At 38.3% G+C, this 117353-nt stretch overlaps 1 protein-coding gene and 1 long non-coding RNA gene across 2 annotated transcripts; both read right to left on the bottom strand.

Annotated features, from left to right (window-relative positions):
- Positions 1-5757: 5757 nt before the first annotated feature.
- Positions 5758-98760, bottom strand: KPNA3 (karyopherin subunit alpha 3). The gene is made up of 17 exons (XM_070520628.1): positions 98382-98760; positions 48927-48971; positions 34031-34120; positions 33812-33841; positions 33673-33725; positions 33440-33535; positions 30161-30246; positions 28026-28112; positions 27492-27661; positions 26243-26287; positions 14696-14827; positions 13623-13751; positions 11312-11416; positions 11143-11214; positions 10826-10988; positions 8859-8953; positions 5758-8317 (listed from the first exon to the last, which is right to left on the bottom strand). Exons 1-17 carry the CDS (start codon positions 98448-98450, stop codon positions 8219-8221), a joined length of 1566 nt encoding a protein of 521 aa, XP_070376729.1. The 5' UTR covers positions 98451-98760; the 3' UTR covers positions 5758-8218.
- A 14098-nt stretch (positions 98761-112858) lies between these two features.
- On the bottom strand, positions 112859-114783 carry LOC123288703 (uncharacterized). The gene is made up of 3 exons (XR_006532208.2): positions 113668-114783; positions 113287-113376; positions 112859-112996 (listed from the first exon to the last, which is right to left on the bottom strand). It is a non-coding gene; the product is annotated as an uncharacterized lncRNA (long non-coding RNA).
- Between the last annotated feature and the right edge of the window lie 2570 nt (positions 114784-117353).

Below are 117353 nucleotides of genomic sequence, written 5' to 3'. Positions count from 1 at the left end.
AATTTCACGACAACCCTAGCAGGGCGCTGTGTTTTCCTATTTTACAAATGTGAAAGCGAGCTCAGATAGGTCGAGTAACTCGCCCAAGGACTCTCAGTGATTGGTCTCAGGCCAGAACCCATGACGGGTGTCCTCAAGGCCTTTGCTTTTTGACCCTGCACTCTGACGTCTTAATAGGCAACAATAGCTTTTCTTTAATATAGTGGCACTCTATCCCGACCACGTCAACCTTTTCTCTCTCCTTTTGCTAGAATCTTTTTATTTGCTTTTAACCCCGCCCCTCCTCCCACCCCAGTCTCTGGAGCTTCTTTAAGCCTCTGTTACCTAGAGACTTAGCACTGGAGAAAGGAATCAGTTAAAAAAGATTGTAACCCTTATTGACTAAGCCTGTGTTTTCAATTTTGGTAGCTGGATAAAATGCAAGATGCCCAGATAAATTTGAATTTCAGATAAAAAATGAATTAATTTTTAAATATATACTTATACTAAAGTATCACTAGGGTATTGTTGCTAAAAAATTATTATCTTAAATGTGGTCTATATATACAATGGAATATTATTCAGCCATAGAAAGTAAGGGGATCTTGTCACATGCTACAACATGGATGAACCTTGAGGACATGCATGCCAAATGAAGTAAGCCAGTCACAAAAAGACAAATACTGATTCCACTGATACGAGGTATCTAAAGTAGTCATATTTCTAGAGACAGAAAATAAAATGGTGGTTGCCAGGTGCTGAAGGGGAGGACAGAAAAAGGAGTTTAATGGCTACAGAGTATCAATTTTGCAAGATGAAAAAGTTCTGGAGCGTGGCTACACAACAATGTGAATATACTTAACATGACTAACTATATACTTAAAAATAGTTAAGATGGTAAATTTTATGTGTATTTTATCACAATTAAAAAAATGATTTCTAACACTGAACACAAGTACAAAAACTTTCTTCCATAGTTACTCCCTGTATCGTTTTTTATATATCAGTTAACACCACATGAAACGATCTTATTTATTTACAGTTACTGCCAGCCTCTTGCCACTAGAATCTAAGCTCCACAAGGCTGGGTGTTATGTCTGGCGGGTTTGCTGCTGTGTGCCTGGCAGAGTTTGGCATATACTAGTTGTTTAATTAAACAAGTGCTGACAAAAGGAGTGAGTAGGGCCAATCCTTCCACCCATGCTTTGGATTCTCTCCTGTAACTCAGAAAATTGATGCTCACTCTTCTCTTGTATATTCAATGTCTTTCTCAACTGGATTTCCCCCACCAATTTCCCTGCATAATCCTTTAGTGACTACCCTCCTTCCCCTCTCCCCTTCAGAGCAAAATAAAAACCTAAGAAACTGAAGACAGGTTTACTGTCTTCATATTCTGCCCCTGCTTCTCAGTCCTTCCTATTCTAGTTTCCGCCCTCATTATGGTAGTGATACAGCTGTCACTGAGGTGAAAGCTCCGCATCACTAACCTGAAGGACATTTCCTGTCCTTACCTCACTTGACCTCTCAACACCATCACTGGACACTGAAGTCTCTTTTCCTTTGGTTTTCTGAGAAAACATACAGGGTTTTCTTCCTACCTCCCTAGCCATACCTTCTGCTTCCTTTGCAAGGTCATCCTTCATGATACGCCAATCGAATGTTGGAACTCCACAACACTCAGCCCTAAGCCCTGTCTCACTCCAAATGCTGGACCCAGGCAGTCTCATCCTGCTTTCATAGCCACTAAAATAGGCAAAAGATTTAAATCTCTAGCCTGGCCCTTTTCTCTGAGCTTCAGACCAGTATTTCCAACTGTCCTACTTGACAGCCATCTGCATTTCTCAACTCAACACAGCCCAAACTGAACTCATTACCTTCTACTCCCTACGCCTGAGTCTCTTCTAGCATTCCCTATTACATGTTACTTCCATTCACTAGTTACTACAATCCAGAAACCTAGAATTCATCCTCAATACTTCCCTCTCCCCAAACTCCAGATTCAAGTCATCACTAACTCCCGTCTGTTTTAGCTGCCAAGTATCTTTTGTTTGCATCCATTTCATGGACCAAGCTGTTCACCATCTCTTGCCTCAGTGCTTCACTCTCACTAATGTGACCTCTACACATCGCTAAAGCCAAAGTACATTTCCTGTCCTTCCCTTACCAGCCAGTGATTGTTATTAGACACAAGTCTTCTATCATCACTCTTGTCTGATGACAATGTTTTACCACTGCTTGTAGAATACTAAAATCCTTTACATGACTTACCAGGCTGTGGCATCTGGCCCCTCCTGTCTCTTCAGCTCCTCCTCTGCCCCTAGAAATCCTTCTCCCCATTATCATCTTTGCTTTAGCTATACTTGCTTTCTTTCACTCCCTTGAATGCCCCATGGTGCTTCCTACATGGGCTTTGTACGTAGTTTCCTCTGCCAGAAAGCCTTTCCAGTGAATCTGCCCAGTTAACGCCTGTTTTTTCTTCACCTCCATCAGCTGTGTGATGTTGGGAAACTTAGCCTGATGACGGAACCTTCTTAGAGTTGAGGAGTGAGCTGGTGCTCCTAAAGTGCCCAGACCAGGGGCTGGTTCACTGCCAGCCTGATTACGACCTTCCTAACTAGGCTAATTCCCTCTATAATTATCTCTTTTTTTCTAACATTTGTTGTAACTTTTCTGTTACTTTTATTCCCATATGTAAGTATCCTGCGCCCTAGCACAGTACCTGGCATGGGGTAGGGTGCTCAAGAAACATAACTGAATGTTTCTAGAGCGTTAGTCAAAACTCTTATTTATAAAAGACTGAAGACATGAAAAGAATATATAGATAATAGACTCTTATTATGAGGGAAATTGTGCTTAAATCAATAATATGACATTTATAAAGTCTTCTGTTTAGGTTTGAAAGTGTCAATGCCTAACTACTGGGTCAAAGAGAGCTGATGACAAAGGGAGCTAAGGCTGTTACTTGATCATAAATCTAATTATGATGAAGCTGGTAAAATAGATGAAACAATCTCTTCCACAGTAATAGAAGTGTGTGTCCAGATAATGGCATGTTCCCATTCCACTGTACCCAGAAAGTAGTCACACCACACTCCACATTTGGGGTCCTTGGGATGCATGAAGCTGCCAGGACCCAGGTCCAGGAACGACTTTATAGTCAGGACGGCTGAAATGCGTGGAGTGCTGTTTGAGGAAGGGAGCTGATAAAAATGGATCTGTCTCTTCTGCTCTCCGGGATTAACAGAAAGTCTACTCTGAATCAAGAAGAGTTAACTTATACTGATGGTCATTTAAGAGCAGTGTCTTTTGTTCAACATTAAGAAAAGACTTGGTAACAACTAAAGCTATTCAACAAAGGAGAACAGGCTCAGTTGGAGTGAGGGCCTCATCATTTGCTTCTCAAACTCTTCCGACTCCTACTCCTGCAGGAATGTTTCATAAAGTGGCCTGACTCAAAAACCTGATTTTATCCTTGAAAACTGTCCTTTACTCTCTAACACTTACCCTTGTATTACCGTAAAACTCTTACGTACTCTCAAGTAAAACTGCTGTCCTGTGAAGATGTGTCTTGTTTATCTTGTGGCTTCACACAGTACAAGGCCCCATTTATTTTTGGGTACCACAGCTTGAAAAAAGAGGATTACTCAAAAAAAGGTGGGTCATGATCTGTTAGGGTAGGGAAGAGGGATGTTGGAGAAGAAATTCCCCGCAGGGAACACATCCTTTATAGCACAGCTCAGCCAGAGCTCCCCTGCTTTTAATCATTTTTAATAAATGTGTAAGCTCCCCGATGGGGCAAATCTCTCATAATGCTTCAAAGAAGTTTCTTTCAAACTATGCTGTGATTTTTTGGTCCAACCCTAGCGTTCTCAGAGGACTCACAGATCTTCAACTAAAAATGTTTGCAAAACCCTGCTACAGGGCAGTGTTGAGATTGTGGGACACTAAAACATCTGATTGTTTCACACACTTTCTTTTTTAGCCTCAAAATAAATTTAAGAGGATAACTAGTTACTCCATATTCCCATTTCTATCCTAAGTCTTCTGCAAGAGATGGGGCTCACTACAACCAGGAGCTCACAGGTGGCAGATCTGGGAAATGCCGTTAGGTCTAGCTCTCATTTCTCCCAAAACTGAGAATGAAGAAAAGGCACCTTTTTGTCTCCTCTTTTTATCTTATGAAGCTGAGGAAAGCCCGGGACTATTGATACACAAAAAGGCATGATTTAGGCTCTCTCATTGAGTGTAGTTTTCTACAGGAATTGATTTAGGCTAATGGTTCACACCTAGGGCAATTTTGGCCCCCTGGGGACATGTGGCAATGTCTGGAGACATTTTTGGTTGTCATGACTGGGGAGTGGAGAGGTGCTACCCACATCTAGTGGGCAGAGCCTAAGGATGCTACTAAACATCCTACAATGTGTAGGACAGTCCCCCACAACAAATAACTATCCAGTCTAAAATGTGAATATTGCAGGGTTTGGGAAACCCTAATTTAGGTGAAGTTTTAGTCGAGAAATTTCATGGGCAAAGAGACTAAGGATGTGAACAGGTTGCATTTCACATCTCTTTTCCTATACACTTTCTCTTGCTAGAGTGCTGATCCCTATCTGTAGATATATAGATGTGTAAGATAGAGCTCCGCCTATTTATAGTACTTTTTGAGAATCATTCTACCACTGTTTTTCAGCTATCAAATAAAGTACAACATTTATGTGAAGAGTTCCTTTTAAACTTCAGACAAATGACTGGTGGGTTACACAGAGCAATCCTTAGGTTATGTGCCTTGAGACTTACAGCTTAATGTACAGAAATTATACTCCCCTTCTCCAAATAGATTTAATTAAAATTCCCCAGTTCAACTAGGGTTAAAAAAATCCATAACCACCACTGTAAGAAAACTAACATTCATGAATTTTTTCTTGCAATAATTGATTAATCCCCTGAAAAGAACAAACTTTCTGAAGGAAATTATGGAAAGATTACACAGGAGTACTATCACATTTATTTACTTATACACCAACTTCTTTCAAAAATAATTTGAAGTGGCATTATACAAAAGTGAAAATATTTGTAAACTCAAGAGTTCAGCCTTTCTTTCGTTCTTTTAATTGCTCCAAGATTACATTTAGAGCCACAACTATTATCTAATAGGTTAAAACTTTCAGGTTTACTTCAATTGCTATATTCCATAGTTCTTGTTTTCAAGGGTTAGACAGACCTTAAATAAAGTCTGAATTTTTGTTTCATTGAAGTCCTAATTACAGTATCTTCTCAAATGATCTTTCTCTAAGTTATGCTATTTAAACCTGAGATACGTAGAGAGAACACCGTGTATGATGAAGGCAGAGACTGAAGTGATGCAGCTACAGGCCAGGGACTGCTGGCCACCACCAGAAGCCAGGGAGAGACAAGGAAGGACCCTCCCCTAGAGCCTACAGAGAGAGCCATCACCCTGATCGCGGACTTCCAGCCTCTTGTGCAACAGTAAGTTTATACTGTTTTCAGCCACCTGGTTTGCGGCATTTTGTTATGGCAACATAGGAAATTAACATAGATTTTGGTTCTTCTTACTTGTCACAAAATACTCTTAAATCTTGCATTGTTATTGGTCATCCTGGTTTGTTACAGTGGAATGGATACATTAAAATACAATGAAAGAGTAATTCATGATTCTCTACTGTGACTGATGTTTGAAAAGTAACTCCAAATTTAAATTTAACCATATAGAAGACAAAACTAGAAATTAAGATACTTTTAGAAATAAGCTCTTCAATGTTTTATCATATTTGATAGCAGCTTTTTTTATTGGTTACAAAACCTAAGCCCATATACAAAATTAGGAACACATTTAGATGCCTCTTTTGAAAGAACGTTTTAGTCGTTTTTAACTGAGTTTAAAAAAAATAAAAACAATGCAATTTTTCAACACTGTTTTGAAAACTTAAAAGTGCAGCAATATACTTAGTTTCCTTTATCTATGAAATGGTGCAATTCCAATTCCAAACTGATAAGGTCACAACAAACTGAATCAAGCAAATGCATACATACGTCTGCACTACTTGATGCTAATGTTCACTTATGTTAGTTTGCACTTAAAACACAAGAGGAATTAGGAATCGGCACAGTAGAGGCCCAATTTAATCTCAATGTGTGCAAAATTTAAAAGGTAACTGTCAGTAAGTATGGAGAGTCCAGAAGAAACTAAACTGGAAGGGGTACAATTCACAATATCAAGAAGATTTGGACTTTAAGGGTTTCACCGAAGTTTGTGACCTTCATTAGCTTTGACTTTGTTATTCCTACTTTTAGTGAACACCACACAGTTTCAAAAATTTAGACTAGAATCTGAATAGGATGCAGTTACCATACGAAGCTTTAACTCAAAATTTGGATAAAGAAAAAAAGGCACAATGAACTTCAACTCAATTTTATGTGCACAAGAGTTGAAAAATCTGAGCCACCTTAAAGAGAAGTTGATTCTAAAATTTATAAAACCTATAAATAATCAGAGGCCAAACCACTATATTAAAACAGATTCTCTAGCAAGTAAAAATCTTGCATTTTAAACATACGCTTGTATCCACTTTAGATACAAGACAAAACTCACTCTTTAAAGTGGCTCCACCTTGGCAGATACATATATTTGTAATGAATGCACACCTGCTATGTGTTGTTTATCAGTGAAAACACCCCAGCTGATTCACAAAGCTCTGATGGCATCTGTCTCATCTTCATCACAGTAAATACACCCCCCCCCCCATCGGATAACTAAATTAGTTTAGATTTTCTATCCCTTCACATCAATGCATTGGGAGATTATACCCAGTAAACAATAGCAACAAACCATTTCTGTGACAGCACAAATTATTCAGTTTAAACATTTTCAAATCCATATTCTTTCATTAGTAACTGGGTCAGACAATTTACCAAAAGCAATGACTTTACACAGTAATACCAGATTTTGCAGAATTACTTAAAGATCACTGCAAATCAGGTTTATGTTAAATAACTGCAGATTATTCCTCTGCACAGATCCTTGTCCGAATCTTTTAATATGTGAATATGCTTTTAGAGTAGGATCTGAGTTAACTTTCCCAATACTCAAAAGAATGAAGTTTTATGACACTTCTAAATAGTTGCTGGTTTGTTGCCAACCACATTATCAAAAGCACTGTTACTAAGTAAAAAATATTTTAAGACTAAATTACAGTAAACATGAAAGCTCCACAGTTTAAACCCAATATAAATCAACCATATCCAATTATCAATTTAAAACGAAAAGTATTAACTCCTGAAAGCTGAAAGCAAGAAGTTCTTTTTTTTAACATCACCAATGGGTACTGTAGACCTTTGTTTTCTTGTTTTTTATTTGTTTTGCAGGGACTCTTGCTTTCAACTTAAACAGAAGTTCAAGTCCGTAACAGGTTGCAGCTCAGGTAAAACACCATGCACAGCATTTGATTACTTCAAAACAGCAGGAACACACAGGCTGAAGTGAGTGGTCAAATAGGGCTTGCTGTTCTCAAAAATTAGGTAAAATGGCGAAAGCGTTACCATCCATAGCTAAAGTTCTTCCTCCAACCCTGGCTTCTGAGGCAGATAATAAACACATCAATTACTGGGAGATGAAGTACAGTTTTTTTTTTAAACTTATCTGTTTAATCAATAACCAAGTTTCTTTTTTTAAGTTACTTCTTTTGTGTCAGTTCCACCAATGAAAATCATTTGGCTTGTACTTTAAAATCTATTCTTCCACATAAAGAATATGAAAATATGTTTGTGGAGGACAATGATGGAGGCTCAGATCAGACTGCACCTCTTTAGAGTCGTCCAACGTGTATATGCATCATACCAAAGTGTCTTGATCCACAGCGCACCATTTTCCAAAGGAATATCAAGTGGGCAGCTGACATGCCACCACTATGGAATATTCTAAACTGGAGATTGTAGTTGTCAGCGTGTGGCACCAGGGAACAGGGAAAAATAGGGGAGTTGAGATTGTTAAGGAGAATTCTCAAACAGTTTAGGAAATCATGCATATGCATTTACAGTCCATGTGATAGTGACTTTTGGCAACTGCAAAGTGACTGAGACATGGCTTGCTTTAGAAGCATCAAAACGAAGAGGCATGTGTGTTTGGGAGCCTTTTGTTGTTGCTGTCGTTGTTCTTGTCATTTGGTAGCCATCTGGTGGTGCTTCATATTGGATGTGGGAAAGATGCTGCACTCGACTCAACTTAAAAATTAAATTCTTTTGTTTGAAGGTTGGCTGTTGGGTCAAAATTGTAAGTACCTCCTTGTGTTGCTTCAGGAATGAGGCTAGGATCTTCATCAATCTATAAATAGCAAGAAAAAAATCCTTATTATTTTAAGACACTATACATTATGGTGTAAGCAGAGCCAATTTACTTCTTAGGAGAGAATTTTGTATGAATGCTTTAATCACCTAAAAATATTTAAGTAAATCAATAATAATGTTACTAAGAAACTTAACAATGTAAAATTGAACACACTTTTAAAAACTGCCCTACTCTTAAGTTCCTGTATCTGTAGGTTTATTTTACCTGTCGGAACATACATCATTTCTGTAATTACTATTTCTTCCCATTTAACACATTACAAATACAAAAGGAACTGTTTTTACAATTTTATCTTATAATGAAGTTTCAGACATAGTGTCTAACAAAACTGATTGATGAAAAACCATTAATTTTTTTTAATTTATATTTTTTAAAATATCTGGATAAATGACACCTCAAGAGTATCTGATAGAAATACAGCATAAATTTAAGTCATATGAATGATAAAAGGAAAATTCTTACTAAACTTACATTATGTATAAGGTTCAATGTACATCACCCTTTAATGTGTACTTACATCATCACCAGAGAAATACTGATCTATGATTTCAAATGCTAATTTATATATGTCTTCATTTTCATGTTGCTGTAAAACTTCAATTTTCTCCAAACCTGATAAAAATAATCAAAATAATTAAGCAGATACTAATAAAAACTGTGCTCATTTTAATCAAAAGAACTAGAACACCCTCCCACGGCCCCCTGAAGATGATAGTTTGTCTGGAAAACAGATAAAAACCTGAGCTGCTCTGGTTGGAGGACCAGCATCTCACTAATTTCTTCCTCTTTAGACACCCTTGAAGTACCTGGTCCCTGAGGCAGGTGGTTTAAAAAAGACCTAAACACTCCATGTGGCAGGTGAGGAAGCTATGGCACAGAGACGTAAAGGTATTTACTTCAGGTGACGTGGCAAGTTAGTGACAGAACTAGCACCAAGATCTCCCTAGACTGCTTTAGTATAATCATACTTTCTCATACGGTAATATTTATCTTTCTCTTTGTTTTCCAAATGTCATTACTTTTATATAACTGTAAAAATAAGTTTTCAGAAACTTAATGACTGATATAAATAGAAGATAAAACTGGAATTGGGTGCTTATGTCCCATAGCCACAATGAATTTTGGAAAATAATTTTTCAGAACAGTAACTGTAGAATGCCTTCATTTATATTCCCAATATATTTACTTGATGCATCAGATGTACAAGTCTATAAATTTAAATCCTTTTTAATAAACATTCTTCCTTGAAATGTCTATTTATGTTATTTTGAAATAGTTGCATTTTTTCTTTATATAGTAATATACAAACCAGAAAAATGGGAAGGTAGGTGTCAAACATAATGAATGTAAAGTGCTTTATAAAATTATAAAGTACTAAGCAAATATCTGTCCTAATTATAAGTATTACTCCCATAGACAGAAGCAACTACACTGATAGAAGCTGAACAGTAAAATTCTGTAGCTTAAACTTTCTGGGTTGTTTTAAACCGGACTACAATGCTAATTTCAAATTGTCTTAAAAAGTCAAACATCTTAAAACCAGAATGAGCAGTGAATTAATAATACGAAGATCTGGATTTTAATTTAAGCTTTTATCACTAACTACTTCTATGACCATGGAGAAGCCTCCTTAACATCTCTAGGATAATTTCTTCTTGTTATTAAGAAAATACCATTAGTCTGAATAGTCTATGATGCCATCACATCTGTTTTCTCTTAAAAAAATAAACTGGGTAGTATAATCATACAAATTAGTCAACAAAATGTTTAAAATAAAACACGACATTAGGATAAATTAATTTAAGGTTTGGGCAATTTAGTACATATTGAACAACCACCTTTAAAAATAGAATTTTAAAATATATGCTTCATATATTATTACCAGAGAAAATAATGATATAGTATTTCAAATCACAGTTCTTTTTCATTAAAATTTCAAAGTAACTTTTGTAGTAATAACTTTAGCATGCAGTTCTGGCAATCATAGGAGTGAAACAAAGTATCTAGATGACTCCAAAATCATTAAACTTTCCAACAATATGGAATGGTATTTCACAAAGTAAGGTCCACAGAAACACATGATAATAGGTACAACGTGAAAAAAGTGTTTCTCTGAAAAGGAGTTTGAGAAATGCTGGATTAAACAGAGCTTGTCAGTTTCTCTACTGTAGTGGTTCTCGGAGCTTTTAATTTGCTCTTATGCACTGTGACTTCAAGAGGAATATTTGTGTTTTCTAAAAAGCAATGTGAATCTTAGAAGGTTATGGACTGACCTTCACAAAGCAGTTTTTCCAAAGTATGGACTAATGTTTTCCAGAAAATCTTCTTAGAACGCTAATACAGCGAATAAAGAACAGCAACATTCTTTGATGATGTAACAACAATGTCTCCTAACAGTTTTCCTTCTAATTAGTTGTCTCTAAAGGAACTAATGTATCAGAGTTCCAGTGCTCAACTATTTTTCTTCAATCAACCCACTCTTACCTCCACATTCTTCTATTATTTCAGCTATTGTGCTTGCTTCATCACCAGCCATTATCAGAATGTTTTTCAGACCATCTAGAACCACCTGAACAACTTGAGAGTCTTTTACTGACAGTAAATTACAGAACGGTGGTATTACATTCTGCTGTACAAGGTACTCAACCTAGACAACAAAAGAGAAGAAATACTTTTATTTACATATCATTTACCCAAAAAGAACACAGTATAGGGCTTATAAACAACGTGCAACTCCTCAACATAAGACAGTAGTATACTTTCTAATACTGACAATAGTAAGTTGGTTCTTCCAAACTCACCTGATCTTTCCTGCCGCTTATTGTTAAGTTGCTAATTGCCCAAGCAGCTTCTTTTTGTGTTCCAAAGTCCCCCTGCAGGTTAAAAAAGAATTGATAACATACATTCTTTATTCAAAAAGTCTTGGTTATAATATACTAACAGGCACGATGAGCTCCTAATATAACTGACCTTAGCAAGCTGATGAATAATCATAGGAATTAATCCAGCATCTATGACAGCTTGAACTTGTTGCTGGTTGCCTGCTGTTATGTTGGAAAGGAACCACACTGCTTCCTATAATTGAACAAAATAAAGAGTGCTTTTATTTGAAAAATTCTATCTTTAATGCATTTGTATTTTTATTTTAACGTAGTTTATATATACAATAACAAAATCACCTGAGTTTTATTAAGGGGAATGCATCTAAAAAGTGATTAGTCATACAGAATCTCCCATTTTAAACAAGTTACAAGGAAACTTCTATCCATAATATTTGGGCCCCATTAACCCAGCATTTATCCATTCAATAATATATAAGCCTACTATAAGCCAAGCACTATTTTAGACAATGGTAATATGGCAGTAAACAAAACAGACAAATCTTTACTCATGGAGCTCACATTTTTGGTGCATGAGCTCCCCCTCAAAAACCGAAGATAGAAATAAATAAAAGACTGAATTTCCTAATACTTTGTTAAAACTACTTCTAAGAAAGGGGAATTGCTTTATTGTAAAAATATCTGCGAGATATATTAGAAGTTAAATATCTAATTAATCTAGGATGAGTCTGTAAGACAAATTTTATTGTAACCTTAAAGGATTTATAAGTTACAAAGAAAGAGGTTTATTGTAATTTTAGTGTCAAATGTGTATCTTCTTTCTCCTCCACAGTTAAGAGTTAACTGTAAATTTATTTTGCCATCTAGTTGTGGTAAGATGTTACCAATTGGTCAATTAGTGTTTAGATTATATGGGTGTTCACTATACAATTCTTGCAAATTTCTTGAAGGTTTGAAAATTTTAAAACTAAAATGTTGAGAGGGGAAAAAAACTGAGTTGGTAACCTCTACCTCCAAGGTCTCATGATGGTCCCAAGATGCAAATAACACAAATGCTCAAGGCGAAAACTTCCGAAGCAACGAACTGCCTGCTGAAGCTGGGCAGGTACCTACAGGAACCCTGTTTCTTCCCCCATGATACCTTCACTCAGAGCAATCCCATCACGGGCTGGAACTTCTCTCCACCCACTTCTGTCCGGCTTCCTCACTTCTCAGCTCTGTTTCCAATTATGGAATACATTTAGCTGTAAAAACCACCTATATTATTGAAATTTCTACCGTAAAAATAACTGGCTGAGAGTCTGAAAGACTCTGGCTTCTTTCCCTTCACTGGAACAAATCTATCTATAAAATGTGATTTTTGACAACATACTTTTCTATAAGAATCCAACTGTCAACTTATAGTAAACTATATAAATACAGCTATGACACAGAAGAAATGATCAAGTCTGCTTATTTGGGCGATGGTGGCATTTCAGGCAGATAAAACTGCATTAAACCAAATGCCAATCAAAACCCTGAGATACCACTTCACACCTCCTAGGGTAGCTATAAAAATAATAATAATAAAAAAGGAATTGTAACTCTCATACATTGCTTGTGGGATTGTAAAATGGTGCAGCCGCTATGGAAAATAGTTTGGCAGTTCCTCAAAAAGTTAAACACATAATTACCACACAACCTAGCAACTCTCCTCCTAGATATTTACCTAAAGGAAGTGAAAGCAGGGACTCAAACAGACACTTGTATGCCAATGTTCATAGCAGCATTATTCGCAATAGCCAAAAGGGAGAAACAATCCAAGTGTCCATCAACAGATGAATGCATAAACAAAATGTGGTATATAGTACAATGGAATATTTATTCAGCCATAAAAAGGAATGAAGTTCTGATATATGCTCCAACAGGGATGAACCTTGAAAACATTATGCAATGTGAAATAAGCCAGACACAAGAAGACTTAAGTATATTTTTAACAATTAATAATAAGTTTGTATTTCAAGCTTGAAATCTCAAAAAAAGCAATTTTTATGATCCTTTAATTTAAGCACTGCATCTTTAGGTCCAATCTAATTTCACAGAGATTAAATTATGATCTATTTGTTTATAAAAGATATCAGCCATCCAATGGGAAATTTTGTATGTACTCTCACCTAGTGGTTACTAACTTAATGATTGTTGCTACTGCTCAATCTATTTAAATGAAAACATTGGGTTAGTATAAAAATAATCTTTATTCTGTAATGATCAGGGCAGCAACAATAGCAAGCAATAAAAAATTGAAACAAAATAATTGCAGAGGTGATCTGCAATAATTCTCACCTTAAACTGCAGTGGTTTTGAAGAAAATTGCAATCAAACAATTACCACCAGAAACAAGAGAACAATTAAAAATGAGACAAAGAGAAAGAAATCAACGATGAGGATATTATATGCCTTACCTTATTTATCTTCTCTTTTGGGTGTGCTAAGAGATTTGGGAAGTGTGACAGGACATCACAGTTGAGAACAACCTGGGTCTGCTCATCAGTGCCAGTCACTATGTTGCCAACTGCTCTGAGTGCTGCTGTCTGGGGGGGGATAAAAATGTTGTCTGTAAATTTATTTGTTTATGATGAAACTGATTCTATATTTTTCAAAATCCTAACAGAATGTAAAAATGCAAGAGGTGAATGATTAACACTTACTGCATTTTTACACAAAGCATTACACAAAGTGGATCTGAGAAGCAATTCTGAATTTTAAATAATAGTTTTATGAAAAATGGAACTATATGGAAAACAGAAAAAACATTCAAAAAATGAAAGGAAATTAAAAAATGTAAAGGTCCATTTCTAAGAGCTATTTTTATCTATTATTAAACTGGTACCACAGAAAGATTTTAATAAAGGCCTGGAATGGGCACATATTTCTATCTAGAAAGTCACTTTGGCACAGCTGGGATGAACAGATCTATCAGCCACCTACCCCTAATTAGAGTGAGGAGAAACTAGAGACAGAAGAGGAAATGCAGTTAGGAGGCTGTTGCAATTATCTGGAGGAAAGAAAATGAGTCTTGAACTAAAGCAGTGGCTCTAGATACATAAGAAGACAGATCTGAAAGCTATATAATAAGGATGAACAGGATTTTGTAATAGAGGGGTAGTAAAAGGAGGAATCAAGTTTCTAGCTTGGACTATGCTGTCCACTGAAATGGGATGTAGAAAGAGGAGCAGGTTTGTGGGGAAGACAATACATTTTAATTTTGTCTGGTTGAAATGACAATGGAATGCTTGAAGGAGTTCTTAGAGAATATATCTAAGGGCTCAAGGACAATTGGCTACATGAGCCTGGAACTCAGCAAGGAATCTGAGTGAGATAAAGATTGGGAAATCAACAAATTCAGGTTCAGTACAATAGCAGGAGAAATATGGAAGATATGTACATATAGACGTAACTGAAACCTTGCTGTGCAAGTTAACTGGTTATAGCAAACACAATTTTATATATATAAGATAAATTTTAAAATACTCACTTGAACTTTCACTTCCTGGTGGCTCAGAAGGGGCACAAGAAACGGCACGACCCCTGAATCAATAACCATCTGTATCTGCTCGTTGCCTCCATCTGTCAGGTATGACAGAGCCCAAACAGTATCTACAAGAATCTATAGGAAGTAAAAAAGAATTACCAATTTATGTAGTTGTCTGAATGTTTAAAACGGATAACATACTTCAAGGGTGGTGACAGAAAAAGTAATTAAGTTTTATGTTTTAGCTTGGTGGCAAAAATGTCTGCTTACCTGATAAATCTATTAAGTACTAGGTAACTCTCTATCTATGCCTACCTCAGATCACTCTTCACAAAAATGAGACACAGAAGTCTTGGACAACTTCTACCCCAACTTCTACATTTATATGTCAGATAGATGAATTTAAAAACAGGCAGAAAAGTAATTCTCCCTGGCCCCACAAACTGAGTACCTAATCATCACGGGGGAAGACTTTACACACAGAATGACACCAGTACACCATGCTGCTTCAAGTCTAGAAGAGACCAAGAAGATCCTCTGTCTATGCTAGTGGTTTTCAAACATGTTTAGCAACGTAATTAACTTTTTCAGGCTCTAAAGTAAAGAGATAAAAGAAATGACTTGGCATTTTAACTCTGTTTGGGAAAAAATTAATTATTTGCAAAGTCCTTGAAAAGTGCCCCTAATTGAAGAGCACAGAGTATAAACCATGCTGTATACCCAATATATGGCAAATAACAAAAAATAAAAAGTAGGCTCAGGTTTGTAGACTCATTCCAAGTCAAAGAGCTTGCAAGTCACTTTCCTTGGTGTCTTCACATCACAGAAGAATGTAAGCGCAGGTTTTATCCATGTGAAAACCCAGAGATGTTTCATATTGGAGTATCCAAATTAAAGACATTCTGTTGCTCTAAAATAGCAGCAGCCACCTGAATTAAAATCTCTCCACATATCCTTCAAAAAGTATATGAGTAAGAAGAGCAAATAAAATCATGTATAGCCCATGCCTTCAGCATTACTAGGAGTCAGTGAACACAACAAATTTCAAATTACCTGTAAAAAGAGAAAAAGTTAAATTCTAGCTTTTGTCTGGGCTTCCTGCCCCAAGCCTGTGTGAGACCTCAGAGAAGAGAGGCGAGGGAAGGGCTTTAAGGTACCATATCCGAATAAAACTACTCCACATTACATTAGTGAGACAGAGACCACGTGGCCTGAAAAGCCTACCATGTTCACTATCTGTCCTTTACAGAACAATCTGCTGACACCTTTACTAGAGGATGAGGTTCATTCAACCAAGAGATGACTGAGGAAGTATCTCACTGTAGATCAAAGACTAATACAAACGTGGGGATAAAAGTGGAAGAATAATTTATAAATGTTGTATGTTCTGGAAAAATAGAAATATAGCAACTTCAAAAATGGGAACACAGAAGGTATGCCTCAGCACTGAGCCCATCTACCACCCCACCCCAGCAGTAAGGCCTCCCTGCTGGGGTGTCTGCAGATGCTATTTGTGTGAGCAAAGCCTGTCTACTACGCAGTCTGGCAGTAACAGGTAAGGAGATTTAAACACAAGTCGGAGTCTCATAACATAACACCCAAAATGTGCATGCTACAACTGAAAATAACTCATCATACCAAGAACCAGGACCAACTCAACTCAAAAGGGAAAAGACAGTCCACAGTTGCCAACACGAAGATAACATAGATTTTGGAATTATCTGACAAGGATTTTAAAGTAACTATTATAAAAATACTTCAGTGAGCAATTATGAACACATCTGAAACAAATAAAATATAGGAAGTTTCAGCAAAGAAATAGAAGACATAAAGAAGGAAATTAAGACTGAAAAATTTAGTAACCAAAATTTAAAACTCACTGAAAGGACTCAATAGCAGAATGGAGAGAGGGGGAAAAATCAATGAACTCAGAAATAAATCAATGCAAATCATCCAATCTGAACAACAAGGGGAAAAAAAAAAGACAGCAAAGAAATGAACAGAGCCTCAGTGATGTGGAGGATAACAAAAGATCTAACATTTGTGTCATCAGAGTCCCAGAAAGAGAAATGGAACTGAAAAAATATCTGAAGAAATAATGGCAGAAAATGCCTCAAATTTGGCAAAAGACATAAACCTACAGATTCAAAAATGGGAGGATAAAGTGAGAGAAAATAGAATAAACTCACCAAGTGTACAAGTAAATACAGGAGTCAAAATATACCACTGAAAACTGTCAAACCAGATAGTAAAAAAGAAAAGGGCCTTATAGAAAGTATAAGTATAAATGGAATCTTAGAACAAAAACAAATCTTCCTAAATGCCAAAAGAAATTTTAAGAGAAAAAGCACACTAAGTAGAAAATATAACACACAGAAATTATATCACCAAATAATACGACAGAGTGGAAATCGAACATATCAAACAATGTGAATGGGCCTAATTCACCTATAACAAGAAAAAGATTTTCTTTTCTCTTTTTTTGGTGAGGAAGACTGGCCCTGGGCTAAAATCTGTGCCAATTCTCCTCTATTTTGTATGTGGGATGCTGCCACAGCATGGCTTGATGAGCCATGTAGGTCCACACCCAGGATCTGAACCTGTGAACCCCAGGCTGCCAAAACGGAGTGTGTGAACTTAACCACTCTGCCACTGGGCCAGCCCCAAGAAAACAGGTTTTCAAATTGGCTCCCCAAACAACACCCAACTCTATGCTGTATACAGGAGACACACCTAAACCTAATTCAGAAAGGCTAAAAATAAAGGGATGAGCAAAAGGTACACCAAGTAAATGACAAGAAAACAGAGACTGCAATCCTGTTAGCAGACCAGGAGAATTTAGACTAAAAAACATTACAAAGAACAAACAAGGCCATTTTATAAAGCTAAATCCCACAATTTACAATGAATATAAACAGTTACAAACATCTATTCACCAAATAACCCTGCAAAAACCACTACAAAGCAGAAACTAAAAAGACGCAAGAAAAAATATACTAATAACAGGTTTTCACACTGTCAGTATGAGTGAGGTCAAGTAGACAACAAACGAGGACATAGAGCTTACGAATATATACTGAAATTTATACCTTAATAACAGATAACGTAACTTGCATACGGAGCACAAAAATCACGTTAGGTCCAAAGAAAACAGAAATTATGTAAAGCAGAAATATTACAAAACTACTACAAGGCAATAAAATTAGACAACAAAATAAAAACCAAAAAGGCTTTTCCATATGGAAATTTAAGAGCCTCATGTCAAATAACTCTTGGATCAAAGAGAAAATACAAAAAAAATTATAAAATTTCTACAAAATCATGAGAACTCCACATAACAGAATCTGAGATTCATTTAAAGCAGTAATCAAGGGAAAGTTCACAGCCTTAAAAAATGTATACAATAGAAATAAAAAAATAAAAACAAAAATAAATAAATCCCAAATCAAAAGCTGGAAAAAGAACAGTGCAAATCGAATGAAAGCAAAAACCAAAGAAATGATAAATATAAAAGTACAAAGTAATGAGACAATGAACCGAAATATCACAGATCTAATTAATAAATTGAAATCCTGATTCTCTGAAAAAATTAAAATAGAAAAAGTCCTAGCTAACTTAATTAGAAAAAATGGGGGAGGAGAAGCACAAATATAAAAAATAAGAGATGACGAGGAAAATATCCTTGAAACAGTAAATTAAAACAAAAAAACGATAAAGAGGCTATTTTCCATACTTCGAAGCAAAGGTGAAAACCTAGATGAAATGAATAATTTCTTAGGACAACAGTTTATAAAAAGTGACCTCAGCAGAGAGAGAGAACTTAAATAAGCCAATTTCCATAGCAAAAACAGAGAAAATTATCAAGAAACTATCCTAACGAAGTATCAAGACCTAAAAGATTTCAAGGGGGAAACTACCAAATCTTCAAAAATCAGATAGACCCAATGCTATACAAATTGTTCCAGAGCACAGAAAATAAAGGAAGCATAATGTTAATGAACTTTAAAAAAGCATAAAAACACAATATTAATACCTAATAAAGATAGCATAAAAAAAAAACTGCAGACCAATATCACTTATGTGAATGTGGAGGCAAAACTTCCAAATAAAATATTAGTGAACAGGATCCCATATCACATTAAGAAAATAATACATGATGGTCAAGTGGGATTATTCAAAGAAGGCAAGGATGGTTCAATTTTAATAATATCATTAATATATGTCATATTAATAGATTTAAGGAGAAAAATCATAAGATTATCTCCATAGACACTGAAAAATTCAACACCCATTCTTTTTTTTTTTTTGAGGAAGATTAGCCCTGAGCTAACTCCAAGACTACAGAGAAAGTCACTTGTATGTTGATGCTGGGAAGCAAAATGGCATAGGCCCTAAGGCAAGGAATTTGGTAGTATGTAACAAAGTTACAATGCCTTCACTCTTTGACCTAGCAATCCCACTTCTAGGAATTTACCCTGAAGCCTATCTCCAGTAATATGAAAACACATAAGATTATTCACTGCTATTTTACTTACATTTGCAAAATTCAGGAAATAGCCTAAATGTCTATCCGTAATAATATGTCTGATTAAACCATGTCCACAAATGGGACACTGTGCAGAATGATACTGGTTGCCTTGGTCTGTGATGTTTTATGAGGCTGCTAAATGAAATGTAACTTTGTTTTCATTACATGGCTCCAACTATTAGCAGAAAGTTATTATTTTCCCCTACTAATATGCAGAGGCCTAAAAAAAATGAAATATTTAAAGCTTCTAAGCTAAGATCAGTTACTGGCTTTCAGTGGGATCTCCATGACAATATCTCAAAGGCTGGTGGGGGAAGATAACCTATAGCTAGGTCTTAGGTCCCCTGAAACTGCAAAGACTCTGCTAGGCTCTCTTTAATTTGGTTTTATAATATACTGTGCCTTAATTGAAAATTTCATTTTAAAAAATCTTGAAAAATGTTGCAGTTCACAGAACAAGATAATCAGGCCATTCCAGGTTCTTCTGTTTTCATCAGTTTGCTTTCCTCATCTCCATTATCAGGCTAACAGCTGCTCAATGTCTTTGATGCTTGTAATTTCACCTTTTGCTGCTTTTCCCATCTACGCTGCTTCTGCTATTTTACATTTTCCCCTCTATTCTTTTTTCTTAGTTTTCCCTTTTTCTTGATTTCTATGCTAACTTACCTGGCTTTTACAGCCACTAGGACAAAGAGTATACTCGTCTCCTTCTAGCTAATCATCTGTTTAATCATATGCCAACAAAGTCTTCAGCAATCCCAGGTGACTTTAATTATTTTTCACTATTTGTGTCTGTTTTTCTCTGCTAGGAAGCTTTAAAACTTTGTATACTTCAGCAATATTTCAGATACCTGAAGACTGCTAGAAAGCTGATCTCTAGACACACAATAGGAGACAAAAGCCCATGTGCAAAAGATTGACAACTCTATAGGGTCAATGTTTTGAAGCAACAATCTTCTTGAAAACTGGTATCACATAAACCAAAGGAAAATCTCTAGCAACCTAAAGTCTTCCAACACGAATATGCTCAGCTCAAAAAGCTTCACTGATTCTGTCACCTCCAGTAAATACGCTAACAAATAATAACTTGTTAGGCACCATTACTGAAAATTGCTGTTAACATGTACAGCATTTTCCTAGAAGAGCAGACGCCTGTGGCATGTCTATGGAATGTTAATGTCACACACGCTTCAGAGACAACCAGAGCTGAACCAAGTCACAAGTGTATACTTACCTTTAATCCTCATATGCAGTAAAGCGCAACTCAGGAGGCTTGGGGTGTTCAGATCCTACACATTCCAAAGAAAGGACTGGCCTTTGATCAGCTCCTTCCAGATAACCTCTGAGGCCCTGGATTACCCTGCCTGATAACACTGTATACTCGAGACCTTGGGCCAGACAGATAGCTTATGCTAACAATGTGATTTTATGGTGAACACCTGTTTTTGTTTGCCTGGGGCTTTGGGTCATACTCTATCAGTTTGACCTCTGGGAGACGATGGCCACTGAGTAGCTAAGCTCAGCCACGTGGGCTGTCCATGTCTGTGTGACTGACGCTCAATAAAACCCTGCCAAACTTCAGGAGGTTCTTGGTTGAAAATACTTCATATGTATTGTCACACATGGTTGCTGGCAGAGTAAAGCTCTGTCCTTACAACTCTATGGGGAGAGGACAACTGGGAGCTTGACCTTTAGATTTCTCCTAAACTCTGCCCTATGTGTTTTTTGCCTTTGTTGATTGTAATCTTGTGAAATAGGAAGAAATGTATTTATTGGTCTCTGGCCCTAGTTTCCAGGACAGAGCTCCTACAACCCTTGTAATTGTCCAAGTGATAAGAGCACTGGGAGCGTCTTTTGTTCTTTGAGGTGACTCTGGGTGGGCTCCTGGATGGGGACTGCTCACCAGAAAGACTAAGCCATGATGGGAAGCTTGGAATTTTCAGCCACACTCATCCTCCAGAGAGTGCAGAGGGGCTGTAATGGAGTTAATAACGGATCATGCCCACATGAAGAAGCCTCCGTAAAATCCCAATAGCAGGGGGTCCAGAGAGCTTCCAGGTTGGCGAGCACACCCACACGGGGAGGAGGATGCACCCCAACTCCATAGGAACAGGAGCTCCTGTGCTTGGGACCCTCTCAGACCTCGACTCTTGCCCTATGTATCTCTTCATCTGCATCCTTTATCATACCTTTCAAAAAACTGGTAAACGTAACTGTTTCCCTAAGTTCCGTGAGCCACTCTGGAAAATTAATCGAACCCAAGAAAGGGATTGTTGGAACCTTCAAACTACAGCCGGTTGGTCAGAAGCACAGGTGATAATTCGGGCTTTCGACTGGCATCTGAAGTGTGCCCGGGGGAGGGGGGTGTCTTGTGAGACTGAGCCCTTAACCTGTGGGATCTGTCTCTGGGTGGACAGTGTCAGAATTGAGTTAAATTGTAGGACACCAAGCTGCTGTCACAGAGACTTGCTTGTTGTGGGGGAAAACCCCATACATTTGGTGACCAGAAGCATCACAAGTGAAGTGTTCTGTATGAGTAGTGAAGGAGGTACATAGGAGAGAAACACACAGTCGGGGAGAATTGGGTTTTTCCTTACAGAGGAAGGAAAAAGCCAAGGTTTCCTAAACAAATCTGTATCCTTTTACTGTAGTAAACTATAAGCATGAGTGTAACAGCTTTTCAGTGGTTCCTTCTAGCGAATCACTGAACCTGAGGGTGGTCTTGGGGACCCACAACACACTTATCACCAAGTGTCACTAACAATCAAGTCTCAGCATACAACCAAACTGTTACTGATTAATTTCACTTGTACCAGCAGTAAAACAAGGTAGATTTGTATCAAATGTTAAGTAACACTCAGAATTGTCTAGGCATGTCGAGCCATGGATGAACAACTTCAAAAAGGGCAGGAAAACCAAATGCCACAGAATCCTTGCAATTGTAAATTAACTTTACGAAGCACAATAACTAGAAAGCAAATGAACAGACTGACCAGAATCAGTCCAGATTTCTTCTCTAGTCCTCAGGGTCAATGTTTAGTTTTTCTTCTAATGTCACATTGGCACATTAAAGTTAATGAATCACCTAATTATCTTATCTCCACACCCCAATCCAGCTTTTCCAGCATTCTCACTAGTCATTTTCTCATAAATTAAGTCATTCCTGATGTTTTGTACCTCTCCCTGCTGTTACTCGTGTTTTCTGTAGTGTCCTATTCTAAAACCCAAGTTGGAAAGATGGGTATTATCCCTGACTCCTCTCTTCTCTCACCACCCATATCAAAACCAGCAAATGTATCACCTACGCATTTCTCAAGTTTTCCCTTGTCTTTTTTTGTTGAGGAAGATTAGCCCTGAGCTAACATCCACCATCAATCCTCCTCTTTTTTGCTGAGGAAGACTGTCACTGAGCTAACATCTGTGACAATCTTCCTCTATTTTGTATGTGGCACACTGCCACAGCATGCCCTGATGAGCAGTGTGTAGGTCCTGGCCCAGGATCCAAAACTGGTGAACCCCACACTGCCAAAGCAGAGTGCGTGAACTTAACCACTACACCACTGGAGCTGCCCCTCCCTTGTCTTTTTACTCCTAATGTCTAAGCTCTAGTACTGGTCCAAATTTTCTCTCATCCATACTACAAAATCACCACTGATCTGTCTTCCCATCTCCACTTTCCCCTAAAATCTACACTTCACTTAGTGATATGAACTATCAATCCAAAATACAAATTAGACCATTATTCTTTGGCTCCCTATCAGCTACATAAAAAGGATATATGGCTTGTAAGGTGGTATACAAGATGCTGTGTGATCTAGAACCTGCTAAATCTTTGCCTTATTTTTTCCCCACTCTTTGTTTTGTAATTTATGCTTCCATCTCTCTACTTTTAAGAACTCCTTTGCTGGTTCCTCTTCCCTGGCTGCTACTGCTCAAATTCAGAGAATTCCTTAGAATTAAATTTTTAGCCCTTTTTCTGAATCTTACTCAATGTCCATATTTTGAATTCCTTAAGTAACTGCTATACCTCAAATCTGTATTGCCTTTTCCTTCTTGGAGGAACAACCAGTAAATAAAAATCAATGTGTCTGTCCTACAATAAACTTATCATCTTCCTCTATCAGTCTCATCCTTTTGCTTTATTCCTTCTGATAGTTCATGGCATTATCAGCTATTCAAATGCTGCCAAATTAGAAACCAAAGTAATTTTTACTTCTCCTTCTCTTGATCTTCCTTCTCAAAGCTCTATTCAATTTATCTTTTTTTTTTTTTAAGATTTTATTTTTCCTTTTTCTCCCCAAAGTCCCCCAGTACATAGTTGTGTATTTTTAGTTGCGGGTCCATCTAGTTGTGGCATGTGGGATACCGCCTCAGCATGGCTTGATGAGCGGTGCCATGTCCGCGCCTAGGATTCGAACTGGTGAAACCCTGGGCTGCTGAAGTGGAGCGTGCGAACTTAACCACTCGGCCACGGGGCCGGCCCCTCAATTTATCTCTTAACACTCAAATTTTTCCTCTCCTAACTATGACTGCTTCTAGTTCATACCTTCATCAATTTCCTTAAACCTACTATTGATAGGAAAATAGGCCTATCTACATTCAAACTTTCCCCATTCAAACCCTCCAAACCTCTTCTAAGTTACCTGACTGTTAACAGATGGAAGCACATCACTCCTCTATTTAAAAATCTTTGATGACTCTGCACTGATTACAAGATAAGCCCCAAACTCCTTAATGCAGGATTCAAAACCCTGCAACTTAACTCCCTGGCAAACGTGTTGGGTTATTAACTACCTGTATTCTCCAAACTCTCTACGTATCCTCCTGAGTCCTTAATATCTTCCTCATGTACTTGAAATGATTTTTTCAACTTGACAAAATCCTACTAATTCTAGTTGTATGACTTCAGAAAAATTACACAACTGTCTGCTTGTTTTACCACATTTGTAAGATGGAGACAATGACAGTACCATTCTCATAGGATTTTTGTAATGAATGAATGAGTTAACATATAAAAACTACTTAAAACAGTGCCTGGCACATTTTAAACTCTTAATAAATACCAACTATTAACAATCATCTTTGTCACCTCTGTCACCACTTCTACCACCACCCTTCTCCTTATAATACTTATTTCAAACATTCCTTTCTCAGTGAAGCTTTCTGGTTGCCTGAGACAATACATAACTTCACAGTCTAGCATTTTGGTCACTCTTCTATTTTACTTTTTTGGTTTGTTTTCTCACCATATTGTGTGTTTATGTGACCACGGTATGAAAAGGCATAGGCCCTGGACCTGGCTGCAATTCTCAGCTATGACTCTCATTCACTGTATGATCTTAGTTAGGTTATTTTACTTTAGAGTGTTTCAATCTCCTTATTTGTAAAACAGTAGAATAAAATTTATCTCATAATGGTGCTGGGAAGACAAAAGGAGAGTATAGACATAGATTCAGCATAACAAGTCATCGACACAAGTTCATTCCTTTCACTCTTTTTCCTGCTACTAATGTTGAGGTCTTAGAGGGCAGGGTCTCCACGGTGTCGTCTTCTTTGAGCTTACAATTGATGGCACAATTCTGGCTTCAGTGGAATAATCTGCGAGCGTTTGTTTAACTTGACAACTAACCTACAACCACAGCACTCTGCCATTTTAATATCTTGCCTTTCAAATAAACACGACCAAGGGATGAGAGAAGATTTTATTTGCCTATAATCAATTCCATAATGTCCTGGGGGAAAAGTTTTGATGGAAATAACAGACATTTTGCTTATTTCCCTTTTATTCTTGGCTGTCAGAAAGCTTAGACCTAAATTTAGCATTCAATAGCAAGGAATATACTTTTTTGTATAATTTTACCTCCTCCCTCTGTCTTTTAAGGTATTTATTACTTTATACATCTTTTGCTAAGTCATTTTTATATCCAGTCCAAAAACAGGATAGTATATAACTAAACAGGTTTCACTTAAGTTTTATGACATTTCAGGCTAATATGTCACCAAAAAAAGCTACTTAAATAACCTTTAAAAGATTCCTTCCCAATAGCTTAAAGTCCTAAAATGAACTAGAGAAATGTGGTTTAATATTCATGTATGAATTATACTGCCTCTCAAGAAATGTTAGCAAAGATGTATTTTCTTCATCCTGATGATAAACCACACATAATTCTAGCATACACACACACAGCTACATATTATGTGTATATGTAAATACAGGATTATAAAAACAGACAGAAATCTTAGTTAGAACAACAGAAGCCAGATCAATGCTAGATCAATGCTAGAATCAATTCTAGATTCACTGAAATTTATCCATTGTTTTACTCCACGGAAGAACATTTTTGCCTTGCTACATTTAGGAGAATTTTCAGACTGCCTAATAAAAAAATTTTCCAGAACACAAATAGTAAATGCCTAACTGAACCTCATGTAATGCACGAATCATCTAAAAATGCCTTCGCATTTAAAACTATACTTGATATTCTTCAGTACTGTACATCAAAAAGTTGTAGCCTAGGAGGCAGGGTGGTTTCATGGAAAGTATACAAGATCTGTCATCAGAAGATCTCAGTTTTGAATTCTGACTTTGATCCTTACCAGCTCTGCAACTTTGGATAAGTCATTTAATCTTCCCCTGAGGCTCAGTTTCTTATTCTGTAAAATGGGGACAATAATATCTAGCCTATCTATTATAAGAATGAAATGAGATTAAAAAAAATAAAGGTGATTTATAAAGTTTTGCCACTTTATAATATTAATACTTAAAAACACTACTAATAATGATACAGATAAATAAATTTCATATGTGATAATTTCTCTTAAGTTAGCATTTTTGCTGTTTGGATGATTTAAGATATAAACTTAATTTAACCTTAAGCCTATTTCTGAAAAGTACTTATACATTGTGGGAGCTTGACAAGTTAATAAGATATCCACTGACCTTTACTAAGAGCCTAAAGAATAAATAACCCTCCCAGTGCCATCAAGAGCAAAATCCCAAATCTAAGCTCTGCTTTACTTACGTTTATGTCCGTATGGTATATGAGGACACATAATGCTGGCAAAATCTGAGGAAAGAAGATAAACAATAAGTAACACTAGAGTTGATGAATATATATTTCTAACTGTGATACAAAACGCAGTGAACACTATTTGCAGGGCAAGAATGACATTAAATTTGTTTGAATCTCCATCAAGAAAATAAAAATCTGATAAGTTCAATCTGAAAAACCAAAAACATTTTTCAGATGTCCAATGAAAACATCCAAATAAATCTGGCAGAGATTAACGTGCCTTAAAGAAAAAAACATTTGTTTTTAATAACCTCCTTTATGACATATAATGTCAAGTGCAAAGAATGGAGATGCAAGTATAAAAGTATAGTAATTAAAAAAAGCTATTCTTAAAACTGCCATCATTGTCTTACTTACCTTCTTTAAGTAAAATATGATTTTACTTAATAAGCTACTTGAGTCAAATTAAAGTTTCTGACTTCAGATCTAGTCAATAAAATTATAACCAGCACAAAGAATAAAGTTTGTTGAATTCAGACCTTACAGATATTTTTTTTAATCTGGGAGAAGGGGAGAAGGGGAGGGGAGAATCACACTAAGTACCCTTTCCCTAACAGCAAAAGGTAGCAGAAGCTGATGAAGGATGTCAATTATAAAGATTCATAGTCAACATTTTCTATGCAGTCAAGTGATTAAAAGTTACATAGGATTTTTAAAAACTTAAAATACTCAGATCCATTTACAAATCAGATGTAAACAGAAGTTTTTACTTTAATTTGTAGATTTAACACAAAGTATGTCACACATTTAAGAACACTAATTTTGTCAGAAATCATGGGAAATTTCTATTGGATTTAATGCAAATTCACTCAAGAATATTTGCATATAAGTAGACTAGTTTTATCTGTAGTAATCCCTTATTTTTTAGTGTTAAACCAACAATACAATGCAGTAAATAAAACTCTGAGATTTTATTATTTTCTCTTTTGTATTTTTGTTTGAATCACTTATGTTTTCCTTTTATAAAAATAGTCATTAAAAAATAAGAATTAGGGTAGACTGATACTCTTTCAGGTGCCATAAGGTACTGAACTTGTATTTCACAGGACTCAAAAATTAAATATGACATGTTACTTAAAAAAAAATCTCATACCTGCAATGAAATCAGTATATGCATTATTTCATTCCCTGTGCATGAAAATCTAAAGCATAAACATAGGGAAAATATACCATCTGGCCTTTGTAATTCTTCATTTACCTCCTGAACTGTCTCCATAGGCGGTGGGGGGTCCTTATTCCTGCAGAGATTGACAATGACCCATGTGACGTTCCGAAGGAAGGTGATGGGAATGGAAGGATTGATGAAGGACAGAAGAGGTTTGACAACTCCCAGTGATATGACATAATCTCTACATTGAGGACCATCACCTACAGAAATGAAAATTGTATTTAAAAAAAAATTACATTCAGGATGAGAAAGTCTGAAATGTATGCAATGGCTCATGTTGGGACACTGATGTTCTATGTTTCCTCACCATTAGTCAAGGACATCAAGTATTGCTGTTTCTCCAGATTTTGATTTGGGAAACACAAATTTAACCTACCAATCCTGATAGCAAATTGCATCACTGTTTCAAAGAGATACCATCTTAAGTTAGTATTTATGAGGCAAGAAGATAGTCAACTGATATTAAAATTAGAGGAAACATAGTATGTAATGGCTATGCCAATGCAGGAAAAAAGTTAATTAAGTATCTTAATTGGAGTTTTTTCAAACCTAAATGCAACTTACCTATAATGTTTCCCAAAGCCCATACTGCTTGTTCACAAACATTCTGATGTGGTGAATGGAGAAGTCTCAGAAAAAGAGGTACGGCATCTATAATAAACAAAAATGATTATTTATACTGCCAAGTGTTGAAGAGTTTATAGATTTCAGCCTAAATAAGTTGATAAAATATACAGAGCCTGGCACACTATAGTTGCTGAATCATAGTTCACTGAATATATAAACATGGCAAATATCTTTACCTTAAAAATAATCAATTTTAGTATTTTCTACTAGTAATATCTGAGTAACATGCCTATTGACAGTATCTAAAAGTGACTATTATGTCATAATTAAAAGACAACAGAAGCATGAAATTTTTCCTATAATGTATTAAAAGACAAAGAGTTCCTACTCCAAACACGTAACCTTAGAATTCTATAATACTTTAGTTAACGTGATCCTAATTGGTGATATGAGATTAACTAAAGAACTGATTATTCCCATCTCAGGCCCACCTTATATTTTAAAATAACTTAATATTATAATCCTTACTCTTTACATAACTTACAGCTTGGCCCAAATTCTAAAACACTGGTATCATTCCCATTCCAGGTCAGAAACTGAACATAAGGTAGATCACTTTTTCTTAAATTTCAGTAAACTGTGACCACCTCTAGGATCTTTTGCCGTATCTCTGCACTATTTGTATTATTTACTTAACATTTAAATCAAAATTGACTCACCCTTTTAACTGCTTTACTGAGATATAATTTACATGCAATATAATTTATTGGTTTAAGTGCATAATTCAATGGCTTTTAGTACTTATACAGAGTTGTGCAGTCATCACCACAATCTAATTTTACAAAATTTTCATTACCCCCAAAAGAAATCCCATACCCATAGCAGTCCTACTGTCCACTCCCACAGCCTTAGGCAACCATTTAATCTACTTTCTGTCTCTACAGATTTTCCTATTCTGGACATTTCATATAACTGAAATCATATAATATGTGGGGTTTTTCGTGTTTGGCTTCTTTCACTTAGTATGATTTTTTTGAAGTTCATCCATGTTATAGCATGTATCAGCACTTCATTCTTTTGTATTGCTGAATAGTATCCCACTGTATACCACATTTTGTTTATCTACTCATTAGCTAATGGATATTGGGGTTATTTCAATTTTGGGGCTATTATGAGTAATGCTGCTGCAAACATTTGTGCACAAGTCTTTGTGTGGGCACGTTGTCACATCTCTTGGTTCTACCTAGCAGTGGAACTGCTGGGTCACATGGTAATTCTATGATTAACCTTTTGATAAACTGTTTTCCAAAGAGGCTGCACCATTTTACATTCCCATCAGCAATGTATGAGGATTTCAACTAACTCATATTTATAATTTAATTAATTTTATTTATCACTTCTGTAATTATAAGACGTATCACTTACCACAAATAGAAGATAACAAAACAATTAAAAATGAAAACAAAATATTGTTATTAAATTGTACCTACTAGTCTCTATTGAAGCCCTAGTCTAAAATCTGTTCCTTTTTTGTTACAACTAATGTCTAACTGGAATCTTTCCCCTTGACATTATGAAATATCTGAAAGAAAACTGAGAGAGAACAGGAATCTCACTAGCCGTTTCCATGTGACTTAATGCTGTATCACAATACTACTCAAAATCACCATGAGTAACACCTAAAGTCAATTAAGTGTCCCACACCTTAAGAGTACTTGGTGACATTTAGTTTTTTTCAAAGGACTTTCATCAAATTGGGTCAACACACTAACAACAGTCAGCCCATTCTGAGGTAGGCAAAATTTCAAAAACATATATGTTACAAGCTAAACGACATAAGCTACTCAGAACCGTGGAAGTATTAAAAACAAAAATTGTAAAACCTGTTGTTAGGGGATGATCTCTAGCCAAAAAGGTAAAACTCTATTCACTTTTTAGTAACCACAATTAAAATTACTTAATGATAGATTCATGATAGCTATCAGAAAAATATCAACCATCAAAAGTAAGTTATAAAATTCACCAGTTTAAAAATGCTACAAAATAAAATTTAGTCTTTATAACTAAATGCCACTTCCTTGCCTCTATTTAAAAAAAAAAAGTCCAGCACGTGAGGAAGTTAATTTACTTACTAGACTGCACGACAGCTTGGGTCTGTGCGGAAGTTCCTGATGCTATATTAGTTAACGCCCAAGCAGCTTCAAACTGTAACGAAGGGCTGTAAAAAACAATAAAACACCTTTAAATACATAACTAACACTTACAAATTTATGACCTGCAGATCTATATGGCTATCTTTTACCTTGTCCTGAATTTCACCTCGTTATATCCAACTGCCTATTGGATATCTCAACCTCAATGTCTCAGTGGCTCCCAAAGTCAGTCAATATAAATCTATTTCATGTCCACTGGTAGTGACAACATGTAGCCAGTCATTATTTTCCTTGCCTTCTTCCTTTCCCACAGACGTGTGATCAATAAGTCATGTCAATTTTACCTTCCAAATATTTCTTATGTTTATAGCATCACCCCCAATATCACTGTGCCACTGAGGACCTCAGCATCTCACCTGAATCACTGCACAGGCTCTAGACTGGCCTGAAAGCTGGAACCCCATCTGACTCCAGCACACTATCTGCTTTACATACTGAAGATATTACAAGGCTGCATAATTTTACTGGAAGGGCAAGATCATTATAATTTGGAATAGTGATGGACAATCATCCAAAGAAAGTAAAAACTGAAATAGCTTTTCAAAGATGGATAAAAGATGGAAAGGCACTGAGAGCTGGAAATACAAGAAAGGCACTGAGAGCTGGAAATACAAATAAAAGTATCATGGGTAAAATGATCATGATGTGTAGAGATAACCAGGAAAAGATCAAGAGAGCTGAAGCCAAGAAGGTATGCAAAAACATAATACAGGATGAAATTGGAAGGGTAGATTATCTAAGTGTGTGTGAGTTGTGGGTGGTGTGTGTGTGTTGGGGGTGGGGGAGTAGGGCTCAAATCCCAGGCCTCAGAACTTGGGATTTATTCTACAGACATAACCAAATATAGAGTGCTACTTAAAAGAGGAGTAAAGAAAATAATGTTGGAGTCCATGGTAAGCAGAATGGATAAAAAAAGGAAAGACTGATGTAGGAGAAACCTGTTAAAAGGAAATTACCTACATAAAGGATAGATAGGTGAAAGAATATAAATTCCTTTAAGTAGAATACCAAGGTGGCAGGGAGTGTTAGTGAGCAAAACTAAGGAGAGCCAAAGGTTAGGGACTTCAGTGAAAACTATAAATATCAAAGAAAGAGAGTGAGGTTGTTAGTATCAAAAGGTTAGAGAGATCCAAGAAAGAAAAGGTTTTAAGGAGAATAAACGTCAGAGACAGAGCAAGCAGTGAGCTTAAGAAGAAGGAACAGGGCTGGCCCCATGGTGCAGCAGTTAAGTTTCCACATTATGCTTCCATGGCCCAGGGTTCGCCAGTTTACATCCCGGGTGCAGACCTATGTACCGCTTGTCAAGCCATGCTGTGGCAGCCATCCCACATATAAAGTAGAGGAAGATGGGCACGGATGTTAGCTCAGGGGCAGTCTTCCTCAGCAAAAAGAGAAGGATTGGTGGTGGATGTTAGCTCAGGGCTAATTTTCCTCAAAAAAAAAAAAAAGATGGAACAGATGAGAAAATGGAGTAGCAGACAAGAATTACATGATGAATTTTGGTGAAAGGCAAGGAATAAGAGGGTATGAGAGGCACAGGAGAAGTAAAACGATAATAAGATCAAAGATGATGAGACAGTATATGTTGTCCCAGACCAGAAGTGCAAAGGGTTATAAAGCTAGACTAGGTGGTTTGGCAAAATACTGGAAATGAGGGCCTTAAATGAGAAAACAGAGGAGTGCAAAAATAAAATTACAAAGCCAGAGAAAGTCTTCTAAGATGTCATTTGAAAAATGAGTTAAGAGAGAAGATACAGAAAAAATTAATGAGTGCAGTAAGTAAACAATAAATGAACATTTATTATAAGCTTGATATGGCGTAGTGCTTTGTATGTATTCTTTCCATTCCTTACAACCACTTAAATCTCATAGATGAGGTATATCTGAGGCTCAGAAGACACTTGGGTTTTGGTTAAGAGCAAAACCTCGATTTAAACCAGGGTCTATTTGGCTCCAAAGTCTATGGTCTTTTATAACACAATCTTCCACGACAAATCCTAAAGTCACATCAAAACCAATTTTTTATTTTTGCCTTGAGCGGTGATTACACAGGTCTGTACATATTTTAGCGTACTTTCCTGTATATATGCTATGTTTCACAGACACACCCACACAAATGAGTCGATGCCAAAGACTGGATGCAAAGAAAAAAAAGGAAGAAAGAAAAGTAGATCAAGAACAAAAAGGGGGCCCTGAAAGTAGGAGTACAACAAAATTTTTTTAAACAGCTGAAATAAAACTTATTTTTACTTAAATAAATCTTGTTATGTAAAATACACAGGATAGGATAAAAAAAGTGTTAAGAGATTTTGAGGGCTGGTTATGGCACACAATAGAAGCAGAAGGAAGTATTTTTAAATAATAAAAACCTGTAGTGGCAACATTTATATACCACTATTTTTATCTAGGCAACTGAAAATTCCTTAGACAACACTCAGCAAAATATCCCAAGCTTTAGTCTAAATGTTCTTTAAATGCAAAATTAGCATTTGTTCTAAAATATTTTGGAGTTCAAACTTACATTCTCCCCAGTTAATTCAAACTGATGAGGTTTAACATACAGCACCCTGGGATATCTCTGAACACCAACAGAAATGGGGCCAGCACTTCAAAAGCTACCAAGTGGTCTTTTTCCCTTTCTATTCTGAAAAAGTATAACCTGCCCTCTTATTTTTCATTAGCCACAAATAAAAAGCACAACAGTGGACAACTAATCATGGTTAGAGTTCTGTTGAAGACTTTGCAGAGGATCAGTGGATCAGCTGGAATATTCCCAGGGCAAGAAAGAGCTACTCAGTTCTGGAAACCATTCATGTTAACTCAGTCTTGAGGTTAATCTATATATAGACTCATAAGCAAAGAGTGACTCAAACAGCATTTGGGTTATTTTAAAATATTACTAAAAAACCCCCCAAAAAACCAAAACTAACAAAGACTATAAATATTTGAGATAAGTCAGAATGGGCAATAAACAGCAGCTAAAATTTTCCTAGAAAATATACACACACTTCATAAAATTAAAAAGAGAGGCACTTTAGGTCTGCTGAATAAGATGAGAAAATAAGAAAATTACATACATTTCATGACAAATGAAAAACATAATAAAGACAAAACCAAAATGAACTCATTGGTTAAATAACAATCCTAAATTTTCAGTGAACTGAAATAAAGTAAACAGGGAGTCAAATTTATACTTACTTATCATCTCTTTCTAGACATTTGACTAGAATTGGTAAAATTCCAGATTTTATTAGGTCATCAATTGGTGGGTTTCTGTCACTGGATAATAGCTTTCTAGAAAAAGAAATATAAGAAATAAATTGCTGTAATTTTCAAACTATGATAAGAAATAACAATGCACCACTTCTAGACCATTAGTGAAGACACCCTAGGTATGCCGTAACTCTCTCTCTGGACAAATCAGTCCTTACCTCGCAGCCTGGACAGCACTCAACTGGACCACTGGGTTATCACTTGTGGCATTCTGCAACACGAAATGTAAATTTCAGAAATTAAAAAGAAAATCAATTTCAAATACTTCAAAAGGAGAATATTAAATTAATAACATACCTGCAATATAGCTTCTAGTGTTACATTTTGCTTAAAAAGAAAAAAAGATAGTTCAGCAAAGAATTTATTAGCAAAATTACATTTATTAGTCTATTTACTAAAGCTAAGAGTTAATATACCCTCAGTATCAATGTACAATTGGTCTTAGATTAAAAAGGAAGTTCTCTGGTTATTATAAAAATTATTTTAAAAACATTTTATAAGAACAAGGTAACTTACTGCTTTAAAGTCAGCATCAACATCTGAATCTTCTAAACTTTCTTCTTGGGGAACATTTCTTTTTTTCAGTAAATGTTCATCTCTTTTGTTCTGAAAGGCAACCAATTAATAGGAAGTCATGAAGGCTGCTGTTAAAAAATCTATAAAAATTACTTCAACTTTATCAGGCAACAAACACTGAATCTCTACATAAGGATAATATGAATTAAATGTGCATAACTGCGAACCAATGACAGGTCACATTCTAGATCTAGTAACAAAATTAACTGGTTTATAGTCCAACTTTCACACACACACATACTATTTATTAAGCACCAACTTTTTGACCAATACTGTACCTCCCAACCTTTAGTGAAGATTTAAATTGGGGAATCATTATTATTATAAACGTCCAGCAAACATATTTCAAATAGTAGGCTAGCTTTCATGTACTTATTGCTAAGGTTGCCTGAAGCAATTTATTAAATAGTCCAGCCTAAGGGGAAAGAGTTCAATGCTCAAACGTTAAGTCTGTATCCTTGTTGAGAGTGTGGGGAATGGGAATTCATTAGCATAAGTGTCACCTACTCGCCTTCATCTCAGATTTAAACTCTTGCTATCTGGCTTTTACAAGAATTCTCTACTAGCAAATATAGGTCTACATTTTAGGAGATTTCAACTGTTTGTAATGGCAACCTGTGCCATGTCACATAATATATAACTTTGAGCAAATCACCAATTTTCTCTAAGTTTTTAGTTTGTCTATAGAACTAAGTCAAAATAAATTAAAGACTGACTAAAGGATTTCTAAGATTCTTTTTAACTTAAAACTTCAAAGGGTATACTAACTAGTTTTGAATACAATATTTATAAAAGTGATTATAATAGAAAATTATTAAAGAGGTATTAATATTGATGTTAAAATTCAGATCAAATAGCAAGTTAAAACTAGAAATATATATTTGAAGCTTACTGACTTGTCTGCATGACATCTACTTTTGTGCCATGTATAAGCAAGCAAGTTTAAACAAATTGATATTTATATATATGCTAACCATTAGAATACTTATATCACACAGCATACTTCTTCAGTAACTATTCAAATAATCATCTCTACATTATTTTTTAATTAACACACCTCACAAATACTAAAATCCATGCACTGATATTTTATAGTATCAAGTGGCTCCCCACAAGATATTTATTTACAGCGGGAAAACTCGGCAGAGAGCATCTTGACCAAGCAACAAAGGTTATTATCACGAGTAAAGGACAAATGAACATTGTGTGCCTTCTGGTCTGATGCACCAAGAAAACAATACCACTTCTGTGACATTCCTGACCAAAGTAATAACAACAAACAACAACCTGAGAAAAGTCAGACAAATCCAAACCTGCCATTCTACAAAAACTAGCCTGGTGCCAGCCCTGATGGCGTAGTGGTTAAAGTTGGGAGCTCACTGCTTCAGCAGCCCAGGGTTTGCTTCCTGGTCACTGAACCCCACCACCCCCGTCTGTCAGTTGCCATGCTGTGGTGGCAGCTCACAGAGAAGAGAACTAGAATGACTCACCACTATGATATACGACTACGTACTGGGGCTTTGGGGAGGAGGAAAAAAAAAAAAAAGGAAGATGGCAACAGATGTTAGCTCAGGGTGAACCTTCCTGTGGGGAAGAAAAAAAGTGGAAAATTGAGTCCATCAGGTACCTGCTTTGAAAAAAAAGAAAAAAACCCCACAAAAAACCTAGTCTGTACTCTTCAAAAATGCAGTCATGAAAGATAAAGACTGAGGAACTGTCACACTGAAGGAGACTAAAGACACATGACAAATGGAAGGTCTAATCCTAGAATGGATCTTGGATTTATAAAGCACATTATTGGGAACAACCAGCAAAACATGAGTTGGGCCTATGAATTAGGTAGCAGAAATTTACAGATGTTAATTTGACAAATGCACTGTGGAAAGTGTATGTTTTTATGAAATAAGAACTGATGTATTAGGGTAATGGGGCACCATGCCTGCAACTTAGGCAGGGAAAAAAATGTTAGTTGAAGGAAAAAAAAATATATATATATATGTCAGAGAGAAAGAGCAAGAATAAGGCAAATATGGAAAAATGCTAAGAATCAAGGAAGCTGGGTGCTGAGTGAAGGATGTACAGTGTTTTTCGTACTCTTCTTGCAACTTAATTTCAGACTGCAAGTCTAAAGTTGTTTCAAAATTTTAAAAAAATCTATGCATTGTACATCGTGATTTGTAACACAGTTAACTTAAAAATCATATTATATGGTAATTTTTAAGATCTGTTGGAATTTAATCCATTTTAAAAGTTTATCTATCAATAGATAAAACAAAAACTATTCTAACCCTGATCCCACTCTATTTCCATTCTCTATGTCCTCCACCTTTTCCAGAGACTGAAACAATCAAGCTTCCAAAGGTCTTTTAGGAATCTTACTCCCTCCACTCCTCCTACTCTCCCAGGTATTTCAGGCATAAAAGCAATAGGAAGCATAAATACAACTAAAGCCTCCTATGCACACAGATGCCCAACCTGGGGACGGCCATTTGATCGCTATATGTGATGTTTGCTGTGTTTTTTTGGTTAGGAAGTTTCTTTCTATTCCTAATTTGCTAAGATTTGTTTTCTTTTATCTTTTTAAGCTACAAATAAATGATTAATTTTATTAAATGGTGCTTTTTTTGCATCTATTGAAATGGACATATAATTTTCTTCTTTCATCTGTACATGTGGTAAATTAATTGATTTTCCAATGTTAAACTTAGAATCTTGCAATGTTAAACTTACAACTTTTTAAGTCCTGGGATAAACCTTTCTTGGAATTTTTAAAAAATATATTCATTACTAGATTCAATTTACTAATATTTTATTTAGGACTTTTCTCACCTATGTTCATAAGTAAAACTGGCTTATAAGCATCTTTTCTCACACTGTCTTGGCTTGGTTCTTGGTGTCATGGTTTTGCTAGTCTCATAAAAGGAGTTGGAAAGTGTTCCCTCTTTACCTTCCCTGAAATCATTTACTAAGACTGAAATTATCTGTTCCTTGAATGTTTGCTGGAGTTCCATTTGTAAGGTTACTTTTTCTTTCTTGGGGCGGTGGGACAGGTTAAATTTTTAGCTACTGATATAATTTCTTTACTTATTTTTAGATCTATTCAGGTTTTTCACTTCTTAAGTTAGCTGGATAAATTATTTTTATTTTTTTCCACTGGGAAATTGTTTATTTGACCTAAGGTTTCAAATTTATCAGCATAAAATTGCTCATATTCAAGTTGTGGTAGAGTGTTTGCAAAAATGGCTAGAATTCCCCTTCCCATATCTCTGTCTCTGGATAGTCCAGTCCTGCATTGACTCTAGGTGAGGCTGTGGGTCTTGCTTTGGCAAGGGGAAATTAAGCAAATGGACTTGAAAAGTGCTCACACATCCAAGCATGTCCTCTCTTGCTGCTTTTACAATTCTAAAACCACCATCTGAACAACACTGAGCTGGCCTGCTGGACGATGAGGCTATGTGGAGGACAACCAAGATCTGAGCCAACACCCAGAAACTTGTGTGAGACCATCTTAGATCACCTAGTCACCAACTAACCCATCAGGCGACCAGAGATGAATGAGGGAGCCTAGCAGAGATCAGCTGAACTGGCCCAGACCAGAAGAACCACTCTGCCAACCCACAGAATTGTGAGCTGAATAAAATCGCTATTGTTTTAAGTTACTTAGTTTTGAAGTGGTTTATTATGCAGCAAAAATTAAGTGATATACTAATATTCTAAAACTTATGCTATATTTAAAGTAATATGCTTTTAAATTCTATTATTTGTTCTCTCTACTTGCTATAAATTTCTCTTGTGAAGTACCACTTTAACTGTATTCCACATGGAATATTTTTCCTATTGTTCATTTCTAGGTATTTCTAACTTTCATTAGGATTCCTTTGATGTCCAAGGTATTTAGAAATGCTCAATTTTTTTTCACAATTATCAGGTTTTTGTAAATTTTTCTTTTTTAAATATTTATTTATTTAACTTTTTTTTTTTTTGAGGAAGATTATCCCTGAGCTAACATCTGCCACAAATTCTCCTCTTTTAGCTGAGGAAGATGGGCCCTGAGCTAATGTCCGTGCCCATCTTCCTCTATTTTACGTGGGACGCCTACCACAGCATGGCCTGAAAAGCAGTGTGTAGGTCTGCACTGGGGATCCGAACCGGTGAGAACCCCGGGCTGCCAAATCAGAACGTGTGAACTTAACTACTGTGCCACTGGGCCGGCCCCACATTCTTGTAAATTTCTTCTTCACTGATTTCTAATTTAACTGTACTGCGATCAGAGATCATAGTCTGTGCAACACTCTGAAATTAGCTAACGTTTGCTTTATACAGGTTCCTGAACTTTCGTGGTCCACAGCATAGGACAAAGGAAATACCTAACAGTTTCCTTTATCAAGTAGTTAGGTCCAAACACCTTAATAGTCATTTGGGGCAAAAAACCCCATAAACTAAAGAACAATTATTTCACTCTTACACAAAATATGTGATTAAAGGGAATGCAGTGTGATCTAATGTTTATATTGTGAATTACCCCAAAATCTAATAGTTCTGTGGTATCTGAGAGATGTTACATGTCACTGTGTTTCCCTCAAAAATTTATAACATCTCAAGGTGTTCCTTTGAGTTCATAATGGAGCCCCGTGGTACTTCAGTACATAGTTTGGCAATTACAGCTTTATATTATCACCAAACCAATTTTCAAATATGCACAGGGTTTAATACATGTGTGTTAGATAACACTTGCAAATTAAGTTATTTACCTTTTAGATCTCCTATTAATTGGTGTGTTTATTACTGACAAGAAAATCTCCCACAATGACTATGTCTTTGATAAATTTCTCCCTGTAATTTTGTCAATTTTTGCGTTATTAGGCATACACAAGTTGAGTTCTTAGCTTATTAGAAAATTGTTTCTTTTCTCAAAAAATTAAGTAACGACCCACACATTTGAATTGAAAACATCCTAACATAGGCCAAAATATCCTAGGGTGTGAAAATCACCCTTTACTTTTAACAAAAAATATGTACAAGCTAAGGAAAGATAATCCCTAGGCAGGTTTGTGGTGATTTTATTAATCATTAAATAAGGCTCCATCAAAACCAATAACTTAAACCCCTTTTGCCTGACAACCTAGAGATTTTTATCCTCCTAGAGATTGTACTACAATAAATTCAGCATCTATAAAAGGTATCTCTTTCTTTTGTCAAGTGGGACGGGAGCTCAGAGGATATGGGAACTAGTCTAGTTTCAACATCCCTCTTATCTCCAAACACATAGACAGGTTAGATCCATTTCTTTTCCTTTAAAAAGCCATTATTAATCTATTATCCCATGTATGTATTTAATCCTTTTCAGAGCTTCTGTTTGCTGACTATTTGGTTGAATCACACGGAATTTGTAAGTAAAAAGGTTAATGATGGGCAATTTCTTATGACTCAACCTAATATCTTTTGAGTTAACAAATTCTGTTATTAATCTCTATATAAAAGTTTTTCTTTTTCATTCCCAAATTTCTCTTTCCATCTTGAAAAAGTGACTTGCAATTCTATACCTAAATTTGTGGAAGAAGTCAGCAGTCACTTATACATGTTATGAAAAGGATAGACAATTATCAGCCCCATTTCAAACGTGAAATAAGTAATTAAATGTTTTTATCCAGCAATACCTCATTGTCTTAAACCCTTACCCAGTTTTAGTTGCTATAAAATTTAAATCTTTATTTTACAGATGAGTAAATGGGGACACAGAGAACCCAGCTAAATTAAATTATAAATCTAGGAAATATCAGTTAAGATTGAACCCAGGTTGTGGCTACAGAGACTGTTTCTTAAATACGTTCTACTGCTTGCTTTTCTTTAGAAGTAGCCCAACTCTGGTTGTATCTAAATGCTTCTAAAGAGGTAGGAAAAAATGCTCACAAGATAGACCCTTCCCTCCAATATTAACATTTATCAAGTGACACTACTGCTAGGTGGTTACATGGATATTTAGCCACAAGTTTTATATGTAATAGTTACATTTTGAGCACTCTACTCAGTGTTATACTTTAATTAAAAAAAAAATTACTGGTTCATCAATCATGTAAAAATCTGACAACCTAACATAAATTACTTTCTTGCAGGCTAACTTAACTGAACTTATCAAATGGTTTTTTTTTGGATGCTAATTTACTAATTTGGGTTCTTTGCAATTGAAATTTTTATGGAGATAACTGTAAATTCATACACAACTGTACGAAATAATGCAGAAATCCCTTGTATACTTTGCCCAGGTTTGCCCAACAGTAACATCTTGCAAAACTATTGTATAATATCATAACCAGGACATTGATATTGATACAATCCACTGATCTTATTCAGATTTCCTATTTTAATTGCATTTATGTGTATTAAATTCTATACAATTCTATCACCTGTAAAGGTTTTTGTATCCACCATTACACTCAAGACACTGAACAGTTCCAAAAATGAAAGATGCTCTCCTGTTGCCGTTTTATAAGCAAACCACCTCCCTCTCACTTCTCTGTCCCCATAATCTAAGCCCTGGCAACTACTAATCTGTCCTCCATTTCTAACATTTTATCATTTCAAAAACGTTACATAAATGAAATGCTGTAGTAGATAACTTTTTTGTGATGGGCTTTTTTTGCCCAGCATAACTCCCTGGAAATTCATAAAGCTGTTGCTTCTATCAATAGTTTGTTCCTTTTTATTGCTGAGTGGTATTTCATGGTATGGACATACCACAGTTTAACCATCTACCCTTTAAAGGACATCTGGGTTGTTTCCAGGTTTTGGCTATTGGAAAATAAAGTTACTCTAAACATTTGTGTAGGGGTTTTGTATGAACACCTGTTGTCGTATCTCTGGGATAAATGCCTAGGAGTGTGACTGGTGGGTTGTATAGTAATTGCATGCTTTCCAGACCAACTGTACCATTTTACATCACCATCAGCAACACATGAGTGACCCAGTTTCTGTGCCTCCTCACCAGCATTTGGTGTTGTCACTACTTATTTTAGCCATTGTGATAGATGCTTTAGTTGGTTTTAATCGGTATTTCCCTGACGGCTAACGGTGCATTAATAATCACCATCATAATGATGATTGCCATCTGTATATCCTCTTCAATGAAATGTCTCTTCACCTCTTTTGCCCATTTTCTAATTTGACTGTTTGCTTTTTTTACGGCTGAGCTTTAAGAGTTCATTATATTTGCTGGATACTAGTCCTATATTGGATATATGATTTTCTTCCAGTCTCTAGGTTGATCTTCATCCTCTTCTCACGGGCTTTCACAGAGCAAAATTTTTTAATTTGTTAAAGTCCAATTTTCCTTTTATGGATTAATGCTTCTGTTGTGAGGTATAAGAACTCTTTGCCTGGCTCTAGATCCTGAAGTTTTTTTCTCCATTTTTTTCCCTAAAAGTTTTACTTTTCTGCCTCATATTTAAGTCTAGGATTCATTTTGTATTTCTGCAGAAGGTGTGAAATTTAGGTTCTTCTTTTTGGGTCTACGGACATCCAACTGTTCTAGTACCATCTGTTGAAACGGCTATCCCTCCTCTACTGAATTAGCTTTGCGCCTTTACCAAAAATCAGTTGGGTGCATTTCTGTGGGCTTATTTCTGGGTTCTTTCTTCTGATCCATTGATGTATGTGTCTGTCCTTCTGCCAATACCACACAGTATTCACTACTATAGCTATTCCATAAGCCTTAATATCAGGCAGAGCAACTGTTGCTATGTTATTCTTTGTCAGGACTGTTTTACCTCTTCTAGAGCCTGTGACTTTCCATATATACATTTTACAATAAGCTTGTCTATCTCTACAAAAAACCTTGCTGAGATTTTGATAGGAAATGTATCAAACCAACAAATCAATTTGAGAATAGGAATCTTTACTATGTTGACTCTTTCAATTCATGACCACAGCATATGTCTCTGCATTTATCTTATTTGATTTCTTTCATGAGCATTTTATAATATTCAGCATACAAACCCTATACATGTTTTGTTAATGTATACCAAAATACTTTATTTTCTTTGGAGTGACTATATATGGTATTGTGCTTTTAATACATGTTCACTGTTAGCATATATAAGATATTGACTTTGATGTGCTGATCTTGTATTATGTGACCTTGCTGAATTCACTTATTAGTTCTAGGAGCTTTTTTGTAGATTCTTGGGGATTTTATACAGACAATCATATCATCTGCAAATGGGAACAGTTTTATTTCTTCCTTTCCAAACTATAAGCCTTTTATTTCTTTTTCTCGACTTACGGCACTGGGTAGAACTTCCAGCACTATGTTGAATAAAAGCAAGGGAAGTGGACATCCTTGCCTGGTTCCCAGATCTTAGGGGGAAAGCATTCAGTCTTTCACCATTAAGTATGATATTAACTATGGGTTTTTACAGATACTCTTTGCCAAAATGAGATAATTCCTGCCCTATTTCTAATTTTTTGAGAGTTTTATAAGGAATGGGTGTTGGATTTTGTCAAATGCTTTTTTCATTGCTGAGGAAGATTCATCCTGAGCTAACATCTGTGCCAATCTTCCTCTATTCTGTATGTGGGTCACCTGCCACAGCACAGACGCTGACGAGTGGTGTAGGTCCACAGCCAGGATCCAAACCTGGGCCACCAAAGTGGAGCACACTGAACTTAACCACTAGGCCATGGGGCCAGCCCCTTAAATGCTTTTTTTGCGTTAACTAATAACAATCATATGATTTTTCTTCTTTAGCTTGTTAATTATGGGGAATTTAGGCTATTTTAAAAGAAGATTTTTTACTAACAAGTCAAACACCTAAAACAAACACTGCATCTGATCAGTCAAATGCGGCATTTTGGTGATGTTTTTCTTTATGTCAGAACTTAACCTGCCCCATCCCCAGATCTAATGACAATAAAGTCCTACGGCATATCTGACTTATCAGTGATCAAGAGACGATTATACCAAATTTAATATAATGTGCCAAAGCTAAAAAATGCCAGTGACAAATTTTGGACTGATTTTCAACTTATGAGGCATTATTAACTTAACAAACATTTACATTGAGAAGCGTTATAGCATAAAGATAAAGAACTCAGCTATGCCATTTATTAGCTTTGTGATTTTAGGCAACTTTTTTAACTTCTATGCAATTGTTTACAACAGTGTGAGATAAAACAGCAGAACAGATTTCTGTGTAAGTACTGATGCATAAAGTCCTAATTAAACAGGAAAGCTAGAGATCAAGGAGGTAAAAGAAAACCAAAAAGTTCAATCAAAAAGAGTTTGAGAGGATGGTGTCAAGATGGCAGTGTAGGCAGACTCTGAACTCATCTCGTCCCAAGGACACAACAAATTTACAACTACTCTTGGAACAATTACCCCTGAGAAACAACTGAAAACTGGATAAAAAGAACTTCCACAACAAGGGACGGTGCTGAGATGAAGAGGCAGAAATTCCTTTCTGGAGAGAAAAAAGCCAAGGTGCTTCGTGGCCAGCTGATAGGAATCCTAAGGTATGAAGGGATCTGAGCAGGGGAGGGTTACCACAATGAGCAGCTTCTGGACTCAGCACAACCGAGATAAGGGTCATAATATGTGGCTTTGCTTGCTATTAACTACAATGGGGAACACCCCAGAAAAGCTATTATATATAAGGGAAAAAAGGCCTGCTCTTAAAGGGCCCACACCTAAATTCACCCGTTTCAGAAAGCAACCTAAAATCACCAGAAAGAAAGGTATACAGTCCTTTGGTGAAAAGAGACTCACCTGATAGGCTCTGAGTGCATTTTGCTGAGAGGTGAGACCTCCCCAGGGACTGAGACATTGGCAGTAGCACTGCTGTGACCTAGTACAGGCATGCTGACACAGACATTGGCAGATGCCACTGGACTTCTTCTCCTGGCCTGTCAGCCCAGGGTCTGCCTTGTCCACTAGAGCACCAATTTAATCCATCTCAGCCAGGGCAAGCAGCCAGCCCTAGGGACTGGCCCCACCCAACTTGAAGCACTCAGGCAACTTGTGGGCCCACATAGGCAGGGTGCATGGAAACTCTGCAGCCAGGTGAGTGGGTCCACCTCTGCAGATCACGGTGTGTGCAAGGGTCAGGCCTGCAGTGGTGAAGTGTATGGGGCCTCTGCAGTGGGGCAACCAGGTCTGCTTCAGTGGGTCAGGGAGCACAAATGGGGCAGGATTGTGTTGATGGGGTGCGTGGCCTTGCATGCAGTAGGGCTTGTCAGCTGCAGCAGACTTGTGCTTCTCAAACAGCCACATAGGGGATCAGCTCCACCCTCCAAAGCCTGAAACAATTGGGTGCTCCAACACCTGGGGCTGGCTCCACTCAGCTACAATCCTGAGAGAGCTGACAACAGTGTGGCAAGCCAGAGGCCTACAGCAATTCTAAGTCCCTGAGCCTAGCAACCAGCCATGCTGGGGGCCTACTCACTTAACAGAAACACTGCAACAAGAATGTGCTATTAGACCTTGCAGCCAACTGGGCTGAGGCTCCCCAAACCCAACAAAATGACTGAAGGGTCCACAGGAGTCACATGCAGCTGAGCACTACAATGAGCTGGCCAGGGGACAGCCTAGCCTCCCCAGGCACCTGCAGTGAGAGTAACCCTGTCACAACAGAAAGACACAGGTAGCCCACACAGTGGACATTTCTGGAACATGTGGAACTGGTGACGAGAGGGGAGCACACTGCTGGGCCTCATAAGGCATCTTTACATAAGGCCACCTCTCCAAGATCAGGAGACGTAGCTGGCCTACCCGATACACAGATATATGCACAGAGAAAGAGGCAAAATGAGGAAACAAAGGAATACATTCTAAGTAAGGGAACAGAAAAAAACCCAGAAAAAGAACTAAATGAAAGAGAGATAAACAATCTACCTGACAAAGAGTATAAACTAAGAGTTGTAAGGATGCTCACTGATCTTGGGAGAAGAATGGATGAACTCAGTGAGAACTTCAACAAAGAACTCGAAAATATAAAAAAGGACCAACCAGAAATGAAGAATACAATACTGGAAATGAAAAACTCACTAGGGGGACTCAAAAGCAAAGAAGATGATACAGAAGAAAGGATCAGTGAGCTGGATGAAAGACCCGGGGAAATCACCCAAGCTGAAGAGAAAAAAGAAAAAAGAAATAAAAAGAATGAGGATAGTGTAAGGGACCCCTAGGACAACATCAACTGCACTAACATCGTATTATAGGTGTTCCAGAAGGAGAAGAGGGAGACAAAGGGGCAGAAAATCTATTTGAAGAAATAATACCTGAGAACTCTCCTAACCTAAGGGAGGAAACAAACGTCCAGGTACAGAAAGCACAGAGAGTACCAAACAAGATAAGCCCAAAGAGGCCCACACAAAGACACATTCTAATTAATAATGTCAATAACTAAAAATAAAGAAAGAATCCTAAAAGCCACAAGAGAAAGGCAACAAGTTGCATATAAAGGAAACCCCGTAAGGCTATCAGCTGACTTCTCAGCGGAAACCTTACAGGCTGGAAGGGAGTGGCAAGATATATTTTAAATGTTGAAAGGAAAAAACGTATAGCCAGAATACTCTACCTGGCAAGGTTATCATTCAGAATGGAAGGAGAGATAAAGAGTTTCCAAGACGAGCAAAAACTAAAGGAGTTTATTACCAAGGAACCAGCCTTACAAGAAATGCTAAAGGGACTTATTTAAGTGGAAAAGACAAGACCACAAATAGGAATAAGAAAATTATCCAAAAAACCAAGGCAATAAAATCACTGGTAAAGGCAAATGTACAGTAAAGGCAGCAGATCAACCACCTATGAAGCTAATATGAAGGTCAAATGACAAAAGTACTAAAATTATCTATTTCCGTGATAAGAGGGTAACGGATACATGTGCACAAAAAAAGAGGTTAGATATGATATCAAAAACAAAATGTGGGAGGAGGGGAGTAAAAGAGTAGAGCTTTTAGTAACAGGTCAAATTAAGAGATCATCAACTTAATATAGATTGTTATATACGTAGGTTATTATATATGAACCTCAAGGTAATCACAAATGAGAAACATATAATAAATACACAAAAAATTGAGAGAAACCCAAACATAATACCAAAGAAAGACATCAGGGGCCAGCCCTGTGGCCCAGAAAAAAAGTAATAAAATGGTAATAAGTAAATACTTATCAACAGCTACTTTAAATGTCAATGAAGTACATGCTCCAGACAAAAGACACAAGGTGGCCAACTGAATAAAAAAACAAGACTGATACATATGCTGCATACAAGAGACATACTTCAGACCTAAAGACATTCACAAACAAAGCGAAGGTATGGAAAAAGATACTCCATGCAAATGGCAATGAAATCAAAGCTGGAGTAGCAATACTTATATCAGACAAAACAGACTTTAAAACAAAAACTGTAACAAGAGACAAAGAAGGGCACTACGTAAAGATAAAGGGGAACAATCCAACAAGAGGATATAACACTTGTAAATATCTATGCACCTAACACAAGAGCACCTAAACATATAAAGCATTAATTAACAGACATAAAAGGAGAAACAGACGGTAATACAATAATAGTAGAGGACTTTAATACTCTACTTATACCATTGGATAGATCATCCAAACAGAAGAAGGGAAACAATGGCCTTAAATGACACATTAGACTAGATGAACTTAGTAAATATATATATATAGAACATTCCATCCAAAAACTGTAGAATACACATTATTTTCAAATGCACGTGGAACATTCTCCAGGATTGATCACATATTAGGCCACAAAACAAGTCTCAATAAATTTAAGAAGACTGAAATAATACCAAGCATCTTTTCTGACCACAATGGTATGAAACTAGAAATCAACTACAGAAAGAAAATTGGAAAAGCCACAAACATGTGGAGATTAAACAAAATGCTACTGAACAACATTTGGGTCAACAGAGGAATCAAAGGAGAAATCAAAAACTACCTGGAGACAAATGAAAATGAAAATACAACATGCCAAAATCTATGGGATACAGCAAAAGCAGTTCTAAGAGGGAAGTTTATAGCAATTCAGGCCTCACTCAACAAACAAGAAAAATCTCAAGTAAATAATCTAACAGTGCGGCTAAAGGAATTGGAGAAAGAACAAACAAAGCAATGCAAAAATCTTCAACAAAATACTATCAAGTCAAATACAACAATACATTAAAAAGATCATCCACCATGGTCAAGTGGGATTTATTCCAGGGGTGCAGGGTTCAACACACTCAAATCAATCAACACAATGCACCACATTAACAAAATGAAGACTAAAAATCACATGAACATCTCAGTAGATGCAAAGAAAGCATTTGACAAGATACAGCATCAAATTATGATAAAAACTGAATAAAAGGGGTACAGAAGGAAAGTACCTCAACATAATAAAGGCCATATATGACAAACCCACAGTTAATATTCTCAATGGAGAAAAACTGAAAGCTATCTAAGAATAGGAACCAGACAAGGATGCCCACTTTCCCCACTCTTAATTAACACAGTACTGGAAGACCTAGCCAGAGCAATCAGGCAAGAAAAAGATATAAAAGGGATCCAAATTGGAAAGGAAGAAGTGAAACTCTAACCAGCTGCAGATGATATAATTTTACATATAGAAATCCCTAAAGAATCCACCAAAAAACTTTTAGAAATAATAAATGAATACGGTAAAGATGTAGCACACAAAATCAACATACAAAAATCAGCTGTGTTACTATACACCTACAATGAAGTAGCAGAAAGAGAAGTTAAGAATATAATCCCAGGGCTGGCCCAGTGGCATAGCAGTTAAGTTCACACGTTCCGCTTCTCAGTGGCCTGGGGTTCGCAGGTTTGGATTCAGGGTACAGACCTAGCACCACTAGTCAAGCTACGCTGTGGCAGCATCCCACATAAAGTAGAGGAAGAAGGGCATATATGTTAGCTCAGTGACAATCTTCCTCAAGCAAAAAGAGGAAGATTGGCAAGAGATGTTAGCTCAGGGCCAATCTTCCTCACACAAAAAAGAAAGAAAATGTTTAAAAAAAAAATCCATGATACAAAGTGAGTAATAAATAGATACTTACTAAGTAAATAAATGCACAGGTCTATTTAATTCTACTGACTCACTGAGAGAGTGTGTATTCTCAGAATCAAGACATTCCTTCTCTCTAAAACCAGAAAGTTTCAAGACGGTAATTTAATATGGGAGTTTTAGGAGTGAATTAGATCAAGAAAAGGATCTAATCTAAGATAAACATAAAGATTCAGAAATAAGTTTCAAATCTATTTTTAGAAATGTACATGTATATAGAGAAAATTATGTGTATTTTCTTGATTGACAATTAAAACATTTGCTTAAGATAAAATGTGCTTGCATGAAAATACAATCTAATGAAGGTAATTCTAAAGTCCTCCAAAAACAATGGAAAAAAATACAATAAATTTTAACAGTGGTTGCATTCAATGTGTAAAATATAAGGTTTTTCTACTTCTATTTATTTTTCTAAAGTATCTTTAACAAGTATGTATAACTTTTACATGAGGAAGGTGGAAGAATCCTGTCTAGCACACAGCCCAAAAAAAGAGGACGTTAAAAAAAAAACAGGAGTATCTAATTTCATCAGATGTTGTGAGAATCTCAGTGATGGTGGTACTTTACTCGGTACCAGTACCTCAATAACAGTATAAGTATATACCATTATAAACTATGTAATGACATACTTTTATGCTGTGTCGTCTTATGGATGATCACTGATTTGCCACAGTATTTTCATCATTCAAGTTACATAGAATGTTAAGTTCAGAAAAACCTAATTATTTTCATTAAATGGAAATCACCCTTACCTTTCGCAGTTCAACTGTCACTTCATTTCTGTGTCTTCGCATTGTCTAAAAAGAAAAATAAAGATTTCTTAAGTATCTAAATATTAATACTGATAGTATATAAATTAAGGTCTTAGGTACTTAAGAGTTAAAAATTTTTAGAATTTATTCTTAAGGATTGATCAGTTTTAGAATTTAAATGTTGAATTACAGGAGGTTAAAAAGTCAAAACCCAGTCTACTTTACTAGATATCTGTTGGATAGTTTTGTGGGGGGTGGGAGATGGGGGTGGCTGTTGAGGATCCCGTCCCCATTCCCAACTGCACCCAAGTCTCTTTTGGGAATTATATACTCTCCATTGTGAACAGTCGTGATGGAACTGCCTGTTGAAGAATCTCACCCTCTCCTAGCTCAGGGACGGCATGAAACTCAAACCGGGCCAACGGAACTCTCTCCCCCATAACTCTGAGCCTTGAGCAAAGTGGAAAGAAAAAAAAGCAGCACATTAATTTCCAAAGGAAGTATGTGGACAAAGCAGTGAATTATTTACTTCCAGTTCTCTGGTGTCCCGACTCATTCTATGAACTATCACATACTCTTCCAATAAATTATGGTTTTGCTTAAGTCAGCCAGTGCTGGTTTTTGATGCTTGCAACCAATGAATTCTATCTCAAATGACTCACGTTTAAAAAAGTAAATAATAATGTCATGACCTTAAAACCACATGAAGATGAAAATAAGTTTGGGATGGATGTTTTGTATCAAAAGATAAAGATATGTCCTTTTAAGTTTACTAAGAGGCTCTATCAGACATGTCTTATCAAGAATTACTGAAATGATCAGATATCCCTTCTTGATGTACCGATTTGATGAATTATTTTATTACATATATAAGCACGGTAAAATTCTTACATTTTTGGAATAAAGGTTACATATCATGGTATATTATTTTAATATATTGATATTCAGTATGCTCCTATTTTATTTGATAATTCTTTTGTTATGGTATCTCTGTCAAGTTTTCTTAAGCTGCAATGATAAATTAACCCTTTTTTAGCAAAAAAAGAATCCCAGGGAACACAAATTATAAAGTTTGCTAAATATATTGAAATATTAATCTAGATATAAACTTATGCTTAAATATAGACATATATTAAATGTAAACAAAACTGTCAAACAAAATTCAAATTAGTAGCAAAATTCATTTAATGTGATAGAATGATGCATTGATAAAAATAACACACACACAGTTCAATAGTAGAAAGACAGAGCCCTGAATCTATCTCCCTATTTCACAGGTTTCTGTGTTTTGACTTCAATACTATTAATACAAAGAGTGCTTTATGTGTAAATTTCATCATACAAAATCTAATAAATGTTGATCAATCTTCAAATACCAATTTAATGAAGTGTTATCTGCTCACTCTGTAGCTGTCTTTATTCAATTAAAGATTAGAACTGAACCATGGTTAAAACTTGCCCATATGAACATCTAATGCAATTGTTACTGGAACTGAGAAAAAATGTTTTCATTGCAACAACTACTATTAATTGTTTATGAATTGTTTTAAGATGGTACATAACAGAAAAAGATCCAGGCAGCATATCCCCTCCAAAATACGATCAAGTTACTGCTCTACTTTAACTCACAGTAAATACTTTAATATAGATAGGGGTGGTGAGTTAACTTCTGAAGTACCCTAAGATAGGAATCCACACTTCAGGGGGGTTTAGCTAGCATCTGAAGCATCCAAATCAGGATTTAACTTCCAATTAGTAAGTGCTTCAAATATCAACATCTGAATTTAGACACTAGTTTGTTAATGTAAGAGATGTTGGAAATAATTTTTTATTGCTGAAATGGAATTGTTCAAGATACATGGATTGACTAGGAATATTGTTCAGGTGCCTTGATCGTCACCTGTTTGAGGTTTGAATCTGGCAAGCCCTGCAGTCCGTCTTCAGAGAAGTTGTGGCCTCCCTTTGATCCTGTGTCCCACCCCTTCTTGGAGGGTTGTGTCACCTAATCCCAGTCAGGTCTTTGTGGTATCTCCTAGGGTTGAAGTTTTATTGCAGGGTGGTAGTTTAGAGCCTAAAAGAGCTAAACTCATAGAACAAGCTGCATGACTTTCTGTGACTGCTTACCAACACATTTGTATTAGCAGCAGAATGCTTAAGTAGCAGAATTCTAAGGCCTGTTTTATTATTTTATAAAAATATAATTCGCTGGTAGTAAATTTTCTAAGGAAAAAACACCTATTATCCTCGCCTATCTCTAACTTAAAGGCCTGCTATTCATCCAAAAGAAGATGTGAGTGTAAATGGCCAAGTGTCTTGGGTCAGCCAGGAGCAGGTACTGACTACTACGTATGACACAAGTACCTCTGAGCTCGTCATGTCATGACCTATTCTGCTCAGTTTGAATTACACAAAAAGGCTCCCTCTGCGACCTCTCCCCCTTACATTCTTCGCCAGGGATTTTATCTACTCTCATATCTTCTATTACTGTTCGATGACCACTCCCAAGTATCTATCTTTAGTTCAGCCTTCTTGCCTGAGCCCCAAATCTGTAAGTACAAGTATCCACTCACTCAACAAAAATTTACTGAATTCATCTAAAATGCACCAGGCATTGCACCTGCAACTAGAAGGCAGGTATAGCATTTACACCCTAGTACAGTGGTCAGCAAACTGCTGTCCAAGGGCCAAATCTGGTAGGCTGTTTTTACAGGGCCCAAAGGAAATGGTTCTTACATTTTTAAGGGTTATGTTATAAATGATATTAAGTATCTACATAATATCCTTATTTTTGTCTCCTGGCCCCCAAAGCCTAAAATATTTACTACCTGTCCTTTTAATAAAACATTTGCCAACAGTTGGTCTAGTAGGAAAGACAGTAAAAATAAGCAGTAATACAAATATGTTAAATCTTAAGATAGGAAAGTAAACAACAAAGTTCCATATTGGAAGGAGACACGACAGAGGGTCAGGAAACGGCTCCCTGAAGGATTAAAATATGTATGCATGTTTAGGGGTAAATGATAGATTGAGGAAAGGCCTCAAACTCAGCATGCTTACAAATATCATACCTGCTCCCTCTCCTCCCCTACCTGCCCCTCAAAAAAACACCACCTACTCTTCCACAAATATTCCCAGTATTAGGAAACAGTAAAACCATCCAAGAGTTTCAAAAATCCCAAACCTGGGAGATCATCCACGTCTACTTACTCTCTCATTCCCTGACACCCCAAAGTCACCAAAATAGGATTGAAACCTTCTAGCTCCACTGCCACTATCCTAGACTAAGCCACCATCATTTCACCTGGACACTATAACAGCCTCCTAACTAGTCTCCTTCAATGCAGTGAATCATTTTTCCACAAGGCAGCCAGAGTGTTCGTTTTTATTTTTAATAACAACTTAGAAGGGGAAGCGGAAAGGGATGGAACCGGCTTAGTCTAAGAAAATAAGAGGCTATCAGAAAACGGACTATCTCACCTATGAGAAGTATTACACAAACCACAAGATAACCACTAAACAAATAATTAGAACAGAGACACAAATTACAAATAAGGAGAAAACTAAGAAAATCCATATAGAAAACTACCTAACTGAATTGGTAGTCTGAAATACATGGGACGAGAAACAAAGGAAATGTAGGAGAACCAGAAAACGAGTGATGAAATGGCAGCCTTAGGCCCCCACATTTCAATAATCACTCTAAAAGTAAATGGATTGAATTCTCCAATTAAAAGACATAGAGTGGCAGGATGGATTAAAAAACAAGACCCAAGAATATGCTGCCTCCAGGAAACACACCTCAGTTCCAAAGACAAACACAGACTCAGAGTGAAGGGATGGAAGATGATACTCCAAGCTAATAGCAAACATAAAAAAGCAAGTGTCGCCATACTTCTATCAGACAAAGTAGACTTCAAGGCAAAACAGGTAAAGAGAGAAAAAGAGGGACAGTTTATAATGATAAAAGGGACACTTCAACAATAAGACATAACACTTAGAAATATATATGCACTCAACACAGGAGCACCAAAGTATGTAAAGCAACTATTAACAAAACTAAAAGGAGATTTCAACAACAATACAATAACAGTAGGGGACCTCAACACTCCACTACTACCAATGGATAGATCATCCAGACAGAAAGTCAACAAGGAAATTGTAGAATTAAATGAAAAACTAGATCAGATGGACTTAATGGCTATATACAGAACACTCCATCCAAAAACAACAGATTACACATTCTTCTCAAGAGTGCACGGAACATTCTCAAGGATAGACCATATATTGGGAAACAAAGCAAACCTCAATAAATTTAAGAGGATTGAAATAATATCAAGCATCTTTTCTGACTATAATGCTACAAAACTAGAAATCAGTTACAAGAACAAAGCTGCGAAAGGGGCAAAGATGTGGAAATTAAACAACATCCTACTGAACAACCAATGGATCAGTGAAGAAATCAAAAGAGAAATCAAATATTATCTGGAGACGAATGAAAATGAAAACACACCATACCAGCTCATTTGGGATGCAAGAAAAGTGGTCCTAAGAGGGAAATTCATGGCAATCCAGGCTCACCTCAATAAACAAGAAAAATCTCAAATAAGCAATATCAAACTATACCTAACAGAATTAGAAAAAGAAGAACAAAGCCTAAAGTCAGTAAGAGGCAAATAATAAAAATTAGAGTAGAAATACATGAAATCAAAACAAAAAAGACAATAGAAAAGATCAAGGAAACAAAGAGCTGGTTCTTCAAGAAAATAAACAAAAGTGACAAACCCTCAGCCAGGCTCACTAAGAGAAAAAGAGAGAAGACTAAAATAAAATCAGAAATGAAAGAGGAGAAATTACAACAGATACCACAGAAATACAAAAGATTGTAAGAGAATACTATGAAAAACTATATGCCAACAAAGTGGATAACCTGAAGAGATAAATGAATTCTTAAGACTCTTACAACCTCCCAAAACTGAATCAAGATGAAACAGAGAATCTGAGTAGACTAATCACAACTAAAGACATTGAAACAGTAATCAAAAACCTCCTCAAAAATAAAACTCCAGGACCAGGGGGCTTCTCTGGAGAATTCTACCAAACATTCAAAGAAGATGTAATACTTTTCCTTCTCAAACTATTCCAGAAAACTGACGAAGATGGAACACTTCCTAACACATTCTATGAGGCCAACATCACTCTGATCCCAAAACCAGACAAGGACAACACAAAGAAGGAAAACTACAGGTCAATATCACTGATGAACATAGATGCAAAAATCCTCAACAAAACATTGGCAAATCGAATACAGCAATACATTAAAAAGATCACAGACCATGATCAAGTGGGATTTACAGCAGGGACACAGGGATGGTTCAACATCCACAAGTCAATGTGATACACCACATTAACAAAATGAGGAACAAAAACCAAATGATCATCTCAGCAGACGCAGAGAAAGCATTCGACAAGATCCAACATCCATTTATGATAAAAACTTTCAATAAAATGTGTATACAAGGAAAGTACCTCAACATAATAAAGGCCATATATGACAAACCCACAGCCAACATCATATTCCATGGGCAAAAAGTAAAAGCCATCCCTCTGAGAACAGGAACAAGACAAGGGTGCCCACTCTCACCACTCTTATTTAGCATAATACTGGAGGTTTTGGCCAGAGCAATTAGGCAAGAAAAAGAAATAAAAGGAATCCAAATAGGCAATAAAGAAGTGAAACTCTCGCTGTTTGCAGGCGACACAATCTTATATATATAGAAAACCCTAAAAAATCCATCAGAAAGCTACTAGAAGTAATCAGTAATTACAGCAAAGTTACAAGATACAAAATCAACTTACATAAGTCAGCAGCATTTCTATACTCTAATAATCAACTAACAGAAAGAGAACTCAAGAACACAATCCCATTCACAATCACAACAAAAAGAATAAAATATCTTGGAATAAATTTAACCAAGGAAGTGAAAGACCTATACACTGAAAACTACAAGAGTTTCCTGAAAGAAACTGATGATGACATAAAGAGATGGAAAGACATTCCACGCACACGGATTGGAAGAATAAACATAGGTAAAATGTCCATACTACCTAAAGCAATCTACAGATTCAATACAATCCCAATCAGAATGCCAATGGCATTCTTCACAGAAATAGAACAAAGAATCCTAAAATACATATAGGGTAACAAAAGACCCCTAATTGCTAAAGCAATCCTGAGAAAAAAGAACAAAGCTGGAGACATCGCAATCCCTGACTTCAACATATACTACACAAAGCTATCGTAATCAAAACAGCATGGTACTGGTACAAAAACAGGCACACAGATCAATGGAACAGAACTGAAAGCCCAGAATTAAACCACACATCTAGGGACAGCTAATCTTCACCAAAGGAGCTGAGAACACACAACAGAGAAAGGAAAGTCTCTTCAACAAATGGTGTTGGGAAAACTGGACGGCCACATGTAAAAGAATAAAAACAGACCAGTCTTTTATGCCATTCACAAAAATAAACTCAAAATGGATCAAAGACTTAAAGATAAGACCTGAAGCCATAAGACTTCTAGAAGAAAATATAGGCAGTACACTCTGACATCAGTCTTAAAAGGATCTTTTCAGTCATCATGTCTTCTCAGACAAGGGAAACAATAGAAAGAATAAACAAATGGGACTTCTTCAGACTAAAGAGCTTCTACAAGGCAAGGGAAAACAGGATTGAAACAAAAACACAACCTACCAACCGGGAAAAAATATTTGCAAATCATATATCCGACAAAGGGTTAATCTCCATAATATATAAAGAACTCACACAATTCAACAACAAAATAATCAAATAACCTGATCAAAAAACGGGCAGGGGATATGAACAGACATTTCTCCAAAGAAGATATACGGATGGCCAACAGGCACATGAAAAGATGCTCATCATCACTGATCATCAGGAAAATGCAAATCAAAACTACACTAAGATTTCACCTTACACCCATTAGAATGGCTAAAATAACCAAGACAAAAAATAACAAATGTTGGAGAGGTTGTGGAGAAAAAGAAACCCTCATACATTGCTGGTGGGAATGCAAACTGGTGCAGCCACTACGGAAAACAATATGGAGATTTCTCAAAAAATTAAAAACAGAAATACCATATGATCCAGTTATCCCACTACTGGGTATCTATCCAAAGAACCTGAAATCCGCAATTCAAAGAGACTCATGCACCCCTATGTTCACTGCAGCATTATTCACAATAGCCAAGACTTGGAAGCAACCTAAGTGGCTATCGACTGATGACTGGATAAAGAAGATATGGTAATATATATACAATGGAATACTACTCAGCCATAAAAAAGGATAAAACCATCCCATTCATAACAACATGGATGGACCTTGAGAGTATTACGTTAAGTGAATTAAGCCAGATAGAGAAAGACAAACTCTGTATGATTCCACTCATATGTGGAAGACAAACCAACACATGAACAAAGAGAACAGATTAGTGGCTACCAGGGGAAAGGGGGGTGGGGGGTGGGCACAAAGGGTGAAGTGGTGTACTTATAACATGACTGACAAATAATAATGTACAACTGAAATTTCCCAAGGTTGTAAACTACGATAACCTAAATTTTAAAAAAAAATTTTTTTGCTGAGGAAGATTCGCCCTGAGCTAACATCTGTGCCAATCTTTCTCTGTTTTTCAGTACGTGGGCTGCCAGCACAGCATGGCCACTAACAGAGTGGTGTAGGTCCACACCAGAGAACCAAACCGGAGCCGCCCAAGTGAAGTGGGCTGAACTTAACCACTAGGCCACAGGGCCAGCCCTAGAGCATTCTTTTTTAAATGCAAGCCTTTGTTGTCATTCTCTTGGATAAAACCTCTCAATGAATTTTTTAATCTCCTAGAATCTCCCACCCCACAAGAGAAAAAGAAGTCCCCAGGAGAGCCAAACCAAAACCCTATGGACAAAAATCCATGGACCTTGAGGGTATTATGTTAAGCAAAATAAGCCAGAGAAAGATAAACACCCTGTGATTTCACTCATATGTGGAAAATAAACACACGGACAAGGAGAACAGATTAGTGGTTACCAGAGGGGAAGGAGGTTGCGGGGTGGGCATAAGGGGTAAAGGGGCATATATATACAGTGACTGACAAATAATAACACACAATTGAAATTTCACAATGTTATATACTACTATGACCTCAATAAAATAAAAACAAAAAAATAAAAACCAATGGACAAAACCTACAAGACTGGGTGACAAGGTTTCCCCATAAATTCTCAGACAAGCAGGATCTGGTTAAATCATCAACTACAGGACTCGCATGATATCAGCATGTATGCAGAAAGAAAGAGACGGGCAGACTAGGGCAACTGAAGGACATGAGGAGAGGAGAAGCCAAAAGCATGAATCACCAGAGTTTAGAAAAGCAATCTGAGAACAGTTGCACATGGAAGGGATCTGTTGCACATGTCAACACTGTAAGGTATGATGAGGCTAAACTCAAAGACAGGGGCTGAAGTCCCCCTTCCTGGACAAAACCCTACACTGAAAAGAAACTTCTGGGAAAAGAATCCCAAGTGAGCAAGGCAGGCACAATTGGGGCAGAAGAAAGAGAGGGTCCACATAAAAGTGGGTTAGTGAAACAGAGCCAGATCTCAGAAAATAGGACGCCATAATTTTTTTATTACTTTGTAAAAAACAACAGAAGAAGGGAGTCTAGAGTGGTAAAGCTGGAAAAGCTATCCTGACTCACACCTTGCTCCAAAAAGTTCAGGAAAACCTATTATAAAATGAACAGAAAAGGAACGGGGTCAATCCCTTGCCATAACAAATGAAGAAGGAACAGAATATTGATGTTAAAAGCCTGCCAAAAAGTCATACCTACAAAACAGACAATGATAGAAAATGTGAAGAACATTATAAATCTGAATTAGGAAAACTTCAGAAATGAGGTGCTAGAAATCATGAAAGAATTTGAAGTAAAAGAAAAAATTATTTCAGAAAGGAAACCTAACCAAGAATAATCTAAGATCCAATACACCATAGACAGTGTTTAAGAGATAGAGAATGTGCAAAGAAATAAATTTTTAATCAGAAAGAAATGAAGGTGAAAATTATTAGAATGAAAGCAACAATAAAGAAGATAAGTAAAGATCTAAATACACAGAATGAGTCCTCAAAGAAGAAAACCAAAGCATTGAAATAGAGCAAATACTAAAAATCTATAATTCAAGAAAAAAAAAAATTCCTGAAACCAGAAGACTTGAAATGAAATACTGAAAGAGTACACCTAGTACCTGGGAAATCAACCCAGAACAACCAATACCAAGATATATTAGTAAAAGTAATGGATTTCAAAAAAGAAAAACATCTTTGGACATGAGGCAAAAAAACCCTAGTGATTTATAAGGTAGATCTAGTAAGTGAGTTCAACAAAGCCACAGGATACAAGATAAAAATGCAAAGATCAATTTGTACGTCTAGATACTAGCAATGAAAACATGGGCACTGAAATCAAAACAATATCATTTGTACTCTCAAAAAAATACTTAGGTATGAACCTAAAAATACATGTACAGGACATTTATGTTGAAAATTACATACAGTGATGAAGGAATTCAAAGATCTAAAAAAATGGAGAAACATACTGTGTTCATGGATTGGTAGACTCAACTTGGTAAAGATATCAATTCTCCCCACAATGATATACAGTTTAATACAATTCCTCTCAAAATCCCAGCAATATTTTTTGTAGATACAGAAAACATTATTCTTAAATCTATACAAAAAGGCAAAGTAGTTAGAATAGCTAAAATAACTGAAAAAGAAGAATAAAGTGGGAGGAATCAGTCTAGTCCAATTTCAAGATTTATTACACAGCTACAGTAATAAAGACTGTGCGATACTGGTGGAAGGATACATACATTGATCAATGGAACAAAGTAGAGAACCCAAACAGACCTACACAAACATGCTCAATTGATTTTTGACAAAGGTGTGAAAGCAATTCAATGGAGGAAAGACAAACTTTTCAACAAATAGTGCTGGAACCAGTACATACTGACAGACAAATGTATGAACCTCAACTTAAGTCTCATTTTTTGTTAGTGCCATGGAGTTGATTGCAACTCCTAGAGCAGGGTGGAACCCTGCCCAGTCTTTTTGGCACCATCCTCTCACCTTCCAGCGCTGTATCTGACAATACTCTCCTGCTATTCATAGGGTTTTCGTAGACAATATTTTTCGGTAGTGCATGGCCAGGCCCTTTTTCCTAGTCTGTCTTAGTCTGGAAGCTTTGCTGAAACCGACCACGCTGGGTGACCCTGCTGATGTTTGAAATACCAGTGGCATAGCCTTCAGCATTGCAGCAACACGCAGCCCCCACAGTATGACAACTGACAGACGGGTGGTGTGGTTCCCTGACCAGGAAATGAACTCAGGTGGAGGCAGTGAGAGCGCTGAATCTTAACCACTAGACCACCAGGGCTGGCCTTAAGTCTCAAACCTTACACAAAAATCAGCACAAAATGGATCATGCTCAGGTGTAAAACCATAAAACTTTTAGAAAAAAAAAAAGAAAAAAAATCTATGGGATCTGGAGCAAGGCAAAGAGTTCTTAGACTTGACCCTAAAAGCATAATCCATAAAAGGAATGATTGGTAAACTGGACCTAATCAAAATTTAAAAATTTTGTTCTGAGAAAATCTCATGTGAAGAGAATGAAAAGACAAGCTAGAGGGTGAAAACAACATATTTGCCAACCACCCACCCAAGAAAGGTCTAGTACGTAGGATATATAGAGAACTCTGAAAGCTCAATATTAGAATAAACAATCAATTGAATTAGAAAACTGGCAAAAGAAATGAACAGACATTTCATCAAAGACAATATGCAGATGACAAATAAGCACATGAAAAGATGTTCAATGTTATTAGCCATTATGGAAACGCAAATTAAAACCACAATGAGATATTACTACACATCTATCAGAACAACTAAAGTAAGTAATTGTGACAACACCAAATGCTGGCAAGGATGTGGAGAAACTTACACATTGTTGATGGGAATGTAAAATTGCATAGCCATCCGGAAACCAGTTTCTTAAAAAACTAAACATGCAAATACCATAGGATTCAGCAACTGTGCTTCTGGACATTTATCCCAGGGAAGTGAAAACTTACGTTCACAAGAAACTTGTACAGAAACATTTATAGCCGCTTTATTCATAGTAGCCAAACTTGGAAACAACCAGGTGTCCTTCACAGATTAAAGTGTAGTAGATCCAACCTACGGAATACTATTCAACAACAAAAAGGAATGAACTACTGATATAAGCAAAAACATGAATGAATCTCCAGGGAATTATGTTGAGAGAAAAAAGCCAATCCCAAAAGGTTACATACCATATGATTCCATTTATATAATGTTCTTGAAATAACAAAATTATAGAAATAGAGAAGAAATTAGTGGTTATCAGGGGTTGAGGAGAGAGAGGTATGGGAGGAAGTCAGCCTGGAGCTACAAAATGGCAACATGAGAGATCCTTGTATTGACAGAAATGCCTTATATCTTGACCGTATAAATATCAATATTTTACTATAGTGTTGCAAGATGTTACCATTGGAGGAAACTGGGTAAAGGGTACCTAGGATCTCTGTATTATGTTTTACAATTGCATGTGCATCTAATACTTTCTCAAAAAGAAAGGTTAATTTTTAAAAACTTTTTTTAAAGAGATATACTTCACATCAGATGCTGAGGAGGTCACAACCAAATTCAGTAATGCACATAACAGGAAAGCACCAGATAATAACTAAAAAGAGAGGACTAAATAAAGCTAGCTACCATAACAAAAATATAAACCTTCCAAAATGCCAAAAATATGCTAAAAAAGAATAAATGAAATAGCTCACATAGAACTATTTTACATATAAACATAGAGGAAAAGGGGAGAAATAGATTAGGGAGCTCAAGGACACTAGCCTACATTTGACTTTAGAACCATCCGAAAATGAATTACATATGTGTATGACAAAGTTAAACTTTGAAAGCAAACCCTAAGAATAAAGAAATAATTAAAAAATTAATTAATGAACTTAAGTGTGTATCCAGTTGGTGGCATAATCACACTATCCAACGTGACTTTTCAACACAGTTTTTTGACTGTATATCCCCAGCAAACCCTAAAGGTGAGAAAAGTACAAAGAAAACTCCGAATTGTTTGCAGTAATCCTATTACTGGCTGTAGTGTTGAAACTGTTATTCTGAGATGGTTGTGTGTGTATCTGGAAGAAAGGAAATAAGTAATAACGTGATATTCTAATTCTACCATTCCTGTTGTCAGAGAAAACCAGGATTTTCAGCCTGGGACAAAGGAGATAAAAGATGTATGATAGAAGAGGTTTAGTAAAAACATGTAGTCCTGAATTTGAGTTGAAAATTTCAATATATGCATAATACATCTTTTAAAAAAAATTTCTAGATCTGTCCACTTAAAATTCCTAGATCTGTCAAAAATACTCAGGAGCCAAGTTGAAGAGGCTCCAATTGGTCAAGGATGATACAATTACATTATCAAAAGGGTAATAACTACAATGAACTGAAATAAATATGATTCAATCCATGAATTTAGAACATGAAAAAAACAAACCTAATTGGTCGTCAGTGGAAGGTGCTAATGAACCATTTCACTGTACTGAAAACTGATAAACAGAAAGAATCAAGCACTCATTTTGCCTTCACCTAGACAAATTTTATCATGGGGCTAACTTAACCAATTAATAAATAAAGGGAAGCTTCTTTTTTTGTTTCCTTCTTCTTCTCCCCAAAGCCCCCAGTACATAGTTGTATATTCTAGTTGTGGTGTCTCTGCTTGTGCCACGTGGGACGCCGCCTCAGCATGGCCTAACAAGTGGTGCCATGTCCACGCCCAGCGAAACCCTGGGCCGCGGAAGGCGAGCACGGAGCACGAGAACTTAACCACTCAGCCACGGGGCTGGCCCCTAAAGAGAAGTTTCTTTTCAAAATACTATCACAGCTAATAAAGAAGGAATGACAGAATTAGAATATCACCACTTTACAACTTCTAGTAAACAAGAGACGGTCCTCAATGGCTGTTAACATTACAGAATTACAGAAAGAGACAATCAGACACTATGTGCCTCCTAATGGAAGAGAAAACCATCACACATGATCCACTCTTGCCCCTTCTGCCTAAAATAATTTGAATCTGATACAGCCTCCAGATTCAACTATGTATTTACAGGAAATACAGAGGAACAGATAAACATGTTAAATGAGACCATAAAAGGCAAAATCCAGACTATGAGAGACTCTATGAACCCAGTATCTTTAATAAATAAAATACATGAAAAAAATAAGATGGTAACATTAAAAGATTATAGATTTTAAAAGAGACCTCAAACTCATATCAATCACAATAACGGTACAGACCTTTATTTGGGTAGTGATGCAAAAAAACTTTAAAAATATGTAACATTTAAGACAACTGGAAATTTGAACAATGAATGGATATCCGACAGTTTTGAAGGAGTATTGTTAGGGTTGTATGCGTGTGTGTAATGTGATAATGGTATTGCGGGTTTTTTGAGTCCTTATATTTTAAATAACATACATCCTCTTAATAACAAAAACACTGCATGTCACTTCCAGAAGACCTCGTACTTTGAGAGGTCATCTGTTTCATTTAAACCGGATCCTAGCTATAAGAGAAAAAATACTTTTCTAATGCATTGTTGAACTCATGTAAGTGATAAGGGGGTGGAGGACCCAGTAAGATTAAACCTGAGGGGGAAGATGTAACAGGGTAAATAAGTGAAAAGGAAGTATGAGGGTAATAATCTATTTCACACCGGGAACAGAAATTAAATCCTGGACCCTGACGCAGGGTTGGAAAACTAAACCTTAAGACTTTTCATTTAGCCAGAACCCTCAAGATGGCCGAAATGGACTGTTTCTCAGCAGATGCAAATCTTCTCTGCAGAAAAGCACTTCCATTAGGCTCTCAGGATTAAGTAAAAGTCACCAAATATACAAGAAAATAAACCACTACAAATAGAGTCATAACCATAGAGTCAATGGCAACTACGAAGAATACAGGCCCACTCTCCTTGGAATTAGAGTACCAGAATTAAGTTATAAAATAACTAAAGCAAATATTTAAGAAATAGAAAAGTGGAATTAAAAATATCAGCAAGTCAGAAGAAATTATCAGAAACGACCAGCGGATCTGAAAAAACAAACAGAACTTCGAGATGAAAAATAATATAGTACTATAACCAAAATTAAGAACAGATGAGTTTTATATCAGATTGGACGTGGTTTAGGAGAGATTCAGTGAATTGTAAGGCAGGTCAGAAGAAACAACCAATTATGAAATACAAGAAGTATAAAGACTATAAATACAGAAGAAAGGATAAGAAACATAGAGGATACCGTAAGAAGTTACAACACAGTGTTTATTTGGGTTCTAGAAAGGTAATAGGTAATAGAGGCATTGAGCAGAACCAACATTTGAAGAGATAATGGCTGAGAATTTTCCAAAACTGATGAAAAACACTGAATGACAGATTCAAGAAACCCAACAAACTCCAAGTGGAAAAATAAAAAGAAATTACAGTCAAACTGCAGAGCCATCAAAGGGGGGAAAAATCCTAAAAACAGCCACAGAAAAACAGATTATCTTTAAAAAGTAACAGACTGAAAACTGACTTTAAAAAATCCTCTATTGATTTTATTTGCTATAGTTGGGCCTCATAAACGGCTATATTTTATAGGTCTATAATTTCATAAATTACACAGTTTTAATTTTTATTTTTTAAGCACATCCCCATATTTTTCCTTCCCAAAGCTTTTCAGTCACAAAAACAATTTCAGAATCACTTTGATAAGATACACTCAATGGTTTTGGTTTTGACTGCATTTATATAACTGACGGTTTACTAAAATTTTGCCTTTTTTAAAAACACAGGCCCTAAAGAACATATTGTTGACATACAATTTCAGGTAGTCCTAGAGGCATCAGCAGTCTGTGTCAACCCCAAGTTAAGAATCACAATAATAAAAATAAAAAATTTCAGAAAAGAACAGGAGAGAACTTTTTGGGGTGATGGAAGTGTTCTAAAACTGGACTGAGGTAATGGTTGCACAACCGTAAAAATTTACTAAAGATCAAACTTTACACTAACAATGAGTGAATTGTATAGAATATAAAACACACTTCAATAAATCTGTTTTAAAAAATTCTCTGTTCAAGACAAGACACGACAAATGTTGGAGAGGGTGTGGAGAGAAGGGAACCCTTGTTCACTGCTGGTGGCAGTGCAAACTGGTGCAGCCACTATGGAAAGCAGTATGGAGTATCCTCAGAAAATTAAGGATAGATCTACCATATGATCCAGCTATTCCACTGCTGGGTATTTATCCAAAGAACTTGAAAACACAAAGGCATAAAGATACTTGCACCCCTATGTTCACTGCGGCATTAGACACAATAGCCAAGACATGGAAGCATCCTAGGTTGCCCATCAAGGGACGAATGGATAAAGAAGATGTGGTATTTACACACAATGGACTACTACTCAGCCATAAGAAATGATGAAATCCGGCCATTTGCGACAACATGGATGGACCTTGAGGGTATTATGCTGAGTGAAATAAGTCAGAGGGAGAAAGTCAAATACCATACGATCTCACTCATAAGTAGAAGATAAAAAAGACAAAAAAAAAAACCACATAGCATTGGAGATTGGACTGGTGGTTACCTTTGGGGAAGGGGGGGAGGGCAAAAGGGGTGATTAGGTTCACATTTGAGGGGATGGACTTAGTGTTCGGGTGGTGAACATGATGTAATGTATACAGAATTCGAAATATGTACATCCGAAAAAAATAAAAATTAAAAAAAAATTCTCTGCAATATATTTATATACTTGTTCCTCGGGCTACTAACTCTAAGTATACTAACTGAAGCAAATGTATACACTTTATTTGGAGAGAAGGAGGCAGGAGACTGTACAAAGATACAAAATTGGCCTCTCAACTGATGATACAGCTAGAAAACCTGTATCTCTGAGACAAAAAAAAACCTAACAGGTATTGTGCTGATACTCTTAAGAGTGCCACCAACTGAGTATCCATGTTTCAAAATATTCATGACAAAGGTGACTTCTGAAGAGCAATGGAAGCCACAAGGCAGTGAAATGCTATCTTCAATGTGTCGAAAGAACATTAACTTAGAACTCAGAATTCTAATACAGAAGGAATGATAGAATTCAAATATCACTACTTTACAAAAGTTAATAAATTAATGGATCTAGGCAACAATCATCACTGGTTGCTAGTAACACAAAAAGAGATAACCTGACATTATGTACCACCTAATAGAAATATATAATATCCAAGAAAGTGAAAAGCCAATCCACGGAATGGGAGAAAAGATTTGAAAATCATGTATCTGATAAGGGACTTGTATACAGAATGTATATAATCCAATAATAAATTATAATTCAATAACAAGACACAATTTTTAACAGGACACAGGATCTGACTAGACTTCTCCAAAGAAGATGAACAAATGGTCAATAAGCACATGAGAAAGGCAAATCAAAACTACAATGAGACACCCACTAGGGCAGGTAAAATAAAGACAGTTATATACTGGTGAAGATGTGGTGAAACTGAACTCTCATACACTGCTGGTGGCATTGTAAAATGGTGCAGCCACTTTGGAAAACAGTCTGGCAGTTCCTCAAAAGGTTAAACATTGAGTTACCATATCCAGCAATTCTTCTCGTAGGTATACACCCAAGAAATAGAGACATATGTCGGCACAAAACCTTGTACATGAATGTTCACAGCAATGCTATCCAAAATTACCCCAAAAAATGGAAACAACCTAAAAGTCCATCAACTGAAGAAGAGATAAAAACAATGTGGTATATCTATACAATGGAACATCATTTAGCAACAAAAAGGAATGAAGTACTGACAAATACTAATAACATGCAAGAACCTTGAAAATATCATGCTAAGTGAAAAAAGCCAGTCACAAGAGACCACATATTACACAATTCTATTTATATGAATGTCCTGAACAGGCAAATCTACAGAGATAAAAAGTAGATTATGTCTGGGGGAGGGGATGTATGGGGAAAATGAGGGAATGGGCAATGACTGCTAAATGGCATAACACTTCTTTTTGCAGTGATAAAAATATTCTAAAATTGACTGTGGTGATGGCTGCATAACTCTAAGAATATACTACAAACCACTGAACACGCTTTAAATGAGTGAACTGCATGGCATGTGAAAATGTATGCGAATTATATTTTAAAATGTTTTTCTTTTTAAAAAGTATGTAATATCACCTACAGATCAGTCTTGGCAAATAAACAAATAAGTCAGTCATGTTAAGTCTCTGTATCTAACAACCAATTTACAGGAGATACAGAGAACAAAAGGACATACTAAACACCACGGGGTTGCAACAAGCAAAACCCAGGATAAACAACCCCATTTCTCTAACAACAACAGGCAACAAGGCACAAAAGGTGGGAGAGGGGGCTTGGGAAACGGAGTAGGAGCCCATAGACTAAGAGAGATTTAAGAGACATATGAACCAATCACAATAAATGGACCCTATTTGGATACTGATCCAAACTATAGTGTATTTTAATATAAAAAATAACTGGGGAAATCTGAACATGGACTGGATATTTAATAGTAAGTTACTACTATTAACTATGTTTAGCTATAATTTAAAAAATCAATAACTTGTAACAATATATAATAAAGTATATATAGATTAAAGTGGAAAATAAATTCGCCAATAGAAGAGAGCCCCCAAATAAACCCAAACATATATGGAAACTTGCTATGATAGAGATGGCACTACAGACCACTGGGGAAAAGACAGACAATTCAATAAATGGTGCTGGGCCAAATAATATCTATGTGGAGAAAAAAAATGAAACCAGATACCTACTATATCACCACACAAAAAATCAGTTCCAAATGATCTGAAAACTTATAAAAACAAGACTTTAAACTTTTAAAGAAAAATATCTTTATGATTCCTGAGTGGAGAAAGATTTCTTAAGCAGGACACAACAAATGCTAAAACCAAGAATGCTAAAATTTAGAATTTCTAATCTTTAAAAGATGTCACACAGAAAGTGAAAAGACAAGCTAAACTGGAAGGACACTTGAAGCATCAACAGTGAATACCCAGAATATATAATGTACTCATACATCAACAAGAAAAGACAATGGAAAAAAGGAGAAAGATAAGAAAAGACATTCCATAGATGACAAAACAAAAACAGCCAATATGAAAAGGTGGTCAACCTCATTAATCAGGAAAAGGCAAATTAAGACCACAATGAGATACCTTCCTGCACTTAAGATTGTCAAATGTTAATAAATATAACATCACCAAGATTAAAGTTCATAAAGATGCAGAGCAACTGGTGAAATGTCAATTACTACAACCATTTTGGAGAAGCGATTTGCCAAAATCTGGTAAAGTTGAAAAACACCCAAGGACACAGCAATTCTACTCCAAGGTATAAATCCTACAGAAACTCTTGCATATATGCACCATGAGACACATGTAAGTGGTTTCTGGCATCACCGGTTTGTTAACAGCAAAAAACAAACAAAATATTGAAAGTATAGAAAATAATAAACAGAAACCTTATTAGAATGAAGCTGGGAGGCCAAAAAGGGGAGCTCTCACACCCTCCGTCCCTAGCGGCATACAAAAAAGACAGACTTCCTCTTCTTGACCAGCTGGCAAGAAGCTCAGCCACTAAGAGACTGTCACAACTCAGGTAGTGAAAATCCACTACACAAGGGACTCTCCATTCCTCCAATGGACCCTGTTTACAATAGCCCTCCCAACTTCCTCTTCCCCTCTATGAAGTTTTTTTCCTCCCTTTGCTGCTGCAGGACATTCAAGTAGCTTACCATGGTTGCAGACCCTAAACTGTAACTCTTTGCTGATCTTAAATAAATCCATTTCTGCTGGAGAAATAACTGGTTGTCTATTTGCTTAAGGTCAACAAAAGCAACTCAAATGTTCATTAAAAGGAGAATAAATGAATTGTGAGATACAACAATTATCACTCAGTAATGAGGATGATTGAACTACAGCTACATGAATGAATCCAGAAATGTAACCTGATATTAACAAAGCAAGTAAAAAATAAAATTTCTATTTTTTCATATTATAAATATGAATATTTCATATTATTTTATAAAACAAGGAAGCAAAACCAAACACTATATATTATTTCAGGATACAAACATGTATGGTAAATCTAGAAAAGCAAAGTAATGATTTATACACATTTATTAAAGTGGATTACTTTTGGTAGGAGGCTAGAGATGGGATCAGAGAGAAAAACACAGGCAGCTTTTGTTCTAGTTCTTAAACTGAGTATTGGACTCACAGATATTCGTTTTATTATTGCTTCAAAATTTGTACCTATGTTACCTATGTTTGTATATCAAATATTATATAATTTTTTAAATGTTTAAAAGAAAGAAAATAACACTACTGACGCACCACCATGCATTTTGAGCTGTCAATAGCTGTGATCCACTGACATTTTGCCTCCCATCTCACTTGTGCCCAGGAGCATCAACAGACCAAACTGCAGCCATGCAAAGTATAAACTAACGCTAATAATTCCCCATCAGATTTCAATTCACAAAATGTGATCCAAAAAACACTGACAATCTCAATACCACTCCAGTGTCTAATTCAAACTCTTATTCACCTTCTCATACTACACTTCACTCTGGGTTAGTAGTTCTCAAACTTTAGCCTGCATCAGAATAACATGGCTTAGTAAAACGCAGACTGCTGGGCTCCATTCCCGGAGTTTCTCAAGCAGCAGGTCTGGGGTAAGGGACAAGAATTTGTTTCAAACAAGGTCCCAGGTGATATGGCTGTTAAGGCTGCTGGTCCAGGAACTACACTCTTTAAGAACCACTGCTCTAGGTTAACACTTAGATAAAATATCTAATAACACAACTATCATCAAATTAGAAAGCATCAAAAATCCCACTGAACAATTTTCCTCTAAGGTATTTATAAACAATATAAATTATTCAACACAGATTGAATATATAATATATAGGACACATTACATTAGTGCACTATCCGATAATGGCACAACATAGTGGTTAGAAACATCTGCTCTGGAATCAGCAGTCTAGGTTTAAATCCTGGCTCTCCCACATGCAAAGTCTATATTTTGGGAATGCTACTGGCCTTTCTATCTCAGCTTCTTTATCTACAAAATGATGATAACAACAATGCCTCAGAGGGTTACTGAGACAAATCAGTCAAACTCACATTAAGTATTTATAACAGGGGCAGTGCCTGGCACAGAAAGCCCTCAATAAACATTAGCTATCTTTATCATCATTGTTAATGATGTTCCCATATTCCACATATGTCAGGATCAATGTCTCATCTGTCTCCATACCACTTCAAGACCAATGCTTCTACCTAGCTCTGGAAAAGGCTTTTACCATCTATCTGTATCACCTTGTGCCCATTCTCATTTCTGTCACTATCTCCCTTATAATCACTGAAGACTGGCAGACGGCTTAGTTTTCCTCTCCAAACCAGTCCTGACAACATCTCTAGTGTCTTCAACAATCCTTCAAACAACCTAAGTCAAGAGGCTGCCTAGGCCCAGACTGAGGCTCTTCATTCTCTCTAAGTTTCAGTTTCACCATGACTCAAGATTCCACAGCAATGGTTTCATCAAGAACCAGCCACAGCTCTACCAGTCCAATTAGGACAAATTTTGGATGTTTTATATTTCATTCAAAAACTTTAAAATGTTCAACGTTTTCATATGAAATGGGTAGACTTCCCCTTAAACACTATGTACAGTGTTCTCCAATTTGAGGCATCTCTGACCCTAGCAGCAAAATTCTCCCTAGATCCAATTAAGGCATTAGACAATTTCCCACTAATTAGCCATTCGACAAAGTGACCCAGATCCACAAAGATTACTTGCACACAGATTACTTTAGTCCCTTAACTCCTTGATTTTCTCGCAATTCATCAACCCCTTCCTGTTTCTGCTTCCTTCTTACATAGTCCTCATGCTTCAACACTTTGGCCCCCTATACTCCTATCTTGCTGCCCCAGCAAAAAGCAACCCTTGGGTCACTTCAATTTTCACTCTAAAAGCTGGGCTGCTAAGCATAGTAAGAGAAAAAAATGACTCAACCTGTTATGGGTACTACCGATTCTAGGTCTCTAATCTCCATTGCTTGCTGTTTGAAAATCTTTCCAGGCTTCCTTCGATTTTGTACAAAAAGCTACCGCTCTGAAGTCCCCTTCTCCATATGTTCCTTCCTCTCAGCGAAAAACCAGGCCTCCTATTTATTAAGCAAAGAGAAACCATTAGCTAGTTCCCTCAAATTCCTATCATGCACATCCGAGTCTCCTCCCCAGTCCCATTCGCAATATAACCTGCATCCTCAAACATCCTTGTCTCCTTTCATCCTACCACAATGACAGTGCAAAAGGCGGCTGTCTTTGCTCCCACCTCCTCGGGGTCTCACTTTATCAATTATCCCCTCTCCCATTTTTAAACCTCTATTTCCCATGGTCACGAGTAAGCTCAAGTCTCTTTCATCTTACTTAAAAAAAAAAAAAAACCCTTCCTCAACCCACATTTTCTTCTGACTACTGTCCTCCTTAGCCAAAGTTCTTGAAAGAGTAGTCTACACTGTCTTCACTTCCATTCATTTAGCCCACTCCCATAAAATTCCATTGACACTGCTCTTGCCAAGATCATCAGCAACCTTCTGTTCATGGGACACAATCCTTAGGAGACATCTCTGCAGGAGAACACTGTTAACCATTCATTCTTACCTCCTTGATTTCCACAATACCATCCCCTTTGGCCTTCTTCCTTTATCTATCCATAATGTGCTTCCCTACGTTCTGCCTACAGCCCTGTAGATCTATTCATCTACTCACTCTACCAACTCTTTCTAGGATACCATATATATTCCCATGGCTTCAATTACCAACTACATATTAATAACTCTGGATCATCTGTTTGTTTACTGATGAATTCTGAAACATGGAATGACGTGTAGCTTTTCAATAAGGTTATAAACAGAATATATGCATTAGAAAACATCTAGTTAATATTTAAATACAGGGAAATACTTGTATCTGGTGTTTAAAATAGTACAGTATATTGTTTTGTCTATCTGCATATAGTCTAGGTTACAATTAGTTAATATATCACAGTGGAACACTCTTTTTTGTTGTTGTTATAACAGCTCTGAAATACAATTCATACACCATACAATTCGCCCACTTAAAGTTTACAACTCAATGGTTTTTAGTACATTCACAGAGTTGTACAACCATCTCCAAAATCAATTTTAGAGTATTTTCATCACTACAAAAAAATCCTTGTATATCCTTTAGCAGTCACTCCTCATTCTACCCATCCTCCAACTCCAGTCCTACACAACCATTACTCGACTTTTTGTCTCTATAGATTTGCATCTTTTGGATAATCAAATATATGGAATCATACAGTATGTTTTTTGCGACTGGTTTCTCCCACTGAGCATAATATTTTCAGAGTTCATCCATACTGTTAACTTTTATCTTACTTCATCCCTTTTCGTTGCTGAATAATACTCCCTTGTGAGGATATACCACATTTTATTTATCCATTCATCAGTTGATAGACATTTGGATTATTTCTACTTTTTTACTATTATGAATAATGCTGCTATGAATAACTTCTTGTGGGGGAAATACGCTTTTATTTCTTTTGAGTACTTAACTAGGAACGAAATTACTGTGTCATATGGTAACTCAGTGTTTAACCTTTTGAGGCTGCCAAATTGTTTTCCAAAGTGGCTACACCACTTGATAATCCCACCAACAATGATAATGATCTCAATTTTTCCACATTGTCACTAACACTTATTATCTGTTTTTATTATTTTAGCCAGCCTAGTGGGTTTCATCAGGTGGCAACTCATTGTGACCAATGATGTTTAGTATCTTTCCACATGCTTATTGGCCCTCTATATATCTTCTTTGGAGAAATGTGTATTCGAGACCATGATCCATCTTCAATTGGGTTGTCCTGTGTGTGTGTGTGTGTGTGTGTGTGTGTGTGTGTGTGTGTGCATGTGAGGAAGATTGGCTGAGCTAACATCTGTTGCCAATCTTCCTCTTTTTGCTTGAGGAAGACTGTCCCTGAGCTAACATTCACGCAAACCTTCCTATTTTTTCTCTGTGGGACGCCACCACAGCATGGCTTGATGAGCAGTGTGTAGGTCCATGCTCGGGATCCAAACCTGCAAACCCCAGGCTGTCGAAGCGGAGTACACAAACTTAACCATTATGCCACCAGGCCGGCCTCTGGGTTGTCTTTTTATTATTAAGAGTCCTTTATATATTCTAGATATAAGTCCCTTATCAGATATGATCTGCAAATACTTTCTTCCATTCTGTGGGTTTCTTTTCAATTTCTTGATAATTGCCTTTGAAGCATATTTTTAATTTTAATAAAGTCCAGTTTATTTTTTTATGTGGTTTTTTGTGCTTCTGATGTTGCTAAGAAACTACTGCTTAATCCAAGGTCACAAAGATTTACACCTATTTTTTTCCTCTTAGAGTTTTTTTATATGAGAACTCTTACATTAGGTCCCTGATCCATTTTGAGTTAATTTTATATAGTGTGAGGGAAAGGCCCAACTTCATTCCTTTGCATGCAGATATCCAGTTCAGTTGTTCCAACACTATTGGTTGAAAACACTATCTTTCTCCTGTTGAATTGCTTTGGCACTCTTGAAGATCAATTTACTATGATGCAAATTTTACATTAAATGTAAAAGTTTATTTCTGGACACTCAATTCTATTCCACTGGTCTACTGCTTATCCTTATACTAGTAGCACACAATCTTGATTAATGAATCATTAGTTTTTACTGATAAACTGATAAAACAGTACTACTAATCACATGTGAAGACTTCATTCAAGGATGAGCCCTCAAGAAAATATCAAATTAAAAATGAAGTTAAAGGGGTTATCCACACCAGCTGATGACAGTCTACGTGCACAACTAAATAATTTTTAAGCTGCTACCCATGAAAAATGAATAAAATGTGTGCTGGAGGCAGGGAGGGAATACGTAAGGAAGCTTACTTTCTGGGAAGGAAAGGCACCCAATACGGACAGTAAATTTCAGATGTCAGACTTGAATCATCCCTTCAACTGTAGCTCCCTTTGGCCAGCACCCTTTGAACAAGCTGCTGTATTTGTAAATAAACAGATTTTGGTACACTGTACAAATCCAACAACCTTGGGAATTTAAGCAGCTTAAAACTTTAAACCTAAATCTCTCTCCTGAGCTAAAGTGCTCCTGAATCATTGCCTAAAAACCCCCACAAATTCCTTAACATATTCAAAACTGAGCTCATCATTTTCCCCACTAATCTTGCTTCATCTACTATTTTTATCCTATCTGTATCTAACAGTATTCTTTAAAAGTGGGCTATTAAAACTACCACAAAAAGTGGCTATGAGAATTAAATGAGACAAACATTAACAAAAGCTTAACAAAAAGCACCTGGAACAGTCTGTATCACAAAATAGGTAGTCATCAATGTTCACTTCTCTTTTCTACAGATTGTAATCTGCATTTCCAATTTTAAATCCTATTACTTCTCCTCTCTACTAAGTATTTAATGTCAATGTTTTTATTTTTCATTTCTAACTATATTAGATCCTTTTCAAATATGCTCGATCTATTTTGGTAGTATCTTGTTTTTCCTGTAATGTCTTTGATTCCTTCTTAAAATTATTCAAACACTTAAAAATATTTATCTTGGGGGCTGGCCCCATGGCCAAGTGGTTGGGTTCGTGGACCCTGCTTTAGCAGCCCAGGATTCACTGGTTTGGATCCTGGGCGCTGACCTACACACTACCCGCCAAGCCATGCTGTGGCGGCATCCCACATAGAAGAACTACAATGACTTACGAGTAGGATATACAACTATGTACTGGGGCTTTGGGAGGAAAAAAATGTATATTTATCTTACAGTCTTTTCTTGATACCTCTATTAGTGAATTTCTTAAGAGATTTAAAACTGCATTTTTGGTGTCTGCACATTACCTATAGTAGATTTATTTCCTCACATGTTTTATAATTTTGGATTATGAGCTTGCGGTAGACTATTTTGTCTTTTTCCTGTGCTAGTGGGACTGTCCAAACTTTGAAATATTCAGCCTCTCTATAACAGTAATTAAAAAGCAAACAACTTAGAATTTAAATACCAGGACATCAAATTATCTCTAGGTAGAAGGCCATTAATAGTTCCTTGCCTGTATATTAAGAAAAGAACAACTTCCAGGCTGAATGTAGACTGAAAGGGCTCCCTAGCTGCACAGGAATCATGAATTCTAAATACATATTTTATCCCACTAAAAGACATATTCCAGCTTAGAGCAGTGTTGTTCTTTAACCTTTCCCTATCCTTTATGCATGAGTTACATTGTGTGTGATCATGGGAAGCACCAACCAGTTTTGCCTGAGAGTATTAGAGGAATTTCCTAGAAGAGATGACATTTAAGTGATTTTTTTCCACAAAGACTCACATCTTATGAGCTTGAAACTTACCAACACTGCTCTTTCACAAAAAAAAAAGTAAATAACTTAGAATCTAAATATCAGGACACTAAATTATATTAAATTTGCTATTTGAATGGTATCATCTCTGGAAAACAAGCATTATTTCAATCTTGTCTAAAATGGGAAATTAAGACTGAATAGGAACTTCAAGTCTCCTTCTCTACCAAGTCTCATTGGTCTGCTGGCTACAGGTTAAAAAACACAGCAGAGAGTAGAGAAGTTTAATAGTAAACCTAACAACAAAAAATTGAAACCTGTTTCAACTCCTCAAAAAACTGTATTCCAATACCATTGCAAACAGAAAATTTCACTGCATCTGTAGTCCTAAATATCAACTAGAATTTTTAAAAATTGAGGAGTGAGATTTTTCACTTTACTAATCACTTTGCAGTGGAATTCCTTTTAAAATAAGATCTCCTGATTGGCACAAAAAGGCTGGAAGGATAGGACTAAAAGATAGGACTTTATGTCCCAAGAGTTTAAAATTTTAGAGCAATACCATGAAATAATTTAATGCAAGAAGAACTGCTACACATTATGAATATGTTCATTATCTTGATTGTGGTGATGGGTTCACGACTGTATACATGTGTCAAAACTTACCAAATGTGCACTTTAAATATGTAGACAGTTTACAGTACGTTAATTATACCTCAATAAAGCTGCCTTAAAAAAAGCTTTATTGAATATAATTCATGTTCCAAAAAATAATATTTCTATGTATCTTCTTAGGTATTAAAGCCATAAGAGTGAGAACAATGGGAAGAATACATAAATGGTTCTGCCACCAAGTAGCTATGTGATCCTGAAGATATTACTTAACATTTCTGAAGCCCAGATTCCTTGTTTAAGAAATGAAGATACCACGATCTATCTTCCTGGGCAGTATAGTGAAAGTACCTTCAATACCATTCCTTAATGAACATCTACAAAATACTACTTTATTTACTGTACAAAGTGAAGTATACCTATATAAACCATTCATAAACTTGTGCTTTATTAATTCATTAAATTTCAATGTGAATACCAACAGCAAAGATATCTACCTTATACAGACACCTAAATCAAGGTCCAAAACGTACATACCTCTATCATCTTTTCTCATCTTTCTACTTTGAAGTTGTCTGCATCTTAGTATTTAAAATGCTACTCTCATGGACAGTATATAGTTGGGTCTTGCTTCTTAAGCCAGTCTAACAATGCCTTCCTTTTAATGAGGGTATTTTAGTCTTTTTACGTTTAATGTAATTATTGATATGGCTGAAATTAGGCATTTGTTGTGCTGTTTTTGTTTTCTATTATCTGATCTATTTTTTGTCTGTTTATCTGTTCCCATTTGCCTGACTTTCCTTTGTGTTAATCAAATTTTTCTTTTAGTATTGTTTGATTCCTCTACTATCCTTCTGCATTTGCCTTTTTATATTTTTTTTTTTTAGTTTTCTCACTAAAGATTACAATTTGACAAAAAGCACAAGGATTTTAACTTTGATGAAGTCCAATTTAGACATTTTCTTTCATCACCTGTGCTTTTAGTGTTACACAAAGAAAACACACTGTCTGATCCAAAGTTATGAAGATCTACGCCTATGTTTTCTTCTGAGACTTTCACAGTTTTAGTTCCTACATTTAGGTCTTTGATCAACTCTGAGCTAATTTTTGTACATGGTGTGAAGTAGAGGTCAGTATCGTTTTACACGTGGATATCCAGTTGTCCCAGCACCACTTACTGAAAAGACTATTTTCTCCCTGGTGCACTGTTCTGGCACCCTTGTTGAAACTGTGTTGTATCTGTAGATTATCTGGGGACTACTGCAGCTTAACAATACTAACTCTTCCGATCCATGAACATGAAATATCTTTCCATTTATTTAGATCTTCTTTAATTTCTTTCAATGAAGTTGTAGTTTCCAGTGTATAAGTCTTAAATTTCTTTTATTAAATTTATTCCTAAGTATTTTCTTCGTTGTGATACTACTGCATTGGTAACTGTTTTCTTAATTTAATTTTCAGATTGTTCATTGCTAGTGTGCTGAAATGCAATTTATTTTTATACTGATATCTTGTATCCTGCAACCTTGCAGTACTCACATATTAGCTCTAATAGTTTTTTATTGGATTCCTTAGGATTTTCCGTATACAAGATCATGTTGTCTTCAAATACTGAGTTTTACTTCTTACTTTCAATCTGGATGTCTTTTATTTCTTTTTCTTGCCTAACTGTTGTAGCTAGAACCTCCACTACAATGTCAAATGGGAAAAACAACACTGAACATTTTTCTCTTGTTCCTGATAGTAGGGGGGAAGCTTTCTGTCTTCCACCATTAACACGTTGCTAGCTGTAGATATTTCACAGATGCTCTTTTTCACCTGGAGGAGGCTCCCTTCCATTCCTAGTTTGAGTGTGTTTATCATAAAAGGGTGTTGGATTCTGTAAAATGCTATTTCTGCATCTACTGAGATGATCATGTGGTTTTTGTCCTTTATTCTATTAATATGGTATATTGATTGATTTTCATGTCAAGCAAACCCCAGGCCGCTGAAGCAGAACATGCGAATTTAACTGCTGTGCCACTGGGCCAGCCAAATATACTTCTTTTTTAATGTAGGAATTTACAGCTACAAATTTTCCTGAGCACTGCTTTAGCTTCATCTAGTAAGTTTTGATATGTTGTGTTTTCGTTTTCATTCATTATCAAGTATTTTCTAATTTCCCTTGTAATTTCTTTAAACTACTAGTTATTTACAAGTGTGTTGTTTAATTTCCACGTTATATCTGAATTTCCCAAATTTCTTTGTTACTGGTTTCTAATTTTATTCCACTGTGGTCAGAGAACATACTTAGTGTGATTTAGATAGTTTTTAATTTATTGAGACTCCTTTTAAGGCATAACATAACATACTTATCTGTCCTACAGAATGTTTCATGTGAACCTGAGAAGAACGTGTATTCTGCTGTTGTTGGGTGGAGCGTTCTACAGATGTCTGTTATGTAGCCAAAAGAATCTTGAAAAGGAAGAACAAAGTTGGAAGATTTAAATAAGCTGATTTCAAGACTTAAAGCTGTAGCAATGGACAGCGAGGTAACGGCATAAGGACAGACACACAGACCAATAAAACTGAACAGAGTTCAGAAATAGATCCATACATATATGATCAACTGATTTTCAACAAAAGTGGCAAGGCTATTCAATGAGTGCTGGGAGAATGTCAACCCTTATTCATAGCATACACAAATATTAATGCAAAATGAATCATAAACCTAAATGTAAAAGCTGAAAATAACAAATTCCAGAAGGAAACACAGGAGAAAAATCTTTGCATAAGGAAAGCTTTGGGGCAATAAATGTTTCACAAAGCATGAACCATAAAAAAAAGATTGATAAATTGGATTTCAAAAGTTAAAAACTTTTGCTTTTCAAAGGACACTGTTAAGAAAATAAAAAGGTAAACAGTAGATGGACAGAAAATATTCACAATACATGTATCTGATAAAGAACTTAGATCTAGATTATAACTTAAAAACTCAACTTAATAATTAGAAGAAATCAACCCAATTTTTAAAACGGGCCAAAGAGTTAAACAGACACTGCACAAAGAAGATATATAACCAGCCTATAATAAACATGTTAAAAAAAAAAAATGCTAGACATCATTAGTCACCAGAAAAATGCAAACTAAAACCACAATGACATACCACTACTGAAAAGACACACTCACTAAAATAATGAAAATTAAAAAGACTGCCAAAACTGGTGAGGATGTGGAGCAACTGGAACTCATATACTACTGGTGGGAATGCAAAATACTACAACTACTTTGGAAAAGAGTTTCAAAGTTTCTTGTAAAGTCAAATACACCCCATATAACCCAGCCACCTTACTCCTACATACTTATCCAAGAGAAAAAAAAAACCACACACGCAGACTTGTAAACAAATATCATAGCAGTTTTACTCATAACTATCAAAAACTGAAAAGAACTCAAATGTCCAATAACAGGTGAATGGATAAACAAAATGTGATATATTCATACAATGGAATATAAGTCAGCAATTAAAAAGAATGAACTCCAAGTAAACAATATTAATGTTATATTAAGCAAAAAAAAAAGCCAGACACAAAGTAGTATGTACTATGATTACATTTATAAGAAGTCGTGGGAAGGCAAACTAATCTGTAAGGACAGAAAGCAGATCAGCATTTGCCTGGGGCTGGGGGAAGGGGAAGACTGCCTGCAATCAATCAAAGGACAAGGTGGGACTTTTGAGGAGACAGAAATATTCTACATCTTGACTGTGATGGTGGTTACAAGGGAGTAATCATTTGTCAAAACTCATCAAGCTAAACACTTGAAATGGATAAATATACCTCAAAGTTTATTAAAAGGAGTTATTTGCAGAAAGAGAGGTGGCAAGTGAGGATGACACGTGTCATTTTTTCCTTTCAATTTGTATTACCAATTACGTGTATTACCTCCGTAATTTAAAACAATTTCATTATTCTGCTGAGAAGTACTCAAATTATTTAAAGCCCTTTCTAAATTAATTTGCCTCAAAGATTAATTTTTCTATGACATACAATTACCAATAACATTCTAATTTTTTTTCTCTTATTAATACTGTATTGTGCACTGGATCTGTGTTGCTTACCTACCACTGTGGCAGTTAATAAACATTCCCTGTAACCTTAAAAATATGTAGGGAGTGAGTAACTAACTCTTAACAGTGTTATAAATAAATAGAACTTACAATAATGTTTACATCATACTTATTTAATACTGTGCTTATTTTTTTTACGTAAAAGTGATTTTATTTACAGTACTGTTAGATCACCAAACTAACATTACTTTAGTAGGCAGAGGAACTGAACGAGAAGAGCAGGAAGGTGTTGAATCTTTTCTGAAGATCCCTAAAACATTCCGAAGTACCAAACATCTTCTACTTCACTTAAAAAAAAAAAAAGGTAAACATAGCCTGAAAATTTGCAGCATCAAAACTATCCCTTTCCTAGAGTCATCTTAGTCCCCTTCACTGATACAAGAAAGTTAGGATTCCAATTTCTCCTCCTCGGTACAATGGGGAGGGGAGGGGAGGTTATTTCAAGCTACACTAGCCCCAAGAATCTAAGCGGTCACAACAAGGGTGCTCCTGTAACACCTAGGCTGGGTGTCCAGCTGCCTGGTTTCTTCTAGGCTGTAAATTCAGAACCTTAAAACTAGGTTTCTCTTCTGCTTCCTTCTCCCTTTTCTGCCCCTTAGCAGAAGAGAGCTCTGGACTTCCTCTCAAGGCTGTCCCCACGGTTAGCAGATTTGCCCAACCTCCATTCCTCCCACGGACCTGCCCTGCTGTGAGGAGTATACATAGTTTTCTCAAAAATAGGTCCAGTACTTACTATGTTTACCAAGGGAGAAGCATATGGAGGGATATTTTGGTCGCATTATATTTAAAGTTTAGCCATGACCACAAACGTATCATATCCTCACTTAATGCCATCATGTTCACAAACACAGAATCTTAGAACGAACGCGAAAAGCCAGGCTGGGCCCCTAATCACTGCATGAAGCTAATGTCTAATACATTAGAAGACTCCGTGCTGGTAACTAATGCAACTTATTCAGAATGTGTTCTTACTATGAAAATATTCTTGCTATTTCTGACAAAAGCTAAACAATATACTAAAGAACTTATTACCAGGAAAGAAGTATTAAGTAATCTAAAATACTGCTTCTCAAACTCTTTCACATCACGGCGCACACAGAAAATATTTGTGCAGCACACTGAAATTAAGGGACAAGACTACAAGGTCTCCACCATCCAGGTCCCCAGTTGGCCACCCCTAGGGCAGCATATCAGATGGGGAACAGTGATCTAACAGACTCTCATGACAATGCTCTGGGTCACTGCAACAAACTAGAGAGACATTCATTCATATACTGTCATAAATAATTAGCTTAAGAAAAAAACTTATTTCTGCTATTCTAACCATATCTTGTTCAAACCATGAAACATTCCCAGTTCATGTCATCTCCACCATGAAGTTCTGCCATATCTTTAAGGCTAGAATTCACCTGTCCCTCCCATACGTTCCCAAACTTCCTTCACTTCTACTAAAGGATTGCATTCTGTCTTACAGTCACCTGTAGCTGTATTATTTATCCTACTAGATTAAATACTCCTGAAGGCAGGGATCTTAGTTCATTCATTTTTATCTCCCTTTGCTTCACATATCAAAAAAAGGTAGTTTAGGGGCCAGCCCTGTGGCCGAGTGGTTAAGTTCGTGCGCTCCGCTGCAGGTGGCCCAGTGTTTCGTAGGTTCAGATCCTGGGCACGGACATGGTGCCACTCATCGAGCCACGGTGGGACGGCATCCCACATGCCACAGCTGGAGGGACCCACAAGTAGGAATATACAACTATGTACCGGGGAGCTTTGGGGAGAAAAAGGAAAAAAATAAAATCTTTAAAAAAAAAAAAAGGTAGTTTAACCAACGTTAAATCCGAACTTAGGATGAGTCATATTCAGTGAAAATGCTGTTTGCACTTTACCACTTTACCATAACCACAGTCTACAGTCCATGTACTTTCCCCCTCAGTACTTCAAAATTTAATTTGGCTCCAAGTCTCTCAAATATTCCACTTCCCAAAAGTTTCAAAAGCATACACAAAAATGTTTGTTTGCATTAGCCCCACGTTCACAAAGTTTAGAAAACAAAAGCAAACGTCCAGCCATCACACAACTCTAACATCCAAGTACCAATCCATTTATTCCAAGCAAAAACAATGTTCCCAGAACTCAATACATAACAGAAAACCACACTGTTGCTACCAGTCACACTCCATGACAGTAACTTTAAATTGTCCAAGGGACTGAGGAAGCATTTTAAACTACTGTCACTCCTACCGAAGGATTTCAGTCAACGAGGATTTATTCTCATACAGGAGTAAATTTGCATTTTATCATTAAATAGTATGATAGCCCTAATTGGAAATTACCAGTTTATAAATTTTCTCCCTAAAATTTGTGAATATATCTGAATGCTGAAATTTTCTTATTCAGAATCATGATTTATATTTTCATCTTTTCTTCCTCTTTAAAATATATTTAACTTTTAAATAATAGTAAGTAGAATAAATAGAAGTATAACTAATAAGTGAATAACTACTAATATGAATTAGTACACAAATTGTTATGCAGCACCATCCCCAAAATATTCTATCTACTTCCTACGTTTTTGTTTAAAACATCAGGTGCTAAAGTTATTAAAAATTTATTTTTGCCAAGTCTAAAACAAAAAAAAGCCTCAACAAATGTTCATAATTATACATTATTCCAAAACCAAGACACATATGTATGATATTCATGGAACCGGATTCAAATTAACAAAATCAGTTGAAACTTACAAAAAGATACTAACTGTGTAGTGCATGTGCTCTGCTAACTACATTAATACCTTGTGGCACTTAGTTTCTAGGTTAGTTCTCTATCACCTATATTCGCATCTCTAATATTCATATTCCAAGGCTTAGTTAACATGGTCATCCTTCTCAGGCTACCTACTTTTTTCTTGCAGATTCAAATTTTGAGAGGAACATGCATGCACTTACTATACAATCTCTATTTCAATGGCTGTCCAGCTACCTTCCTCTATACTCTGTTCAGCTTTCTACCCCTCAGTCTCTCTACCATTATCTTAAAAAAGAAAAATGACAATAGTGTCTACCTTAACCCCTCTGTAAACATCACAAAGATGTCCAGAAAAGCTCAATCTTTAGCAGCTTTGCAATTCTGAGATAAGGAATGCAAAGAAAGAGTATACACTGATTCAACACAGGAAGGATGCATAGCACAAATTCAGTGCTGTCCCACTTTGTCCCTCTATTATTTTATTTATTTTTGCTGAGGAAGATTGGCCCTGAGCTAACATCCATTGCCAGTCTTCCTCTTTCTGTTTGAGGAGGACTGTCGCTGAGCTAACATCTGTGCCAATCTTCCTCTATTTTGTATGTCGGATGCTGCCACAGCGTGGCTTGATGAGCGGTGTGTAGGTCCATGACCAGGATCTGAACCCACGAACCCCAGGCTGCCAAAGCAGAGTGCATGAACTTAACCACTAGGCCACTGGGCTGGCCCCTGTCCCTCTATAATTCTAATGCTTCTATATTTCATAAGAAAACTTTTTGTGTGTTTCCTTACAGTCAAGTTACAATAACCTGGAATATATCATGCTGTTTCAGAGACAAGGTGTTTTAACATCTTTCTAATAATGGATAGTATTCATTAGAGTCATTTTCATTTTAAAAAGTGAAAGGCAGATCACTATCAAAATACTGCAAATATAAAGCAGCTTTTATTTCCATAAAGTCTCCTCACGCTTGACAAATAAAAATGGCAAGCAATAGGATATATTGGAGAATATGAGGAAACCATTTGGTATAAACCTAATTCAGCCTGACCTTGTCTTTCCAAAAGGGCCTGACCGTGGCCGTTGAGCATGCATTGTATATCTGCTTTAGATATTCCCTATGGCAAGAACAAAAGCCCTTGAGATAAAGGTGCAACTTCCCTTCCCCTCCCAACATTGGCATCTCCTTAAGGATTAAGCATCTTTCCTTAGGCTAGAAACTGATTGCTGCGCTCACCTGTGACCACCCAGCTCCAGACAAGAGACTTGCCTCCTGCTATGCCCTCTGAGATAGCAGACCCACTACCTGCTGTGTCCATCAAGCGCTGTGCTGACAGGGCAATCTTGTGACTATTGTGGGAGGGACATTTCAATCATATATGAAAAGTCCTGCTTGGGGGTATATAACCACTCTGTACATCTCAATTCTTTGGTGCCCTTTCTCCCTTTGGGAAGAAAGGCCCAGGGCCATGGTCCTCAGATTTCAGCTCAGAATAAACTCACCCAAATTTTCATTTATAGATTGGTTATGGATTATTTTCGTCGACACTCTGTAATAATTTGTATACCATCTTTGGAAGTTAAAAATTAACTACATGTTATCATCAACCTATTTTGAGGGAGATAAGATTATTCTTTTATTTCTCTTAGTTGGAGAGTAGAAAGGGACAAACTATTTAAAATATTACTTATTAACTTCCTATGTCACATTCCAACCCCAAACAACTGACCAATAAGGTTCTTTTTGGTCTATAAATGTGCAGTATAACAGCAGATATTTTTACTCTGAAATTTCATATCAAAAGTGTTTTCACATCAAAAGTGTTGTATCATTTAATGATATGAGGAATTATTGTTTTGGGTTTTTGTTTAAGGAGGATAATAGCATGTCTTACTGTGATATTATGATTTATAGTAAAAAATATACATATTTGGTCTTCGTCCACTGTTCCTGGCACTGCGCTCCTAAATCCTGTGGAATTTCCTAAAGTGTTGAGAGCAGATAAGTGTGTCTTTTGTTATGTTAATGAGGAAACTTTTGGAAAGCCTTGGATAACCTCCAGTTGGGGGCTAGTTGCCAGGGAGATTTCACTCCCATCCAGATACCCCTCAACCTCCTGGGAGGGGAGAGGGAGAAGGGCTGGAGATTGAGTTCAGTCACCAGTAGCCAATAAGTTAATCATACCTCCATAAAAACGGAAAAGGGGAAAGTTCGGAAAGCTTCCAGTTTGGTGCTGGGAGACTGGCGTACTGAGCAAGCATGGAAGGAAGCTTTACACCCTTTCCACAGACCTTGCCCTATGCATCTCTTTCATCTGGCTGTTCCTGAGTTGAATAAACTGGTAATCTAGTAAATAAAACATTTCTCTGGGTTGGGTGAGCCAATTAATCCAACCCTAGGAGGAGGTTGTAAGAACCTCTGATCTATAGCCAGTCGGTCAGACGGTGGGGAGAGGAGTCTTGTAGGACCAGCCATTAACTGTCTCCAGACAGACGAAGTGTAGGACACTCAGCTGTGTGGGAGAACTGCTTGGTGTGGGGAAATAACTTGCACATTGGAACTGATGTCAGAATCAGACTTACCTTTTAGACATAAATGTTAAAATACTGACAAACAAAACAGGATGTCTGGAATTTGCCTCAAAATAATCCATGGAAAGGTAGAAGTGGGTTGGGACACAAATGAAACAAGACTGGCCATAAATTATAATTGTTTTAAAGTGGTATACAGGAGTTAAATATATTATTCTCTCTACTTTTGTATATTGTTGAAAGGTTTCTAAAATACAGCTTCTGTTTTTAAGTGTATTGTGTTAAATAACACAAGTGCTACTGGAATCAGAAAACCTGGTTACCGACTAGGTTAGCGGACATTCATTATTTCTCTGTGCCCTCAGTTTCCACATCTGTGGAAAAAAGGAGTTGGACTCAAATTCTGACATTGTTGCTAGTTCATTTTTTAGTGATTCAATTGAATATGACTTCTACACTTTGAATTTGGTTTAAACAACAACTGTAAGTATATATAATTCAGAATGCATTTATAGCTAAATCTGCTACAGTCAACTGAAAAGTCTTCACAACTGTTACCAGAGTAACACTATAGCACGTACTTCACCTAGGCCTCCATTCCCAGGTATCCTGCATTCCCTCAAACACCCTTTCTTCAAGTACTACCTCCGTACACCCTGTACTCTCTGGAGGGAACTCTGTCAAGAAAACAGAGGCCATCAGGCATAACCTGCCCCCGTTTCCCCACCCTGCTGCAGCCCATCCTCACCTCCATCGGTACCGCTCCAAGGCCTTCCCAGCTGGGGCCCCTTCCAAACCTACCCACAACTCGTCTCTCTTCACCTCCCTAACAGCTCCCCACTTACCCTAGGCTCAATCATTTATTCCTTTTCTAGCCTGGTCTGTAAGTCTCTTTTTGCCCTGGTTTCTTCAATTTAGCCTAAAAACAGCAGTCAATCCCACACTTCTAACACAAATGAGGCGGAGGAGGAACTCAGGCTAACCTGTGCCCCTACTTCCTGTGACTACCAAATTTTTAAACCACATTTCTACTGACTGGTTCTCCCATCTCAACTCCAGCTCACTCCTAACCCCATCATAATGCAGCTCCCAGCCTTTCTGGGTTTTCCACTTCTCACTACCCCGTTGCTGAACACGATAGCAGCTTATTTCAAGTCCTCATCACACCCCTCTCCTTTGCAGCATTTGATACTGCAACTACTGCCTCTCCTCAGGAAACCTTCCTCCCCTAAAGTTCCGATACACCACTCTGCTCTGAGCTTCCTACAGATTCCTTCTTCAGCGGCATTTTCACCAGTTCCCTAAAATGATGTGGTTCCTCGGGTTCTCTCCTCCCCTAGTCCTCGTTTCTTCTTATCCCTAAAAGCCCTCATTTCTGTTGGGGAAGTGAGAGAATTCCTCCCTTTTCCTTAAGGTTCTTAAGACTGGTCAAATAATTAAAAATGCAGGTTGGCAGGAGAAAATCAAATAAAGTTTAGTGCATGAATACATGGGACAAACTCGGGAGAAACTGAGTAACTCAGCCATCTGGCTGAGGCTGCCTGTTTAAATATTTTCAGCTACAAAGAGGATGTTGGGGTAGTGACTGGGGGTTTCAAAGGGGAGGAGGGCAACTCTCATGGCAATGGGAAAGCAAATTTTTGGTAAACACAACTTTGCTAAGAGTGGACTTAGCAAGGATCCTCCCAGTCTACCGAAACCCAGAGTTATCTAGGGTGATGGCCAGTCTTGGGGACAAGCCTTTATTTTAAATTCCTTTTAGGCAGTTAGAGGGGAAGGTCACATGTTCTTCCTGAGTCTTCTGAGCCTTTATTGTATTCAGCTCGAAATAATCCGCATACCAGAATGGCGCATTTTGAGGTGGCCTGCCCTGGACCCCATCATCTACATTATCACCTTAAACGTTCTAATCATTGCTTGAACTATTTTCCAAATCTTCACCACTGACCACATCATCCTAGAACAGGGCTAGGCAAACTACGGCCTGTGAGCCAAATCCAGCATGCAAGCCAAATCCAGCCCTCCACCGGATAAATCAAGTATAAAGCTTTATTGGAACAGTCACACCCACGTGTCTGCCTATTGTCTATGGCTGCTTTCATGCTCACAGCAGAGTAGCAGTTGTGACAGAAACAGTTTGGCCCTCAAAGCCTAAAATATTTAGGCTTTTAGAAATATTATGGCCCTTTATAGAAAAAGTTTGCTAACCGATATTCTAGAAGGTAAAACACACCAAATAAACAGTCCTAGTAACTTTGCCTGCCTTTAGACCCCAATGCCAGTGCTATGAGTCAGACCACCCATCTCTAAGACGCCTGAGAGTTTTCTAACTGTTCCTCCCAAGCTCTCTTCTCACCCTCACCAATCCATCTCCTATGATGCAAGCAAAGCAACAGTTCAAAATCCACCTTCCTAGTTAAAATTTTCCCCACAGGAGAGGTTTTCCACAATCTGGCCCCTGCCTATCCTATTCAACTTTCCGATCATTTCACCTGTGAGAAATAGTGAATTACTTCATTTCCCCAGAACATATCATGCTGTCTCGTACTTCCAGGCCCACCCAAGAGTGACTACCAAAGAAATACCTACACATTTTTCTAGTTTCAGCTTAAGCACAGTTGTCTCCAGGAAGCCTTCCCTGTGTGCCTACTGTACTCTCTATATATTTTCATTATAATGAGTATGTATTTGCTTTTACATCATTTCCATACTGGTCTACACATTCCTTGAGCAGGAACCCTGAGGCAAAGTAGGAGAATGGTTAATAAAGTCACAGGGTTGTTTTTTGTTTTTGCAGGGGAAGATTTGCCCCAAGTGGACATCTGTTGCCAATCTTCTTCCTTTTTTTCTCCCTCCACCTCCCCTGACACCCCACTCCACCCCACCCCCACCTCTCCAAAGCCCCAGTACATGGTTGTGTATAGTTGTAAGTTCTTCTGGTTCTTTTACGTGAGCCACCACCACAGCACAGCTACTGACAGATGAGTGTTGTAGGTCCGCGCTCCAGGAACCAAACTCAGGCAGCTAAAGCAAAGTGCACCAAACTTTTAACCGCTTAGGCCATCAGGGCTGGCTCAAGGTCACAGAGTTTTAAAGTAGGAAATCTAGGACTAAACGCCGAGTTCTGCCACTTCCTAGTTGTTGTTCTTAAATAAATCACTTAATTCATGTTCTTCATCTTTATAACGGCAATTTTGTGAGGACGATTTAAGATTATTATAAGCAGAGTACCTTGCACACAGTAAGAGCTCAACAATTATTGGTTATCATTCTTTTCATTGTTTCATCCTTCACACTTCAGAATTCAAATAACTGCTGAGTGAAACAACTGCAGCATGCTAGTTTGTCACACGTGATTTTCAGCCACATACTGGATAGTTCCATCTGGACAACACTTGGTCCCCAAAACTCATTATCTTTAGTCCCGAACTGTTTCAGTTAGAGTGGCCAACTTGTTAAGGTTTGCCCAGGACTTTCCTGGTATGTATACTGAAAGTCCTGTGTCCTGAAAACTCCCTCAGTCCTGGGCAAACCAGAAGAGTTGATCACCTTAAATTACAGTTACGGTGCAAACAATAAAAATGGACAAGTTCATGTAAGAAACAAACGTGGGGGAGGGCAGGAGAATTTACTGGAAGAATATAAAGCAGTTCACAGAACGAAAAGCAAAGCTGAAGAACAGATCTATGAAAAAATCAGGATGAAAGCAACTCCACAGATCTAGGTGGCAGAAATTAATGGAAGATTTCTTCGCAGTACTTCTGCCGGGATGAAGCACTTAGGTCCCAGTACCAGCTCACTCAAGATTTAAACGCCAGGCACAGCGTTTGATTGGCCTAATTTGTGTTATCCAGAAAGGGTAAGGCGCCTTAATTAACCAAAGGAGACAGGGGCACACAGATTAAACATTTCAACAAGAGATATCCAAGGGCAAAAGAGTAGCTCCCAAAAGCCAAACCAGAATGCTGTTTCCAAAAGAAAGGGGAATGGATATAAGGTCACTATATCAACTGCAGCTTGAACATGCCATGCCTTCCAGATTCCATGACACAACATGTTATTCAAGTTATTTTTCTTTCTTTCTTGGCAAACTCCTACTCTTCCTTCAAGACCTAGCTCAAGTGTGATCTGTGCAATCTTACTCAATTTCCCTAGGTATAGTTAGTTACTCCCTGTCGCCATGCTTTCATAGTACTTTGCAAATTATTTACCTGTATCATAGAACTTACCAGACTGTACACTAAATATATGCTTAGGTATCGGTTTCTCCCACTAAACTGAACTTGCCTAGAGCAAGGACAATATTATTCATATTTATAATTTTTGGCATTAACAATACCTGCCTGGCACATAGCAAATGCTTAATTGCTATAATAAATCTGCTATCCAAGTCACTATCAAATTAAAAGGGAAGAGAGGAGCTATACAGGCAAACATGCTGACAGTATCAAAGAGAAAGCTGACACACTAAGAGAAAGGGAAAAACCAGCAAAAACAAAACTATGAAGAGCAAAAGCTCCACAAACATAGAAATTAAGGACAAAATTCTGACAAATCTCAGAACATGAAGGCATCACTTATATAAAAGCAAAAACCACTATCCACATGCATAGTGGTGATTCTGAAGAACCAAGAAAATAACTAAATTATATTCTATTTAAGGAGGCAGAGAAATGTATAGGTTATTTTCAGAAACACTAGCATTTTAAAATAAAAGAAAATTTGGTGTGTAAACAAACTTATAACCCAGAAAACTCAACTGTTCAGAATGATTAATTCCAAGTACATATAGTCAAGATTTATTTTACCTTTTTGTTTTTTCTTTTTTTTGGTGAGGAAGACTGGTCCTGAGCTAACATCTATTACCAATCTTCCTCTTTTTGCTTGAGGAAGATTGACTGTCCCTGAACTAACATCTGTGCCAGTGTTCCTTTATTTTGTATGTGGGACACTGCCACAGCATGGCTTGATGAGCAGTGTGTAGGTCCACACCTGGGATCTGAACCCAGCAAACCCTGGGTCCCTGAAGTGGAGTGTGCGAACCCAACCACTATGTCACCAGGCCAGCCCCTATTTTACGATATTTTAATTGCTAACGTTGGTATCCTAGACTGTGACAAAATTTTCCTTAATAGCAAAACTGCCACAAAGTATAGCTACATCCTCCTTACATTTTTAATATTGTTTTACCTTCAAAGCAAAGGAATAGAGACTTGGAAACAAGAACACAGCCAGACCTTATGCTGAGAAAACAAAAAGACAACTCAGGAGTGGTGTCAGTCATGGAAAGAGAACGCCACTGACACTGAAGTTAGATTTTCTAGGTATGTTTTCTAACTCCTTTACTGGATATCAAGAAGTCAAGTTGCTTTTTTTTTCACTTCAAATGTTATTCAGTCTATATCACATTTCACCAAATGAAGTAACTTTGACACCATGACATTAAACCATTGTTTTTTTTTTTTAAAGATTGGCATGTGAGCTAACAACTGTTGCCAATCTTTTTTTTTTTTCCTGCTTTTTCTCCCCAAGTCCCCCCAGTACATAGTTGTATATTTAGTTGTGGGTCCTTCTAGTTGTGGAATGTGGGACACCACCTCAGCATGGCCTGATGAGCGGTGCCATGTCTGCACCCAGGATCCGAACCAGCAAAACCCTGGGCCACCAAAGCAGAGCGTACGAAACTTAACTACTCGGCCACAGGGCTGGCCCCTAAACTATTCTTTATCATCTGAACACTTTGATCAATCTTAGCATCACTATTGGGATATATTCTGAAGTACACAGCATCACCAACTGAAGTATTTTTTTTTTAATCAAAAATGCTTAAACTGAAGATAACCAAGCCTTTGAAACTAACCTCTAGTTTACAGGAAATCTGGAGGGTAGTAAGAAATGGGAGGAACAAGTTACGCAACACGACAAAGAAACAGACAAATCCAGTAATTAGGACATTCTATTATGTTGAACCATATAAAGTTGTTAATACTTGGCGGTTTGAACCTCAAAAGTGGCAATTTCACGTGGTTAAAATTAATATAAGAAAACTAACCTGATTTCTTCAACAAATTAAAGGCATTTTAAAAATGGAAGGGGACAATAGCCAAAAGGTGGACACACCCACCCAACCCAAGCATCCATCAATGGATGAGGGGATAAACAAAATGCGGTATATACTACAATGGAATATTGTTCAGCCATAAAAAGGAAGGAAATTTTGATACATGCTACAACATGGCTGAACCTTGAAGACATTATGCTAAGTGAAACACGCCAGACACAAAAGGACAAACATTCTATCATTCTACTTATATGAGGTTCCTAGAGTAGTCAAATTCAAAAAGACATAAAGTACAAGGGAGGCTGCCAGGGGCTGGTGAGAGGAAGAACACAGAGTTATTGTTGAATGGGGACAGAGTTTCAGCTGAGCAAGACGAAAAAGTTCTGGAGATGGACTGTGGTGATGGTCAGACAACAACGTGAATGTACTTAATGCCACAGAACTGTACACTTAAAATGGTTAAAATGGCAAATTTTATGTTATGCATATTTTACCACAGTAAAAAAAACGGTGGAAGGAGCCTGTTCTATATTAAAGGAGACTTAAGAAACATAACCAAATGTGATCAGATCTTGTTTAATCATGGTTCTAATAACCAAATGTAAAAAAAATTTAACAAACAACCAGGGAAATTTAAACGTCGACTGGATTATGAGTTCTTAGGAAATTATTAATTGTGTCAGGATGATGTGGTATTCAGGTAAGAAAGCATTCTTAATTTTCAGAGAAGTAGCCTTAAGTCTTCAAAAGTAAAATATCATTATGTCTGTTTTAAATAGATGAAGAAAAGATGAAGCAAATAAATTGTCACTTCTTAAATCTAAGTGATGTGCATAGAGGATTGATCACACTATTTTCTCTCCTTTTCTATATATTAGAACATTTTTATGATTAAAAATAAGAAAATTCTAAAAATTATTTCACTACGCATGTGTCAATCTCCCAGTACTTTACCTATTATAATAAAAAGTTTGGACTTAATTTGGGAAGCAGTAGAAAAAGGCATTAAGAGATTCAAAGTTTCAATTCAAAAATATACTTCAGGAAAATTATTGTGCTGGTGATACTTAGTGTGGACGTATTCATTCAAGAAATATTTCAGAGCTTACTTTATTCCAGCCACTGTACTACGAAGCAGGCTACGGAGACATATAGTCTACGCCCTCAAATAGCTCACCATCTACTAGGAGAAACAGATAAAACATAATCAAAACACTACCCTAACTACAGGAGACAGATACACTCAGAGTTCTTCCAGGAGTGAAGAAGGGTACCTAACTGGGAGGACGAGGGGGATTCAGAAAGATTTCTCAGAAAAGCTAAACCCAGAGACGAGTATTTGAGAGGGTTAGGAATTAGCCATGCAACAGGAGGCAGGGAAGGATATTCCAGTCAGCAGGATAGCCCTGAGAATAGAAATAGCACTGGCAAGCAGAGGAGGGCAAGATTCCAGATTATGTATAAGCATATAAGAAGTTCAGTGTTGCCAGAGCTTAAAGGGGTGGGGGGAAGGAAGGTTGAACTTGGAGAAATAACCAGGCATCAGGGTCACTAAAAAAATCTCAAGAATTGGGAAAAACACCACTTTGGAGGCAACTTTTAAACTGCCAGGTGATAAGTAATAAGGCTGAAAGTAAGCTGAGGCAGTGGAACAGAGAGGAGGGCCAAAATCCAGAGACAGCACAGAGATTCAAGCTACATGACTGGCATCTGACTGAATGTGGAAGACGAGGAAGGAGTCCAAGAAGCCTCTCAAGTTTCCAGTTCAGGTCACAGTGAGTGCGATGATGCCATAAACAGAAAACAGAAATAACAAAGGTAGAACATAGCTTTAAACTCTGTGAGCTTGAGAAGCTGATGTGATGCTCATGTGATTAATTTCCAGCCAATGATCAAAACAGATTTAAGTCCCCCACACTGAAATGACAGTTAAAACCAAGGGAGCTGCTGATATGGGCAAGAAAAACAGTCTAGAGAGGCGTCACAGACAGAATCCCAAGACATGCCTATGCTCAATGGGTAGGAAGGAAAAGTCGGCAAAGCCAACCAAAAAAAGAGTAATCAATGAGGTAGAGGGACCAGGAGAGATTATATGCCCTGCTAGTGAATTCAAGAAAAGCTAAATTATAGTATACCTGCTATATGACATACAGATTCCTTAAAAACTTCATGATCTGCAAAATTAGGACGAAAGAGGGAAATACATGAAGATGGTTGGGGCAATAAGCACCTTTAAGACAAAACATATGGTTAAAAGAAGCCAAGAGGCAGAATATGGGTGAATGAGCAAAGCGCATACTCCTGGGCTTGCTGTGTTCAACTGTGTTTCTGTACTTCAAACTGTTTCTGTTCAACTGCTGTTACTTGGGAGTGCTAAGCAGTTAATGCCCTGCTAAAAATCAAATATGAGCCAACATGAATTTTGCATTACCTAATGTCACACCTCTTTACTTTCAAGTATGAATTAGTTCATGTTACACAAACACTTTATAGCAGAACAGACTGTCAAAGGAGGGCTAGGCAACAGTATAAATGCCATGGAGTCAACACCAAAAGAAATTATTAATATCTTAGAATAATACTGTACCTTTCACTCCCAAATGTACAGCGTTTTCAAGTCTCTCTTCCCAAAGAGTATTATTAAGTTTTACTACTGGTCACTAAATGACCAGTCTCAGTCCAAGGTCCCTACCCTCGGTGGGCTTCCTGACAGAGCCCACATACTTACACAGAATTTGTTGTACATCACAGCCATTTATCGCAAAGAGGTAAAGGAAAATTCACTTAGGAAAGTATCAGAGCCAAGGAAAAGAACAGGGACTGATAATACTAAGTTATGTTATTAGTCAATCAGGAAAGGCCCTATGGGGAACTTCTGAAGGGTATTTTGAACTAGAATGACGTGGTATGGCAGCATTATAACCCTGGTGTTCCTGAGATATATGAAGGAGTCTGAGTGAAGAAAAAATTTGCCAGAGTCAGCCCCACTAAATAGAGAGCAAAAGAAGGTATATAGAATAGCATGTACAAAAGTGTGGAGAGGAAACTGCACTGGTTACCCCACCATCTCAAGTACTTTATCATGGGAGGCACAAAGGAGATATAAGGAAAAGTGGTAGGTGAGGTAGAAAAGGTAGGGCCTTTCGTGGAATTATGTGTGGCATGGTAAGGACTTCTAATTTTATCCTGAAGGCAATGGGAATGATCTTAACAGGGAAGTAATACAAAAAAGATTTCGTAAAGATCAATCCACAAGACACAGTGGGGAAGAAAGATACTGGACACAGGGAAACAAAACGGACTATCGCACTTGTACAGGTAAGAATGATAGGGGCCTAAACTAAGGCCCTGGTAGTAAGGTTAGTAACAAAGGTAAAATATGAGGGCTCTTCAGATGACTGACTAACACAGAAAAGTGAAGGAAGGGAAGAGAAGGGAGTCAAGGACAAAGTTTTAAGTCTGAACAATTAGGGAGTATCACTCACTAACAGAGGTTCCTGAGGAGGACAGCAAATTTGGTAGTGCTAGCTGAATTTGCAGATGAGAAAAGATACATTATCCCCTTAGTATCAGAAACTAAGGCATTAAGTTTAAGTGTTAAGCCCAAGAATATGGGTTATTATTTTTGGAGGAAACCAACTAATTGGCTCCTTACTAATAAGGAAACTTTGCAAGAGTAAAAAGAAAAAAAAAAAAGGCAAATAAATCAAATGATAAATAGGATGTCAAAAATTTTTATTAGCAAGGTTTTAAAATACCGAAATAAGAATTTCTGTGATATAGCCAAGATTTCTTAAGTATCTTCCCCATTAATTAACTTTCAGATGTGCTGTACACAAGTCAAGTCTTAGTCTCTGCTCAGTGGAGACTGGACAGCACAGTGAGCAAGAGTTCTGGCTTCAGTGTCCTGCTGCCTCACCGTAAGTCCAGCCAGCCTCTGCCACTCACCGCCCCACGACCCAGGGCTACTTACTTAAGAATCGAAGGCCTCAAGTTTCCTCAGCAGTAAATGTGGCTTAAAATAGTACATACTCCACAGGATTGTTGTGAAGACTAAATAAATAATCCATATAAAGTACTTGGTACAGGTACATTGTAAACCCTCAACAAACGTTAAGATCTTTTAAATAATTATTATTAGCTGTTACTGATGAAAATGGCAAAACCGGGAGCAAGAAAAAGAAAAGTTGACCTGGATGGCAGGTACCTGAATGTTTGATTTATAAGTATTCATTAAATGGAACATTTCCATTTTGTGCATTTTTCTACAAGTATATTTGAAAATGTTAAATAGTTTTTTGAAAAGGAGAAAAGCCTAAGAACCAATGCCTTACATGAAAAAGTCTGGTATTAAAACACACATTCCAAACCAAATAAAAATAATTAATAGTTTCCTTTTCACTATGTATTTCCTAGTTTTAGCTACAAGATCCATCTCCCCCACCCAAGCTCCCAATTGCTATCAGTGATAAATTTACTTCTTCTCCTATCTCCATCCGTAAACCTCAGGACCACCTTTACGCCCTTTCTCTTCTGTGAGCTTTACACAGACGAGGAAGAGGAGGAGGAGATTCAAATCCTCATTCCACGTTATGACCACCCCCAGTCTCAATTTTTTGGACAATTCCTCCCTGCATACGGGATAACAGCACTATTCCTCCAGAATTAATTCTAGACATTGCTGCCAGCCACCTTTTTCCATTGCTCTAATCATGTTACACCTCCTAACTCTTCTCTGGAATAAATTCCTTCAGACCTCCCTACAAGAAGGCATTTTCCAAGCAACTCTTTGCCATAGTACACACTTTCTAGAAAATTCACGAACCCCTCTTGCATGAAGCCATTCCTGACTGAATAACTACGAAATTACTTTCTTCTTCAACTCTCTCCTCACTCACAATTCTCTGGCATAACTCTACACTTTTATTGTCTTTAGCAAATACATATTTACTTCTTGTACCTAGCATCCCATTTGTGTATCAGCTGGTTGTATAATTTATAATATGTTTTATCTTTTATCTATCCTATATATGAAAAGGTAGGAATGATACCTCATCAAAGTGCATCTGATTGTTCTGAAATAGCCTGAGAATCATTACTTAGTCACAGAGCTAAATCACAGCATAAGTTTTTAACATCACATAGTTGCTAATGGATAAGACTAAATTAGTTATGGTGTCTAGACTTAGTTCCACCTAAATCCCCAATAAAGGCACTTGATCAGATCTGACCCCAGTTTCCTCTTAGTCACATCTCTGACTCCCTTCTCCCTGAGCAGTCCCTGGGAGCTCTTCAACTACTGCTCCCTCAAATCTCGAATGCCCTTCCTTGCCCTCTCCCTTTCCCTGGCCAACTTTCTTTCAACCTTCAGGATCAGCTCACTCCCATTCATCCACCAGGAATCAACCAGAACATCTCCCTTGACGCTCAGCTCCAAGTTAGAATCTCCTTATGCATTCTCAGAATACACTTATTGATGTACTGCATCATAATTATCAGTTTATTTTTCTATCATTCCTACTGAACTACAAACTCTTTAAGGAATAGCAAACTCCCTGAGGTACAGGCTGAATTTTATTCCCTTATGTATCCCCAAGAGCTAATATTGTTAGATACCCGATAGACAATCAGTGAATGAATGCTCGTACCCACTTCGTGACTTTGTGCAGGATGCACAAGCACTCTTGACTTTCCTCATCTAAAGTGCTTTTCTCCTGTAAAGTGGAGACAATGCCATACCTAGCTCATACAGCTGTTATAAGGATTAAATGAGGTATCATGAAGCTCTTAGCATAGTATCTGCCATATAGAACTACCATTTGAACATCTGCTATTTCACGCCTTCATTACCCTAATGTATCCTGGGAAATATGATGTTGTTATTACCAATATTTTCAGGCTGAAAGGCTTAGCAACCACGCGTCTTTTTCATGCATCTGGAAGTCATTGGTCATATTCCTATCATCAGCAAATATTTATTGTGTACCTATTATGTGCAGGAATCCTTACTAGGTGTCACTGAGTTCCGAGAACACAATAATAGATGCAAACAGTAAGACAAAAACCTGTACCAACATCCAAGAGAGGAAAGAATGTTATTAATTCTTCTGTATAAACAACATGCGTGTTTTTCAAACTACTAAGTTTTGCTTTATAATAAAGGTAAGCTTCAAGAGCAATTACTGACGTAAAAAGTTCAAAAGTAACTCCTATCATCAAGTGGACCAATAAACAGGAGGCAGTTCCACAATTTCTTGTTGCTATTCCTAAGTTTCACTTTTGCTTAGAACTATTTCTCACAAAAGAAATTTGACCATGACTGGGACAGAGAGAGATGACCTTTATTTGTCTCATTCAAATGGGAATCCCACAGTATTTCCCTAGGTTTTTTCCAATTAGCACTTAATTTTGCAGCTCTGAAAAATGGCCTGAGTGTTGTCTGTTTTTCCACGAAACAGAACGCTGAATGGTATATTTTCCCCACCACCTTCTCTCTTTAAGACAAAATGCACACTTGTTAGTCACACTGGCCCCTCAGCAAGAATTAGAAAACTGCAAATCACGTCACCTAGCATTAGGAAAAAAGGCTGTGGACTTAAAACCACTTTCCCCCTAACAAATCCAGAGGTCAGAGTCCCAGTGAAGTTTGTGCATTATACTACATCACTTTTAGTAGCTGCAGAGAGACCTCTAGCGCTGCCTCAATAAGCCGAGTTTGCAAATAGTACCTGCTAATGTCACCTTAATGAGACAATGGCAACATGCTGAGTAGCAACGAACTGTGACCACGATGAATGTTTACAGTTTTGCAACCACTTGGAAATCCTACCAACTTGGAGCAAGAGGTATATACAAAGCCGGATGAACCTATGTATCCAATTTATTTCAGTAAAACAAGTAAAAGAAATTATTACCCTATGCACACCCTCACTACAAGAAAGGCTAAGAAAACAGGTCCTGCGAGCGGAGGTCGGAACAACGTCTCTTCCGAAGCCTGAGCACAATAGATGGTAAACTATTGTCCACCTTCAGCTGGCTCCAAATGCCAGCAGTAACAAGAGTATGAGCTGGATCCGCTCAGCACGACTGGTCCAAAGGCCAGCACTGGAATATCAGAAAATGGTCCTGGCGCATCCTACCCTCCCCCATCCACCACCCTCAAACAAGTCAGTTACCCGGCTGGTCCCCACCCCCCTCTGCGGGCCGCCACCGCCCGCCTGGGCCCGGCTCGCACAAGGTAGGCGCGGGGACCGGCAGCGCCGAGGCTCCATGTGCTGCGGGGCGGGAGGCACCGAGGGAGCTGCGCCGGGCGGGAGGTTGCACAGGCAGCTGCCGCAAGCCGCGGCCGCCCCCTCGGCAGTGCGGTCGACTGACCCGGGCGGCAGCATCCCCGGCCCGCGAGGCCCCGGCCCGCGGACCCCGCCTCAGCTCTACATCCCTTCCACGCCGACAGCAGGCCGCGCCCGCGTGACGGGGCCGAAAACCCCGGCATTTCCCGGTCCCCGCGCCGGCAGCTCCGGAGGGTGCCTGCAGCCCGGCCCGCGTCCCGCCGTCCGCTCCGCCCAGCCCCGGGCCGCGGGGACGGGGGGCGGCGGCCAACTCCGACCCACCGCGAGCCGGCGAGAACCAGCCCGGCGCCGGCCCCCCGCCCCTCCCCGCCGCCGCGGGGCCAGCGCGGCCAGGAGGGCCAGCCGGGCGGGCCCAGACCGCGGAAGCACACTCACTTCCACATCGCGGCCCTTGTTCTTAAAGCTCTTGATGCGGTGGTTCTCCAAGCCGGGGTTCTCGGCCATGGCTGCGCGCGGCTCCGGCGACGGCTACTCCTGCGGCTGCGGCGGCGGCGGCGAGTCTCGACGCGGGAGGGGGAGGTGGGGGAGGACAGGAGGGGAAGGGAGGGGGAGGGGGAGAGGAGAGCACGTTCCGTGACGCCTCCGAGCGCGAGGTGGCAGCAGCGCCGGGGGAGGTGCAGGCTGTCGGCCGGGCGGGGAGGGGTGGGGCGGGGACAGCGCTCGGGCGCTGCGCGCGCCCGGGGAGGCTGGGGTCACGTGACAGAGGGCGGCCAGTGACCTGGACGTTCGCCCGCCTGGATGTGCCCGGTTATTCTCGGGCTAACCCCCGCTCCCTCAACAAGACCTTCCCACAACCTCTAGGGCCTACAAGTCATGTGCCAGCAATGGAACCGTACTTAGCGGCTTTTACGGGCCCCCAAACGCGGAGCCGCGGGAGGGAACTACAGTTCCCAGCATGCCAGGCTCCTGGCCTTGACAGAACGAAGAGAATGCCGGGAACCCTGAGCGCGCCCCTCACTGCGCGGCGCGCCCCGAGCGCCGGCGGCGCGAAGCTCCGCCTCTGAGGCCGCCCCTGGGTGGGGAAGTGGGAGGAGCTTTCCCGGAGACAACGCCCTGCACCCTATTGGGAAGGAGGGGGCGGGGCTTCATGGGAGGCTCACCTCTCTCCCTGCAGCCTAGAAAATTAAAAACGGGTGCACGGTTCGTGCTTTGCTCCCTTGCTTCTCTGATGTCTCCTGAAGTATCAGCCACCCTCATTCACTGTTCTCTTGCTCTGCTTTTGGTTTTATAAATAGCATTTATTTCCACCTGACATGTACATATGTATGTACGTGATATATGTCTTTATGTGGGTGTTACTTGGCTTATCGCATCGGAATTAGCTCAGTGAGAGCATGGACACTGGTTGGTTTACTGCAGCAACCCTCGCGTCAAAAAAGTGCCTGACACGTCGTGAATACTCAATAAATAGCTGAACAAATTAGCGCTATAGCCTCTCTCGGTTTCTTCATCGTCCTCCCAAGCCCAGTTCTGCAACCTTCATTCTGGCAGTATCTGCATTTCTGTGCCCCCCACACCTCTTGTTCCACCCCCACACATAACCTCAGCCTTCAGGAAGCAGTCAAGCCCTGGTCCACAGACTCTCCAGTCTAGCGTCTCTCTTTAGGGTCTTCGGAGGAATGATCAAGGGTAATTTGGATCCATAACACTAATAGAGAATTGCTTTCTGGAGCAAGTGGACTTCTTTGATTATATGTGAAATAATTCACTTTCAGAATCTGTGGCAGATAGAAGAGGTATGTGATGTTATAGTGCAATTCAAATCACACGAAGGGTGGTAGAAATATAACCATAAAAGAGATTAAAGAAGCAAAGGGGCCTTAAAGAGCCCGGGGTGCAGAGGTCAAAAATTCAGAGGCCTTTGGTGGCCAGGCTATGTCTGGGGCATTTGTTTTTTTAGTGATGGGATGTGGCCTATTGATAAAATACAGGCCCGTTTAAAGGCTTTAGACCATTGTTGCCATATTGTACTGTGGACCAGTCATGCCAAACCCTAGTCCAGCCACTCATTTGATGAGAAGAAGAAAAAAACTTAGAATGAATAGAGTGCTTCAACTCTAGTTCTTAAGGGGATAGAATGCATGTGTGTTTGCCACTTTCCATGATTGACTGGCAGGGAAACTTACAGACTGTTATAAGTGAGCAAGGCATTCTCTCTTCAAGTTACTTTACCCTCTTCTACCACTTCACTCTACTTGCTGTCATCACATGTGTAAGTCTTTTCATCATTCTGGAGTTTTAGACATATTTAGTGAGCACTTGCCATGTGTCAGTTATTGCACTAACACTAGGATGTATTTGTAAACAAGATACCTGCCTCCACACAGCTTCATGTCTTCTAGAGGAGACAGACAATAAAACAATTTGTCACCCAAAAAGTGTGGTGGGTGTCAAGGCTCACAGCAGGGAGATCTTTATAACCTGCTGATTCCGAAAACTCCTAACATATGAGGGCAAGATTGCAAATGGAGGTCTGCATATCACATATCTAAGTATTTAAAAGTTATAAATCAAGCTTGCAAACTTAAATAAAATATATTCTAACCTTTGACATTAACTTCCTTTGCAACCTGGAGGTCTGGGTTTGAATTTAAACTTCCTAACTTCTTGGACTCCTGCTTCAGGATATGGCGGTGCAAAGAGGGCTGGAAGCCAGCCCCTAGCCCGTTTTTTGTTCCCCACGTCCTGGCTCCATCCTACACTGGGATAGATTTTAAGAACATGTGTGCATAACCCTACCCACAAAGTTCAAGTCCTGCCTCTCACCTCCAAAGCTCCATTTACATCCCTCTACCCACCTCAAGAGATGCTCCTTGGCCATTGCTGAGGCCTGGAGTGTGCAAAGCAGTGCCATCAAGTGCTCCCAGGGAACAGACCCAGGAAAGAGGCCTGGAAAGGCCCTGGAAGAAGGCTTGGCCATTGAGCAGGGAACCCCAGGGCTCTGCTACTCAGAGCTGGGTCTAGAGGCACAGGATCCAGTGAGCATGAGCCCTTGGCCGTGTGGACTCCCCACAAGGAAGGGAGCAGCCGAAGAGAGCCTGAGAGAGGTCCTCTAAAGGGCGGGGTCCAGAGCAGGTCTCCCTCTTGCCAAGGTCTAACTTAGTCAATTTTACTCTTTGCCATTAGCCCTGGTGACTTCAATATCCACACATCTGATATCCCGACCCCAGAGTCTCTCCACATTCTCAACTCCACCAGATTTCTACCACTTGTAGCCCCTACCAGGCCCTGGAGTTCTTAATCTCTGGGGAGCAACTACCTCTAGTGACTCAAATTTGGCGCTTGTCGTTGTCAGCAACCATCTCCTCTTTTCCCTCACTCTGGTCTTCACCTTTGCTATGAAATTTCTCCGACAACTCTTCTTTTAAATGGATTTCTTTTCCAAACACATTTTGAGTGTCCACCACACGTCAAGCATTGTATTAATCAGGTGCTTCCATTAAGAGGCAGGAGAGTGGGGAGCAGAGCAGAGACAGGAAGGAAGGACCCCCAAAGCCTGGGTAGTCAGTTGAACTCTGCTTCTTCCTCTGACTCGCTACCCACCTTCTCAGTGGACAGTCAGGTGGCAATGCACAGAAGGCAACACAGGCACAACAGATCCAAGATAGAGTTCGTGATTTTCTTCCTAAGTCAGCTCTCTCTGAAAATTCACCAATTCTGTTAATGGCATAACCATTCTTCCAGGGACTCCACTCAAAGCTAAGAGCCATCTTTACTCCCTGCCTCTCTCTCGACTCCCTCACCTAATCACCATGTTAATTCACTACTCAGTCCTTCTTAAATCTGGCTCTTCTTCCCATGTCACCCATGAGTCTATCTTAAGGCCTCCTAAATGGTTCCCCTGCCTCCTCCATCCTCTCCACAGCAATCCTACTCACTTCTCCAGATCTTCCTGATTTTACCTCTTGTATTCAGGACACCCCTTCCCCTCCGCCATTGTCTGTCAAATCATTTCTAAACTCCTCAGGTAGTGGTTAAGATCGTGTGTGATCCAGCCACAGTGCAGTATACTTTTCTTATTTCTGACTCCCCTGCACATAGCTTATGCTTCAGTTAACGTGTTCTACTCACCCTTTCCCAAGTGTGTTTTAAAATTTTCCTTCATATCTTTGCTGTTCAATTTACCTAGAAAGCCCTGGCCCCATCTCCACCTGTCAAAATTGGTCCCTCTTTAAATACTCAGCCTAAGAGGTTGCATTCTCCATGAAGCTTTCCCACCATGGTACAGTGGGGGGACCTTCAGAATCTGAGCGCTTAGACGCTAGGGCTGACTTCCTACCAGAGCAAATCCAGGCAAGTCACCTTCCTTGAATCGTCTTCTCATCTACAAATGAGAATTCTGAGTTGCTGGGTTTTTTGTGAGAATTGAGTTCTAAGATGCATGTGGAAGTACTTTGAAATTGCTACATTAATATTAGTCATTACTATCTCTCCAACCAGGAGTGACGTCTTCCTCTCTGAACCTCAGAAGAAGTCACCTACTGTTTTATGTTGCTGACATTTGTGTAGAATCTTAACTCTCTCACTCACTGGTAAACTTTGAAATGGCTTGTACAAATTTGTGGTCCCCAGCCTAGAATAATTGGATCTGATGCATGTTTTCTGAGTGAATAAATGAATTAATGAGTGAATGAATGAACTCCTTCCTTCCCTCATGATCATGTTTTGGCTATTTCACTTCTCTCTAAGAGGACCTGAAGCAAAAAGTGAATACTGAAAATTGAAGAAAATGGCATTATTTAAATTCATCAACCCAACCACCTCACAGTGCTCTTAAAAACTTTGATGGTAAAGAAATCTAAAATAATAGTAAGAGTTTTCATTTACTAAATACCTATTCCATGCCAGGTATTTACATACACCATCTCTAATCCTCCTGAGAGCCCTGCGTGGTTGGAATGATCATCTCCATCTCTCTCTGGGGCAAGTGGAGCTTGAGGCTCTTGTTTGAAGCCCTAGCAAGGTTCTGTGATGCCAGTAGGAGCAATGGAAGCAACAAAAGCAAAGAAAGACAAGTGGCTTCTGGTATGGCCAGTGTCTGGGACGGTGGTGATGAAGACCTCCAGCTTCTCCAAAGAGCAAATACAGCCCTTGGGCTCTAGAAAAGCAAGGTCTCCTCTCCAAGAAGGTATCCCCTCTCCACTGGGTGTCAGCCGTGGAAATAGCTGTGCCCAGCAGAGCAACCATCTTATGATCTGTGATGGTTAGTAGCAGCAGACACAGCATTGTAGCAGCAAGGTGAGAGGTCATAGAGGAAGAACCTGAGAAACTCTCGGAAATAACTGGGGACCCTTAGAAGGGAGCTAGTGTCTGGCCAGGGAGCACTCATACATAATAATGTGGATAATACAAATAAGGTGACTTCATTTTGTAGTAATGGGCTGCTGGGCCTAGGACAGACACATTACATTTCCAATATCATTCTCAAATAATCAGAATATAATAAATTTAGCATTAAAATTGTAGCAAGCATACTTTAATTATGAAAAGCATAAATTCAACACTTCAGAATATACTTAACTACTTCACTATGTTTCAGGGTCATGATCCTAAACCTTAATTATAATTTTACAATATTCTAGATATAGAACCAAATGGTATCCTAGAGATGAGCACTGTCTTAGAAGTTTAGTGACTTGCTGGTTCTTTAAATAACAAGCTGTGTGTCCTCAAACAGGTTATTTTACCTTGCTAAGGCACAATTCCTCACCTGTGAAATGAGCAGGTTGGACTGAGTGGTCTCTAAGGCTCCTTCCATAAGAGTCATTCTGTGAAACTCTAAGCTCATCTATCCAGCGCAGCAACATACCTTCTTGCATCACTCTCTATTTTACAGATGAGAAATCCTAGGATGGTAAATAATCATAATTGGCAGAAGGACTAGGAGCTGTGTGTTCTGACTTTTTTCCACTGGTGTCCAGTCCTTCATGGGCCTTCTGATTTTCTAGAGGCTCCCAGTCGGCTCAACATGCCAGGTCGGCCCTCACCCAAATGTATTAGGCCACCAAATCACCCCCAAACCAAAGTTTTCACTCTCTCAAGGTTATTCATCTCAGATAAGAAATACTTCAGTCACATTAAGGTCCGAATGACGTTATTAAACCATGTGAACTCCAGCAGATGGAATGTCTGATCTATCTACCCTGTTATTAACACCCGTCAGCCCCTCCCCACACCAGAAAACAAAGAGCAGCCCTTTGACATCCAATTGCAGCTGATTCCTACTGGAAGTTATTTTGATAAAACTAGACATACTGGGAAGTGACTTCTTTGATTGAATATCAGATTTGCTGTTTGTTTTTGTGTCATCTTCTCAGTAAACATGAGCACCTAGAGGAAAGCATTTGTGTCTTACTCACCATTGTGTCCCTGTCTCTAAGATGGTACCTGGAGAGCAGTGGGGCCTCAGTAAGTGCTGGATGGATGAATAAATACATAATTTCAAGTAGAGAAAAAACTTAAACTGACCAATTAGAGGGGAATCCGTAAAATATTTGGTATAATAAAACTGAAGAGCTTATTTCTTCATGGCATGAAAAAGTCATATAAAGATGATGGGGATTATGGTTATGAAATAATAATAATTGTTGAGTGTGCACATGTTCCAGGAGCTATGCTGAGCACTTACTTGGATTACTTCATGTAATTTTCCACAACAATATTTTCACATAGAAACTATTTTTATCCTCATTTTGTAGATTAAGAAAGTGAAGCCAAAAAACATTAAGTAACCCTTTCATGGTCAGGAGGAGATGGGGTCCAGGCAGTTTGATCCCAGGGCCCATGTTTATAATTTGTTTCTCTGAGGGTAGGCCTGCAGAGAGATGGGGCCAGCGGTAGTCCTACATCCTGGAGCTGGGGCATCTGCTGGGCCTGGCCAGTTTATTCATCACCTGCAGGACCCTCGCCTCTGAGAGCCCTGTGCTCCATTCTGGGCCACAACACACGGAGACATCCCCTTGGTCTAGTATAAACAAAAGGATTTCCACAGGACAGTGAAGTTATATTCAATTGTAAAAAAAAAAAAATAGTTTAGGTAGACTGGTTACCAAGAAAGGAAGAATTAAACAAGTGTGAAAAGCTAGTCTCTACTGAAAAGAGATTTTACAGTCAAGTCAGCAGGGCTGGGAGATGACCGAGCCAGACAAACCCCTAAATCCAGAGGTCAGACAAAGAAGGGATTATCATCTAGAGTTCTATTTGTAGGCATCTCTGTGTCATTTGCATATCACTGTTTGTAGGAGACGAATTCTGTTTATTAATATTGAACATTAAAGACTCTGGTTTGTAAATATTCAGCTGTAAAGCCATTCACGGAAAATAAGATAACTGGAGGCAGGAGACACCTGAAAGGAGAAACCAGAAAAGCTTGGTTAATTAGTTTGGTTGTAAACAAACTCCTCTGCCCATGCTACCTGGGGAATTTGTGATTCCCAGATTGGAAAATGCCTAGAGAACTGAATCTTTCAGTAAGAATACAGTTCTGGGCAGAATTTTTTTTTCCTTCTTTCAAATTGCTATGTCTCTTATCATCAACATTGCCAATATACTAGTAATCTCTAAGTGAAACGTACAATAGTTTTCCAGAAGAAGTTTTTCCTACCTAAATTTATGAATCTCTTAACTTTGAGGTCTACATCCTTTTAAAATACTGCAATTTAAATGACTCTGATTTGGATAAAGTGTTATTTTTTTTTCCAATTACTTCTTCACCCTTGCTCTCTTTGATATCCAAGCACAGTAGCTTGAGTGTGTACAGACCAGACGACATGATGCTCCACAGCTGCGCAGCCACTAGCTGCATGTGGCTATTACATTTTAATTTTAATTAAAATTAAAGAAAATTAAAAATTGATTTCCTCAGTCACACTGGTTTCATTTCAAGTGCTCACTAGCTGCCATATTGTGACTACCGTATTGGACCCCAGAGATACAGAACATCGTCACAGAAAGTTCTCTGGACCAGCACTGCCATAGAAAGAACACAGGGTTAGCAACAGACAGACCTGTGTTCAACTCCCATCTTCTGCTAGGCTTGTGACCGCAGGACATTTCTCAAACTTTCAATGCATCAGTTATTTAAACTATAAAGTAGAGCTACAAATACCTACACCTGTAAAATAGTCAGTATTCTGTCCTGCATATTTTAATTTAATAAAACTAGAGAAAAATAAAACTTAGAGAAAAAAATTCAAGCTTTTGAGACAATTTAGACATCCATATTTTTTTTTCATACCATGAGTACTCAGTAAGTCTTACTGGCTACCCAAAAAGGTTAAATTAAATTAAAAATTAAAAACCACATAGGATATTTACATATTTCTGCTTCTTCTGTTGTGACATCAAACTTCTGTAGGATAAAAACAACTGGAATTACCCTGGAGAAACCTTAGGCTCAGGTAGTTGTTTAAACTCATAAATTGACCCAGGAGTATTTTGTTTTTAAGATTTTATTTTTCCTTTTTCTCCCCAAAGTCCCCCGGTACATATTGTGTATTTTCAGTTGTTGGTCCTTCTAGTTGTGGCATGTGGGACGCTGTCTCAGTGTGGCTTGATGAGCGGTGCCATGTCCACACTCAGGATTCAAACTGGCAAAACCCTAGGCCGCTGAAGCAGAGTGCACAAACTTCACCACTTGACCACGGGGCTGGCCCCAACCCAGAAGATTTCTGATTCCCAAGCCATCCCTCAAATTTAATTCAGGAAAATGTTCAGCAAATGTTTGTATTTGTATAAGAAGTCTGTTGGCTATCTAAGTTTCCCTTGCAGAGCCATGAGGCAAAATTCACACCCCCACCCCTCACTACCCTTTAGCTTGGAGATAAAACCCATGCAAGTTTCACATCCCAGCACTTTCTGCGAAGTACCTCAACTTATCTAAGTGTTTCTCCAGCCCTACCCAGTCTCCCCTTTTTCAGATCAATATGGAGCCTTGTGTAACAGCATCCAAAACTGAGAGAGCGAGAGAGAGCTGTGGATAATGTGCCCACAACGCTTAATCCCTGCCACTCTCACAGAGGGACACATTACAGTTAGGAATGTGAGCAGCCAGAGCCAAGATAATTCCAAACTCACAGAACAATTGTTCTATCAACCACCACTACACAAAACAACCCAAACAAAAATAACCAGGAGTAGCTATGACTAACCTACAACTCATCATGATATGAACTGCTTATGTTACACTTACTCAGAAATTCCAGTTTTTCTAAGCTTCTCGCAAAAAAAAAAGAAGCAGCAAGATTATGCAATGAGATGATGAAAAAGATAGAGGACAATACTCTGTCCTTACTATTCAAAGCTGGATTGTAAAATATACTAATTAAAGAAACCTTTAAAAAAAATTTTTTTTTTTAAAGATTGGCACCTGAGCTAACAACTGTTGCCAATCGTCTTCTTTTTTTTTCTGCTTTATTTCTCCAACCCCCCGTATGTAGATGTATATCTTAATTGCAGGTCCTTCTAGTTGTGGCATGTGGGACGCTGCCTCAACGTGGCCTGACAAGTGGTGTGTCTGCGCCCAGGATCCGAACCGGTGAAACCCTGGGCCACTGGAGCACGCGAACTTAACCACTCGGCCACGGGGCCGGCCCCATAAAGAAATCTTTAGTTTGTTCCCTCCTTAGATCTTTAGTTGAGCTTTACTTAGATTTTCTTTCAAACCTAAAAAATACAATTAAGGAAGTTATCTCTCTTGGAAGACTACCGCCCAGTAACTGATGGGAACGCGGCAGGGGCAGGGGAAAATGCCCATCAAAATGCTGTAAGACTGTTCTCTGACCCACAATATGAGCGGATACAGTTCTAGTCACTCGCTGCCAAGCAAAAAATCTGAACCAAGCCAACCCCTGCCATTTAAAATGGTTATAATTCTGAAAAAAGTCTCCATCAGTAATCATTTGTTTACTGTGGAAATGAGAATAATAATAACTACCATTAATTGTGCACTTACGTTCTAAGCACTGTTCTAGGTGATTCACATGTATTATTAACAACAACCCTACAAGACAGGTAGATAATATCTTTTCTCCTTTTATAGATGAGTAAACTGAAGCACAGAGCAGTTAAATGACTTGCCTAAGGTCACACAGCTTATCAGTCTGGCAGCCAGGATCTAAGCTCAGGCAACCTGGATTCATTTTACACTCTTACCTCTTTGGGCAGTTGGAACAATGATGAGCTTACACAAAAGTAAGACCATACTCCAAGACTAATATCTTATAGCTATGGTTGTTTGCAGAAACCAATTAAAAAGAAGAACCTCACACACCTGATTGGAGCCCATAATTACCATCGAATCCACTTCTCCTTGGTTTTCAAAATCCCCAGTAGGAAGAATGTCTTAGCTGACAGGAATTTTGAAGAATCAAGAGGTGAATCTTGGTGACATCCTTTTAGCTCTAAATCAAACTGCACTTGAAATTGGAATAGTCCTTGAAGTTTTCTCCTTTTTTTAGTTATATGAATGAATTCCCCTTTTAAAAAACCTGTTTGAGTTTCAGTAGAAGGGCCCATAACTGATACGTCCTCTTCTCCAGCCACAGCCATCTCTACCCAGCCGTAGGGATTGTCTCAGGAGTGGGCCTATGACCTTAGCCAATCTATTCAGAGTGAATTTCAGGACTTTCCAGAAAAGAAGCTCTCTTTCTACTGAACTGGAAACTGGGAAAACATGAACCTGGAGTTGCTGTACTCAAGTTGCTAGAATCCACTACATGGAGTCCAGGGTACCAACCCAACCAAAGAAAGATAGAGCCAAGTGATGGAGAGAAACTAACCCTGTGAGATCATTTGAGTTCTGAATCCTTTTCAGTGTCTTAAGCCAATAAATTCCACTTTTTGCTTAAGTTCTATCGTTAGTGATGGAAAGAGTCCTAATACACCCCTTTAACATTTCTCAAATTCATCTTCTCCTGTCTTTCTATCCTGCCTTGGTTCAAGCTGACATCCCTCCTCTACAGGATGCTCCAGTTATCTATTCTCGCCTTACAAAGACCCTAGAATGTTGTTGCTTAAAATAACAGTGATTTATTATTTCTCCTGATTTTGTGGGTTGGCAGTGGGTGATGTCTAAATTTGTTAGTCAGCTTTACCACAGTAACAAATGACTCCCTGATTCCTAATGGCTTGTAACAACCAATGTTCCTCGCTCTGCCATGATATGTCTGCCACCACATTGGTGAAGGCTCTGCTTCTGCTCCTTATGTGTTCACATTCTGGGACCAAGGCAGCAGGAGTAGCTCCTATGTGAGACATGCCATTCCTGCGGCAGAATGAAAAACAGCAAGAAAGTAGGTGTAAACATGCACAATGGCCCTTAAAGCCTCAGTTCAAATATGGTGTATATGCTGAGTCCTCTCACACCCCATTGACCAAAGCAAGTCTCTGGCTTTGAGGGTTCCGCATGGCTGTCAGAGTAAATAGGTTGACACCCAAGGCCCTTTGTGAGAGGTTAAGTAAGATGAGGAGATATACACACCCACACACAAACACAGAGAGAAGGAGATTTTGTACGGATGGATGCACATACACACATACAGTACCTAGACCACTCTTGAGGCAACTTGAATTCTATGTGGAAGGTTGAGGGCTCGTCTCAGTCTGAGATCTGGGGCCAGTCCTTTTCTAATCAGGGAAAATTCAGGAAGCCCCACTCTAAACAATTAAGTCAGGCTTCTGTTGAGCCTGTTCTGACTGTAGGCCTTGGTTGTAGTCACTGGGATCTGTCTTTTGTTTTTTAATTGTTAAGAAATACATAACATAAAATTTACCATCTTAATCATTTTAAGTGTCCAGTACAATAGCATTATACGCACGTTGTTGTGCAGCTGATCTCCCGAACTTCTTCATCTTGCATAACTGAAACCCTATACCTACTGAGCAACACCTCCCCATTTCCCTCTCCCTCCAAACCCTGGACCCAGCCTTTTGCCCCATCTGTAGGGACTTCCCTGGCAACAACTACCCACCTGCCAGGCTGCTGCCCAGTGTTGCTTGGCTCCTTGCTGTCTTCACACAGCCTTTGTCACAGAGCTTCTTCTCCAAGCCGGCTACTGGGTCCGCCCCCGAGTACAGCCCCACCCATGAGCATTTAATTTCCACCTCCTTTCTGGCTACCACTCAAGAGTGGAGAACAATACTGATAATATAAAATAATAATAGCAACTATTATTTATTGCATATGTCCTACATTCTAGGCATCATTCCAGATGCTTGACAGATGTGATCTCTAATCCTGACATAACCTAGAAGTACAGCTATTCCCAGGTGTGTCTCTGTGTTCATCAGGCACCATTATTGACGTAGATCTCAAGCCTTCTTCAAGACCCCCAGAACAATCCATTAGCACCAAAAGCATTTGTAAGCAATGTGTAATTTACTGAAGCCTCCCCATAGGAGTGGAGCAGAGGTTTACATTGCGTTTCCAATAGAAGTCTGTCCAAATCCTCAACACAGTGGTTTCCTCTGATGTCCTCGTCTGCTACGCTACCACCAAGTCTCCTCCTTCTCCCACCTCCAGGACTTAGCCTCCTCAATTTTACACTGAATGCATAATAAAGTAACAGGTAACAGAATATGTAACTAAATATAGCTTAAACAATAAGGTTTATTATCTCTGGAGGTATCATTTCCAGGCTTAATTAATTCAGAGGCATGACAGTGTCATCAAGCACCCAACTCAGATACTTTCTGCCTTTCCCCTTTGCCATTCACATGAAAGCCTGAAAGGTTTTCACCCTAGGAGTTGTCCCTCCCGGTCACAAAATGGCTGCCATAGCTCCAGGAATTATATCTGCACATAACTAGATCTAAAGGAAGGAAGAGGAACATTTCTTCTCACTTTCCTCACTCTAAATCAGAAAGGAAAACGTTTCCTAGGAACATCTCAGAATATTTACCTTAAAAGTTAACCACTGGGGTTAAGTTACATGCTTGTGCCCTAGTAATAAAAGCTAATATTGGTGTTTTTAGCCTCTAGAGTTGGAAAGTGAGTTCTGGCAGCAAGGACAAAATGTGGGGAGAGAACAGTCGTTCATGAGAGAACCACCAGTTGTGGCCACACAGAGCAGCTCGGTATCCTGCTCACTTCTGTGCTCTGTGAAGGAAAATGTCCGACTGGTAACAGGCTGTGCTTTCTGGAAGTCCAGTTCACAGCCATCGGATATCACTCAGCGAGGCTTTCTGGAGTCCACCCTGCCCCTAATCCCGGTGGGATTATCAAAGCAGAGGCTGTCAAAACTCATCCCTAAGAAGACTTCCGGAAACACGGTTACTCCCATCTCCATACACACGGCATTTCTGCAGACTGAGTGTCATTACCCCATTTCACAGACTGGGAAACAGAGCAGCAGAGAATTTAAGTGACTAGCCCGGAGTCAAACAACCATCAAATTGTAGATCAGTGTTTGAACCCAGGGCTGTCTGGCTCCAATGTCTTCCATTGGAAGTCAATGAAAGCAGCACAAAGAACCAATGAAGACAGAATGGACTCAAAATTTACCAGAAGGGTAAATAACTTCTTGGCCTTGCAGTAATTGAAAACTGTGACAAGGTTCTGGGGAGGAGTGTAATTTCTGTCCTCGGCTATGTTAAAAGATAAAAGAGACAGGTGCTTTTAGCACTTGGCTGAGGATATGGAGGCATTTAAAAGTGTCTGAATGAAAGAAGACAAGCCTAACTTCTGACTTCCTGACTCCCCACCCTTTAAGTGGGGCCTGCGGAGGTCTTCATTCGACAGCAAACATCTACGGAGGACCTGGCTCTTGCCCGGAGAAAGGGGATCTAAGGCCAAGAAAATGGGCAAATGGACATTTTTGCCTCCGTGTGGTAAGTGCTATTATGGAAGTATGAACAGAGGGCTGTGGGAGTGCTAGTGGGGAAGAAGGGGGAGGATGGATGTTAGAAAGCCCCAAGATCATCATCGCCCTGACTGAGGTCATCCCGTGTTCCAGGACGGTGCACTCATGTTCAAAACAAGGACCCTGAGTCATGAGGAAAGAGCTAAATTGGATTCGGTGTACACTGTTACACAGGGAGAGGGTTGGGAACATTTTGGAAGGATTTCCTTCTAAAACGGTTTACAGAAAAACATCTTAGCAATTCTAAATGTAAATTTCAGGGATTTGTTTGTTTTGAAGCTTGGTTTATGGAGCACTTCACATGGCTTATGACTGTTACTTCATGTACTGTAGTAAGTAATTTGCATACGTTATCTTGTTTAAAGCTTACAATAATCCTGTGAGGCAGATAGTCCTATTTTCCCACTTAAAAATTTTTTTAAAAATTTTAATACCTCCCCCCCTCCGCTGCTTTTTCAGGTGCAGAAACTAAGGATCAGAGAGGTTAAGCAGTTTGTCCAAGGTCTCTTAGTTTCTAATTGGCAGAGTCAGATTTAGACTCGCCTGCCACAAGGCCAAGATGCCTTCTAGGAAATTCACTCCCAGAGATGCATCATTTTGTGGAGAGGTGGTTATGGGTTAGCACACTGGATCCGAATAGAGAATAGGTATCCTGTACTTACACTTTAGTAGAGAGTCCACCAAAGTGGCCATTGAAGTTGAATGATGCATCCATAGAAAGGAGAGAACCATTTTTTAAAATGGATGCTGTAAAATGCTCTATTCTCGCATATATTTCTGTAACACAGTATTTATTAAGGAATTCAGTTTTAAGGAGAACAACTTCGCCACCCTGATCATCTGTTTGGACTATATTTTCTGTAACTTGGGCAAATTTACAGATGTGCTGCAAAATGGAAACGGTCGAACAACATTGAATCTGGATCCTTGCCCCTCAAAGAGTTGTCCACTCCTTGATTGCTTTTCAGAAGTGCAGGTTCTTGGGCCCCGCCCTAGACCTGCTGATTCAGAATCTGCATTTTCACAGGATCCCAGGCGGTATGTGTGCGCCCAAACGGCATCCACGGTGCTGCTCTGGGTGGATCCTTTTCCTGGCGTTCTCTCTCCCATCTTGGATAACGTTCTATGAGTCTAGAAAATCCAGCACACAAGTAAGTCACGGTGTGAGCTCTAAAAGACAAATTTTATATCAAAACAACATTTGCTGTCTTTTTAAATGCATGTGTTTTTACTTTAGCTTAATCTAATAAGTCCTTTTGAACAGATTTTTAGGGAGATCTAGGGTCATACAAGAGGATGGGGAAAAGAAGTCAGTGGGAATGAAAAGGAGGGGCTGTGGTTTCCCAATGGCACAGACCGATCGTCCGAAACCCTTGATGTGTTATTGAATTTCTGCACAGGTCAGGTGCAAAGCCCATTACCTGATGTGCCCGTTGGGTGGTCTGGATTTTGAACAGCGGCCCCTCCCATCTGGAACCCTTTGCTATTTTGCAAACGTTTCAATGGCTCTGCTGAAAGCAATGCAACAACAGCTGGTGAATAATCTCATTTTATATTAATAGAGCATGGTTGGCCCATCCAGGTCTCTCAGTACTTTACAAAACAGAACATCCTTTCTTTCCCAGGGCAAGGAAGGGAAGTCTCAGCCACACTGCATCACAGCACAAGTCCCGGCACCACAGAAGAATGGGCAGAAAGAGCCCTTTTCTCATAGACAGAACTCACTGGACTCTTTCAGATGAAAATTAAGTTAGATTAAGGAGAATCGGAGGGAATATCTGCATTAAACCACCAGACCTTACCTGTGCTAAGAAATCACCACAAAGAGGATTCTTGCCCCAACACTGCCTCAGTTTCCTTTCTATGAAGCTCTCTCTGTGAACGCAAGGTAGAGATGTCAAAGTGAGGTGACAATCCTGAAAGATAAATCTGGGCTATTTTTAATACCAGGGCTAGCTGGCGGTTTAATATTAGTGGAGTCAAATGAAACAGAATGTGACAACGCCACCAGTTAGTGCTCGTGCCTGCGCCAGTAGCATTTTTCAACATTGTGGAGAATTGCAAAGGAATGAAGCATAATCTGTGATATCAAGGCACTTCATTTTCCTGGAGGGTTTATTCTAAACAAATGACTAGAAGCACAGATGTAAGATATGAACATTAAAGATATGTACCTTAGCCAATTATACTATCATTGACATTTACAGGGTGGGAAGGTGAAAATGTTTTGATTAAGCTACATTTCTGGAGATGTTGTCAGAAAAATTTTTTTCCAGGAGAAAAGTAATGCTTTCTTTAACGTTATTTAACATTTACTAAAGATGAATTGGGAATCTCTGCCCCAGATCTTTCAGTGTGGGATAGATGGAAGTTGCTAGAAGGGAGTTGTTAGGCAGATTTTCTACATGCCGCCAGAATAAGTAAGCTATTCTGGGGCCAGGCAGAGAACCTGGGGTGAGCACTGAAGGTTGACTAGAGGCAAAGGAGGAGAATGGTGGAAATTTCTTACAACAGTAGTTCCTAACCTCTACGCTTTGTTTGGGTCAAGGACTCTGTGATGGTTAATTTTACGTGTTGATTGGACTGGACCACAGTGCCGAGATATGTGGTTAAACATTATCCTGGATGTTTCTGTGATGTGTTTTTGATGAGACTAACATTTAAGTAGGTGGACTTTGAGTAAAATAGCTTGCCCCCCCATAATGTGGGTGGGCTTCATCCAATCAGTTGAAGTCCTGAATAGAACAAAAGACTGACCTCATCGGAGCAAGAGGGAATTCTCCAGTCCGACAGACTTTGGACTTGAACTGCAGTATCAGCTCTTCTTAGGTCTCCAGCCTGCCAGCTCACTTTGCAGATTTTGGACTTATGTGAGCCAATTCCTTAAAATGAATCTCTTTTTCTTTCTCTTTTTGGTGAGGAAGATTGACCCTGAGCTAACATCTGTTGCCAATCTTCCTCTTCTTTGTTTTTCTCCCCAAAGCCCTAGTGCATAGTTGTATATCCTAGTTGTAGGTCCTTCTATTTCTTCTATGTGGGGTCCCACCTTAGTATGGCGTGATGAGTGGTGCTAGGTCCACGCTCAGGGTCTGAACCAGTGAACACCAGGCCGCCGAAGCAGGGCACATGAACCCAACCACTATGCTGCCAGGCCAGCCACAAATAAATCTCTTTTTTATTAAACAGAATACACATCCTATTGGTTCTGTTTCTCTGGAGAACACTGAATAATACAGACCCCTTTGAGAGTTTTTAGAAGGAATATTTATTGAATGCTTTCTATGTGCCAAACCACGGACCCTCTTCCCAGAAAATTGCACACCAACACAGATTTTACATATGGTTTCCGGGGAAACATCAAACCCTTGAAGCACATCATGACCCCCTCTCTCAAATTAAAACCCCCTGGGCCTCCAGCCCGTAAGAGAGATGCAACCGAATACTTCCCCATCCAACTTTTCCTGTCCGGAAAGCAGTTACACCTGGCAGGTGGAATAAGGCGTGTAGCTGCACCGAGTTCTAAAAGCACCAGAAAGGCATCCCACCAGAAACCTCCCTCCCCCACGCCTCTCCGAGGGGCCAGGAGCTTCCACGGCCAGCGCTAGTGCTCTGCAGCGGAGCCTTGTTAATTTAACTGGAACAGCACTGCTGCCTCCCGCGGCGCGGCTGAGCCCAGCCGGTTATTCCTAAACCTCAGCATTGCCTTCCGCGGCCCTCTGCCCCTCAACTTGCTCTCGCGGATGGAATGAGTGAAGGTGCCTTGTGTCGCCTCCGGTAGAGGCCACTCAGACGGGCGTGCCTTTTCCTGCTCTTTCTTCCCTTGCAGCAGACCCAGTGAAGGACTTTTCGGAGGTGATGACAGGGGTCCTAGAAGGATGGAGTCTCAAAGAGCAGGAGGCTAGATCCCCTTTCTCCTTCACCCCCATATTGGACTGTGATGGAAGCAAGAAATAAACCTTTATTTTGTTAAATTACTGAGATCTGGGAGTTGTTTGTCATCCTATCCTGACTAATATATATGGGAGTCTTATCATTAGGAGAAAGATATTCAGAGAAATACTAGAAAAGTACCAATTTTAAAAAACTAAAATGATTTATACCATTATTACCCAGGGACCTTAGCAGAGACAGAAAGCAGGGTGCTGAGGAAATAGCCCTAGTTGGAACTAAAGAGCCCAAACTCAGAGATGGCATGAGGAGACCAGGCTCCTTCGGGGGGCTGCCATGCTGCTCAAGTCCAGGGGACATCACTCACATAGGCTCTGTAGTTCCCTGGAGTTGTGCAGTGTACAGCCTGCCCAGCCGTACAGAACAGCTCTGCTCCTGGGAATGGCAAAACCGTACAAAAGAGGCAGGATGAATTGAGAGAGGCGGGAGGAGGGTGGCGCAGAAGCACTCTATGCCTCTCTGGTGGTTTTATCCTCCAGCCAAGTGCTGGCCCTGGTCCTTGCTGAGGTACCTGAAAAGTCTGCCCGCACCTCAACTAATCAGATTCTAGGACAAATGCTGACTTTTTAGCCCTTTTGTCCGTGAAAAGAAGCATATCTTCCATGAAATAGTTCTTGTAGGCTCTACCATAATTCCTGGTTACCAAAGCAGCAGCCGTATTAAGGGGTGCCGCATCTGTTGGCCTGCAGTTACGAAATAAGGGTACCAAATAAGGATTTATTATTCCTGTTTGTCACAGAAAACCTTTCTTTATGACTCCTATGCACATGATCCCCTGCTCCTTTTTTTTTTAACTTTATATTATGGAACTTTTCAAACATATACAAAACAGAAAAAATAGCACGATGAACTGTCATCAAGCTTCCACAGCTATCAACACACGGAAATTCCATTTCACCTGTTCTCTCTCCCTCTACCTCGCTTGTTCTCTGTCCCTCCACCTTTCAGGATTATTTTGAGATAAATCCGAGACTTCATCTCACTTCATTCACACACATCTTAGTATGGTATCTCTAAAAGAAAGGGACGCCTTTTTTAAGAAAACATAACCATAATGTCATTATCACATCTAAAAAAACAATTTCTCAATATGTATTATCAAATATTCAATCAGATTTCCCCAATTTTCTCATATTTCTTTTAATAGTTTGTTTAAATTAGCATCCAAACATGGCCCTCATGTTGCAATTGGCGAACGTATCTCCTATGAACTCTTGTAATTTACAGACTCCTCTGCCTTCTTTTCTTTTTCCTGGTAATTGATTTGTTGGAGAAACCGGGTCGTTCGTCCTGCAGAGTTTCCCATAGTCTGCATTTTGATGCCTGCAGCCCTGTGGTATCATTCAACATGTTTCCCCCAGGCCTGTATTTCCTGAAGAGTGCCGCTTAATCTTGGTCAACTCGGGTTCCAACTTTTGACCTCGATACTTCAGAGCTGGTCCGTGAACTTCCTCCCGCGTCACATCAGGGGCGCATGGCGTCTGGTCGTCTCCTCTTTGGTGAACTTCATTTTGGTTAGTGGATTCAGGCATTGCCAGCT

Source organism: Equus asinus, chromosome 11, assembly GCF_041296235.1.
Source record: "Equus asinus isolate D_3611 breed Donkey chromosome 11, EquAss-T2T_v2, whole genome shotgun sequence".
NCBI classification, from domain to species: Eukaryota; Metazoa; Chordata; class Mammalia; order Perissodactyla; family Equidae; genus Equus; species Equus asinus.
This window is presented reverse-complemented; position numbering and strand designations above follow the sequence as displayed.

Bases quoted from the DNA above. Each gene is read 5' to 3' on its own strand.
- KPNA3 (XM_070520628.1), bottom strand. From the start codon at position 98,450: ATGGCCGAGAACCCCGGCTTGGAGAACCACCGCATCAAGAGCTTTAAG. The intron at 28,113-30,160 runs GTAAGTAAATTA...TGTTTATTATAG, and splicing joins CCAAGCTGTCGTGCAGTCTA to ATGCCGTACCTCTTTTTCTG. The intron at 11,215-11,311 runs GTCAGTTATATT...TTTAACCTGCAG, and splicing joins TTATTCATCAGCTTGCTAAG to GGGGACTTTGGAACACAAAA.